The 116,037-nt window shown below is 46.9% G+C and overlaps 2 protein-coding genes across 6 annotated transcripts; one reads left to right on the forward strand and one right to left on the reverse strand.

The window, feature by feature from the left end:
- Nucleotides 1-5,090: 5,090 nt before the first annotated feature.
- On the reverse strand, nucleotides 5,091-42,272 carry LOC114588624 (scaffold attachment factor B1-like). The gene is made up of 21 exons (XM_028714031.2): nucleotides 41,926-42,272; nucleotides 36,845-36,932; nucleotides 36,377-36,441; nucleotides 36,077-36,274; nucleotides 35,620-35,682; nucleotides 32,240-32,267; nucleotides 30,808-31,327; nucleotides 30,275-30,321; nucleotides 26,532-26,632; nucleotides 25,161-25,310; nucleotides 24,977-25,056; nucleotides 23,601-23,731; nucleotides 23,382-23,473; nucleotides 21,054-21,157; nucleotides 13,948-14,235; nucleotides 12,213-12,350; nucleotides 11,041-11,083; nucleotides 10,823-10,935; nucleotides 8,927-9,027; nucleotides 7,867-7,918; nucleotides 5,091-5,625 (listed from the first exon to the last, which is right to left on the reverse strand). The coding sequence occupies exons 1-21, from the start codon at nucleotides 42,196-42,198 to the stop codon at nucleotides 5,496-5,498; spliced, it is 2,805 nt and encodes a 934-aa protein (XP_028569864.2). The 5' UTR covers nucleotides 42,199-42,272; the 3' UTR covers nucleotides 5,091-5,495.
- A 3,557-nt stretch (nucleotides 42,273-45,829) lies between these two features.
- Nucleotides 45,830-102,551, forward strand: LOC114588246 (scaffold attachment factor B2-like). 5 transcript variants are annotated; one of them, XM_028713286.2, is made up of 21 exons: nucleotides 45,831-46,183; nucleotides 49,997-50,084; nucleotides 51,913-51,977; nucleotides 52,067-52,339; nucleotides 55,141-55,203; nucleotides 55,691-55,718; nucleotides 56,716-57,244; nucleotides 57,726-57,772; nucleotides 59,775-59,875; nucleotides 61,690-61,839; nucleotides 62,506-62,609; nucleotides 64,656-64,804; nucleotides 67,004-67,095; nucleotides 67,825-67,961; nucleotides 73,954-74,247; nucleotides 76,160-76,297; nucleotides 78,589-78,628; nucleotides 80,526-80,638; nucleotides 82,903-83,015; nucleotides 85,433-85,499; nucleotides 86,365-86,747. In XM_028713286.2, exons 1-21 carry the CDS (start codon nucleotides 46,001-46,003, stop codon nucleotides 86,489-86,491), a joined length of 2,901 nt encoding a protein of 966 aa, XP_028569119.2. In that variant the 5' UTR covers nucleotides 45,831-46,000; the 3' UTR covers nucleotides 86,492-86,747. The 5 variants fall into 5 exon arrangements, with proteins under 5 accessions (XP_077778042.1, XP_077778044.1, XP_028569119.2 ...); XM_028713287.2 differs by having other exon boundaries at nucleotides 52,067-52,267; XM_077921916.1 differs by lacking the exon at nucleotides 85,433-85,499 and having other exon boundaries at nucleotides 45,830-46,183.
- The last annotated feature ends 13,486 nt before the right edge of the window (nucleotides 102,552-116,037 follow it).

Below are 116,037 nucleotides of genomic sequence, written 5' to 3' on the forward strand. Positions count from 1 at the left end.
GGGTGCTGTGTCATCTTCAGATGGAGCTCAATAAGCCGGTGTGTGTGTGCTTTGGCTGATGCTGGAGACACAGTCTTGCTCTGTTCTGGACCCAAGTGGACCCATGCAACATGTTGGCGACTAATATACACACAATAATTACCAAAATAATTATACATTCTTTATCAATCTTCTGAAATATGCAAAACCTTGTGCAAAGCCACGAAGGCTTACAAACTACCCAACCTAAAATGAACTTATAATGTCTGGTTTCAATGGATTTTTCAAATGCTTAACTCAGTCTTTTGTTTTCTTTATATTTTCAGGTAAGTTCATGAAGGTACCAACAAAGGGTAAGTTTGGTGTTGTTCATAATACAGCGGTACCTCGGGTTACATACGCTTCAGGTTACAGACTCCACTAACCCAGAAATAGTGCTTCAGGTTAAGAACTTTGCTTCAGGATGAGAACAGAAATCGTGCTCCGGCAGTGTGGCGGCAGCAGGAGACCCCATTAGCTAAAGCGGTGCGTCAGGTTAAGAACAGTTTCAGGTTAAGAACGGACCTCCGGAACGAATTAAGTACTTAACCCGATGTACCACTGTACTGAGATGCTAGTGAAGTTGTAGACAGGGTGCTGGCGTTTTGCACCCGTTTCACCCTGGCAGTCCAAGTAATCAAAAGGCTGCTGTTTGCCCCCGATGGGGGCCCTTCTATGGGGCTTGCAGGTAGCACACTCCCAAGGTAGTTTTCCGGGCTTCTTCAGTGGTCTAATCTCAAAGCCTTGATACGTATATTGATATTCAACTTCATAAAGAATACTATTTCTTGCCTTAAGCTTAAGAGACTGATTTGCTTAGCAGCCAAGGAGCTCAATATGCCGGTGTGTGTGTGCTTTTGCTGATGCTGGAGACAGGCTCACCTTGCTCTGTTCTGGACCCAAAGCTATGGGGCTTTGGGGTGTATTGGGGTTTTCCTGGAAACCTCCTAATGGGGAAAATCTACTGGCGTGTTGGGACGCGGGTGGCGCTGTGGGTAAAAGCCTCAGCGCCTAGGGCTTGCCGATCGAAAGGTCGGCGGTTCGAATCCCCGTGGCGGGGTGCGCTCCCGCTGCTCGGTCCCAGCGCCTGCCAACCTAGCAGTTCGAAAGCGCCCCCGGGTGCAAGTAGATAAATAGGGACCACTTACCAGCGGGAAGGTAAATGGCGTTTCCGTGTGCGGCTCTGGCTCGCCAGATGCAGCTTGTCACGCTGGCCACGTGACCCGGAAGTGTCTCCGGACAGCGCTGGCCCCCGGCCTCTCGAGTGAGATGGGCGCACAACCCTAGAGTCTGTCAAGACTGGCCCGTACAGGCAGGGGTACCTTTACCTTTTTACCTTACTGGCGTGTTAATGCTGTGAACCCTTTGACCTTATGCTCAGGCAGTATATACAAGTAGACAGACAACTTGTGTATGATTTACCGTATTTTTTGCTCTATAAGACGCACTTTTCCCCCTCCAAAAATTAGTGGGGAAATGTGTGTGCGTTCTATGGAGCGAATGCAGGCTCCTTGGCTTCAGCGATAGCAATGCGAAGCCTCCGAAGCGCAGAGGGAGCGCCCCCCCATGTGCTCCTGAGGCTTTGCGTTGCTTTCGCTGAAGCCTGGAGAGCGAGAGGGGTCGGTGCACACCGACCCCTCTCGCTCTCCAGGCTTCAGGGATAGCCGCCTGAAGCCTTTGGAGAGCAGCGGGACCTCACGATGCACTCCGAAGGCTTTGGGTTCCTTTTGCTGAAGCCGGGAGAGCAAGACTCTCCTGGCATCAGCAGAGAGGGAGAGCTGCGCAGCGCCCCTTCAGCGAAGCGGGAGGAGAAATGGAAGGGGGTCCATTTCTCCTGCCGCTTCGCTGAAGGAGCGCTGAGCAGAGAGGGGGTCCGGTCCGTCCTATAGAGTGAAAAATATGGTGCTTGCATGGTTACAGCTTTGCCCAGGTGGTGTGAAAATAAATAATGGAAAGGGAAGGAACAGTTGGGAGAGGTGGTCCCGATATTTCATATGACCTGTCTGGAACCCTGCAAGAAAGGCTTAAAAAAGCTCTCCCTGTGCTGTTTTCCTGGTAAGGAAAGTTTTTGAGCTATCCGCCTTGCCTACTGGACTTTGGGAAGATTGCATGAGGCCTCTGGGAACCTCCCACAGCTTCCCAGAGGCTCGCATGACCTCCCCAGAGCCTATTAAGTTAGGGGCGGTTCCAAGGGGTCTTATTGACTTTGTGTCAGCCTCCATTGACCTTCATTCGAAGGAAACCGAACCAGGGAAAATGTAGGCACTGCTTGGGAGGGCAGCAATACTATTTCATGTGCAAAGTACTGCACTGTTCAGCTTTGCCTTGTCTTTCACCCTCACAATCCGGCCTTCAGGATTCCCACCAGACCACGCCCTTCAGTGGCATTGCCACATCTCCTCCTCGTGCACCTGGCTGCAATGTGTGCTTAAGTCAGGGGTCAGCAAACTTTTTCAGCAGGGGACCAGTCCACTGTCCCTCAGACCTTGTGGGGGGCAGGACTATATTTTGAAGGAAAAAACCCCCACGAATGAATTCCTAAGCCCCACAAATAACCCAGAGATGCATTTTAAATAAAAGGACACCTTCTACTCAGGTAAAAACACGCTGGTTCCTGGACAGGCCACGGGCTGGATTTAGAAGGCGATTGGGCTGGATCCGGCCTCTAGTTTGCCTGTTGTTGTTAAGTTGCTTAGTCGTGTCCGCCTCTTCGTGACCCCCTGGACCAGAGCACGCCAGGCCCTCCTGTCTTCCACTGCCTCCCGCAGTTTGGTCAAACTCATGCTGGTAGCTTCGAGAACACTGTCCAACCATCTCGTCCTCTGTCGCCCCCTTCTCCTTGTGCCCTCCATCTTTCCCAACATCAGGGTCTTTTCCAGGGAGTCTCCTCTTCTCATGAGGTGGCCAAAGTCTTGGAGCCTCAGCTTCAGGATCTGTCCTTCCAAGTGAGCACTCAGGGCTGATTTCCTTCAGAATGGAGAGGTTGGATCTTCTTGCAGTCCATGGAACTCTCCAGAGTCTCCTCCAGCACCAGAATTCAAAAGCATCCATTCTTCAGCCATCAGCCTTCTTTATGGTCCAGCTCTCACTTCCATACATCACTATTGGGGAAACCATAGTTTGCCTACCCATGGCTTAAACAGTGACACCACCACCAGCAGTGGGGAGGTGGGCACCGGCGCAACAGCACGAGTGTCGGATTGGTGCCACTGCTTAGCCTCCCGAGCACCAATTTCTCAACGGCCTGGGTGCTCTGGCTCCCTTTGTAGCACATTGGGAAGCCAGGTGAACAATGCTAACTCCCCCAGCTGCACCCGACTGCTACACTCTCTCTCTGCCCCTGTAGAAACCTCTGACCAGTGTCTGGGATTTTGCTTCTGACCCTGACCAACATGCAGCCTTTGGAAGGTTGCCTAGGAAGGACTGCAGTCCTGGAGGCGGAACATACAGTGGTGCCTCGCAAGACGAAATTAATTCGTTCCGCGAGTTTCTTCGTCTTGCGAAGCACGGTTTCGGAAAAGTTTTGGAAAAGCTTCAAAAATCACCAAAGTCTTCAAAAACCTCAAAAAAGGCTACCACACCGCGTGCTACGAGTTGCTCCTCGAAGTCAAGTCGCAACTGTATTAACGGTGTTAAGAAAAAGGAAACAAACTTGCAAGACGTTTCCGTCTTGCGAAGCAAGCCCATAGGGGAAATCGTCTTGCGAAGCAGCTCAAAAAACCAAAAACCCTTTCGTCTTGCGAGTTTTCCGTCTTGCGAGGCATTCGTCTTGCGAGGTACCACTGTATTTGCCACCACCTACCGTACGTGATTCTCTGGCATGTTTTATGTATTGTTATAGGATTGGGGTTTGGCTTGGTGTCTGAGGGTCACTCCCCACCCCAACTTGTCCCCAAATTTACCCAACCAGGCCTTTTCCTTACATGGTAAGCAGAACAAACAGGTCAGTTTTTGCAGACACACTGGGTTGTATCCAACATGAGCCGCACTCAAGAGTAAGCACTAAAATTGACACACCTGACTTAGGTCTACCAATTTCAATGGGTACTCAGAACAGATCTGCGCTTCGGAAAGATCCTGCTTTAGACAAGCTCCACACGTCCCAAATTGAAATACCGTATTTTTCGCTCGATAAGACGCACCAGAACATAAGACGCACCTAGTTTTTGGAGAAGGAAAACAAGAAAAAAAATATTCTGAATCCTAGAAGCCAGAACAGCAAGAGGGATCGCTGCGCAGTGAACCCTCTTGCTGTTCTGGCTTCTGGGATAGCTGTGCAGCCTGCATTTGCTCCATAAGACGCACACACATTTCCCCTTACTTTTTAGGAGGGAAAAAGTGAGTCTTATAGAGCAAAAAATACGGTACTTTATTGTCACTTGTACAACTTGTGTGCAGTGAGATTACACGAGCACCCCCCACTCAGCTTAAGTCTTAATTCCCCTCGTTTACTGACGCACACCCACCAAACCCGAAAGTCAGTTGACCTGTTGTTATCTTTTCATTCAGCAGCCTAACAGCCCATGGACAGAAGCTGTTCTTTACCCTGTTGGTGCGACTAATCCTGCTTCTATATCTTCTGCCTGAAGGCAGGAGATCAAGAAAGTGCCGGCCAGGGTGTGAATCATCCCTGAGAATTTTCTTCACTCTTCTTCCGCTATTTCATCCAGCGGATTCACGGGACAGCCCATAGTATCTTGTGCTGTATTCACCACCCTCAGTAGGCACTTCCTATCAGATGATGTCAAAGCAGCGTACCACACCGTGATGCAGTATGAGAGGACACTTACTCAAAGCAGCTCACTTGAATCTGAAGCACACCTCTACTGTGTATGCGTTAAAAATTATTGCCTGCTGAACATGTCACCAGATAAGCAATATATAAGACTTGTTACTCAACCGAAGATCTATTCCCAGTTCCAACAGGAGCAAAAAACTGATTCCAAATTTAAGACCGCTCCATTCACCCTCCTATCCTCTAGCTTTGATTGAAATTCCAACACCCCTCCTCAAAATATGCGATTTTGGTGGGGGACGACCAAGATCATGAAAAGACTTCCAAAAAAAGCAGCTTTCACGTAATTGTAAACTGGGTTTTATTTATTTATTTATAGAAAATGGAATGCCCCGTAAAAGAAACATTTTCTTTTAATTGGGGGGGGGGGGGAGGGGAGAGGAGGGCAAACTTGCGTGTGTGCGCGCGCACGGGGGGGGGGGGGGGGAAGGGGGTCACATACAGAAATACACGTTACCAAAAACCCCGAATGGCTTTTGCTTCTTTCACATATTGAGCTATGAAGTAAAACAATGAAGGTTAACTTAAAAGTCACAGTCAGTGGTACACTGGGGGTGGGGAGGAGTAGCAGTAGTGTGTGTGTGTGTGTATGTATGTGTGTGTGTGTGTGTGTGTGTGTTCCCCCCCCCATCTGTTGCCATTTGTACAGTTAAAAAAAAACACAACAACAACCCTGGAACATTCAATAGCGGCGGCTGAAGCGAGGGTCTCCAGGCCTGCTTCCTCTGTCTTCTCCCGAGAAGCCGGCTTCTTGTGACTCACCGCTGTGCGATGGCTGGGCTGGCGGAACACTTGGCAAGAATCCACCCCGCCTAAGGAAGGGATCACAAACCAACATGAAACAAACAAAAACTAAGTTGGAAATGGAGTTGCTGGACTCTAAAGTTAACACATTTGCCTAAAACGTACAATTTGTTGTTGGAATGGCATACAAAGGATGAACAAGTTAAATCTGTGACGGTAGACTGGGCAAGAGATGTGGGACGCAACATAATGTTTGAAGACTGGGGAAGGTTGTGGAAGAAAGGGGTCAGGTTCACTGCATGTACGGTGTTAAAGGAAAATATTATGGAAAATGATGTATAGATGGTACTTAAAATTAGCAAAGGTTTACCACAACAGTGATGTTGGAAATGTAAAGAAAAGGAGGGTGCCTTTTATTATATGTGGTGGACCTGCCCCAAGGTGAAAGACTTCTGGGAGAAGATTTATAATGAATTGAAAAAAATGTTGAAATATACCGTATATTTTGCTCTATAAGACTCACTTTTCCCCTCCTAAAAAGGGGAAATGTGTGTGCGTCTTATGGAGCGAATGCAGGCTGCGCAGCTCTCCCAGAAGCCAGAACAGGAAGAGGGATTGCTGCTTTCACTGTACAGCAATCCCTCTTGTAGTTCTGGCTTCTGAGATTCAGAATATTTTTTTTCTTGTTTTCCTCCTCCAAAAACTAGGTGCGTCTTATAGAGCAAAAAAATACGGTACATTTATTTAAGAAACCAGAGGCCTTTCCTCTTGGAATAACAGGTTTGGAATTGCCCAAGAAAGATGTTAGATTGTTTTTGTATGCCACAACTGCAGCAAGAATTGTTAGCTAAGAATTGGAAAACACAAGAAGTCCCAACAGTGGAGGAATGGCAAATGAAGATGATGGATTTTTCGGAGCTAGCCAACCTGACTGGAAGAGTTCGTGACCAGAAGGAGGAAGAGTACCAGGAGGAATGGATGAAATTCAAAGACTACTTAGTTCAATATGTTAAAATAACTTAATTGGAAAAGCTTCCAAATATCAAATAGGCTTAGGATTTAAATATGTAATGTTAGGAATTAATATGTTTAAAACTAAAATAGAAAGAAAGAAAGATGTTAATTGATGTAAGTTAATTTTATAAGAAAATTGGTTTTGGAAAACTTAAAATGATATACACTGAAATTCAACTAGGGGGATTCGAGGAAGTCACTTAACAATGTCACTAAGATTGGTTTAAATAGGGTTGAGATTTATGTTTGTTTGTTTTAAATTTTTGGAAAATCAATAAAAAAATTTGGGGGAAAAACAAACGAACAAAAGTTTTTGCATACTGCAAGTCTGCCAGGACTCAAATCTGCAGCGGGGTCCTGAAGCTTTGGGGGTTGTGTGGCAGGGGTCCATTTGAGCACCAGGTGCAGGGAAAGTGACAAGGAAACTCTTGCTCTCGTGAGCAAGACTGGGTCAAACACTTAACAGATGAACCTTCTGGATCAAGCCAATGGGCCCATCTAGTCCAGCCCCCTGTTCTCAGAGGCTGACCTGACGCCCATGGGAAACCTGCAAACATGAATCGAGCCCTCTCTTCCCTACTTCAGTTTCCCGCACCTGGAAATCAAGTTTTTGACCTGCGCTTGTGCACAGTATTTTTCTTTTCTTTAAATAAAGGTGTGATAAGCCAAGGCGTACGTGAAATAGTTAAAACTGAACTTTTTTTTATTTTAAAAAAAGAGAAAGCAACACTACAGAACTCTAAAGGAGCAACAGCGGCAGTGGAGCTGTGGGTTTGTTTGGCCTTGCTGGAGGAGGAGGTTATGCAACAAGAACTGTCAACTAGATAACGCTCAGACAGAACAGGAAATTAAATGGCAGTGGCATCTCTAGTGCCACCAGACATCACAGGTTGTGTGTGTAAGGCAGCAATTAGGGAATGCAATGCCAGAAAATAGTCACTCTTATTAGTGAAGCCGGGAGGTAGATTTGGAAAGAGTTGTTCTGAGATTGGGGCGGGGAGAGCAGTTGGATGCAACACAGAACAACTACAAATGTAGTTGCTTTATTACTTATTTTAATTTTTTTAATGCTTTAAATTGATTTTTTAAAACTTGTTTTAGCCAATCATTTTTTTATTTTATTTTTAAAAACCTGATTTGAGGGTTTTTGCTTTACAATCAAGCTGTGTGTAAATCTCTTGAGTCCCTGTCAGCGAAAAGGGCAGGGTATATATAAATATAGAACAGTAATAACAACAATTATTAATTTTACGAAGTAAGCAATTCTGAAGGCAAGGCTGAAAGAAGCTTCTTACCCAGACATTCCACCTCGATGAAAGATGTGGCCACGCCTCCCTCTGCCCCCACCTGGGGAAAAACCAAGAGGAAGTTTAAGGGCAGGGCATACTAGAAACATCTGAGATGCTCTCAGCCTAGTTTATCACGTTTTTCTCCCTAGAACTACAGCAGAAAGGCCAACAAAAGGCGGCGGGGGGGGGGGGGGGGGAGGGGAGAGCTTTGAAAGCAGAGAGATTGTGAGCCTGCAAGGCTAAAGTGTCCTGGTGGTACCCCTTATCGAATAGGGCAATAAATGCTTCAATTTTACAGAGCAGGAACTGAGGCAGAGACAGCAGCTTGGCAAATTTCACAGGATTCCACGTAACAACAAACGTGCCCTGCTGCTCAGTGTCTCCCAACCTTTTGAAGTCCATCTGCCCCTTTAGCCAACATAAAAATCCCACGTCCCCCTTAAAACTTAGCTCCTGTTAAGTACAGTGGTGCCCCGCAAGACGAATACCTCGCAAGACGGAAAACCCGCTAGACGAAAGGGTTTTCCGTTTTGGAGGCGCTTCGCAAAACGAATTTCCCTATGGGCTTGCTTCGCAAGACGAACATGTCTTGCAAGTCTTGCCATTTTTCCCCTGCTTCCCCCCCTTTTTCTAAGCCCCTAAACCGCTAATAGCGCTAATCCGCTTAGCTGCTAATGGGGTTGCTTCGCAAGACGAAAAAACCGCTAGACGAAGAGAATCGCGAAACGGATTCTTTTCGTCTTGCGAGGCACCACTGTACTTTATTTCAGTTTTCGAATGGATTGAAATTTTGCGACTTTTAATTTTGCTTACTTCTGCAGTACATTGTTTTGGAAACACTCTCCCCAACCTTCAGATATCGTCCCTGGTGAAGAAACGCTGCTCTAATGGATTTCTCTCTTCCACCCTTCCCTTGTCTATCTAACAGGCTCTTCGGACAAGTACCCACCACTGGGCCTTGGGTCCACTGATTTCTATGTGGCTACTTTTGAGTAGAGCTTAGCATCAACATCCCTGGGGGCGGGGGGAGAGAGAGAACAAGGCAGCTGAACAGGAAGAGAGTTACCTCGCCACCGGTCATGATCTCGCCCCATTGCACCCCCATTGTTGCTCTGCCAGGAGCGATCTTCGAATTTTCTACCATGGTCCCCCCAGTCACGCCCATCTCTGGAAAAAAAGAAGTGAAAGGTTTACTTTATTTTAAAGACATCTTTTTTTATCTACCTGCAGAAGAAAACACTTAAATTCCTTCAAAACACATATAGACAAATATTTTGAATTCTCAACTTTGATAGCTGTATTTCCTGAAAGTTTCTTTCTCTCTAGGCCATGATAGAAAAATGGAGCCTCTGTGTTCCACCACTGAATACCAGATTTTGAGGACAGGCAGTGAAGGACAGCATTGCTGTAGTGCTATGCTTGGGATGCTTTTTGGGAGTACCAGAGCTGGAAGCGGTTGAAAACGGGATGCAGGGACTAGGCGGACCCTCACTCCATCAAGACAGAGGTGACTGGAGTGGCATCTGTGGGTCTGCTGATGCCTCCTAAAATGGACCCCTGACCATTAGGTCCAGTGGTGGCCGACTCTGGGGTTGCGGCGCTCATCTCGCTTTACTGGCCGAGGGAGCCGGCGTACAGCTTCCGGGTCATGTGGCCAGCAGGACTAAGCCGCTTCTGGCGAACCAGAGCAGCGCACGGAAACGCCGTTTACCTTCCCGCCAGAGCCGTGCCTATTTATCTACTTGCACTTTGATGTACTTTCGAACTGCTAGGTTGGCAGGAGCTGGGATAAAGGTGGAATAAAAGCAGGGCTTTTAATGAGTTAATCAACTTTTTTAAAAAAAACAAACACCTTACACTGCAGCAGACTTTTTTTTAACAGATACAAGTACTTAAAAAATTAAAATGTAGGTGGCAAGGACTATCTTGAAAAACACCCTCCCTTTAGCATCGAACCCTCTAAGATTGCCTGTTATGTCAGCAGGAGTAATCTAAAAAACAAGACTGCTTTTTGTTTCAAATGCAGATTGGTAATGAAGACCCAGTATTTCTTTTTTCTTTTAAAGCTGATTGTGTTTTCAGCAACATTATTTACCCAACCTCTTATTCCTGCATTGCAAGGGGTTGCACTAGATGACCCCTGGGTCTAGAACAGTGGTTCCCAACCTTTCTTTGGCCATGCCTCACCTAAGCACCTCCAAAATCCTGGTGCACCGCACCCCCACCCCCCGTGACATATAATTCTTATTATTCAAAAAGTGAACTATTCATATGGAGGGAGCCTAAAAGGCCATTAACTGTTAACAACTCATTCTCAAACTACCGCCCCCTTAAAAATCAAAATTGCCCCCCTGTGGGAACTACGGGCCTACACCCTTCCAACTCTGCAATTCTATGATTATTTGTATTATTTATTCATATGCAATTCTATGATTAGGGACGCGGGTGGCACTGTGGGTAAAAGCCTCAGCGCCTAGGGCTTGCTGATCGAAAGGTCGGCGGTTCGAATCCCCGTGGCGGGATGCGCGCCCGCTGCTCGGTCCAAGCGCCTGCCAACCTAGCAGTTCGAAAGCACCCCCGGGTGCAAGTAGATAAATAGGGACCGCTTACTGGCGGGAAGGTAAACGGCGTTTCCGTGTGCTACGCTGGCTCGCCAGATGCAGCTTTGTCACGCTGGCCACGTGACCCGGAAGTGTCTCTGGACAGCGCTGGCCCCCGGCCTCGAGTGAGATGGGCGCACAACCCCAGAGTCTGTCAAGACTGGCCCGTACGGGCAGGGGTACCTTTACCTTTAATTCTATGATTATGATTGATTATTCTGCCCCGCTGAAAACACACTCCCTTTCTTCAACTGTGAGCCTCTTGGGCAACAGAACTATTCAACAGCTAAGCTGCTCTATATATGCAAGGACACTAAGACTTAAGAGCTGCTCCTCCACCACCACCACCTGAGTACACTCACCGGGAATGTGGGTTTATTCCCCTTCCCTCGCTCAAGCGCCTGTCAGACCCATAGCTGCTCCAGCCATCCCGGGAGTGGCGTTCTGGTCCCCCATGGTGGTCGTCTGTGTGATGCTGCAGGAGCAGAGACAGGAAATGGTGTCATGCACTCGAAGAAAGCAAGCGCCGTTTAGTCTTAAGTGGTTTTGCACTACCAGGCTCACAACCAGCGCAGCTCACCTGTCCGTCTCGCTCTCCCATTATTCCTCGTGACCCTTCTCTCCTGGAAAGAACAATATAATCGACATCAGGCTCAAGGAGCACCGGCAACCTGTTCCTCTTGGATAGAGGAAGAAATTCATGCTACGCTCACTCAACTGCAACATTAGCTTAAGGATAGAATCCATATTTATCCTAGGGTGCAGAAACTGTAACCCCGCCCCCTCAAGCTGACTTGAACTCCTTTCAGCCCCAAAAGTCAAGGTCAGGGATTATAAGAATTGTAGCCTAGCAACACCTGAAGAGTCCTCTTCCCAGATTTATATACTGCTTTTTAAATCCAAGGCTGATTCCCAAAGCAGCTTACTGTTACAATACACAGAAAGCTGCAAGGAGGTGTGTAGATTCTCCAGCAGGTGGTGAAAAGGCTCTCCCCTCCAGAGGAGTTACAGGTAGACTCGAGGGCTGACTGATATGGCATCTCAGTGTAGGCTTGTTAGAGCCACCCAGTCTGCAAAGTAACAGGTCCTCGCCTCCCTTCGCCACAGAAGGCATTTTGCTAGTGAACACTGGCTCATTTTGGAGGTGCCCAAATAAATCCCACACCTTTTAACTAGGATGCCCTAGGTAGGAATGACACTGTATTCTTCACATCTCCCCCGCCCCAGACAATCCTTCCTAGAAATTTCTGCCTGCGTAAGACAATTCGCGGGACGCGGGTGGCGCTGTGGGTTAAAGCCTCAGCGCCTAGGACTTGCCGATTGAAAGGTCGGCGGTTCGAATCCCCGCGGCGGGGTGCCCTCCCGTTGCTCGGTCCCAGCGCCTGCCAACCTAGCAGTTCGAAAGCACCCCCGGGTGCAAGTAGATAAATAGGGACCGCTTACTAGCGGGAAGGTAAACGGCGTTCCGTGTGCTGCGCTGGCTCGCCAGATGCAGCTTGTCACGCTGGCCACGTGACCCGGAAGTGTCTGCGGACAGCGCTGGCCCCCGGCCTATAGAGTGAGATGAGCGCACAACCCTAGAGTCTGTCAAGACTGGCCCGTATGGGCAGGGGTACCTTTACCTTTACGACAGAATTCAGAAAATGAGCTGTATAACCTGCTTAGGGAATTTTTGTTGTTGAAGGCATATAAATTGTTATAAATAAGCACCTCCCCCACCAAGAGGCAAAGCTCATCACTCTGCTGGCTCACCTGTCCAGGGAATGGTCTTGGTACCGCCCACGATCCCTGTGATCAAAGTCATGGAAACGGTCCTGGCGGCTGAAATCCGAGCGATGGCGGTCATCCAACGCCATCCGCTTCGCCTCTGGCCAATATGGTTCGTCTCTCCTGCAGGGGGGCAGGAAGGAGGTAGAGGAAGAGGTTAAGACAGGTTTCTAGCCACTCCCGTGTTCTTGATATATCAACCCGACAAAACAAGATCGAAGGAAATAAAGACATCCCATGGACAATAAAACGGCTTTGATAAAGAAGAGATTATCATACTCTGCCCCTCAATCAATACATATAATATCACTCAAACAGCTTAATTCACCTAACTGAATGCTTTAACTCAGGGGCAGCTCATGTGACCCCCTTAAGATGTTGTCTCAACTTCCATCAACCCCAGCCAGAATGGCTGACAGGCAGGGATGATGCGAGATGTAGTCCAACAGCACCTGGAGGGTACTGCACTGGCTACTCCCTGCTTTAATCTAAATTAAGCCCCCAAGTATTTGCTTCCGCCCAATCCTTTGTTATTTGTTTCATCAGGCCACTGTTCCCCAGCCTTGGGCCTCCAGCTGTGTTTGGACTACAATTCCCATCATCCTTGACCACTGGTCTTGCTAGCGAGGGATGATGGGAGTTGTAGTCCAAAAACAGTTGGAGGCCCAAGGTTGGGGAACACTGCATCAGGCTATGCAATGGTCGTGGCAAAGAGACAGCTCCACAGGAAAAAAAGGTCCGTTTCCCTCAATGTCAGACCTTTGTTGGCATGAGACAGCAAAGATGAACCAATAGTCTGATCAGTTATAAGACCATTTTTTAGGTTTCCCACTGGAGCAGTGCAAACTGCGTGGAATGTCCTGACTCCCTAGGATAGATGGAAGAGTCCGATACAGCTCTTCAAATGCCTGCAGACCCCTAGTATATGCTTTGATAAGAAAGCCTACTTGTGAAGGTGTTTAAAAAACCCCCCACACAACGCTAAAAAGAGCATGAAAGGATATTGTTAGGAAAATCTGCTGACACACGACTGTATTAGTAATGTGCCAAGAATGTTCAGGCAGGAAAAACTGGTCCTGGAGCTAGTCTGATAGAGAGGAAGCATCCTGTTCCTTCTTGCAGGTATGCTTTCCCTCTAAGAATGGGACTCAGCTTCTATGCATGCGTAAAGTTATATAACAAGATTCTAAAGAATCTCCTGGACCTCCCTCCTCCCCCCCTTTGTGGGTCCTATCGTTAATCATTTCATCCTGCACCTTTCATGATAATCCAAATCTTTTAACCTGTGTCCATAATTCACCATTAAACGACCAATCCTACTAAATTGATGGGTTGTGCTGAAATGGCTAAAATGACCGGAAGAATCGGAAATCAGGAAGACCCAAATGTTTAATAAGGAATGGGGGAAACTTATAATTTATCTTAAAAACCATTGTAAACAGTTAAAATCGTTGAGTAAATCTGTCTCAAACATCACAATGGTGTGGTCACCAAAGAAATCCACTTACCCCTCTAACCCCCATTTCCCCTGCTCCTTCCGGCTTCCAAAAGCACATATATGCAGTTTGCAGGCTGGTAGGAGGGCGGTGCTTGCCTAGCTAAAGGCACCACACTGAATACAACTCTAGATGTTGCTGGGACCATGACAAGTTCCCCACCCCTCCCCTCTACGACCATAGGGATTTCCTGAGGTCTGCTCATGGGGAGAGACGAGCTTTACCTCCCGTCTATGTCGTACGGCCGCCTCAAAGCCGAGCGGCGCTCCTGCTCGAAGCGCAGCTGCTCGTGCTGCCGCCGCAGCTCCTCCCTCTCGCGCTGGATGCGCTCCTGCTCCCGCCTCCTCTCGCGCTCGATGTGCATCCGCTCTCTTTCCAGGCGCTCCCTCTCCATCCGCTCTCTCTCCAGGCGCGACCGCTCAAACTCCAGCTTCTCCCGGGTGATCTCCAGCCTCTCGCGCTCCTCTTGCTCCCAGATGGAGTGCAAGCGCTGCTTCTGCCGATCGCGGTTCCTGGTTTAAAAGGAGGCGGGTGAAATTTTATGAAGGCCCCACAGATGGGAGGCTTAGCGCCCATGGAAAGGTTTAAGGCCGAGAGGGAAAGTCTGTCGGAAGTGGGGCAGCTTCTGAGGGGGTGTCTTGTTGCCTTTCCTCTCTCTACAGGTAAAAAGCCCTTGCCTCACCAGCCCTGTGGCTCTTACCCTGTGGTTTGCAGCCTTCAAGCAGAGACCATCAACCTGAAGTTACATGGTTTTAGTAGAAAGGTTATAAAGAACTAAGTAAAAATGGATTGTTAATGGGTCAAAGTGTAAAATTTAAGGTCAAATTGTGTTAAGATAAATTATAGAACAAAAACTGAGAAAGATGGAAAGGATTTGCTGAAATAGCTATTTGAATTAGAATACAAAAAAGGGAGGTGTGAGGAGGTCGATGAAACAAGTAAATGAAAGATAAAGATATGGAAATACTGGATGTGTTTTTAAATGTTTTTGTTTTTCTTATTGTTTTGGCGTACTGTTTTTTTATTGTGTTTTTTATTTTTGAAGTATTGTAACTTTTTATTGTCTTTTTTCTTTTTTCTGTAACTGTTAAACCTTTAATAAATATCATTTAAAAAAAAAGAGAGAGACCATCAGCCTGCAGAGGGGGTTCTAGCAATGGTGGAAGCAGTGAAATGCTGACACTGGCAAGATGAGGAGCTGGAAACCCAAGGGCCTAAGGCTGCTATTTATTTTGCATCACTCCCAGTGCTCCTCTCGCTCCTGTTGGCACTGAGCAGCCAGCTGACTGGGACTATCTAGAGCAGCGTCTAGAGCGTCCCTCTAACAGGTCCAATCGTTGCTCCACCTGCCTTACACAACACCCATGGGGAGGGGGCAGAAACTGAAGAGCACAGGCTTGAAAAGATATTCAGCCCACAGGTAGCATGGGATCACCTCCGTGGAACACAAGCTCCCAACATCATGGGAACGAAGGTACCTTTGGGGACATCAAGGCCAGAAGGCAAGGCTGTTGTCGTTATTTATTACTGCGCTTGACAAAAAGGTGGCTTTGATTTGTTTTACATCTGAATATAGGTTAAGTTTGGTTAACAAAGCATTATTCTGATATTTTGATTACAGTATTCTGCTTTTTTTTGTTGATTGAGCTGCTTTCTTTCTGCTGTTAGCTGCTTTGTGCTTCCTTTGGGAACAAAACAGCTGTACCTTTAAATGGATGCTTATTCAACTGCTCCATCTGTTTGTTTGTTTTGTACTGCTGTGGTTTCAGCTGAACAGTTACATTACTTTGATGGAAGAACAACAACCCACCTCGATTTATTTTTAACCACACATATATATAAGGGGGGGGGGTGCCTATGCGTCTTGTAACAAACTGCTCCAAAATGGTAATACCAAACATCTTTTACCAAACATCTTTCATTCTCTCTAGCCCTCCTCACTGAAGACGATTTCCTACTATGTTCAATTCACATGAGATAGAACTCACATGAGTTTGAGTCTTTATGGTCCGAGGAAGGCCTATTTTCTTAAGCCAGAGCTTAACTGTACAAGACCCCCCCCCCAAACAACAGGAATTGTACAAACAGCAGAAGTAATTTGAGCCACCTTCCATTTTCAGGCAGAAGCAGCAACAAAATATTTGCACAAACCAAGTTTGTACAAAGTTCTTAACATCAGACCACATGATTTACTTATTTCTTGATGCACAGATTATGCAATTAAATAGGCAGAGCACATAAATGATCTATTTTCAAACCTGCCAAGATTGTGGCTTCCCAAGTTTCAGAAAATGAGAGGCTTTGACTATAATAAGAGCCTGATCGTTGACAGTCCAAGGAGAAAATGTGTGTCTTCAATAGCTGCCTAAATCTGTAAAGGTAAAGAGACTTACCGTTCTGTTTCCTTCTTTCCAGCATGTGGGAGCGCAGGTAGTAAAAAGATTAAACTCTGCTTCCATCAAAAAGCAGAGCCAGCAAACTTTGACATCCCAAACCAGGAGTGAAACTTCTGTTTCAGGATGTGGAGGAGGTGCAGGACTTTACAAAAGTCCTCACAAAACCATTAACAATTAAAGGACTCCCAGGTGACCCTTAAAAAAAAGGTGTTGTATGTGGCAAAAGCAAAACATAGCAAAACCCCTCCACACTCACATAAGCCTCACAGCACAGCCTGGCAGTGGTGGTAGTTGTAGGTCTGCTTGCTCTCCTGTTTGTTCAGAAGAGAACCTCATGCCACACACCTCCATTCACTCAGCAGAAGAGGCAGAAGAGGGATGTACAAGGAAAGCGTCTACATCACAGGGTTGAATTAACGAGAACCTGCTAGGAGGACCCTTCCTGCTGAAGAAGGGATCTGAAGGGGCAAGAGGGAGATAACGTGATGCCTGAAACAAGGAGGGGTGTAGCCAAGGCAGCAGTCCTACTTAAGAGTCCTTCCGGCATCACACCCAAATGGCCACAGTGGTTGTGAGGCGCACTGAGTGGGCAGCAATTCTGTTGGTGGCGTTTCCCCCTACTGACTTCTTATGCTAAACCAATCTGCCTGCTGAGGGTGGACCTAAGGGGCCTCGACTCCTGAGGGATAGGCTTGTATTTAAAAAATTTATTTACCACATTTCGATATGGTGCATGCGACCAAGTTTTTTCAAGCAGTGTACGGAGACGCTGAAAACACAACCCAAAATTTACAGAGTTTAAACCAAGTACTCAACAAAATCCTTCTACAGCCTTCACAAACACAGCAACTAAAGAACGACAGGATACAGACTGTCAGAATGCCATAACGCACCAAATGCCTTCAACATATATGTCCTGGAGACACGTTCAATACCTAGGTTTTGCCAGCATGGTCCTCACAGAGGATAAAAAGGAGCAGAGGATGTTGCTGTCATGAGCTCCTTGGAGAAAAGCCAAGATATAAATATAAGCAAATACATGATAAATAAAGATTGCTCTTTAAGATAGGAAGGACTGGGAAAACCCTCAGGCAAAGAGAGAACTGATCACCATGGGGTGATCAATGATGGGTCTGCGAACAGAACTGTCATCACGAAATCAGCACAAACCCTTGTCAAACGAAAGATCGACAGGGGGCATAGGAGCCAACTCCTAGGGGCTGAGGTCCCTCCACCCCCTCAATAAAATATTTGAGGCCAAAATTCATGGGCATTGCCATTCAATGGTGTGGGTGTGTGCTGTGTCTTGTGATCAATTATGCAGGGCGGGGATTAACCCCCCCCCCCATTTTATTCAAGTTGGCACCTGGCGGGGGGCGGAAAGAGAAAATAATGTTTCAAGCCGCTTCTTTAAAGCATCGTTTATTATTTAATTTCTATGCCGCTTGATATATTTAAAATGTGGCGTACAAAGAACTGAAGCAACAACAGACCTCTTAAAAATACAGTGGTACCTCAGGTTACATACGCTTCAGGTTACAGGCTAACCCAGAAATAGTGCTTTAGGTTAAGAACTTTGCTTCAGGATGAGAACAGAAATCGTGTTCCGGTAGCGCGGCGGCATCAGGAGGCCCCATTAGCTAAAGTGGTGCTTCAGGTTAAGAACAGTTTCAGGTTAAGTATGGACCTCCGGAACAAATTAAGTACTTAACCCGAGGTACCACTGTATTACAAAAATACAATTACATATAAAAATGTCACATTGATACAAAGTTACTAATATAGATAAGAATCTGAAGAACCACCAGGTTTTTCAAGCTCCAGAAGGAAGTCTTTATCTTCATGTCGAACTGGATGAAAGACTGTTTGTGCCAGTGAGTGGCCAAGTTACCTCTTCTTTCTTCCTGCTTGGCTGATGTGAAATGCTTTCCCCACATCCTTGCGCATGAGGTGCACCAAAACCACCACTTGATGGGTAAGTTCTCAAAGGCTGCAATCCTAGCCTCACTTACCTGGGATTGATTTCAACAGTACTTTTGAGTAGACATGATTAGAAGTGCGCTGTAACAGGTCAGGGGTGGCGTTCCAAGGGTTTTCGGGCTGGGCTGGGGGAAATCTTTAAACTACAATTGAGTTTCAGCTGGGGAATATGTGGGCAGCAGAAACATAAATAAAGGAGACCCCCTCCCCAAGAAATGATTTATTACGTGTGTGGAAGTCCTCAGGGCGCTCTGGAATCGAACTGAATTGTGAGCCTGGTGCATGAGGTTTGCAGACTTTGGACACAACTGAGGGGGATTTGGAGACAGAAAGAGCCTTTTCAACGCAGTTATAGACATTGGGGTCTGTAGATGGAGAAGAGCTGTTGAAAACCATGAACCTGAGACGCTGTAGACATGGGAGTATAACCCTGGCGGTGATGAGAACCCGGAAGCTGATTTATACCAGGCCAGTCTATTTGCCCATCTGGTCCATTATCTGACAGTGGCTCTGCAGAGTCCCATCACCAAGCCTTTAATGAATTCTGCACTGTTCATTCTTCTTATCCCCAGGATCCATAGCTTAACATGCAGCTGCTGGAGCATCAGCAAAGAGGACATACCTTGACTTTGTGGAGGAGCAAATGGCCAAGGCAGGTCTGTTGTTGCAGCACCTAGGATGCCTCCATGCTCCAACCAACTGAGCTATCCAGGTTCACAAGGGAGCATCTTGCTCTGAGCGGAGCCCTTTTGGACTCTGCCTCCAACCCACTCCCTTTCGGAGTACTCAAAATGGCCAATTCTTTGGCCTGAAAGATGGGCACGTCTCCTGCATTCCATTGCTCCCTCTCCTACCAGACCTGCAATGTTATCAAGGGAGGCACTGCTTCTCCAGCCCAGGGAAGGCACCTGGTGAGGGATCTTGGCTCTGCTTCTTCAGGTCTTGCTCCATCAGTGGGCCTGGCAGCTTCAGGTTTAGTAATGCCCAGGCTATGAGCCAGAAACCTATCCTGGCTCTTTTGCTACTACAGGTGTCTCTCCAGTTAAACGCGTTTGACTTGCGTGCACATGCAGCACTGGAAAATAAATACATTGCGAAAAGGTGCAAAAATGGCCCAAAAAGAGTGAGAAACAGCTACCAATCCCATGAGCTTTTACACTGACATTTGCAACCTGTGGAGAGTTGGGAGTTTGAGAAAGGAGGTTTGGAAGGAACAATTGTGGTGGAGTTTGGTGTTTTTTGTTTTTGGATTTCCAGAGATTAATAGGGCGCTTACAAGATTTTCGAAGGGATGCGGGTGGCGCTGTGGGTTAAACCACAGAGCCTAGGGCTTGCCAATCTGAAGGTCGGTGGTTCGAATCCCTGCGACGGGGTGAGCTCCCATTGCTTGGTCCCTGCTCCTGCTAACCTAGCAGTTCAAAAGCACGTCAAAGTACAAGTAGATAAATAGGTATCACTCCAGTGGGAAGGTAAATGGCATTTCCGTGCGCTGCTCTGGTTCGCCAGAAGCGGCATAGTCATGCTGGCCACATGACCCGGAACCTGTACGCTGGCTCCCTCAGCCAGTAAAGCGAGATGAGCGCCACAACTCCAGAGCCGTCCGCGACTGGACCCACGGTCAGGGGTCCCTTTACCTCTACAGGATTTTCAGTGTTCTTCATTACACGAGATTTCAAGTATACACGTGGCACCCAGGAAGGCAATTTGCAGTACTGTAGTTTCCGACTCCGTGTCCTTGTCACTGCTGAATTCTGGAGTCATTTGCACCTTACAACTGGAGGGAATGGTGCTGGAACTGTGCATTTGGAATTCCGGCTTCCCCGAGCCAACATGGATCAATTCCCTTTTCCTGGATTCTTGAGTGATATTTTACAGAATCAAGGCATCCGGTTATCTTCTGGGAAATACTCTGTGGGAATCTCTAGGACTGGGTGACCAGCTTAATGTCCCAAGAGTCAGGAGGGCCTCAGACATCTTGAGAAGAGGTGGAGCCTGCATCTAAGATGCTGGTTGTTCCTGGTTCTTAGTTCCAGAAAACACTCTCCCTGAGCAATCTGTCACAGGGCTGCCATGGTGACCCACTGCTGTCCTTTCTCCAGGCCTGTGGCCAAAAAGGACCCAGATTTGGCAGAAAAGTGTCAGAATTCCCAAGGCTTATTCCTTTCCTCTGCTGTGAAGAGAGCTAGATGATCGTGAGCAGAACAGCAGAGATCATCAGGCTGTTACTAGGTAGGAATGGCTCTGCTGTCAGTGCCAACCAAGAGGCTCTGCCAGCATCAAGAGAAGCCTTTCTTTACCTATGCACAGGAAACACACGCACAGGTTGTGGTCCAGGCTAGAGCTCAAGGGCAGAACCACCTTGTTCTACATTTGAAGGCAGAGTGGGCACGATGTCAAATATGTGAAGTTAACCCCTAGCTCTGAAGGTGGGGAGGAAACATCTACTGCTATGGATGCTGCCTCTGGCTTTCTAGGCTCCTGCCACAGGCACCACCAGAGCCAAGGTTTAAAAGTAAGGTGCAGGTTACTTCAGACCCGGAGTAGGAGGGGTTAGGTGTTAACAGATGAGCCATTAGGGTGAGGCTCAAGCAAGCACAGGGCATCTAGGAACAAATCTGTCTCCACGAGTAGCACTGCTTGCCTGCCTGCCCCAACTGCCAATCCAGAAGGCTAAAGAAAGTGATGGATTGTGGCTGGATGGTTCTGCAAGCAGGGTACTTTGGGGTCTTGACCCCTAGGTCCATCAATAGTAGTTCACCGGCAAAACTAGCTGCTGAACTGGAGTATGTGCACACCATATTTATTCACTGTTAGCCTGTGAGATGCTGACCAAAGTACAGAAATATATATCACATGCTTACCATTTAGGGAAAAGGGAAGGATGAAGGGGAAGGGTGGTGGTGGAGAAAATTTGTTTGAGAAGCAAATTTTGTTTTGCCAAAACAGGATCTTACCGGTGTGGCTCTTCGCTCAGCCGTTTCTGATCTCTGCCTTTGCTGAAGGGCCTCTCTCTGCTTTTTTCTCTACTCTCCGATTTGCGATCCTGGCTCTTGACGCTCTAAATGAAAACACCCAGAATTGCAAAAAGTTAACAGAAAAGTATGATTTTAGGGCAATTTCACTCAGGGGGGGACGGACCCAACCCCAATATGAATGCCCTGTGAGCGAGAGAAAGGACAATTTCTCTACAGAAGAAAACACTCTAATAAGTCAATTCTGGTCATTCCTGTCCTCAATCCAAGCTGAAATTCTAGAAAGACTGGAAACATTAAGAAACAGACTGGCTGGGAAAGACGCATATAATGATACCGAGGAGGATGATCTAAAAAAGGGCCGGATTTCCTCCAAAATGATTCCTACACAGGAATATAACTCAGCAGATTGGTGTCCACATAACCTCCAGGTAAAGGCAGAGATAAACCCGCCTTTAATTATGAAAGCACAACACATAAAGGGAGGGCAGTATTTTGCCCCCTAAAAGGAAAAGCACCCCCAAGGAGATCTTTCTGGGCTTTTGGACTAAAATGAGATATCTAGATGAGGAGGAACTAGGTTTCAACCAGACAGAACATCCTCCGGAGGAGGCCTCGCAAAACAAAGGTCCTATGACTACTAATGTGAGCATCTAACATCCACCGCCCGAAATCATTGAACGCCTGGCTAGCTCCCCGTGTAAGGATACCACCAGAATAAATGACATCCAGTTGCCACAAAAAATGGCAAACTCCAGAAGTTCTTCGGAAGACAACTGACAAAGGCTAGACTTCAGCAACCCCAATATCTTCCTTCAATTCGCAGACTGCCCAACCTAATCAGCCATTTGATGCTTTTACAGCTGGCAAGAAATGCCCTTCCCCAATCTGAATTCCTGATATCCATTTTTGAGAAGACCAGTAGCTGTGGCCCATATTTGTTCTTGCTGAATTTCAGAATGCCAGTGAGATCATCGATTTCAAAATGTCTAATTTACGGAAACATTTCCAAGCTTTATAAGCACCAAAGTAGTCTTCAACGTGAGGTAGTGGGTATTGAGCAATAGACAAAAATTTTAGAATTACTGCACAACCTTCACAAATGTGTCCTGTGCCGTTTGTGGGCTTAATGAATGCGGGCCCAGTTGCTATGAGAAAATGATATAGTCTGAATCGGCTTCCAACAAGGGATCTTGGGAGCACAAGGCAACTCAAATTGACCATATCTGGTTCCAATTTACTTAAAGGGACTTAATTTTAAAAATAAGTGATTATTTCATGTTTCTACACAGAACACATTTCCAAAATCCTGTCCAAGTATGACTTGCTATCTCTTCAACTATAAACAAAATACCTGTAACTTAAACAATTAAAAAATTCCATTAAAACACAATAACACAGCTTCCTGTCCTGTAGCTGAGCAGTTTAAGGAAGTACTCACACCTTCTGGCTAAGGTGTTGAGGAAGAAGCAACTGACATCCATTGCAGATATTGTGATATATCAGCATATCACAATACTTAGCTGCCGATATATCATGTTGTTGAAAAGCAGACATTGCCCAGCCCTAGGTTGGGTTAGATGCATCCCATTCTATTCTCTATTCAATGGGAGGGACAGCACTCTCCTGCGAAGAACCACCTCCATCTTTATAGTACCTGGAAACCATGTCTGGTGAAGATCGCACTGCAGCCCTGCAAGCTCCGAAGGGAGCATTAGTAGAAAAGGCCGCAGAGGTAGAGGCAGCCCTGGTAGAACATGCTGCGATTTTAGGCAGCGCTGTTAAGCTAATGATAGCTTGTTTTTTATATTGTAATTTTATGTTGTGAACCACCCTGAGATCTACGGGTATAGGGCGGCATATAAATTTAATAAATAATAATGATATACGCATAAATCATAGAGCATAAATTAACAGACACAACTAGCTTAAGTGCATTAATCCAATGAGTCTATTCTGAGTAGAACTTAAGATACTATCGTAATTCTTTGAACCTGTGTCGCAAGGTTCTGCAAGGTAGTTGCGGGAGGCAACTGAAAACTGGATGCCTCTTTCTACCGCTGGACAAAAAATATAAACTGAAGCAAGGAAGTCATAAATGAAGGTAATTTCTGACAAGATTTCGGTGGCTTTTTAATAAAGGAAGGAGAAAACCCAATCTAAACTTCTGCCCTTTCTATTGTCTAAGGTTTACTAGGATCTACGTACTTCTAATCAGCCGAAGCTTTAAACTTTTTGAGCCAAGTTGAATGTTTCATTAAACCTTTCTATAGTTACACATATCAAGGGAAATGCTCTGGTTCCACTTACCCTCTCTTTTGACCTAGTTGTTGTCTTCACACTGATAACTGGTTCGCCTTTGGATTTATCCATTATCACAGTCCTTTCTGTACCCTTGCTTCCTACATAAAAAAAGGGGTGGGAATTAAGATACTCAACACAAAATCTGGTGTTGATGTTCTAAACCTGACAGTGGCCAGCCATTTACACTCTTCCCCCTCCCCCAATGCGGCAGCCTAGTAGATTTACCTGATTTTGGAGTCTTGGACTGATCCACCGATCCAGATCTTGACTCCTCTTTCCCCTTCTCATCTTTTTCTTCTGCTTTTGTAGCTTCTTCTTTTGGGTCAGCCTTCTCGCTCTTCTTCACACTGGCAGACCTGCAAAACCAGCGAGTTCAAAACGCAGGAAGGAAAAGCAGGGAAACAATGCAATCCCTCTCCTGGTTGTGTCTATGGCATACCTGTGAACACCTTTTAAATAACCCAGGGTGACTGTATCAGCAATAAAAAAATCCACAAACAGGACAATTTTCACGGTCAATTTTGAAGACAGAAAAGACACACCAAATCCCTGGAGTGTCTGCTGTTTGGGGGGTAGGGGCAGTAGGGGGTGATGATCAAGGGGGGGGGGTTGCAAGAAAGAAGACTATGAGGGAAGAAAACCCAACAGGGCAATGAGGCTCAATTTGACACATGGGTCTGAGTCAGACTAATCTCTGGCCACAGGTCTCTGGCCTGTAGGCCCAATTATGCTCCCCATTTGGCCAAGCCATGCCCACCTGCTGTCTCATATGCTGTCAGGTGTGCAATAGGCAAAGACGGAGCTGGCCAAAAAGGGGTGCGCACGCATGTATGGCACTTTGAAGTCCCATTTCTCCAGCAAACCCGAACTATCAGCTTTTCACCAGAGCCTGCACAGAGCTGTAAACTGTGCTTTGAAGCCTTGACTGATTGTTGCGGCTTTAAAATGCCATGCAATACATGGAGTGAAAATGGGTCTCTTGAATCAGTTGATTGACAAGCGGCTAGTCTTGCCTGCCTACTACACTTGGGCCATGGGTGTGTGCGTGTATATGTGTTTGTGTGAAATATATACATAGAGGCCACACTCCTGCTTTTCGCTGCTCCTATCCAGAATCTCCCAAAGAAACCTCAGGCTAAGTCTATAGATTCTTGAAATGTCAATGTGGGTTACATCAATAAAATACGCCCATGTATGAAGTTTCTTCTGGAAAGGCAAAAATTCAGAATATAAGAAGAAATATTTTATGTATGAATGGGGTCTCTTGATGGACAGAGAGAGCGCCAAACTGTCTCTCTTCTTCCCAACGCGGTAAATTTTTGGAGGAAAGGAGTCTGGTGTGCATTCCGAATGGCACAAGTCTTGGGAGGACTGTAAATGCAGTCCTTTCACACCAGGCATGTAGCTACAGCACCTGCACTTTCAGGCAGGTTTTCCAGTACTGCATCCTCACTCAGGAAGTTGTGTGTGCTTCTAAGTTAAGAATGCAACTATTCCTTCAAGCAGAAAAAGTACTTAGGGAAAAAACAGTTTACACTGTTAAAAAAATAACTGAAAACATGTTTTTAAAATGAAAGAAAAACAAGTGTAAAGCATATTACCTATCACTGGCTGAAGCTTCATTCTTCACTTCACTATCCTTTTTCTCCAATAGCTTCTTTGTAGCGGGTTCATTTTTTGCCTGAAATTACGTTTATTTGTTAGAAAAAGAAGTAACATTTTGGAAAACATCCCTTAGGTTATTTTTGTTTTAAGCGTGAAGGGAGAGAGAGAACCAGCACTTACTCTTTCAACAGATATTATTTTCCCATGTAATTCTGTTTTGTGGCAATTGGCAATGCATTTTGTCACTTCTTCAGCTGTGGACATTGTCACAAAACCGTAACACCGCGCTCCTGGACTCCGAGCATTAGTCACCACTTTTGCTCCAACCACCTTGAAGAAAGGAAGGACATATATTTAAAATAGACTTAGCCACAGCTTGGTGTCAAGTGACCCAGTTCGCTTTGGAGAAAGAAAAGCCAGTTGGGTTACTTGGTACATACACAAAAGGAAAAGTGGGGGGGTTGCCAAAGACTCAACAGCAAGCAGCCTGTAATAGGACAGTGTGACTTATTCCGTTCTGTTGTATGCAGTAGCATAACTCACAGGCATAACTTGGTTCACTTGCAAGTACCAATTTTCTACAGCCTTCATTGTAATAGTAAATGAAAATGGTGAGTGCTGAACAGAATGGAGCTCAGTGGGGCTTGGAGAAACACAGATATCAGCGCGATCTGGAGTTGGCCGAAGCAAACACATATTTTAAAAAGAAAAGTCAAAGAGGGACACACTCCCCCACACACAAAAACCAACCCAATGAGGACTTCGTGCTAAGTAGCCAGAATCCCCTATAGTGCTGAACGAAGAGCTAGCACAAAAAACCTAAAACCTCTGGGAAAGGGATCTGGACTAGACAAAGTTTGGGACACATGGTACACCTTCGTTAAGTTTGCTTCTGATGAAGAAAACAATTACAAGCCACATGCTGGCCACCTGGCTAACCAACCACCCTGGGACAAAAACTGTACTGTCAGAATCATCTAATAAAATTTATATTCATTGCCGGGTCTGTTCATATTGCTATGCTTCATGAAACGTCCTCTATATTACTGCCGTTTCCTTTACATTTTTATAACAAATTCAATTTTTTTAAAAAAAAAATCTTTTGAAAGTAGCCAGAAACTCCAAATTCCAGAAAACAAAAATAGGAAAATGGAAGACGAATGTATAATAATAATAATAATAATAATAATAATAATAATAATAATAATAATATATTATTTATAGCCCGCAGATCTGGCTGGGCTTCCCCAGCCACTCTGGGCGGCTTCCAAAAAATATTAAAATACTGTAATACATCAAACATTAAAAGCTTCCCTAAACAGGGCTGCCTTCAGATGTCTTCTAAAAGCCTGGTAGGTATTGTTCTCTTTGACATCTGGTGGGAGGGCGTTCCATAGGGAGGGCGCCACTACCGAGAAGGCCCTCTGCCTGGCAGGAACCCTGAACAAGGTCACTCTCGTTAAGGGTTAATGATACTCTGCACCATTTTATTACAGGCCCTCAACTTGTCTCTCCATCACAAGGCTTCAACAATAATCAATGCAGCCTTACTTTCCCATATTTGCTAAAGAGGTTCTTCAAGTCCGTTGCTCGGGTGGTGGAAGCGAGGCCGCTCACCCAGAAGTTCCGACCAGTTGTGGTAGCACTGCGGCCTACGTGGAAACAGGAAGTGTTTATAGCATATTTAGCGTGACAAGGCAGCCCACCCCACCTCTGGAAGGGGAAATGCAGCCCTAGGAAATCTAACCTGGAGAAAAGGCACGTTAAGACCCCAACACCCAAAAATTTGGTAGTAATCCCAGAAGAACCGCCTTCACCGGTGTACATCCCCGCTTGTCAGATACTTACTGCAAACACTTGACAGCCTCGTTTATACTCGCTAGTGAGGACTGACCGTGGGTTTCTGGACATTTACAAAATGTGCCTGGGATTGCCGACACTCAAGCTGTGTACGTCAACATTCATTCGCGGCAATGTGAAAACTCTTTGTTTGGTGGGAAGTACCACTAGGCCCATTCCACATGTCCAGTTTATCATTTTGTTATTGCTGGGGCTCACTGTTTTTGCAGGATTCCAAGCCACCGCACAGGAGCCTCTAGTTTCTTTTTGGATGCCTATAGCAGTGGGGGAAATTGCTGGTGGGGGAGTAGAGCTGCTAAGAGGAATTCTGGAGGAAGCCTAGAGCAGAATTTCAAAAACTTGGGAGTCTCTGGATCTCTCTCTCTCTCTCACACACACACACACTGCGTCCAAATCAGGCTCTTCCCCATGAGGGAGTCATAGCTACATTGTTACTTCCACGAAGAAGAAGTGGCTTGACTGATGTGGCCAAAAGTCATTTTGTACTTCGTTCCCAGACTTGATGAGTCCATTTCTTTCTTTCTAAGAGTTTTCATTAAAGGATTTTCTTGTGTTTCTATTGTACATGCTTTGTCTCCATTTCAGAGTTTTCTCTACAGGTCATTTACACTTGATGCAAGGTGTTAATGTTGTATACAGTGGTACCTCGGGTTACATACGCTTCAGGTTACAGACTCCGCTAACCCAGAAATAGTACCTTGGGTTAAGAACTTTGCTTCAGGATTAAGAACAGAAATCCTGCTCCGGCGGCGCGGCGGCAGCAGGAGGCCCCATTAGCTAAAGTGGTGCTTCAGGTTAAGAACCATTTCAGGTTAAGAACGGACCTCCGGAATGAATTAAGTACTTAACCCGAGGTACCACTGTATAGTATAAGGTCGGGAGAGAAGAAAGGTGGGGAGAGAGAGTAGTGGGACGTGCGGTGGTAAATTTGCATTCTTTTACTTAGTGTATGTGTAAGCTTTTTGTGTCAGCATCACTTGGGTAGGTTCTCTTTCCATTCATTAGTTTTCACTGGCAGAGAGGGGTCGGGAGGGGGAGGCTGGGGTTGCCTTCAGTTGACTGCAGCTGAAAGGGAAGGGGTTGTTAGATCAAGCTATCCATATCAATTCGTATGCTTTCGGTGGGCTCTTGTTGTTGGGCTGTGTGCACAATAAAGGGGACCCACACCGGGTCGAAGGCATCCTCTTTTATATGTCCCCATGTTAGTTTCGTTGGTTAGCTTTCCTAGTAAGGCTGTTTCCCATGCGATTTGGTACCAGTGGTCCATGTTCACTCCTGGCAGGTCTCTCCAGTGCCTGGCTATGATGTTCCTGGCTGCTGAGAGTAGGTGGGTTATAAGCTCTTTGATAGTGTGTGAGCGTTATTGTCTTGGAAAATATTCAACAGGGCCTATTCTGAGGTGGCTTCTTCTTAGGGCAATCTATTATTACTATTACAGTGGTACCTCGGGTTAAGTACTTAATTCATTCCAAAGGTCCGTTCTTAACCTGAAACTGTTCTTAACCTGAAGCACCACTTTAGCTAATGGGGGCCTCCTGCTGCTGCCGCGCCGCCAGAGCACGATTTCTGTTCTCATCCTGAAGCGAAGTTCTTAACCCGAGGTAATATTTCTGGGTTAGCGGAGTATGTAACCTGAAGCGTATGTAACCCGAGGTTCTACTGCATCATCATCTTTTACGTATAATGGATTAAAAAAAGAGAGTTAATGGTTTCCCCAAGTTAATGAGAAACCCTGCAACATAAGGCACAGCACAACTACTCTCAAGAGAAAAATCTAGGGAGGCAAGAGAAAACAACTGACAGGATCGAGAAATTCCCCAGGGGACCCCACGCTTCCAGCTGATGCCTTTTGGGGGGCTGGGGGCCAGTTTCTCAACAGGTGATACACTTGAAGCCCCCATATACCCCCCCCCGGCCACACTGGGTGGACACAGCTCCTTTTTAGCAAGGCCTGGCATAGGAAGTTGGTCCAATTAGCTAAGGGTTGCCTACACTGACTGGCAACAGCCTTCCAGGGCTCCAGACCAGGAGTTTATCCCAGCCCCAACTGGAGATGTCACGGATTGAGTTGGGGCTTTCTGCATTCAAGGGAGGTGCTCTGTCACTGAGCTTTGGCCCTTAACCTTCCTCTCTCAAGACAGGGGAAACAGCACCTAAACTCTGTGAGTTATGGCCAGGGGCTCTGGGAATGGCTCCTTCTAGTCATATTAGTATTACGGGAAGGCAGCCAGGTAAATTAGATTATTTCAGAGTGCAACAGCAGCTAGGGCACGATGCATCTGGTCCCAAGGTTGCATTTCAGTTTCGTGATGGCCTTTGACGGCTGAAAATAAACAATTATCATCTGGTACTGGGCGACCGGAAGAAGCTTGCACCATCTTTCGTTGCTGTTGCAGTCATACTCAGGAGTAGAATCACAGACTTTTTGTAGCATTGGATTATCCTTTGTGTCCCTTTCCAAGTCCAATGCAGGAATCACAGCTAAAGAATCCCTGTCAAGATGGCCATCCAATCTCTGCTTGAAAACATCCAGTAAAGGGGAGTTCTGTTCCACTGTCATGCAGCTATTAATGTTAGAAAGGCCTTCCCAATGTTTAGCCAGAATCTTTTTCTTTCATATGAATCCACTGGTCCCAGTCCTATCCTCTGGAGCAGAAAACAAGCTTGCTCCGTCTTCCGAGTGACAGCCCTTCAGATATCTGAAGATGGCTTTTCTATCAACTCTCTTATCTTTTTTCCAGGCTAAACATATCCAACTCCTTCAACTGTTCCTCATAAGGCTTGGTTTCCAGACCCTTGATCATTCTGATAATCCTCCTCTGCACACATTCCAGCTTCCCAATATTCTATGTATTCTATGTAAGGGGTTCCCAGAATTGGACCCAGAACCCAAGGTGGGAATCTAGCCATGGCAAAATAGAGCAGTACTATGACACTAGATTTCTGTTGATGTAGCCCAGAATTGCATTAACTTTTTTTTTTGGGGGGGGGGGCTACTGCATGACTCACGTTAAGCACGTCAAGAAAGACGAAGTCATGTCCGTTATTCTAAATAAATACAGTGGTGCCTCGCAAGACGAAATTAATTCGTTCTGCGAGTTTTTTCGTCTTGCGAAGCACGGTTTCCCATAGGAAACCTCAAAAAAGGCTACCACACCGCGTGCTATGAGTTGCTCCTCGAAGTCAAGTCGCAACTGCACCTCTTCAAGCAATGCACCCTGGGTATTAACGGTTTTAAGAAAAAGGAAACAAACTTGCAAGTCCATAGGGAAATTCGTCTTGCGAAGCAACTCAAAAAACCAAAAACCCTTTCGTCTTTCGAGTTTTTCGTCTTGCGAGGCATTCGTCTTGCCAGGTACCACTGTAAATCAAATAGCATCAAAGGAAGGCTGAGTTCTGCCTATGCACAGGCCCCAATATGTAAAAACATATACCTTTCTCCTCTTTGGAAGCTGGCTTTTCATCTTTGATCTCCTCAGAACTAAAGGAGAAAGAAGGAGAAAAAGAAAAGAAAAACCAATCAGGAAAGAAAATAAGGCAAATTAATATAATAGATATATATATAGTACACTAGAACTCAATACCTACCAGAATTAGTTGTATAAAAAAGAAAATAAAAATAAGAAAAGCCAACAATAAAAATCATCTTGCTGAGATAGGCATGGGAAGTAAACCTTAAAGACAGAACATCTTACAGACAATTAAAGGCAAAGATTTAAGAAAACAACCTCTGAAGGTTGTAAAAAAGAAATCAAACCTTTCTGGGGTGTTTGTTTTTTTTAATTGTACATGGGGAAGGGGGAAAACAAAACCTAAAAGATGGCTTTTATAATAGGGTAACAGAATTTCAGTACGCTTGCAGGCCAATATGAAGAAAAACAGTGACCCTGATCTCTTACAGACCAACGAGATTTTTTTAAAAAAAAGAAAAAGAGAGCATCTGGTCTAAAACGGAGAAAAAACAAACCTCGTGTTCTGATCACCACCCTCTTGGGCAGAGGACTCTTCCTCACAATTAGCCTTGGCTTCCATCTTCTCGGCATCTTGGCTAACCACCTGGAAACCTGCGTCCTTCTCCGCAGTTTCCTCACTACTGGCTTCCAGAGTTTGGGCTGCTTTGCTACTCTCACCACTTCCTTCTCCTCCTCCTCCTCCTCCACCACACCTGCTCTCTACCGCTAAAGAGTCAGAGTCCAGGTTAGCTTCCTCTACTGTCTCTTCGCTCGGCTCCCCTTTCGCTACCACTAAGTGCTTGGCTTCATCCTCCTCGCTCCTGGCCGCAGCCTGGCCTGACTGGCTGTCCGTATCTAAAAGCTCTTCGTCCGACTGAGCGACGGCAGTGGCAAGTGTGTCTTCTTCTTCCTGGGCTTCCTGTTTGACCGGCAACGAGATATTCTCTTCCTGTGCCTGCTCTGCTTCAGGAGCTTCTTCTTTAAGGGGCTCAGATTTACAAGTGTCACCCAAAATGTCGAGCATTTTCTCATTTTCTATGGATTTAACAGGAATAGAATGGCACAAGGTTTAATCACCAGGGAAACACAGCAAAGACAAATGCGGAACGGGCATGGCTGCCAGACTTAACACTGAGAGAACGGCTAAGGCTACACAGAGATTGGAAAACCCCTTGGGTATACCACATTCAAATGCCTAACGCTAACTAGACATGGTTTATTATAGCAAGATCATAAGTTATGAAGAAGAAAACGACCCTATTAGTTTAATGAAAACCTTCTGGCTCGTTCTTGACAAGTCTTCAAGAGGTTTGTTCTTCCCAAATTCCAAGAGGCTTAAATAGAAATGAATCAAAGAACACAAAATTCCATTTCAAATTCTGAATTGCTTTCTCTCTTTTTGTTTAAGGCAGGGCGGTCCAACATGTCAACTGGAACATCTTCTGATGGTGTGAACATGTGAAAGTCCAAGAAAGGAAACAGTATTATGGAATTTCCAAGTAGAACCTCATGTCTTCCTTCTTCTGTTACGCCGTAACTCACTTAAAAACACTGTATTTCCCCTATGATAACTTTTAAACTGCCTTCACTATTCTCCCCAATCACACAATCATATATTACAATCTGTGCTATAGGTAGAAATCTTTTGCTTTCATACGCGATGCTAACATTTCTTCTAGTGCATTTGTGAAGCTAAATAGAGATTATTATTATTTTTCTCTTTAAAAAAAGAACATTTCAGGTCTAGAGGAAGCAACTGCGAAACGAAAGGCGTTACTTCTCAGAGCTAGCAATAAGGGTTACCGTAGGTTTAAAATCTTTATGAACTTTGGAATGACGTGGATTGTTGACTACTCAGTAATGTAAGAAGTCTAGTTAGTTAAAAGTCCTGGGCCTTTTCTCCACCTCATTTTAAAAATCAGCTAGAAGAAATTAATCGAAAGGTACCTGGCTCTGAATGTTGCTCCCCCAAGTCCTGAAAGAAGAAAAGGGTGTGGTGTTAAATGGCGCAAAAAAAAGGCCTGAAGTAGTTCATACAGTAAGCACACAACCTATGCACATTTAACTTGTGTACACTCAGTATTATGCACTTGGCAAAAAAATATTAAAATAAAAATGATTGGGGGGGGGGGGGAGACTTCAGCAATCCCACCTGCCATTGCACCTAATGTGTTTTCACTATAAAAAAATTCTCGCTTCAGGGCCAATCCCCAGAATGTAACCCCCCTGTAAGTTGAGGGCTTCCTGTGCTGAGTTAAAGTGCAATAGTATGCATTAATATGTACAGTTCTGAACCATAGAGACGGTTGAATCCAAGCAAGGTGATGCCCTATTGCAGGGAACTTGTAGCCCTCCAGATGCTGTTGAACTTCCAACTACAGTTGTGCCTTGGATCACGAACGCTTTGGTACTCAGATGTTTTGGCTCCCGAACGCCGCAAACCTGGAAGTGAGTGTTCCTGTTTGCAACCGTTCTTTGTAATCGAACATCCGGTGGGCTTCCGATTGGCTGCAGGAGCTTCCTGCAGCCAATCAGAAGCTGTGCTTTGGTTTCAGAACGTTTTGGAAGTTGAATGGTACGACTGTACCAACAGCCCCAGGCAGCAGAGGGATGATGGCTGAAAAGGACAAATATTGGGGTCTGCTACTTAAAGCGTTTCCCACCTTCGCTACAGTCTAGCCCCGCAGATCTTTGATCGGTCACAAAACAAGAGACTTCAGCCAAGCAAAGAAGCAAATCCGCAGCCAGTAGGCCTGATAGTTTATTTCATGGGTAGGTAAACTAAGGCCTGGGGGTCGGATCTGGCCCAATCACCTTCTAAATCTGGCCTGCAGACAGTCTGGGAATCAGTGTGTTTTTACATGAGTAGAATGTGTCCTTTTATTTAAAATGCATCTCTGGGTTATTTGTGGGGCATAGGAATTTGTTCATCCCCCCCCCCCAAAAAAAATATAGTCCAGCCCCCCACAAGGTCTGAGGGACAGTGGACCGTCCCACTGCTGAAAAAGTTTGCTGACCCCTGGTTTATTTGTTGCAACAAAAGGAAGAAGCCCAACACAAAGGTTACATGAGTCTTTAAAGGTTTCCCGCATTACATTTTTCAGTGTCTTAAAAACTGCCACAAAGTTAGACACCTTACTTTATAGAGTATAAACACGAATGGCCTCAGGCCCAAGAAGCTTCCAACCTAAATTTTAGCTCTAGAAAAGTAACAGAGGGAGGGGAGGGAGAGGCAAATAAGGGTATAATGTGTAATTATTTCAGGCTTAGGAGATGGAAACTAGAGTGTGTGTCAAAGATTGTGGATAGGATTTAGGCCCAGAACTATTGTCCCAATACAGGAAGCAATTTATTTCAGCTGTGAAATAAATTTATAATTTCCAAAGAGCCTACGGTTTCTGCAAAGCTGGTTATAATTGCTCAGAATCATAGAATTACAGTACAGTGGTACCTTGGGTTACATATGCTTCAGGTTACATACGCTTCAGGTTACAGACTCTGCTAACCCAGAAATAGTACCTCAGGTTAAGAACTTTGCTTCAGGATGAGAACAGAAATTGTGCTCCAGCGGCACGGCAGCAGGCCCCATTAGCTAAAGTGATGCTTCAGGTTAAGAATGGACCTCTGGAATGAATTAAGTACTTAACCCGAGGTACCACTGTATAGAGTTGGAAGGGACCCGAGGGTCATTTAGTCCAACCCCCTGCAACGCAGGAATCCCAACTAAAGGATCCATGGCAGATGGCCATCCAACCTCTGCTTAAAAACCTCCAAGGAAGAAGAAGCCCCCACCTCTTCTGGGAGTCTGTTCCACTGTCTAAGAGCTCTTACTGTCACAAAGTTCTTCCTGATATTTAGTCGGAATCTTCCTTTTTGTAACTTAGTTTGGGTCGTATTCATCTTCCACGTGACATCCCTTTAGATATTTGAAAATGGCTATCGGTCTCCTCTTAAGGCTAAATACACCCAACTCCCTGAACTGTTCTGTTCCTCATCTTGGTCACCCTCCTCTGCACATGTTCTAGCTTGTGGATATCCTTAAATTGTGGCGCCCAGAACGGAACACAGGATTCCAGGTGTGGGCTGACCAAGGTAGAATGAAGCGGGATTATTACTTAAAAGCTGTGTGGATGTTTTCTAGGCCTTCTGGATATAAATATACTACAACTTACATGAATTGTGTGGGGAAACTTCTGTTAAAAATCTCTGAATATGTTTTCCAGTAGTTAAGCAGCAATGGCTCTGAGGTCCTACTACTTTTTGTGTTCCTCTCTACAATTATCTTAGACAGGAAAAAATAAAAGTATGTGATCTTTGCTGCGGTCAAGTAAAATTATCCTTCTTGGCCATCAGCTTCCAGCTTTAAACAGGGCAGAAAATAAATACTCAATTAAAAACACAGAGGGCTCAATCCAACTAGGTTCTATTCAGCATAGATTCGAGTTAGTCACATCCATTAATTTTATCTGGCCAACTCCAAGCATGGCTTAACACCAGATAACAAGTTTCTCTCGAATAATAATTTGGTTAATAGTAAATAATGTTGAATATAGACAATGACTGATTTATGCATGTCTGATTGATGCACAATTGTGCAGTGCCGAAACGCTTTACGTGGGCCTCACCAACGCGTGGGGGTCCAGAACGTAACCCCCACGTAAAATGAGGATAGCTTGTATATTTTAGCTCTGCAGATAATCTCTAACCTGAATCGGTACCCCAGCCAGATCAATGGGGATAAGATACTTTCTATATCAAGGAAAAGCCAATCTGATAGCTTTTAAAATATGAATGTTTACAATTTTACCTGTTAGGCACATGCAATTTTCACCTTGCGAAAATAGCCTGCTCTAGTTTATCTAGTCACTATCAGATCTTGCTTCCAACTATCAGTCACAAACATTTCATTATTGTCTGTTGGGTCAAGATAGAGAAGCAGAGAAGAACAACAATGAAAAAAGAAGCACAGGCCGATTTGCCAAGTTTGAAAGTTCCTATACTCTCATAGCTATTGTCACAAATGGTCACGGCTGCTAGTCATGTGCCTTAATTTCAACAGGTCTATTCTGAATTGACAAATGTTGGGTACAACGCATTGCCTTGATTTAAATCAGTCCCAGCTGTTTATGCACTGAGGTTACCATTCACACTAGGAAATGAGGAGCTCAGAAACCTTTTGATTCGGCTTGCATGGAAGCTAAATATTAGGTGAAGCCAACATCAAAACACAGTCTCTATTACAACAACTACAGCAAAGCAATTTGCTAGCTCAGGGCTCCAGAATATAATCAAGCTGACAGGTGTTGATCAAGAGACAGGTACATTACCTTCACTGCAGTTAAACCAGGTGAAGTAGCGTCAAGCAGATCATCAAGTTCTTCACCATTCTCCTGAGAGAAGAAAAAAAGGTATTCCTTACAGACTAAAAATGCTTAGAACTACCAGTGCTTGAAGCGATGATGTAAGAAGTCACAAAAAGAGTTAACTGTTACCAGCCAGCCTTCCCTTCTGTACCGAACCACAAAATGCTTGATAACATTCCAATTTCTGAAGTGAAGGTGTGGGCAACACAATGTTGACACATAAGGACACAAAGTGAGGAAGAGGGACTACCTATGACGGTTAAGAGGGCTGTGCGTGCTGTTTGAACCAAACACCCACACACACTCCAAGGAAAGAATAATGATTAGACTGGGGTGTGTAGGGCTGAATTTTCCATACACTTCACCAGCACAAATCTTGGGTTTGCACCACAAGAGGAGATGCCACCAACCAATTACTGACCTCGCTTTCCATTAGCTGTTCAGGAAGTTCTTTCATTTCCGCATCAATGTTATCTTTGTCAGAGTCGAGAAGGTTCTCAGAGCTATAGTCATCTCCACAATCAACAGCACTGGTGTTATCTATTTCGGCTTCGTCTAAAATGCTAATATCCATCACATCCATATCCTGGATGTTATCTGAACTTGCTTCAATATCCTCCTGTAAAGGGGGTGGGGGTAAATAAAAAAGGAAACTGCAATGCCTGTAGCTTGAAAACAGAGCTTGTAAAGAACACTAAGTCACTTTTCTCCTTCCCCTTACCTGTTCATCTCTCGAGTTTTCCTCCAACCCGTTATCTTCTCCACCTTCTTCCTCTGGCTTACGCCCTAAAAACCAGCAAACAGATTGGAGGCTCATCAGGTGTTTTCCAGGCACTGTGCAAAGTTTATATATATATTATATATATATATGAATCACACACACACACACACACACACACACACTGCCCTGCCCTCAAGTCTTACAATCTAATAGACACCGAATAAAGAGAGAGAGATATATATGAGGTGGGGGAAGTGGAAAACATTTAAATCTAGGTGCCCAAACTTATACATGCTACCCGTTTTGCAAATAACTAAATAAAATATTCGTATAGCTGACCCAGAAAATCCAAACTAGCACAAAATCTGCACACGCTAACGAGCTGGTTTAGAAAAAGAACAGCTGCTCACAAGATAAAAAAGCAAACTCAATCTGCAAGAGGGCAAGCACATCCCTGCCATTCCATACCTTTCACTGTTCTTTTGGGAGTTCTCTTGCCGGGGCTCTCTGCCACCACAGTAATTTCATCAGGATTTCCCCCTTCTTCCTCAATGGTCTGTTAGGAAGAAAAGATTGTGTGCATTTCAGAAACAGCAAATGTCTTATTTTATATTACTTGCACATTTTGTAGGATTCTCTGCAAGGAAGCTCAGCAACGCCAAGTCTGCCCTGCATTCAAGAAAGGCAGTATTCATTCTGTCTTCGTGATGTACACCTTTCACTGCATCCCTAAATTTCACCTTTCTTACTCAGGACAATTAACCACTTCCTACCCCCACAGCAAGGGACGCGGTGGTGCTGTGGGTTAAACCACAGAGCCTAGGACTTGCCGATCAGAGGGTCGCAGTTCAAATCCCTGCGACGGGGTGAGCTCCCATTGCTCGGTCCCTGCTCCTGCCAACCTAGCAGTTCAAAAACATGTCAAAGTGCAAGTAGATAAATAGGTACCGCTCCGCCGGAAGGTAAATGGCGTTTCCATGCACTGCTCTGGTTCACCAGAAGCGGTTTAGTCATGCTGGCCACATGACCCGGAAGCTGTACGCCGGCTCCCTCAGCCAATAAAGCGAGATGAGTGCCGCAACCCCAGAGTCGGTCACGACTGGACCTAATGGTCAGGGGTCCCTTTACCTTACCCCCACAGCACCTTCTGTATTTTCCATTTTAACATGCCATTTTTCTTCCACCTCCCATCATCTGGCCTTCCTTGCTCACAGCCCATTCCTACTTGTCACCTTACTTCTCCCATTCCCTATTTCTCTCTTCTCGCCCCTGCCACAAACACATCCCCCCCCCCCGTCCATCACTGTCTTCTTCCCTTTGAAACCACCCCTTAATCCCCTCCTCTCTTTCCCCCCTCCCAAATTCTTTTTTCTTCCTCCCTCTCCCCCCTGGAGCAACCCCAATCCCCCTTTCATTTCAGTTATTTCAGCACAGTATCATCCAATCCCAACTTCAAGCGCCTTCTTCCCATAGCAAATCCCCTCTTCGTTACTTTCTCCTTCCTTGTGATTCCACTCACTCTACGATCTCATTCTCTCATCATCTACCCCACAGCAACCCCAGAGCCCCTCATCTCATTTACCTCTGGGTCATCTAATCTGTCTTTTAAAAGGAGCCTTCTCCACCCCAGCCAGTCCCATCACCAGCACCTTGCTCCCTTTAATTCTACCCAATTCCTTATCATCTCCTTGACTTCACCATCACCCAACCTACTTCCCCCCCCCCCCGAACCTGCCTATTTTCCCTTTCTATCTTGTCATTCGACCCTCAATCCCCTCCCCAGTTCTCTCCCATCCTTCACATGACTGTATTGGGGTATTGTTTTCATTTGTTACTGTGGTGTGAACTTTTGTGTTTTTATATTGTAAGCTGCCTTGTGATCCTCGATGACAAGCAGCATAGGATCACCATCATCTGAAGGAGCCCCCCCGCCCCACAACTGACAAACCCCAACACCACCACCACCTCCCTCCTCTTAATTCCACCCCTCAATCTCATCTTCTCCCCCTGCAGAAACCAAAATCCTTTCTTATTCAATTTGCTGGTTTTTACCTTTAAGACCCTTCACGGTACCTACGGGACCTCCTCTCCCGGTATGCCCCGCGGAGGACCTTAAGGTCCATAAATAGCAACACCCTAGAGGTCCTGGGCCCCAAGGAAGTCAGATTAGCCTCAACCAGAGCCAGGGCCTTTTCAACACTGGCTCTGGCCTGGTGGAATGCTCTGTCTCATGAGACCAGGGCCCTGCAGGATCTGATTTCTTTCCACAGGGCCTGTAAGACAGAGTTGTTCCGCCTGGCCTTTGGCTTGGAATCAACTTGATCCCCTCCCCCCCTCTTTTGTTTTCCCTTTCTCCTTCTGTGATGGAACTCCTATTTGGGGACTTCCCTGGCTTTTTTCTGGCCCACGTAGGACCAGTCTGGATAGTTGGCCTCGGTGCAGATTTCACGTTTTTATCCCCAAAGTTTTTGATTTGAGTTTCTACTGAAATGAGGCTGCACCTTAACGTTGTATTTTAATCTTGTTTTTAAGTTGTATTTTAATCAATTGTTTTTATACCTGGTGTTAGCCGCCCAGAGCCTGGTCTTGGCTGGGGAGGGTGGGGTATAAATAATGTTTATTATTATTTCACTGTTACTCAATCCTTAACCCCACCGCCTTTCCTTTGATTCCCCTCAATCCCTGCTGCCCTGAAAGAAACCCAATCACGTATTTACTTCTGAATCATCCAATCACCTATTTAGGAGTCTACTTCCCGCTCCCCCTTGCAGGAAACCAAAGCCCAACATCCTAACTTTCCTCCCCAAACCAAACCCATAACTCTCCCTCTTTTTTATTCCTTCTCTTGTTCCCATTATCCCACCTGAAACCCCAATACTCTTTCATCTCATTTGCAATAATCCAATCCCACATTTAGGACCCCCCTCAAAAGTCCATCACCACCTTCATTCTACTTTAAGATTCCATTCCTGAATCCCATCCTGCCCCCTGCAGCAACCCCAAACCTGCCTCATTTACTTTAGGGTCATCTGGTTTTCTATAAAAAGGAGACTCCCTTCTGCACCCCCCCCCAAAATCCCATCACCGTCTTCTCCATCCTCACCAAAATCCAAACCCTGTCATAATTATTATCATCACCCCCTTCCCAGCAAACTCCATCTCATTTACGTTACCATCATGTAATGCTGTACCAGGTTTAGAAGCCTCCTTCTCCCCACATCCAGTAAATCCCATCATCGTAATCTCCCCCATTTAATTCCACCCCAACCCCCCTCTCAATGACCCCCAACCCATCACCTTATTTACTTCAGGGGTCACTATGGATTTGAAGGTCCGGAATAACAACAACACAGTATAAATAGCATTTAATTTTTACTCCTCCCCAAGGAGGCAAGCAATATACATGATTAAAAAACAAAAGCAAATAGGTGGGGGAGGGGGATAAACAGTCCCCCTCCCCGCATATCATTTGCTTAAGGGGCACTGGGGATGTGAGCACCTGGGAAAACAATAATATTAAGTCTTTACAATATTTACACACACCCCCCGGGAGCCCAGGGCGGCACACAAGGTACATAACTGAAAAATACAAACAAAGCAAATATCAGAGAGGGGGACACCCACAAACTCTCATTTGCTTAAGGGGAACTAGGGATGCGGACACCAGGAAAAACCAGTAATACAGTGTTAGCATTTATATTTAATTTTGAATGTCTGAAGGTTTTTCTGTGTTTTGATATTTCGTTGGAAGTGGCCTGGAGTGCCTGGGGCAACCCATATCAGATGGACGGCATATAAATAATAAAATTACTATGATTATTGGAGACCAAAGCGTCAAAAGAGATATACGGTTTTTTAAACTTAAAAACAAAAAAATAGAATTAATCCCCCCCAAAAAACCCCACATCTTCACATCTCTACGGACCCCAAAGCAATAATGATGATGATGATGATGATGATGACGTGCGGGTGTGAAAACAAAAAAACAGGGGGGGGGTCCTCCCCCCTCCCCCAATTTACTTCAGCGTCATGGAAAACAAGTTCACATCTGTAGCCTTTTCCCCAAGGCGGAAAAAACAAAAACAGCTGCGCCATTAGAAAAACAAGAAGAATCAGGGCGGAGGGGAAAAAAGGGAAAAATAAAAGGAGAAACCCTCCCCCCCCCCACACCCTTTTCCCCAGAAGCAAATGCGGGTGGTGGTGGGGAGACACAGTAAAATGGGGAAGCAAGAAAATGGATCCCACCCCCACCGCAGGGATGTTTCCGTTTATATTTTATTTATTTATTGAACTTATATGCGGGCGGTGGTGGTGGGGAGACACACAGGAATACGGGGGAGGGGCAAGAAACTGGACTCCCCCCTTCCATGTTTCCGTTTATATTTTATATATTCATTGAATTTAAATGCGGGGGGGCGACACACAGGAAAAAGGGGGGCCAGAACGTGGACCCCCCTCTATGTTTCCGTTTATATTTTATTTATTCACTGAATTTATATGCGAGGGGGAGACACACAGGAATACGAGGGAGGGGCAAGAAACTGGACTCCCCCCCTTCCATGTTTCCGTTTATATTTTATTTATTCATTGCATTTATATGCGGGGGGGGGACACACAGGAAAAAGGGGGGGGCAGAACGTGGACCCCCCCTCTATGTTTCCGTTTATATTTTATTTATTCACTGAATTTATATGCGAGGGGGAGACACACAGGAATACGAGGGAGGGGCAAGAAACTGGACTCCCCCCCTTCCATGTTTCCGTTTATATTTTATTTATTCATTGAATTTATATGCGGGGGGGGGACACACAGGAAAAAGGGGGGGCCAGAACGTGGACCCCCCCTCTATGTTTCCGTTTATATTTTATTTATTCACTGAATTTATATGCGAGGGGGAGACACACAGGAATACGAGGGAGGGGCAAGAAACTGGACTCCCCCCCTTCCATGTTTCCGTTTATATTTTATTTATTCATTGAATTTATATGCGGGGGGGCGACACACAGGAAAAAGGGGGGCAAGAACGTGGACCCCCTTCTATGTTTCCGTTTATATTTTATTTATTTATTCATTGCATTTATATGCGGCGGGGGGGGGAGACACACAGGAATACGAGGGAGGGGCAAGAAACTGGACTCCCCCCCCCCTTCCATGTTTCCGTTTATATTTTATTTATTCATTGCATTTATATGCGGGGGGGGGGAGGAGACACACAGGAATACGAGGGAGGGGCAAGAACCTGGACCCCCCCTTCTATATTTCCGTTTATATTTTTATTGATTGATTGGATTTATATACCGCCCTATATACCCGGAGGTCTCAGTATTATCGTCGGGGGGGGGCTTCCTCTCTCCGTTTTTTCAGAAGCAAACTGGGGGGGGGGGGGGACGGACACACACACGGCGAGAAACCGCGGGGGGGGGTTGCTTCCCCCCCCCCAACCCGGCCTTCACACCACCCTTTCAAACGAGGTGTTTATAGGGAGAAAAAGAGCCTCGCCTCGACTCCCCCCCCCCAACCAACCCCCCCCCCCCCGCCTCACAACTCACGCTGCGGAGGCGCTCGAGGAGGACGCTCTTGTTGCCGCCGGTGTCCAAATTGCGGCGCTTCAGCTCGGCCCGCAGGTCGATCACCCGGAGGTCGCTCAGGCGGCGCGTCGACCCGGCCGGCGAGGCGGCCCCCGCCGCCGCCGGCGAGGCGGCCCCCGCCGCTTTGCCCCCGCTGAGGGGGCACGAAGGAAGGAGGAGAGGCGCCGCCGCTGCCGCCGCCTCGTCCCCCCCCGCAGCCGAGGTGTCGCTCCCCTCAGCGGCTGCAGCTGCCATGGAGCCTTGAAGCGAAGCGCGACGGGAGGAGCAGCAGCGCCGCCGCTTTTCCCCTCATGAAAAAAAGCGGGCGCCGCCGCGGGGGTGGGAGATGCGAGCGCCGCGTCCCCTCAGACAAAATGGCGGGAAGGCCCGACGACGACGAAACAGGGGAGGGCGAGTGCGCACGCGCGGAGGACGCGCACGGACGTCGGTGGTGGGGGGAGAGGAGGAGGAGGAGGAGGAGACGTCTGCGCTCGCTATAGAGCAGCGCGGGTAAGGAGGTGGGCGGGGAAACACGCCATAGATTCCCGCGGAAGGGCATCTCCTAGAGCGGCTGCATCCGGTTGTATGCCGCCGCCAGCCTTCCCGCCCGTCATCTGGTAGCTTCGGGGAGGTTATGGACTGCAACTCCCATCAGCCCCCTTTGCGACCATTGGCTTTGGGGCTGATGGGAGTTGTAGTCCAGGGGGGAAAAAACCACTAAGGCGGCAACTTGATTAATGGATTCCGTTTATAGCCCACTTTTTTTCTTCCAAGGAGGGCAAAGTGGAGCACCTGGTCCCACCTTGCCATGCTCAAGAAGGTGCACGGCTCTGAGCTGGCCTTTCAATGGGTTTCTCAGTTGCATTCTTGGCAGCCATCTTTTCTCAAGAGACCACGGAAGAGTCTGCTTTTGTGGGGTGAAATAAATAAATTAAGGTCTTATGTATATAATAAAGGTACCAAGCAAACACATACATATATAGGCCACATGTCTGAAGCTGCACAGGAGAGCAGCCATGAAGCCATTTTGACTCCCCAACTGACCAGGTGTTTTCTCTGCAAGGTCAAATGGAAGAGCCTCCCCATTGTCTTTTCCTTCACAAATCCTGTCTTAAGAGTATGTCTGTGTATGAATAGGGTGAGCCTGTGACTTGGCTCAGGAACTAAGTACTTATCATTACAAAAGACTGGCCAGGCTCCCCAGGGTATCCAATCAAGTAAGCATTAACAGGTAACCTGCCAGACAGGAGGTAAACAACCCACTCAGATTTCTGCTTTAGCCCGCCCTTTCTGTGATGTAAAAAGTTTTTACCTTTTAAAATTTGAAATTTTTTAAATTGATTTTAACATATAAATTATAAAATGTACCACAAAACTTATCACTTATACAATCTTTTTAGACTTCCATCAGCACCTCTGATGATCCACCGTTTTAACCACTTCTTATGCATTTCTTAACTTTATATTGCCTTTACATCTCTTAACAAATCATCCTTCCCCTTCTCCAATTTTGCAATACTTCCAATAATACTCCTCACAAAACTTCTTGCAAACCTACAAACGTCGTCTGTTCTTCACAATTACTTTTCAAGTAGTCCGTAAATTTACTCCAGTCTTCCATGAATTTCTGGTCCCGCCGGTTTCGAATCCTTCCTGTTAGTTTATCTACATAATATGCATTCTTTAAAGGCCAGAATCGGCTGCCTTCTACATCCTGTTGCCTAAGGCAGCCGCCTCACCTTGCCTCATGGGTGGGCCGGCCCTAGTCATGTGGTACCTCGGGTTACATACGCTTCAGGTTACATACGCCGCTAACCCAGAAATAGTGCTTCAGGTTAAGAACTTTGCTCCAGGATGAGAACAGCAATCGTGCTCCGGCGGCGCGGCAGCAGCAGGAGGCCCCATTAGCTAAAGTGGTGCTTCAGGTTAAGAACAGTTTCAGGTTAAGTATCAGGTTAAGTATGGACCTCCGGAACGAATTAAGTACTTAACCCGAGGTACCACTGAGTTGTTGATTAGTCGTTTAGTCATGTCCGCCTCTTCGTGACCCCTGGACCAGAGCACGCCAGGCCCTCCTGTCTTCCACTGCCTCCCGCAGTTTGGTCAAACTCATGCTGGTAGCTTCGAGAACACTGTCCCACCATCTCATCCTCTGTCATCCCCTTCTCCTTGTGCCCTCTTTCCCAACATCAGGGTCTTTTCCAGGGAGTCTTCTCTTCTCATGAGGTGGCCAAAGTCTTGGAGCCTCAGCTTCAGGATCTGTCCTTCCAGTGAGCACTCAGGGCTGATTTCCTTCAGAATGGATAGGTTTGATCTTCTTGCAGTCCATGGGACTCTCCAGAGTCTCCTCCAGCACCAGAATTCAAAAGCATCCATTCTTCGGCGATCAGCCTTCTTTATGGTCCAGCTCTCACTTCCATACATCACTACTGGGAAAACCAAAGCTTGAACTATATGGACCTTTGTAAAAAAAAATGTAGTATAAACACTGATAACTGGGAAACACTGACCTGCGAACGTTCCAATTGGAGAGCAGCTGTTACCAAAGGTATCATTTATTATATTACTTATTGCATTATTTCATCTGATTATGACATTAATATCTCACTTTTCCTACTAAGGAGGTCAGGGAGGTCCTCTCCCTCCTCTAATTTATTATCACAACAGTAATTTAAGGGTAATGTAATGTTGAGGGACTGTGCCCAGGTCAAGGTCATTCATGGAGCTTCATGGCTGACCAAGGATTTGAACCCTGGTCTGCCAGATCCTGAACTAACCCAGGGGTGGGAAGCCATTTTCAGCATGAGGGGGCCACACGCCCATGGTGGGCGGGGCTGGAGGCAACAGTAGGCGGAGCAACAGGTGTTAATTTAACCTTCCTACGATAGGCTAGTTTCCACACCCTCCCTCCCTATCCTCCATCGAGGCAAGCAAGAAGATTTTCAGAGTTTAAGAGCTTTTTAAGCACCCTGTAATCTTTCGAAGAGTGGTATGTAGATTTAATAAATAAGGATAATGATTGCAGCTAAGCAAAAAACAAAAACAAAAACCCAACACTGAAAAGAAGGCACTTTCTTTATTTTGCATCTTCCTTTCGTATTTTTATGTTATGAACCGCTATTTAATGAAGGGTGGTATACAAATTTAGTAAATAAGCCAACCAGGGCCAGTGAGGGATTTGGCCTGGGGAAGAGCCCCGAGGGCCACATAGACCCTAAGGGCTGCATATAATTCCCCATTTTTTGCGATAGCCAAGCCATATTATGAATGTAGTTTTCCTTGCGTAAGTCCTGTAATGTGCAAAATAAACTACTGTTTTATCTGCAGGGGAAACACCCTTTCAGGAGATTGAAATGTGCTATTAACATTGTAATCCCATATATGTGTGTGTGTTTGTGCATATATATATATATATATATATATATATATATATGTGTGTGTGTGTGTATATATATATATATATATATATATATTGGAGGCTATACACCACACCCCTCAACAGTATTTATAGGAACTCAAACACTGAGATCCTGCTCTGTTCCAGTAACAAGAAGCCGAAAGCACCAGCCTGAAGATGACGAGTGAGACCTCGTCGAAACGTATATATATATATATATATAAAATATTTGGTTGTGGTTATTTTTGTTGAACTGAGGCTGAGAGAAAAGTGATTTGCCCACCCATGGGGCTTTTCCAGGACAAAATGCTACTGAGAATTCTCGTCCCTTAAATCACCCCCCACCGCCACTTTCCCTATTACGCATGCGCGCAAAGCAGCACCTTTCCTTCCCGCCTGGGTTAGCTCAACCAATGGCGCATGCGCCAGAGCGGATCGTGCACTCTGAGCATGCGTCGCAGCGGGCCCCGCCTGCTCTGCGCCTGCGCGTAGAGCTGCGGCCGCCATTTTGTGCGTCGCGAGAAGAGGCGCGCGCCGCGCAAACCGCCACTTTAATTTTTTTATTTTATTTGGTTGCTGTATTTTAAATATTTCTTTCTGAAGTAAAGCAGTTTTTGTTAAAAAAAAAAAGAAAAGAGCCGAGGAGGCAAGTTCCTTCCGATGGCGGCGGAGAACCTGGCCGGCGAAGCGGCGGTTCCCCTCAGCGGCGGCGAGTCGGATGTTTCCTTCGGGGCGACGCGTCGCCTGAGCGACCTGCGGGTGATCGACCTGCGGGCCGAGCTGAAGCGGCGCAGCTTGGACAGCAGCGGCATCAAGAGCGTCCTCCTCGAGCGGCTCAGGAAGGTGAAGAAGCGTCGGGGGGGGGAGAGATTAAAAACGCGCCGGCGTGCAAGAGGTTAAATGCTTACTGCGCGTGCGCGTCCGGTGGCCTTTGCCCTCCCCCTCCCTCCTGTGGATCTGTAGACTCAGAGTAGATAGACGCCCTTTGGGAGCGCGGTATTCCGAGTCCGCTTAGGTATCGATCGCTTGCTGCCTGTAAAAAGTCGAGTGTTGACACCCCTGCCCCGAAGAGGCTACAATCTACTGGTATCCGAAGCGCTGTCACGTGGAAGATGACGACAACAACAACATATAATAATTATAGTAATTTTATTATTTATACCCCGGCCATCTGGCAGGGTTTCCCCAGCCACTCTGGGCGGCTTACAATAAACAACAACAACAACAACAATAATAATAAAATTTATTTATATCCCGCCCTCCCCAGACGAAGCCGGGCTCAGGGCGGCTAACAACAATCAAATAATCAAACAGTCAAATAATCACACATTCTAAAAATATTTCATTATAAAAATTAATTAAAATCAAATTGATGGCAACCGATTAAGCAAAATTCTGTGCAGGTTGCCAGAGGAGGGAGTCAGGCTGCGCCCTGATCAAAGGCCTGGTGGAACAACTCTGTCTTGCAGGCCCTGCAGAAAGATGTCAGGTCCCGCAGAGCCCTGGTCTCTTGTGACAGAGCATTCCACCAGATCGGAGCCGGAGCCGAGAAGGCCCTGGCTCTAGTTGAGGCCAGCCTAACCTCTCTGAGGCCTGGGACCTTGAGGATGTTATTATTTGCAGACCGTAGGTTTCTCTGTGGGGCATACCAGGAGAGGCGGTCCCGTAGGTACGAGGGTCCATAGAAAGTTGTAAAACATTAGCAAGCTTTATAATTGTTATGATTACTATCCTGCTGCTGCTGCTGCTGCTGTTCCTCCTCCAAAATGGAAGGAGCCGGACGGATGGGTTCAAACGAAAAGAAAGGAGGTTCTGTATTGATTTAATAAAATCTCACACACCGCCTGGTCTCAAACAAACAAAACGGCGACTTCCAAGCTGCTTGCAAAGAGATAGAAGCATAAAAAAACCCGAAAATTTTTTCACAGCCGTGCTTACACAAGCCTACAAAAAGTGAAAATTCTGAATCGGATCAAAATTACCTTAACTAAACTAAATGTTTAGAAGGAACATTTTGGCAATAAGAGCAGTTTGACAGTGGGACAAGGGGACCTTGGAAGATGGTGGGCTCCCCCTCCTTGGAGGTTTTTGTCAGGGGTTCTTGAGCTATCTTTCCTGCCTTCCAAAGGTGTTGCACAGGCGTGTTGCCTTTGGGGCCCTTTCCAACTCTTCAGTCTACGAATCTAAAGCTAGAATCTAAAGGAGAGTGTGTTGGGGAGGGGCACATGATTCTAGTTGCATGCACTTTGGTCTAGTTCAGGGGTCTGCAACCCTCGGCTCCGGAGCCGCATGTGGCTCTTTTACACCTTTGCCGTGGCTCCGGGGCGGATACTAGCGAGGGGAGGAGGCGCATTGTGCGCCCCGACACTCCCCACTGTGGCGGGCGCTGTACTGGCTGTGACGCACCGAGTGTTAGTCACGCACCGTCCCGACGTCACCTTCCCGCCCGTTACATTGTAAGGGGCATGTACGCTGGTCACTGCATTGAAAGGGGGCATGTACGCTGGTCACTGTTTTGAAGGGGAGTGAAGAACACACACGCACAAAAAGATAACTTGTTAATTTAACTTTTATTTCTATGAGGAGGAGTAATTCTGAGGGGTCAAACAAAGAAATAATAAAAAAGTGAGAAAAAAGTTATTTTTATAATGACGAGTTTTGCGGCTCCCAGTTTTTTTTTCCTTCGGAAACGGGTCCAAGTGGCTCTTTTTGTCTTAAAGGTTGCAGACCCCTGGTCTAGTTAAAACAGAGACCAGAAAAGAAGTTCACAAATTCACAATTGAGGCCCAGAAAAATCCTATGTGGTGGCAACATAAAAGCAGGGCCTTTTCCCTCATTTTGGCTTGTCATTGTAAGAGCTGTGGGCTGTGCTCTCACAATATCCTTGATTGCACCTACCAGCTCTGCCCATCATCCCAAACCCACGATGTGGAAATGTTTCAAGCTTTATTTCTACAGCTTTTGTGGCCTGTGTTGGTTTTGAAACAGGACATAGTTATGGGCCGCAGTTTGAGCTTAAGATGGCTCATAATGGCAGCAGTATTGTGATGCGAACCTATCGTAAAAAAAGACAAAGCCCTCCCTGCATGGTTTCACTGAAGCTCATGAAATGTTATATTTAATAGTGTGTGTTGTAGCAACGTATATACACATACATATTTGTATGTATTTATACATACGCATACATAGAAGGAAAAGTGATAAAAACAGAAGTCAACAGGCAATGAAATGCAGAAAGTATAGTATGTAGAGCTTAGTGCATTTTTTCTGTACATTTGTGTGTGTGTATAATGCAAAAGTACTGTCTGATAAGTGACAGTTAACACAACAGTAATTTGTGACAGTTAATACTAATAATGATAATAACAATAGTAGTTTTATTATTTCTACCCCGCCTACCTGGCTGAGTTTCCCCAGCCACTCTGGGTGGCTCCCAACAGAGGACTAAAAGCAGAATAAAACTTCAAATATTAAATACTTCCCTAAACAGGGCTGCCTTCAGATGTCTTTTAAAATTCAGGTAGTTGTTTATTTTCTTGACAACTGACAGGAGGGTGTTCCACAGGGCAGGCACCACTACTGAGAAGGCCCTCAGTTGGTTCCCTGTAACCTCACTTCTCGCAGGGAGGGAACCACCAGAAGGCCCTTGGAGCTGGACCTCAGTTTCCGGGCTGAACGATGGGGGTGGAGATGCTCCTTCAGGTATCCTGGGCCTTTAAGGCCGTTTAGGGCTTTAAAGGTCAGCACTTTGAATTTTGCTCGGAAATGTACTGGGAGCCAATGTAGTCTTTCTGGACCGGTGTTATATTTACTCAGCAGCCAGTCATCAGTCTGGCTGCCGCATTCTGGATTAATTGTAGTTTCCAGGTCACCTTCAAAGGTAGCACCATGTAGAGCGTATTGCAGTAATCCAAGCAGGCAGGAGATAACTAGAGCATGCACCACTCTGGCGAGACAGTCCGGGAGCTGGTAGACAGCTGCCCTGGACACAGAACTTACCTGTGCCTCCATGAACAGCTGTGAGTCCAAAATGACTCCCAGGCTGCGCACCTGGTCCTTCAGGGGCACAGTTACCCCATTCATAACCAGAGAGTCCCCCACACTTGTTCACCCCCTGTCCCCCCAAAACAGTACTTCTGTCTTGTCAGGATTCCGCCTCAATCTGTTAGCTGTCATCCATCCTCCAACCGCCTCCAGGCACTCACACAGGACCTTCACTGGTCCTGATTTGAGAAAGAGGTAGAGCTGGGTATCATCCGCATACTGATGAATGGCCAGCCCAAACCCCCTGATGACCTCTCCCATGGGCTTCCTATAGATGTTAAAAAGCATGGGGGAGAGGACAGGACCCTCATCCCCCAACACCACTTTCTGAACACGGCCCAGGAGGAAGGAGCGGAACCACTGTATAACAGTGCCCCCAACTCCTTCCTCTAGATGGTCCAGAAGGATATCATGGTCGATGGTATCAAAGGCCGCTGAGAAATCCAGCAGAACTAGAAAACAGCTTTCACCTTTGTCGCTAGCCCGCCGGAGATCTAATCATTCCTGCTTCAAAATCTTGCAGTGTAGTTATTTTGTCCAGAGAAGGGCCATGGGATTGTCCTGAAGAGTGAGTTGTAAAGTAAATGCTTAACCCTATGTTCTTTTTAACAGGCTGTTGAGGAGGAGGGGGGAGACCCTGAAGAGATTCCAGTGGCGACAGAAATAACCACAAAGAAGACGCCCAAGAGGAACAGCAAAGGTATGCCGGGGAATAGGGGAGGAGTTCTGCTTGCATGCGTAGGGTTGGCTTGTTTATAGCTGTGCCTCCCCCAAAATGCTGAGAAAGAGCATTTGCTTAAGACAGAGTGTCTGGACAAATCACAGAGTTGTGCTCAAAAATTCCTATATCAAGCACTCAGTCACCCTCCCCTTCCCCTTTAGTCTGAAGCAGCATTGAAATACGTTTACTGCTTCATTTGCTGCATGTATTCAATTTATGACCTGCCTAATCTATACCTTCTAGGCAACTTACACCAAAACAAATGAAAATGCCAAACGGCATATTTAACAAAGCGGAAACTAAAAAAACAAAACAAACCCTCCTCCCCCCCCCCCCCAGATTTTTGCAGATACATTGATTTTTCTGGTGGGTTTTTCCTTTTCCTATTGGGGCAATGCATTTATTTAATTATTACTCATTTATGCCATTTGGATATTGCCCTTTAGCCTAAAAGGCTGCTGATTTGGAGCAGGCTGTTCATCATCAACCACTGGTTCAGGACCCGCTGCTGTGTTGCGGCCTGATCTAGGTTGGGTGGCAGCAGTAGCACACTTTGCCGTGCATACGGCAAAGCATTTAGCAACGGATCTCCAAATGGATGTTTGGGTTGTAGTGAAAAATGGCAAAGGGTACTGGGGTAGATACAGTGGTACCTCGCAAGACGAATGCCTCGCAAGACAAAAAACTCGCTAGACGAAAGGGTTTTTTGTTTTTTGAGCTGCTTCGCAAGACGATTTTCCCTATGGGCTTGCTTCGCAAGACGGAAACGTCTTGCAAGTTTGTTTCCTTTTTCTTAACACCGTTAATACAGTTGCGACTTGACTTCGAGGAGCAACTCATAGAACGCGGTGTGGTAGCCTTTTTTGAGGTTTTCAAAGACTTTGGTGATTTTTGAAGCTTTTCCAAAACTTTTCTGAAACCGTGCTTCGCAAGACGAAAAAAAATCGCAAGACGACAAAACTCGCGGAACGAATTAATTTCGTCTTGCGAGGCACCACTGTATTGCATTGACCCATCTTGACAACATTGTTGGCCTTATTTATTTGTGAAATTTATACTCCACTTTTCCTCCAAGGAGCTTGAGGTGGCAAACATAAAGGTAAAGGGACCCCTGACCATTAGGTCCAGTCGTGACCGACTCTGGGGTTGTGGCGCTCATCTTGCTTTACTGGCCTTGGGAGCCGGTGTACAGCTTCCGGGTCATGTGGCCAGCATGATTAAGCCGCTTCTGGCGAACCAGAGCAGCGCACAGAAATGCCATTTACCTTTCCACCGAAGCCATTCCTATTTATCTACTTGCACTTTGACATGCTTTCGAACTGCTAGGTTGGCAGGAGCTGGGACCGAGCAACGGGAGCTCACCCCGTCACAGGGATTCAAACCGCCGACCTTCTGATCGGCAAGTCCTAGGCTCTGTGGTTTAACCCACAGCTCCACCCGCGTCCCTTGGTGGCATACATACTTTACTCCATTTTTATCATCAAAACAAACCTGGCTGAGAGTGAGTGATTGGCTGAAGGCCACCCTGTTTGCTTCGTTGCTGATCGGGAATTTGACCCCTGGTCTCCAAGGTCCCTAGTCCAGCATTTACCTTTACCTTTAACCTAGTCCAGCATTCTTTAATCATTACTTCCCTGGCTTTCTGGTTAGATCCAGAGTTGTTAGTGAGGACTAGGCCTTAGTTTAACCTGATTCTATTTACATTTTTCATTTGCATTGCAGAATGGGCCCTGAATAAAGATTATTCTGTCTGTCTGTCTGTCTGTCTGTATGCATGCATGCGTTTTAATAACCCTTATCTTACTAGGGCGTAGACCAGAGGAAGAGGGAGCTGAAGACAACGGGCTTGAGGATGACTCTGGAGATGGGCAGGTAACAACTAGCCTTGCAGCTGCACAGTAACAGTTCTGCCTTGGAGTCCTGACAGCAATTATATATACGGCCTTTTTCTCTTTTCACAGGAGGATATTGAAGCAAGTTTGGATAACTTGCAGGATATTGACATGATGGATATTAATTTGTTAGATGAAGCTGAAATAGATAACGGCAGTGGTGTAGATGACTGTGCTGATAGTAGACTTGGCTCCTCCTCTGAGTCTGATAGGAAAGAAAATGCTGGTGCAGAAAGGAGAGAACTTCCAGAGCAGCTTTCAGGATGTCCTGTAGGTAACATGGAGGCACTTCCGCACATGTCAGACATTAAAGAAGAATCGAGAGAAATACCAGTAGCCATGGTATGCATCTCTTTTAAAAAATACATGCCGTCTGAATAATCGCCACAACTCCCCTTAATTTTCTTAAAGTGGAAATAATTTGGGTTTTTTTTTTAAATATCCCATTTGATTCTTGCCCCCCCTTGTGTTTGTCCAAAGCCGTTGCATTTTTTTTTTTACTAAAACCTATAAGCTTTAAATGCATGCACCATAAACGTTGCAGTAGAAAGATTCCAGAAATAGTTTTTATTTTTAAAAAAATATAGTTATTTTTTCTTTCTTTTTCTTTTCACATGCATTTCCATTTGCTCATTTTCCCGTGTGTCTGGAGGCCTTTGCCGAATGCAGCCCAGCTCAAGTTTTGCTTGAAACAAAACGGTTCTGAGCAAGCCGTTTGTTGTCCTTAGAATCAGGACACTTGAATCTATCGAGAATTGATAGCCAGCTTAGCTCCTCTATACTTGCAGTTAACAAAAGAAATCAGGGGTTGTATCCTATGTTTGTTCTACTCCAGAGTAGATCCGGTGAAATGAACGCACATGGCCAGCTTAAATCTTGTTCATTTTAGTGGGGTCTCCTCTTTCCTGGACTTAATTGGATGCAACCCCAGAAGCCCAACGTGTCATTCTGTGCAGATTTAAGCTAGCTTGGGATTTAACCATTGTTAGAAACTGAGATATGGAAGCTAGGAGCTAAATGGCACATGGGCGCAGCAACGGAATGTCTAGGCACACATTTTAATAACAAGAATACAAAGCTGAAAATGAATGAACTGCAGCTAAAATACCGTATTTTTCGCCCTATAGGACGCACCGTCCCATAAGGCGCACCTAGTTTTTTTGGGGGGAAATAAAGGGGAAAAAATTATTCCCCCCCCCCAGGCGCGGGGCTGGGGCGGGAGCGCTCCCGCTGCTTGCGGAGAGGTCCGCAAAGCCTGGACGCGCTGAGCTCGGCGCGCGCAGGCTTCAGCATGCAGGCAACTCAGCGAAAGCCTGCATTCGCCCCATAGGACGCACCCAGATTTCCCCTTCATTTTTGGAGGGGAAAAAGTGCGTCCTATAGGGCGAAAAATACAGTATTCCATTCATTTTTCACATGGTCTAGTCCTTCCCCTGCCCACCCCCCAAATATTCTTAAGAGGATCTCTTCTCCAGTCTTCAGAGAGTAGCTGGAAGTGGGGAGGCAGAAAAAGGTCCTCCTATCCTTCTACTCTGCAGTTTTAATCTGAAATCTTATGCACAGTACTGCACCCAGAGCTGAGAAACTGCTCATGCTAATGAAATTCCCTATTGCAAAATGCGCCTAGAACAATGAGAGTTTCGAACACTGGAGCTAACGCCAGGCCCGCCAACTTCAAAAGGAATTTGTGAGCGGATTCCAAAGCCAGGTGTTTAGAATTGGGGTGCCAGGGATGATTTCATTTGTGAAGCATCTTAACTTCCCTGAGGTCTCGGGGAAGGGCAAGAGCTAGCTTAGTTCAGGGAGTGCTTGGATTTGGGAGACGCGGGCTTGAATGCTACCTCTGCAAGGGCTTACCTGTGCAAAGGAAACGTGCTGGGGAATCGTTACTTTAGGGTGTATGTGTGTGTGCATGAAATGCTGAGGCCAGGCCTTAGTATATGTGATCCCCAGTTCAGTTGTGGCAAAACGTGTGCACCTGCCCACGCTCTGGAGCACTGGTTTTAAAACTTAAAAGGTTTATTAGGGCTTATTCTTGTACTTCATAACCTCCTGGAGGCCAAGCTGAGCTCCTCTTCCCTCACCAGCCTCACCCTGGGTAGAATAGCATTGTCTCGTGTCCCTTGCAGTTTGGGTTAGCACTGCTAGTGGTTTAGACAAAACCTACCGGGGGTACATTTAGGTCCTGCTTCATTAGTTTAGTTTACCGTATTTTTGCACGATAACACTCACTTTTTTCCTCCTAGAAAGTAAGGGGAAATGTCTGTGCGTGTTATGGAGCGAATGCCTGCGGGTGGGATCTGCTGCAGTCGTGAGCAGAGGATCCATGGTTCCCCTTCCTTCCTTCCTCCGTGGTTACAAAGCATGGATCCACATGGATCCTCAGGATTTTTGCATTGGGCTACTCCAAACTCACTGTCAGATCACATGTCTGTGGCCGCAGCATGAACCACAAAAATCATATATCCACTATTTCGTTTAGAATATTTTTTTTCTTCTTTTCCTCCTCTAAAAACTACGTGCGTGTTATGGTCCGGTGTGTGTTATAGAGTGAAAAATACGGTAGTTTTTTTGTGTGGGTGGAGAGACCAGCGGTCTGCTTCCGTGCTAAGCAACATCCTCTTACTGTGTATATAACAGGTGACTTAGAGAGGAGGTAAGAGGGAGGAATCTGAAGGCATGATGTGCCCTGGAATATGGGAACTCAGTAAGCTGCCTCATATTGAGTCAGTCCTTTGACCCATCTAGCTCAGAATTGCCTGCACTGACTGGCAGCTGCTCCCTAGAGTTTCTTTGCTCGACTTGGAGTTGCCTGGGATTGAACCTGGAACGCTCTACTGCTCAGCTATGGCCCTTCCCTATTCACCCCATTAAAACCATTAACCATTGCAGCAACATCACTCTCAAAGAATTTGCTGTGGTTTTTCATCGTTGTTGTTTTTTTAAATCCCCCCAGTTTCGTTTACCACTGTTCTCAAAGAGGTAGAAAATATTATTTAACTACCAGCTGGTTTGGGGGGGGGGGTGAGGTTGCAACTAAAGGGCAGTTGGAGGGGGTCCCCCTATTTCTGATCCATTCTTGGTTTTCAGTGAAGAAACTGTGGTGTTTCAGGAAGTTTGACGCTGTTCTTCACTACTTCTAGGTGGAAGGCGAAGAGGCCAGAAACACCTCTGATCTGGTGCCCTCTGATTTTACAGACGTGAAGGTAACTTTTTTCTTTCCTCTCTGTGTGTGTCTAGATAGATAGATGTAGAATAGACGGAGAGTAGATATGTAGAAAGAAAGAGCCATACATTCTGGTGGCAGCAAATACGTAGGGTGGGATTCATTCACCATGGTTCATTGGGTTAAAAACAATTGCGGTAGCTCTTTGCCTTTGCTCCTCAGCCATCATTGTGGCATTGAGATTATGGGCTGTACCCGAAGCTTGCCTGACTCAGACTAGGCTCCTTGAAGCTGATAGGCAGCACTAACTTGGGTTACATTAACTTAAATGAATCTACATAGTTTCAGACAACCCAGAGATGGGACAAAGCATACAGATGTTTCACGCTAGCCGCCGAGTCACCGCTGGGGAAGGTGTTATGCTGTTGCGGCAGATTTTGCGTCGCGTTGACTTTTCACCTTGCCGTACAATGGAGTTTTGTAACTTTTGCTTGTTTCCACCCTTCCCCTGTTTATTATTTTAATAGGAGCTCGAAGAATTTCCCTTGGAATCAGGTACTGATACTTAAAAACAAAACGAAACACCTTGCTCTCCCTGGCCCTTAACCTTCCACATAGATTTTGCACACAAATCCCTTTAGTTACTCTTTTTAGGTTTTATTCCACTAGTATCTGTGGTTCACTTATTCGTAACTGGCGCACAGTCCAGATCACACACACACACACACACACACACCAAAAAAAAAAAAAAAAGGGAGAAAAAGCCACAGAGATTGGAAATATGGTCATATCACCAGATCTGCAACAGCATCCTATTATTAATATGGCCCAAGACCAGTCTTTCAAGACAGCGGTTTGCTTTTAAATCCCTTAATTGGGGAGTACACTGAGCCTAATGAGCAGTTCCTGTGTGCAGAGCAGATCTTGTGATATTACCCAGTGCCTTGGTTCTGTAACTTTGACTAGAGAGGTATACAGCAAAGGCAGGGACCCAAATTGCAAAGTGGATACTTGGAAAGACGGAAGATGGGTCGGTCATGGAAATTCCCATCACTCTTGCTTTTCTGGACTATGAATGTCTTCTCATTCCCACCTGAAGTTGTTCTTGGTGTTCACATACGGACTGGTCTCCTTGAAAGAATTTCAGTAGAATAAATAAATAAAATCCGGGAGTTGAACTGTCTGAAAGAGAATCTGTGCAGTCTGTATAAGCATCATGGACTTTCAAAGCTCATTTCCGGGGAGAGAAAAAAATGCGGAAAAACGGAAAGCAGCACAACCGCGTGAAGACAAATGAGGAGCAAGCTGGGAACGCCGCACATAAAGGTTTTTCTTCCTTCTCTCTTTCCAGGCGTTGCCTTGATAGCTATGTAAGACTGAAGTTAGCGTTAGGCATTTGAATGTGGTATACCCAAGGGGTTTTCCAATCTCTGTGTAGCCTTAGCCGTTCTCTCAGTGTTAAGTCTGGCAGCCATGCCCGTTCCGCATTTGTCTTTGCTGTGTTTCCCTGGTGATTAAACCTTGTGCCATTCTATTCCTGTTAAATCCATAGAAAATGAGAAAATGCTCGACATTTTGGGTGACACTTGTAAATCTGAGCCCCTTAAAGAAGAAGCTCCTGAAGCAGAGCAGGCACAGGAAGAGAATATCTCGTTGCTGGTCAAACAGGAAGCCCAGGAAGAAGAAGAAGACACACTTGCCACTGCCGTCGCTCAGTCGGACGAAGAGCTTTTAGATACGGACAGCCAGTCAGGCCAGGCTGCGGCCAGGAGCGAGGAGGATGAAGCCAAGCACTTAGTGGTAGCGAAAGGGGAGCCGAGCGAAGAGACAGTAGAGGAAGCTAACCTGGACTCTGACTCTTTAGCGGTAGAGAGCAGGTGTGGTGGAGGAGGAGGAGGAGGAGGAGGAGAAGGAAGTGGTGAGAGTAGCAAAGCAGCCCAAACTCTGGAAGCCAGTAGTGAGGAAACTGCGGAGAAGGACGCAGGTTTCCAGGTGGTTAGCCAAGATGCCGAGAAGATGGAAGCCAAGGCTAATTGTGAGGAAGAGTCCTCTGCCCAAGAGGGTGGTGATCAGAACACGAGGTTTGTTTTTTCTCCGTTTTAGACCAGATGCTCTCTTTTTTTCTTCCCCGTTGGTTCGTTTATGAATGCAAATGCGCTGTGAATTCCTCCAAGGGGGCCCTGTTGAAAGGGCCTTAACCTGCTGATAGCTTGTTCCAAATATTAATATTTTCCTTTTTTTTTTTTAGTTGTCCTTGCGCACCTTTTTTGTAGAACGTGGTTCGCTATGTTCCCCCCCCTCCCCAGCCCATTTCTCATTAAGCATTTATTTTATTTCTCAGTTTTGCAAGTTGGCCTTTGTCCACTCTTAAGTGGTAGCTCTGTTTCATCACCTCTGACCCTCCTTGTTGAGTTCTTAAAGATACCCCTTAAAAAGGGTTAATTCCTTTCACATTACTTTTCTGGTAGGTACCTGATCATAGCAGACACAGCCTTGCGTGCTCTTTTTCTCACGGCCTCATTCTTGTTGAGTAAAGTTCTTCGTTTCCCCCCCTGTCTTTAGCTCTAATAAGGATGCAGAGGCTAAAAGTGCTTCAAAGGATGATAAAGGTAAGCTGTAACAACGATTCTTTGCTGTCGTCGTTCATAGTTATCCTCAGATCCTGCTTGCAGGTAGCGACCAGAATCCAACTAAGCTCTGAATCGACCCGTTGACATTAACGGATCTGAATGAATTTCCATTAATCTCAGCAGGTCTACTTCCAAGTGGGACACCAAGTTTCTCTGGAAGAGTAATTTGGGTAATATTAAATGGTCTTGAATGTAATTTCTAACTTGAATCGGCGCTTCTACCAAATGGGTGGAAGATAAGGGGACATTCCCCTGCTATATAAAGCTCACTCCCACACACATAGACAGTAAAAAAGGAGAAGAAGATTGTTTCTAAAATATACAGTGGTACCTCGCAAGACGAATGCCTCGCAAGACGAAAAACTCACAAGATGAAAGGGTTTTTGGTTTTTTGAGTTGCTTCGCAAGACGTATTTCCCTATGGGCTTGCTTCGCAAGATGAAAACGTCTTGCAAGTTCGTTTCCTTTTTCTTAAAACCATTAATACAGTTGCGACTTGACTTCGAGGAGCAACTCATAGCAAGCGGTGTGGTAGCCTTTTTTGAGGTTTTTGAAGACTTTGGTGATTTTTGAAGCTTTTCCAAAACGTTTCCGAAACCGTGCTTCGCAAGACGGAAAAAATCGCAAGACGAAAAAACTCACGGAACGAATTAATTTCGTCTTGCGAGGCACCACTGTAAATGCCTACAAAGTTCTCCAATCCTCTTTGCACATAGTGGGTAGTATCACTAAGCTAAACATGGAATAGACACATTGAAAGCTAGCCATATCCGTGGGTCTTCTGTGCGTATGACATGATACGCTGAAATTAAGGGGGGGGGGGTCAAATTTGCCTAAACCAGCAGTGTGATTTAAGGCTTTGCTGTGAGCTTGATTTGGGCCTCCAAGGAAAAAAAAATGAGAAAAGTGACCTCTGTGAACTTGATGAAAAACAATGGCATTCCTGCCCCCCAACGAAATAAGGTATCTTTGGCGTTGTCATTAGTCATTCCTGTGATGCTTAGTTATGCTCTGCATCTTTCTAGCCCTACTTGTCTACTCCATAAGTCTTCAGGTGATGCTCATCCAACGTTCTTTCCCCCCCCCCCCCAAATATTTTATTAAGGGTTTTCTTGTTTTACAGTGTAAGTGTAATGCCTCGTATTTTTTCTTTTCTTCATGTAACATTTTTACAAATCCGTTTCATTTGTTGAGGCATTAGGGGGAGAAGAAAAAAAAGAAAAGGGAAAAAAAGAAAGGGGGGTGGAGGGAGGGGAGATGGATGGGGGTGGGGTCGGGTACCGGTGTTTCTATTATGCTTAATGTATGTAGAGTTTGGTGTCAGCGTGCTTGTGTTGTTCACTTGTGTTCCTTTGGTGGTGAGAGAGGTTGGGGTTGGCCTAGGGTGTGGTTGTTTGCTTGTGATTGGCTGTGGTGATCTTTGTTTTCGTGTGTGAGTGAGGTGGGTGGGTGTTTTGGATCAGGTTAGCCATATTGATTTGTATGCTGCGGGTGGATTATTGTCATTGTCCTGTTGGGCTGTGTATGTGATAAAGGGGAGCCATACCGGGGTGAAGGCGTCTTCTTCTGTTTGTCCTCGTGTCAGTTTTAGTTTATTAGTTAATTTTTCTAGTAGGGCTGTTTCCCATACTATTTGGTACCATTGGTCCATGCTTACTCCTGACAGGTCTCTCCAGTGTCTTTTTAACATTTTCAGCCCCTGTGGAGAGAAACGCATTAAAACACCACATGGGTTTGAAAAAATTGGTTTGGGACTACAACTCCCATCGGCTGCATGGCCATATATTGGCGCCGATGGAAGTCATAGTTCAAGCACATCTTGATATAGTATTGTTGAAGTTAGATCAGAATCCCTCATGAGCTCTCAAGCGGGCCGGAACCAAAGAAAACTTCCAAGTCTGTCTGCTTCTGCAATGCTGTCTCCCTTTCTTTTTAGATGTAGATATTTACCATTTCTCTCCTCTCCCCCCTTCCAACTTAGGTCGGGCTGGTGGTAGTTCTGGCAGAAATCTGTGGGTTAGTGGTCTTTCCTCTTCCACCAGAGCTACAGATCTGAAGAACCTATTTAGCAAATATGGAAAGGTAGGCATTTTCCAGAAACAAACAAGGCTGAAAGTATTGAGCACGTCAATCTTTTATTCAAGTTGTCTTTTTGTACATGCCAGGGTGAGCGTCTTTCATCCTTCCTCCCTTCCACTGCCTCTACCCTTCTTGGATTTAACTCATATCACTAAAAACCAACCCAAATAAATAGCTCTGGAACATAAACAGGCTGGGCTTTCTTCAGGCTGGAAGCTGCTTTTGAAGAAACCATTCTAAGCTGAAAACACCTATTCGCTTTGTAACGGGTTTTCATTCACCTTGCCTCTGCAAATGATCTAGCTGTCAAGTGTATGTCAGCAGTAAACAAACACTGGCGCCAGTGAAGTTAGCTCCTTATTCCAAGAAACCAAAACAGCGAAGGTCTATCAGTGTATTATTCATGCATCAATTGTATTGATGATCACATTGGCTACATTACATTGATTTCTTGCAAAGGGGTGGGGTGAGACTTGCATTACCCCACCTCCAGCACACCTCCACTCTTTCATTCAAATGTGAAGAAAATTGTAATTTGTCTCTTAATGATGTCTGATTTAATCATGAAACTTTTGGGCAGAAATATTTGGTGCTGAATGGCACCCCAAACTGTTTCTGCAATACATTGTCTTTAGTGTTGTATACAGTAATAATACAGTGGAACATTGGCTCTTGAATGTCTCCGTTGACTGACAATTCGGAACCCAAACGCCGAAAACCGTTTGAACTGAGGCACGTTTCTCCATTTTATCAATGGATTTTGCCGACCACCTTTTGATCTTCGGTTTTTTAAGGTTTCGGAAGTCGAATGGTCTTCTGGAATGGATCACGTTTGAAAACTGAGGTTCCACTGTATGAGACATTTAGGAACCAACCCCCTAAACAGGGAGCACTGTTGACAGGCAAAAAAGGAGGGGGGGAATTGGGAAACTCCAGGTGCTTGAAATTATGGTTTATTCCAGGCCCCAGCCCTATGGTAATTTTAGGAGGCATTAATCCAGTTGCTGACAGCTGGCAGAAACTTGCTTCTAATATTGCAAAGCAGTGGTAACTTGGGTTACAAACACCTTGGGTTACAAACACTTTGGGTTTCAATCTCCACTAACCAGAAGTAGTACCTCGGGTTAAGAACTTTACCTCAGGATGAGAACAGAAATCGTGTGCTGGCAGCAGCGGGAGGCCCCATTAGCTAAAGTGGTACCTCAGGTTAAGAACGATTTTAGGTTAGGAGCGGACCTCCTGAACGAATTAAGTTCGTAACTGTACAGTGGTACCTCGGGTTAAGTACTTAATTCGTTCCGGAGGTCCGTACTTAACCTGAAACTGTTCTTAACCTGAAGCACCACTTTAGCTAATGGGGCCTCCTGCTGCTGCTGCTGCGCCCCCGCTGCACGATTTCTGTTCTCAACCTGAAGCAAAGTTCTTAACCCGAAGCACTATTTCTGGGTTACCGGAGTATGTAACCTGAAGCATATGTAACCTGAAGCGTATGTAACCTGAGGTATCACTGTACCTTGGTACTCAAACGACTTGGCTCCCGAACAAATCAGCTCCCGAACACTGCAAACCTGAAAGTGAGTGTTCTGGGTTTGTGAACGTTTTTCGGGAGCCGAACGTCCGACGCGACTTCTGCGGCTTCCGATTGAGTACGGGAAGCTCCTGCAGCCAATCGGAAGCCGCGCCTTGGTTTTCAAACCGTTTCGGGAGTTGAATGGACTTCTGGAACGGATCCCCCCCCCCTTCTTGGTAATTTTGCTTCCTCCGGCATTGCTGTGCCAGAGTTGGCCATGTCCCTTTGCTCCCTGTCTCCCTGGCAGGTGGTGGGTGCAAAAGTGGTGACCAATGCCCGCAGTCCCGGCGCTCGCTGTTACGGCTTTGTCACCATGTCTTCATCCGAGGAAGCGACTAAATGCATCAACCATCTGCATCGGACAGAACTGCATGGGAAAATGATTTCCGTTGAAAAAGTGAGTTCTTTTTGCTACCCACGAGAAATGCGACCGGAAACAGCCCACTCCTTCGTGGTAAACTTTACCTTGAAACGTACGCACAGGTCCCAGGGTGAGAATGCTTGCTATTCACAAATTCAGTTATCTGAACGTAAAGAATTATGCCCAAACCTCACAATTCAGATATCCGAACAGCCAGGGTTTGCCCACCTCCTGACTTGTTTGTGTTTTGTTGGTCACTGGCAGCTATTTTGGGGCAGAAATCATTTAGGCAGAGATGTAGATTGGACAAATCAAGGAGCAAGAGAGATCAGGCAAATCATTTTTCCTTTGTTTCTCTCTTGTCGGTTTGCTTGCCGCCATTTCAGGAAGGAACCATGGGGGGAGGGGAAAGAAATTGAGCAAATCATAGAAATGTTCCCATAGAGAATAATGGAAATCATCAGCACATTATGCGAATGCTTGCCTTATGAACAATTTTCTGGGAACGCATTGTGTTCAGAAAGCGGGAACCACGTGTACCACCTTGGGTTTCAGGGGTGGGGTGGGGACAAGGATTTGAAAATTTCTTCCACCCCTATTTTGCAAGTGGTTCATCCCAGGAACAGCATCTTATTGTGCGATCCTACTGACTCGTGTACACGCATGCCCCGGCCCTAAGCAATTTCCTCAATATCATTCCAGGCCAAAAATGAACCGGCCGGGAAAAAAGCATCATCAGACAAGAAAGAAACAGAAGCCAAGAAGGAGAAGGACAGGCGTCACTCAACCGACTCCAAATCGGAAAAGTAAAGCGGCAGTTTTAATAATCCCCTGTGTGTCGGGCTTTGAAGCCGTTTTGTGACAAAGCATGAGTGAGCAGAGCAAATGGAGGCAGGAACGCTTCTGAATGCCAGTTGCTGGAAACCACAGGAGGGGAGAGTGTTCTTTTGTTTGGGTCTGGCTAGCACACTTCCCACAGGCATTTAGTTTGGCCACTGCGAGAATACGATACTGGGCTAGATGGGCCAGTGGCCTGATCCAGCAGGCTGTCCTTCTGTTCTCACATTGTTCTGCATTATGTTATTTCCTAGTAAAGGTACCCCTGCCCGTACGGGCCAGTCTTGACAGACTCTAGGGTTGTGCGCCCATCTCAAGAGGCCGGGGGCCAGCGCTGTCCGGAGACACTTCCGGGTCACGTGGCCAGCGTGACAAAGCTGCATCTGGCGAGCCAGCGCAGCACACGGAAACGCCGTTTACCTTCCCGCCAGTAAGCGGTCCCTATTTATCTACTTGCACCCGGGAGTGCTTTCAAACTGCTAGGTTGGCAGGCGCTGGGACCGAGCAACGGCAGCGCACTCCACCGCGGGGATTCGAACCGCCGACCTTTCGATCGGCAAGCCCTAGGCGCTGAGGCTTTTACCCACAGCGCCACCCACGTCCCTTTATGTTATTTCCTACCTCCTTGCAAATAAGGGATGCGAGTGGCGCTGTGGGTTAAACTACAGATCCTAGGTTTGTCGGTGGTTCGGTGGTTCGAATCCCCATGATGGGGTGAGCTCCCATTGCTCGGTCCCAGCTCCTGCCCACCTAGCAGTTCGAAAGCACGTCAAAGTGCAAGTAGATAAATAGGTACCGCTCTGGCGGGAAGGTAAACGGCGTTTCCGTGCGCTGCTCTGGTTCGCCAGAAGCGGCTTAGTCCTGCTGGCCACATGACCCGGAAGCTGTACGCCGGCTCCCTCGGCCTATAGAGTGAGATGAGCGCACAACCCCAGAGTCCTCCGCGACTAGACCTAATGGTCAGGGGTACCTTTACCTCCTTGCAAAGGGCTGCTGCTGGCTTAGCCCTTCCACCGGGGAAAGCAGTTTGGCATTCTGCGGCCTGCTTGGGACACTGGGACTTCAGTCATGTTTGGAGTAGAACCCCATGAAATTAATGGCCATCGCGACGTGACAGCTGCTTCTGCACAGGGCTTCATTAGGTGATGAGCAGCGATCAAATCCTGTTGCCTAGGCTGCACGATCCTGTCCCTTACTGAGACTAGGGCAAGCAGCCAATGAAGAAGCCAATGAAAGGGTCTTCCTGCCCATCCGGTGATGTCACCAGTGATGTCACTGGGTGGGTGTGGCTTTGGGGAAATTGCCATGATTGGTTTGCGGTGCAGAGGTTCTTCACCTCTGGACTGCAAACTTGCTTGAACAAGCCAAGAGCTGGCTGCTACTGCTGGAAGCATTGGGCCAGGCTCAGCTCTAGCACCGAGAGAATGAAGGTTACTGCCACTCTTAAGCCAGAAATGTGGAAAGCCTGTGTGTGTGTTCTCTCTGCTGCCCTCCAGGTTTGGGGGCAGTGGAGCTGTTCTGGGAGGAATTGAAGGAAAAGAGGTCAGGGCTTTTGGTCGATGCAGCTGTGTTTTGTGCACACAGAGAAGCACGTTGCCTCCTCCTTTCCCAGCCCAGGGTTGTGGATGTGTGCAATCAATGGTCAAGAATGGGAATCTCATTGCGCTAGACTCCTCAAAACTGGCTTCTGCAGCTTTGACTTCTTATGAAGGAAATTCTCTGCTGCCCTTCAGAATCAGTTTCTAGGTCTGCTTATAAATAAACTGAAAAAGGAAAGGAAACAGAAAATACAATAAAACCAGCAAATAAAGGAAACGTTTTAAATTTTATTTTAAAGGTGCTCAAGTTTTTCCCCCCTCTTAAAAGCTTTTTGCTGATCACTTTATTTGTTAACATTGATGGGATGTTCTGATCTGCAAGGACGTCTTAGCTGCGCCTTTAGAATCCCGTAAGCTTTACGGCAAAGGTGTGTGTGTATTTTAAGTTTTTGTGTGTGTGCTATAATCTACTTGTAGGTCTCCTAGCCTTAAGAAAGAAGAAAAACTGGAGAAAAAGGATGACCCCAAAAAGTCAGAAGAGAAAGAGGTGGGAGACGGGAAAGAGGGGATCGAAACGGAGGAGCAAAAAAAGGGATCCTCTGACCGTTCGCGATCGATTAAATCAGGTAACAAAAGCTGTGGGGGGTGGGTGGCTTTTTTTAGTGTGATTTATGGCCCTGCCTGAGAGCTTGATTCATACATGTGAGGGGCGTGTGAGTGGGTTGGACATTTGTATCCGATATAGAAGGCCTCTGAATAAGATCACACTACCCTTAGGAAAGGCGTGTGTGGGATTGTGTTGGCAGAGAGGCTCTCACTAACCAGTTTGAACCTTGTCGTCAAGGGGAAGCTCTTGTAGGAGGCTCAGTCCTGGCAGCTGAGCAAATGCTCTCGGAAGAGGCTTGCTTAAAACCAGTCATTCCCAAATTGCTGTGCGCAGTGAGAGCGGCTGCTGTGCTGTAGGGGATAAAATAAAGAAATTGAAAAGCTCCCTCGAGCCCAAAACAGCCCCAGACGAGGCTGCCGGCTGCTTCTCTGCATGATCTGCAACTCTGGTCTTGCCTGCTTCCCTTTGGCCTAAGTTGGGTTAGTGGGTGCTGATAACCCATGTGACTGCACTTGGTGTGATGGGATCATTCAGTTGCTTCTGGTGCAGCAGAATGACCTGTCTTCAGAGGGGCCTGCCTTTCGTTCCGCCACACGATGGGTTACTCTGGACAGAACAGTGACTCAGATAAATGTACAGAGCATAGACTCATTTGATGAAGGCAAACTTTTCAAGAACGGCTAAGGGAACGGCTAAGGGAGCTGGGCATGTTTAGCCTGGAGAAGAGGAGGTTAAGGGGTGATATGATAGCCATGTTCAAATATACAAAAGGATGTCACATAGAGGAGGGAGAAAGGTTGTTTTCTGCTGCTCCAGAGAAGCGGACACGGAGCAATGGATCCAAACTACAAGAAAGAAGATTCCACCTAAACATTAGGAAGAACTTCCTGACAGTAAGAGCTGTTCGACAGTGGAATTTGCTGCCAAGGAGTGTGGTGGAGTCTCCTTCTTTGGAGGTCTTTAAGCAGAGGCTTGACAACCATATGTCAGGAGTGCTCTGATGGTGTTTCCTGCCTGGCAGGGGGTTGGACTCGATGGCCCTTGTGGTCTATTCCAACTCTATGATTCTATGATTCTATGAACAGCATTGAAACATGCCTTCCGTTTTCATTCAGAGGAGGAAATGCACCTTTGCTTTGGAAAACGCTAGGCTTGTGTTCATTGGTGTGTCTCAGAGGGGTACCTTGGAAGTACGTTTTGACCTATTCAGAGCAATTGCTTTTGTCTCCAGCCTCTGTGATGTATCCTGTTTCATATGGATATGTCGTTCCCTTTGTTCAGTTTGCTTTTGTGATGGCTTCCTCACTAGACACAGATCAACCTGCCTGATCTATCAAGGATAAGAACAAGAAGGCATCTAATTTTACCTTGTTTGAATTGTTCTCTCTCCATCCCCCCACGCCCCATTTTCTTCGGCAAACAGTAGCATCGGTGGACTTCTGTCTTGTTAAGTGTCAGATAGTTAAAGCAAGGGATAGGGACCAGTCGCCCTCTGTGTCAGGGGTCAGCAATCTTTTTCAGCAGGGGGCCGGTCCACTGTCCCTCAGACCTTGTGTGGGGTCTAGATTTTGGAAAAAAATAATGAACGAATTCCTATGCCCCACAAATAACCCAGAGATGCATTTTAAATAAAAGCACACATTCTACTCATGTAAAAACATGCTGATTCCCGGACTGTCCGCGGCCCGGATTTAGAAGTCGATTGGGCTGGATCCGGCCCCCGGGCCTATGTGCTAGGCGAAGGGCTACAGCTGAGTGGCAGATGCTTAAAGAACTTCTCAGCTTCAGTTCCCTGAGAAGTAAGGCTTTGAAAGACACTCCCCCCCCCCCCCGCCTGAAACCCCAGAGAGCTGCTGGCAAGTCAGTGTAGGCAGAATTGAGATAGATGGCTCAATAGTCTGATTCCGTATAAGGCAGCTTCCTGTGTTCCTTCCCATATTGCTGAACGCCCGCTCCCATCAGTCCCAGCCAATGTGGTCAGTATTCCGCATTTCTGCATGATCGTTACATGCGTGACTCTTGACGTGCGCCATTTTCAGCACCAGAAGGAGGTGGAACGGGGCATGGCTGGCTCACGCATGTCCCGACGTTCACGCTGCCTTAGAACGCAACTCCTTTGTAAATGGGGAGTTGCCTGCCAATAAAGAGCGATGACTAGTCTGATTTTTGCACTTGTTCCAGAGATCTGAAGTGCGTTAAACCCATTGTTTCCTTGCAGAAAGCCGAGGAAGAGAGCGGACGGTGGTCATGGACAAATCCAAAGGAGAGCCGGTGATTAGTGTGAAAACCACAACCACATCAAAAGAGAGAGTAAGCCCTTGGTTTGGTGTCTTGAAACGAGACGGTGCAAAGAAAGGAAGGCCACACCCTTCTCTTTCGTAGTCCCAATAAATCGTCACACCCAGCAGTCCCTGGATGTGCAGAGAAGTCCTCTCACCCTTTGTGTAATGGAATAGTGTCACGGGAGTTGGAACGGTTTCAACTGAGCCTGTGTGGGCAGCGAGAGGAGGACCCAGAGATTTAAGTTTCAGGAGGCATCATTCTGCTTCTAAAGCAGGGGTGCGTTCAGCCTATGGCCCTCAGCCCAATTTCACACGGGTGCCAGAAAGAGGAAAAGGAGGTGCCAGAAATAAAAGAGTCTGTCTTCCCACTTTTGGCCGTGCTGATGCCCTCCTGCCAGTGTACAGCCCTGGCACGTTGCACCGAGGGAAAAACAGTTTTTTACCTGTGTTCTAAAGCTCCTCAGCTTACTTGAGCACCCCTGTTTTTCACAGGGCTAGATGGACTTCTCTGGTGTGCTATCCAGTAGGGCTGGGCTTACGTTCTCAAATGTGATCTGTCCAGAAGTGCCCCTTGAGCCAGGGATGTGGGCCCTTCCTAACAGGATTACACCAGCGCTGTGTTGGGAGGAAGAGACGATTGGGGTGGTGGTGATGGTAATCTCTCTCCTTGTCCTCTCGGCAGGAAAGTGGACATCTCCCCGTTCTTTTGTGTCAGATCTTTCTAATCCTTGCCTTTCATCCCACTTCCCGACTCCAGAGCACAAAAAGCCACGACCGCAAGTCGGAGAGCAAAGAGAAGCAGGACATTCTGTCTTTTGACAAAATCAAAGAGCAGCGCGAACGAGAGCGGCAGAGGCAACGGGAGAGAGAAATCCGAGAGACCGAGCGGCGGAGGTAAGTTGGGATCCCCCTCGCCTCACCTGCGGAATTCTGCCCTCCGCAGAATGACAGGTGATTGGCGTCGACACAATTTCTGACCCGTGGACCTAAGGCGACCCTCCCTCCTCCTCTCTTCGGTTCACCCCCCTTCTCTTTTCATTGGCTGCACCCTGCGCCACCCCTCAGTGCTTTTACCTGACTGAAATGTGTCCTCAAATTGTGATTCGTCTTCCTTGCCGGGATGGAGAGGTGTTGAGGTGTTGGTGGCGGGGAAACCTCTGGGTTTTGTGGGTGGGTGGAATGTATCCTCCTGCACAGAGTCCTAGCTGTTGCCACTCCCACTTCTGGCGCCCAGGCCACGCCCACAACACCAGCCTGTGGCCCCCCCCAGAAGCTCACCCAAGAGGGAATGTAGCTTTCAGCCTGAAAAGGGTGTCCCTGCTTCTGAGATAAACACCAGCAGGCATTTCAAGCCATCTTCAGCCTTAAAACAAGGCACCTCTCGTCATCATCTGTTTTAAGCGCAGGTGTGCTTGCATCTCCGGACATTTTATTTATATGCTGCCCACCAGCAAAGTCTTCTGGGTGGTGAGCCTTGGAATGCTGACATACCTTTCATAGGGTATAATAATAATAATAATAATAATAATAATAATAATAATAATTAATGAATTATTTATTGAATTTATATACCGCCCTATGCCCGCAGGTCTCAGTGTGGTTCACAGAAAATATCACAATATAAAAAATCAAAATAAAAGACAATAGCCCAATAACACCCCCCACCAAAAGAGCCACATTTTAAAAGGGCATAGGATGTCACTCAGATTAACCAAAGGCCTGGTTAAAAAGGAACGTTTTTGCCTGGTGCCTAAAGGTGTATGATGAGCAAGCGAAGTTCCATGAGGAGAGCATTCCACAGACTGGGAGCCACTGCAGAGAAGGCCCCGTTCTCGTGTTGCCACCTTCCGGACCTCTCAAGGAGGAGGTAAACAAAAGAACCTCAGAAGATCTCAGGGTCCGGGTAGGTTCATATGGAAAGAGGCGGTCCTTGAGGTATTGCAGTCCTGAGCAGTTTAAGGCTTTATAGGTCAATACCAGCACTTTGAATTGGGCCCAGAAACTAACGGGTAGCCAGTGCAGTCGGACCAGGATCGGTGTAATATGCTCAATCTGTCTTGCTCCAGTGAGCGACTTGGCCAGTGAATTCTGCGCTAGCTGAAGTTTCCGAACCGTCTTCAGAGGCAGCTCTGCGTATTGAAGTAATCTGTTCTGTTAACCCCGCTTAGAGCATAGAATCATAGAATCATAGAGTTGGAAGAGACCACAAGGGCCATCGAGTCCAACCCCCTGCCAAGCAGGAAACACCATCAGAGCACTCCTGACATATGGTTGTCAAGCCTCTGCTTAAAGACCTCCAAAGAAGGAGACTCCACCACACTCCTTGGCAGCAAATTCCACTGTCCAACAGCTCTTACTGTCAGGAAGGTCTTCCTAATGTTTAGGTGGAATCTTCTTTCTTGTAGTTTGGATCCATTGCTCCGTGTCCGCTTCTCTGGAGCAGCAGAAAACAGCCTTTCTCCCTCCTCTATGTGACATCCTTTTATATATTTGAACATGGCTATCATATCACCCCTTAACCTCCTCTTCTCAGAGCAGACCCAGTGATATGTAATGGATGTAGCTAACTTAGGTTCGTCCATTTCCCTGGGTTGAACTTGTTCGGTTGCATTCCTGAGAGCAGTTCACAGGGGCCACCCTAGCTGTCAGGGCTTTGTGGTTAGGCAGTGGCAAAGAGAGAGAGAGAGAGAGGATGTTTATGTGTGGGCTTACTCTGCCACTTAAAACCCCCCCTCTCCTATTAGGAGTAAAAGTATGGGGCAAGCGTTTACCACAGGGTGACTTTCAGCAGAACCACTGGAGGGAGCCCCAAAACTGCTTCTGGATCTCCTGGTCAGCTTAAGGGCTGCCCACTTGGTTGCTGGTGCTAAGAAGGTACTGCTGTCCTTTTTAAGATAAGGCAGTGCTAAAGGCAGCTATCGCTTGATAGCTGTGTGCTTATGCTAGGTTCAAGTCTGCGGCTGGAGGAAGAAAGGAACTGATGGGCTTTTTACACTAATGGAGTGGAACTCCAATACGGGCTGACTCTCATTTGTTTCACCCTTGTTTCCATGCATGGCACGAGCACCCCAGAGGATTCGTTTTCTTTCTCTTTCTCTCTCTGCGCCTGCCCCCCTGGCTTTGAAATATTCTGCCTTGGCGCAGCAGCCAGAGATCATTATCCAGTGATGACTTTGTGCTCCGTTGACATTATCTATTATGCAGTTGTCACTTGCCTCGGCATCTGTGCTATCTGCTTCAGTTTAATGGGGATTGTTCAGCTTCCGAGTGAAGCCTCTTGCATATTTCCCCCCTGCCGCTCCCATTGTTCCAAGTGGATATTTTAAAGGGCTCTTTATTATGTAAGAGCCTGACACATTTTTCCTCTTAGACGGGTGCTCATAGGCTGGCTGGTGAAACTCTTTCTTCCTTTCCCGTTCTGCTGATTAAACGTTGCCCGAGTACCTTTTTGTCTTTTCTGACACGTAATTATTACATTTCTCCTCCCTCCCCCCGCCCCAGCGCTCATATATTCACTTCTCTATAGGTCTCTGTCACTTCCCTTCCCTGCTCCCTCCATTTTATTTTTTCTCAATCGGTCTTGCAAGTTCTCTGCCAGAGTTTCTAGACGTGTGGAGGGTCCTGGGTTTCCGCTTTTGCTTCTTCAGGGGCAAGGACTTTTCCTGATTTCCACATTCAAGGAATCCTCACTGCAGCAGCTCATATGCCGAAGGGTCTGCCGCAAATCTCCAGTGTGCCAGTAGCCTTTTTTGGTGGGCAACCAGCTCAACCAGTACTGTTTCAGAACCTACTTAATGCTTTTGCGACAACCCCTAGCCCAGGAACAGAATAGTAGCTCTGTGTGTGTTTGTGTAGCCAGTTGCAAAATGATGGCTTTAAAGAGAGGTTACCAGCATGAGTTTGACCAAACTGCGGGAGGTAGTGGAGGACAGAGGTGCCTGGCGTGCTCTGGTCCAGGGGGTCACGAAGAGTCGGACACGACTAAACGACTAAACAACAACAAGAACATCTGTATTACTCAGTGCACCCCATGACCTATGTGCTGGGGATGGAGTGGAAAGCACAACTCCACAGGCTGAGCATTTTAAGCCTGAGCTTTCATCACTAGCCGACAGAACTGTTCAAAGATCTGCCCAGGGGCAGCCAATCAGTACTCATGCTTTGCACGTGCGAGGGACTTTCTATTGCTTAAACCAGGCTTCCTCAAACTCGGCCTTCCAGACGTTATGAGACTACAATTCCCATCATCCCCGACCACTGGTCCTGCTAGCTAGGGATCATGGGAGTTGTAGGCCAAAAAACACCTGGAGGGCCGAGTTTGAGGAAGCCTGGCGTAAACTATTGGGAGTCAAAAGCCCTTCCTAATCTACTGCAAACAACCTGGCAATCTACGCAGCTTCCCTGCCCTAGGACACAGCCAGCACACTCAGGTGACTTCCTGTTGCTGGGGCTGTGGATGCAGAGTTCAGTAGATTCTGTTTTTTTAAACATATGATTTATTCATTGTAGAGGTCCAGGTCTTTAACTTTGCGTATGATTCTTGAGTGCAAAGGTGACGTTTTGGCGTTTGAAGACAAGCGTATTGTACTGGTATACTGACCTCAGAACCCAAAACGGTTCAGTTTCTTGCTTTGTAATGTGACCTTGAGTCACCATGCACATGGCAGATAGCAGACCAGTTAAGAGCTGCCACGTTCGTCTCTCCTGGCCATGACCTGTCAGAAGTTGAGAAGATGCCGGTGGTTATTGTAATTTCCTATTGATTAATCCCAAAGTAACAAGATGCACTCCTGCCAACCTAGCAGTTCGAAAGCAAGTCATAGTGCAAGTAGATAAATAGGTACTGCTCCGGAGGGGAGGTAAACGGCATTTCCGTGCGCTGCTCTGGTTCGCCAGAAGCAGCTTAGTCCTGCTGGCCACATGACCTGGAAGCTGTACGCCGGCTCCCTTGGCCAATAAAGCGAGATGACAACCTAGCGATCTACGCAGCCTCCCTGCCCTAGGACACAGCCAGCACACTCAGGTGACTTCCTGCTGCTGGGGCTGGGGATGCAGAGTTCAGCAGCAGCCTGGCACACTGCCCTTACTGATCCTCTTGCTGGGGAAACCGGTCCGCCTCTGCAAGGATCCCTGGGGGTCTACCCTATACAGGCACTTTTTAACCTTAAAAAAGCTGGAGGACGGCGGCTGGGGGCCTATGCAGTATTGTTGAGAGGACACCATACATTATATGCTGTTCTATAAATTGTAGGAAACACTTGGGCATAAATATTTGGAGAAGGGCATAGTAGTGGTTGCTACCCTAAGAATATGGGTAAGATTAAATACCTTGTTTCATTCATTCATTCAAACGGCCTTGGTCCAGTATATCTGAAGGAGCGTCTCCACCCCCATCGTTCTACCCGGACACTGAGTTCCAGCACCGAGGGCCTTCTGGCGGTTCCCTCACTGCGAGAAGCCAAGTTACAGGGAACCAGGCAGAGGGCCTTCTCGGTAGTGGCGCCTTCCCTGTGGAACACTCTCGCACCAGATGTCAAAGAGAACAACAACTACCAGGCTTTTAGAAGACATCTGAAGGCAGCCCTATTTTGGGAAGCATTTAATGTTTGATGTATTATAGTATTTTAATATTCTTTTGGAAGCCGCCCAGAGTGGCTGGGGAAGCCCAGCCAGATAGGCGGGATATAAATAATAAATTATTATTATTATTATTATTATTATTATTATTATTATTATTATTCGGGCAGGTCTGCAACATATAATGCAGCTAAGGTCTAGAGGGTGGCAACACGAGATCTGGCCTTCTCTGCAGTGGCTCCCCGTCTGTGGAATGCTCTCCCCAGGGAAGTTCACTTGGTGCCTTCATTGTACACTTTAGGCACCAGGCAAAAACGTTGCTTTTTAACCTGGCCTTTGGTTGAGCTGATTTACACCCTATGCCCTTTTAAAATGTGTGTTTTTTTGTGGGGGGAGGCTATTGGGGGGTTGTTTTTATTTTTATTATGCATTTTGTGGTTTTATATCTTGATTTAATTCTGTGAATCACTCTGAGACCCCCGGGTATAGGGCGGTATATAATTAAATAATTAACAACAACAACAACTTAATTAATTCTCAGTGACGACTGCTGCGCAGCTTGCCTAAAGCCATGCAGCCTCCCTTGAGATCGAAGATTCTGTTTTTTAAAACGTATGATTTATTCATTGTAGAGGTCCAGGTCTTTAACTTGGCATATGATTCTTGGGTGTACAGCGGTACCTCCGGTTGCTAACGGAATCCGTTCCGGAGGTCCGGCCGCGTCCCCAGGAATTCGCAACCAGAGGACCACTTCTGTGCATGAGCGCTGCACAATTTAGCGCTTACGCGCATGGCGCGTAGAGCGCTTCTGCGTATGCACGTGCAGCGAAACCCGGAAAAATACTTCCGGGTTTGCTGCGTTCGCATCCCGAAGTTTACGTATCCAGAGGGATACGTAAGCGGAGGTAAAGGTAAAGGGACCCCTGACCATTAGGTCCAGTCGTGGCCGACTCTGGGGTTGCGGCGCTCATCTCGCTTTATTGGCCGAGGGAGCCGGCGTACAGCTCCAGGTCATGTGACCAGCAGGACTAAGCCACTTCTGGCAAACCAGAGCAGCGCACGGAAACGCCGTTTACCTTCCCGCCGGAGTGGTACCGATTGATCTACTTGCACTTTGATGTGCTTTCAAACTGCTAGGTTGGCAGGAGCAGGGACTGAACAACGGGAGCTCACCCCCTCACGGGGATTCGAACCGCCGACCTTCTGATCGGCAAATCCTAGGCTCTGTGGTTTAACCCACAGCGCGGAGGTATGACCGTACAATTCATGTTTCTGCTTGAGCGCAACCTGTATTTTAAATACCAAACAGGGAGCGGGAGCGCCGGGAGCGGGAGCAGCACATCCAGGCCGTCCGGGAGCGGGACGAGAGGCAGAAGCTGCAGTGGGAGCGGGAGCGGCTGCAGTTCCAGCGCCACCGTCTGGAGAGAGAGCGGATGGAGCGGGAGAGGCTGGAGCGGGAGCGGATGCACATCGAGCACGAGAGGAGGCGGGAGCAGGAGCGCATCCAGCGCGAGAGGGAGGAGCTGCGCCGGCAGCAGGAGCAGCTGCGCTATGAGCAGGAGCGCCGCTCGGCTTTGAGGCGGCCGTACGACACGGACGGGAGGTGAGGCGGCCGAGCTGCGCTTCGGGGAACAGTAGAGCTCGTTCTAAAGGCTGCTTCCCTGCAGCAAATCGCAAATACCCCACTTTTTACCCAAATGCAGCAAAATGTGTCAATCATTTGAATCGTCCCCTTAAATTGAGGGTTGGGGTCCCCTCCTGGTCATATGGGGAGCAGGGAGGGGGCTGCTTGTGGTTAGGAAGCCCCGCAGGTACGGAGCCAGAATAGAAATCAGTGACCCGATAAATAAAGATGTAAGGCTTAACTCCAAGCAGACTTGCTAAGATGTATAAGACTGAATCAGGTACGTACTGGAGATGCAATGAGGTCAAGGGTATGTTCTTTCATATGTGGTGGACTGGGGGGAAAACCAGCAAACACCCAGAGTCCTTTCATTGGGGATAATTCAGACGGAAATGCCCAGGTGTCAAAAAAGGTTATTTATGCAACAACTGTGGCCTATGTTCTGTTAGCCCAAAAATGGAAAACAAGCGAGGTCCCAGCCAAAGAAGAATGGCAACTTAATTTGACGGAATTTGCGTCACTCGTTTTCCATTTTTGGCCAACAAAACATGTTAAACTGTTGGAATAGGTGCAGCTGGCAGACCTAACTTACAGAATAAGAGAACAAGAAGAACATTTGTTTAAAGAAGATTGGGAAATGTTTATTGAATATATGGGGAATAATTGTGTACACTTGAAAACGCGGGCAGCTTTAAGATAAATTCAACAGTGTAAATAAGTTTCGATGGAAGTAACAATGGAATACTGAATGGTTTAGTTTATATAAAATATGCAGGGATTTACGCTATGTAAAATGAACCACGGAAAGATAAGAAGGGAAGTCATTGATATTTTAAGGATGTCCAAATGAATATTCTAAATTGTAAAATGGAAAATTTAATATAAATATAATATAAATTATATTCAATAAAGATAAAGACGTAAGACTGAAGGCAGGATGCACGGCCGGTTCTAGTCTTGCTGCTTTCCAAAGGAGTCAGCCTGACTTAAGTACAGCTCAGAGAACTCTTTGCCAGGCTGATTTTTTATCCTACCTGACACCTGCTACGTTCCTCCCGGGGAGATGGGCAGCAGAAAGAAAAGTCCTGGGAAAGCCACTGCTAGTATAAAACCATTATCAGTTTGTGCTGGAGATGTGCCCAGTTGCTTACAGACCCCTATGCCAGTGTTTCCCAACCTTGTGCCTCCAGCTGTTTTTGAACTACAACTCCCATCATCCCTGACTAGCAAGACCAGTGGCAAGGGATGATGGGAATTGTAGTCCAAAAACAGCTGGAGGCACAAGGTTGGGAAACACTGCCCTATGCACCCATCCTCTATTTTAGGAGGAGAAGATTAAAAAGCACTTCAGGAATTGGATTTTACTGGATTTTAACTTTTTTTTAAAATAAATAAATAATCTTATTTATGTTAGCAGAGATATCTTTGTGATGGATTATGTCTTGAAAAGCGGGGTATTTTTTTATCCAGTTTTGGAATGATAAGGTGCAGGATGCAATTCATCCACATGTTGTATTAGCAACAGTGTGATGATAATATTTTTTTTTATTCACTTGTTTTCTGCCTCTTCGTGTCTCTTAATACGGTTCTTTTTCATATGGATTTTTTTTAAAAAAAAAATATCTAAATATTCTTAAATTCTACGCCACCCTTTAATTTCAGGTTTGCTGAGTGTTTTTTTTTTAAAGTTTAATTTTAAAAAATACAAATGAAAAAAAGAGTGCCATTAAAAGCAGCTTTAACAACAACCCAGAGCTGCCATTTCAAGAACTATGGGAGAAGCAGAAGGTCTCTTCCTGGTGCTGGAAGGGTAACTACGACCATCGGCAAGCCAGCTTCTCTGGGTGGGGGTGACGGAGCCAAGGAGTTGCTGAATCTGTTTCCCTTGCAGGCGGGACGACTCGTATTGGCCTGAAGCGAAGCGGGTGGCCCTGGATGATGGGTACCACTCTGACTTCAGTCGACCAGATCGCTTCCATGGCTTTGACCACAGAGACCGCAGCCGGTTCCAGGACCACTCGGTGGACAGGTAGCGAAGTCTTCCCTCCTGTGGCTTGCATTGTCAGAAACCCAAGGCCACGTAGGGCCTGGCAGGTCAGGCTGGTGGCTCATCCAGACCAGCTCCCTGTTCTCACAGCGGCTGACCAGATCCCTATGCAATCATAATAATTTATACCTCGCCCATCTGGCTGGGTTTCCCCAGCCACTCTGGGCGGCTCCCAACAGAATATTGAAAACACTTCTAGATTAATAGAGTATTCAAGGAAAAATAATGTTAGAATATGTTAAGATAATTACAGGATAGAAAACAGAGGAAGATGGAAAGGAATTGCTGAAACAACCAATAGAAGTGGAATACGAAAAGGGAGGTGTGAGGAGGTCGTGGAAATAAGTGAATGAAAGATAAGATATGGAAAGTGTTTCAAACTGTTTTTGTTTGGTTATGTTAGTTTAATGTGTCAGTGTTATTTAGTGTTTTTGTATTGTATTTGTTTTTTCTTTTGTTTGTTTGTTGTGTTTAAATTGTTGGAAAAGTAATAAATATCATTAAAAAAACAAAAACCAGAATATTGAAAACACAATCAAACATTAAAAACTTCCCTAAACAGGGCTGCCTTCAGACATCTTCTAAAAGTCAGATAGTGGTTTATTTCCTTGACATCTGGTGGGAGCAGGCGCCACCACTGAGAAGGCCCTCTGCCTGGTTCCCTGTACCCTCACGTCTCACAGGGAGGGAAGGCTGTGGGGGCCTGCAAGCAAGGCCTGGGCGCAAGAGCGCCCTCTCCTGTGGCTTCCAGCGTTATTCAGAAGCGTTTACTGCCTCTGACCATGGGAATAACTGCGCGGCTCATTGTGGTTCAAATGAGCAATGGAAACTTTTCGTGCTCTTCTTCCTCACTCATAGGCAGCTCTGTAAGGAAGTGAGCATAGTTTAGTTGACAGAGCAGGAACTCCCCTTGTCTGAAACCCTGGAGAGCCAGTGCCAGTCAGAGAAGACAGTGCTGAACTAGATGAGCCAAAGATCTGTCTCTGTTTAAAGCCCTTTCCTGTCTTCCTATTTAAGCCAACCCTTCATTCAGAACGAGAATGTTTTTAGACTCCCAGGCCCAATCCCTAGCATCAGCCGGTGATGGGAAAGACCACTCTCTGCTCGAAATCCTGGATAGCTGCTGCCAGTCAGAGAAAACAGTACTCTGTGTGGTGTAGTGGTTAAGAGCGGTAGTCTCGTAATCTGGGGAACCGGGTTCGCGTCTCCGCTCCTCCACCTGCAGCTGCTGGGTGACCTTGGGCCAGTCACACTTCTCTGAAGTCTCTCAGCCCCACTCACCTCACAGAGGGTTTGTTGTGGGGGAGGAAGGGAAAGGAGATTGTTAGCCGCTTTGAGACTCCTTAAAGGGAGTGAAAGGCGGGATATCAAATCCAAACTCTTCTTCCTCTTCTTCTTACTGAGCCAGGCAGATGAAGTGTCTGACTTAGATAAAGGCGGCTTCCTCTGCTCCTAGGCCACTTTGGGTTTGGGCTGTTTCACAGTTTTAGCTGTTCACCCAAAAACGTAAAGTGTGAAGGTGACATTTTGGCATTTGAAGACAAGCGTATTGTACTGGTATACTGACCTCAGAACCCAAAACGGTTCAGTTTCTTGCTTTGTAATGTGTGGAACGACCTTGAGTCACCATGCACATGGCAGATAGCAGAACAGTTAAGAGCTGCCAAGTTAGTTTCTCCTGGCCGTGACCTGTCAGAAGTTGAAAAGATGCTGGTGGTTATCGTAATTTCCTATTGATTAATCCCAAAGTAACAAGATGCGCTCCTGCCAACGTAGCAGTTCGAAAGCACGTCATAGTGCAAGTAGATAAATAGGTACCGCTCCAGTGGGAAGGTAAACGGCATTTCCGGGCGCTGCTCTGGTTCGCCAGAAGCGGCTTAGTCCTGCTGGCCACATAACCCGGAAGCTGTCTGCGGACAAACGCCGGCTCCCTCGGCCAATAAAGCGAGATGAGCGCCGCAACCCCAGAGTCAGTCACGACTGGACCTAATGGTCAGGGGTCCCTTTACCTTTAACAAGATGCACAGCAGCAGAATTTAGGAATATAGGGAACTGTCCCTGACTGAGTCAGACCATGGTCTATGCAGCTCAATACTGTCTGCACTGACTGCCAGCAGCTCTCCAGAGTTTCCTGGCCCACCTTGGGAATCGAACCAGGGCAATTGCATGCAAACCAGTGGCTCTACCACTGGGTTGCAGCCTGTCCCCTGCTTGTTTCCAAAGCTTACCCACCAATGTGCGTTAACACGGATTTCCTCTTCCCTCCCGACCAGGAGAGAAAGTTCAAGAACCGTGCCAGATCGGGATGGACAGGTATGCCCATGCAAAGCAGTATTGTTATAAAAAACGCTTTGATGTCCAAAAAGCTTGCAAAATGGTTTCTGGTCTTACGGTATGGGTTGGGAATTCCCAGGCTGTGAGTAGTAGGCTGAGGCAGTGCCACAGGCAATTTAATTCAGGCAAAGGCTGCAGCAAGCGGGAGACACGTAGCCACAGAAGGAGCTAACTGCCGCACCTCTGCATGATTCCTGCTCTGGCACTGCCTCACTCCATGCAACAGGGGTGTGTGTAATTCTCACACGTTTGAGCATCGTTGGGATCAATTCAGTCAATTTGTTTCCAGGGTGGGATCCTTGGAAAGCAGATAATCCTGACATAGTCTGAGAATAAATCCCGTCAGGAATTCGTGTGAAGTGTAACTCCACATTCTTGTTGACAGCCTCGGCTGTCCCGGTCAAGAAAGGCGATTTGGATTCTTGGAAAGAGAAACAGATTACAAGTAAAACGAAGGGACTACCTGCTGCTACGTGAGAGCTTTTGTGTGTCTTGCCGCGTCCTGTTGGCTGCACCACATCCCAAATACCTGGAAAATCAGACTCAAAACACCAGCCTGTTATCCATAAGAGACAGGCACTAACATTCTACTTGTGTCTCTTCAGCGGTTCCCACTGCTGAAGAGGCAAGCCTTTTTAAACAAGAACCAAAAACAGCGCACACCTGAATGATGGTCTGTTCTCTTGGCAATGGAGTGAACTGTTCGTAACAGAGAAAGCGCGAACCTCTGGCTTCATGTGTTCTTGAAGAACAACATTTATTTCAAATACCTTTTATCTCTGTTTTTCCAGCTAAAAAAATTGCTCTGGCTGGTTTGCAGCCACAATATGAAAAAGCACCAATAATTAAAAGCCGTAGGAGCAGCAGGCCAAACAAGAGTGGCAGATGATTTGTCTCAATTTGCACATGAGAAGCAAAGTCAGGTTGACTATTGCTCACACCTTGGGCGAGCTCTAAGATCTATCTAAGACACCAGGCTCTAAGATCCCTTTATCCGGATCCCAGCCACAAAATTCTCATCGGCTGCTTCAGCACCACGGACTCTCTTTCATGTCCTTCTTCATTGCTTGATTGCTGAAGTGTCATCTCGAGTTTTGCGGAAGAGCCATCACGGGCAAGGCAGAGAAAGGAGGGTTAAAGCTGAAAGGCCAATAGGGAAAGCTCCTGTATGCTGTAGGAAGATCCACTGCAGCCTTCCCAATACAGTGGTGCCTCGCAAGACGAAAAGAATCCGTTCCGCGAGTCTCTTCGTCTTGCGGTTTTTTTGTCTTGCGAAGCAACCCCATTAGCGGATTACCGCTATTAGCGGCTTAGCGGATCAGCTGTTAAGCGGCTTAGCGGATCAGCTGATAAGCGGCTTAGCGATCAGCTGTTAAGCGGCTTAGCGGATCAGCTGATTAGCGGCTTAGCGGATCAGCTGTTTAGTGGCTTAGCGGATCAGCTCATAAGCGGCTTAGCGATCAGCTGTTAAGCGGCTTAGCGGATCAGCTGTTTAGCGGCTTAGCGGATCAGCTGATAAGCGGCTTAGCGGCTTGGGAAAAGGGGGGGGGGGGAGGAAAAAAACCCTGCAGGAACTCGCAAGACATTTTCGTCTTGCGAAGCAAGCCCATAGGAGATTCATTTTGCGAAGCACCTCCAAAACTGAAAATCCTTTCGTCTAGCAGGTTTTCCGTCTTGCAAGGCATTCGTCTTGCGGGGCACCACTGTAGTCAGGTGGTGCGCTCTCTGAGCTATTGTGGTAACCAGGCTAGGGCAAGGATGGTTCACCGGTGGCTTATAGGCTGGAGCTGTCCCCCCCCCCCCCCAAACCCCCACATTTTTTGCAGATGCTAATGCCTTGTGCTTTACTCCCAACTGTGTGGGCTTGCCTTTTCAGCACTACTCTGATGAGCGGCACGGAGGGCCTGACCGCCACTCGCGGGACAGCTGGGGAAGTTTCGGGTCGGAGAGGAGGCTCAGCAAAGGGCGAGGGTTGCCTCCGCCGTCCCGGTGAGTGTCCGTAAAGCAGAGCTCTCGCGCCGGTGCCGTGTTAGAAACTCGGATATAGAAGCCGGGCGCCAGGTGGCGCCTTAAACCTAGGTTGCAGTCACCACAACGGAACGTCTGTTCGCCAGGGGATTGGACCGGATGTCCCTGGGGGTCCCTTCCTCCAGTGCTACAATTCTGCGATTCTATTGCCTCAACTGCACTGCTTGCTCTAATACATTGGTACCTCGGGTTACATACGCTTCAGGTTACAGACTCCGCTAACCCAGAAATAGTGCTTCAGGTTAAGAACTTTGCTTCAGGATGAGAACAGAAATTGTGCTCCGGCGGCAGCGGGAGGCCCCATTGGCTAAAGTGGTGCTTCAAGTTAAGAACAGTTTCAGGTTAAGTACGGACCTCCGGAACGAATTAAGTACTTAACCCAAGGTACCACTGTAGTAGTAGTAGTAGTAGTAGTAATAATAATAATAATAATAATAATAATAATAATAACAATTTATTATTAATACTCTGCCCATCTGACTGGGTTTCCCCAGCCACACTGAGTGGCTTCCAACCGAATGTTAAAAACAATACAGCGTCAGACATTAATAACTTCCCTAAGGGTGTCTTTTAAAAGTAAAATAGTTGTTTATTTCCTTGACATCAGCTGGGAGGGCGTTCCACAGGGCAGGTGCCACTACTGAGAAGGCCCTCTGCCTGGTTCCCTGTAACCGCACTTCTCGCAGCGAGGGAACCGCCAGAAGGCCCTCGGCGCTGGACTTCAGCGTCAACAATTCACTGCTCCCAGAAGGAGAAACACACACAATGGAAATGGTATTAACTGTGGACTAAACAGTGCTTTGTGAGTTCTTTTTCGGGTGCCCGTGGAAAGGCTGCAGCGCAGTCAAATATATCTGTACTCAGCCCTTCACTTAATTTTCCTTGATGCGATGATGGAGGTCTGTGTGTGAGTCAGCCAGGCTTGACGGAGCTGTCAGTCGCCCAGAAATCTCCACGTAGTTGGGGCTACAGTTGGACACCCGCACTAGTAGTAAAACGCGCTTGGCACCTGGGGAATTTTGAACACTCTGCTAGTGTGCTGGGAGGTGGTGTGTGAATTCTCGTGTGCTTGGGCAGCACAGAACAGGCAACCTTGGTTTTCTAGCCCTCAGTAAGCCAGAAAAACCCAAGCAGTGTCTGGATGGTAGAGAACTGGGGTCTAAGCCAGCAGGAGGTGCTTCTGGGGAGCCGACAAGTCATTGGAGGGAGGCACAATGGCTCCCCTTTTGTTTTATCCCCAGCGCCTGCTACTCGGAGGTAGACCGCCTCTGAATGTGGAGGCCATATTTTGCCACCTTGGCAAACTGCCACCTGTTTAAAATTGGATTTCACTAAACCATTTTAAATCTTAAGGCTGGCCTCTGTCCACACCCTAAGATCACCAGTGGAGGTCTTACCGTATTTTTCGCTCTATAGGACGCACCCGACCATAAGGCCATAGCACCCGACCATAGCAGGGGGAGAACAGGAAAAAAATAAATTCTCCCCCTCTCTGCTCAGCGCCCCTTCAGCGAAGCGGCAGGAGAAACGGAGCCCCTTCCATTTCTCCTCCCGCTTTGCTGAAGGGGCGCTGCGCAGAGAGGGAAAACTGCGCAGCTCCTCTCCAGCGAAGTGAAGCCTGGAGAGCAAGAGGGATCGGTGTTCACCGACCCCTCTCGCTCTCCAGGCTTCAGGTGGCTATCCGCAAGGCTTGGGAGCGCGGCAGGAACTCCCGCTGCGCTCCGAAGGCTTGCGGATAGCTGCCTGAAGCCCCGGGAGCGCAGCGGGAGTTGGCGCTGCGCTTCAGGCTGCAGGCGGCTATCCGTAAGCCTTCGGAGTGCAGCGAGAAGTCCGGCTGCGCTCCGAAGGCTTGTGGATAGCTGCCTGAAGTCTGGAGAGTGAGAGGGGTCGGTGCGCACCCCTCTGCGCTTCGGAGTGCTCCCTCTGCGCTTCGGAGGCTTCGCGTTGCTCTCACTGAAGCCAAGGAGCCTGCGTTCGCTCCATAGGACGCACATACATTTCCCCTTCATTTTTGGAGGGGAAAAAGTGTGTCCTATAGAGCGAAAAATACGGTATGCTCTGTCATAAGGGAGCTGGACTTCCTCTTTGAGGTCCCCCCCCCCCCCCCGAGGTGACTTAAGTACACTGTCAAGGCAGGTCATATTTACAAGGAAACATCACTAGCTTCCTTCCATGCTTGCTAACGGCACTCTTCTCTCTTTTGGGTGGGCGGCTCCCTCATCCAGAGATGGGCGCGACTGGGGAGATCACAGCCGCAAACTTGAAGGTCACCAGGACCGTTCCTGGCAGGGCAGCGTGGAAGAAGGGATCATCGGCCGGGAGCATGAAAGGTGGCAAGGTAAAAAAAAAATCAAAGCAAACTTTGCAGGGCGCTCCCCTCTCTACCTTCGAAATGTTTTGTTTCCAGTAAGCACAGTTCAGCGGTGCATTTCAGAACCAAGGGCAAGGGTGGCACAGTCGGGGAGTGAAGTGTTCCCTGGTGGGTTTCCCACTTCCTGAGGCTCAGCATGTCTGATTCAGGCCTGTAATTGGAAAAAAGTTAATTGTAACAAGCCCCATTTGTAGGCATGCTGCTAATGGCTCCTAAGAGGTCAGGGCTGGAGTTGGGTGGTGACGTGTGTGGAGCAAAAACTTAAACACACTGCAGCGTTCCCCAAAAATAGACCAGAGGCAGTTGTACTTCATCCAACAGAGTTTTACTACTACTGAAGGCAAATGAGCATAGTGGTCACAAATCCAATACATTCAGGATTGGCACGGTCCATAAGAAACTCAGTTGCAGCAGACGTATCTTAAATTTAACGTAAAGGTAAAGGGACCCATGACCATTAGGTCCAGTCGTGACGGACTCTGGGGTTGCAGCGCTCATCTCGCTTTATTGGCCGAGGGAGCCGGCATACAGCTTCCGGGTCATGGGGCCAGCAGGACTAAGCCGCTTCTGGCGAACCAGAGCAGCGCACGGAAACACCGTTTACTTCCCGCCTATTTATCTACTTGCACTTTGACGTGCTTTCAAACTGCTAGGTTGGCAGGAGCAGGGACTGAGCAACGGGAGCTCACCCCGTCCCGGGGATTCGAACTGCCGACCTTCTGATCGGCAAGTCCTAGGCTCTGTGGTTTAACCCACAGCGCCACCTGAGTCCCTTTAACTTACAGCTTATATAAACCATAGCACTATATCAGAACAGAACACTGCACCAGAACAAAGAGATAGAAAGAGGAAATGAGAAACCCAGGCTCCACCGGCCCTGACAGAAAGGATAACAGAACCAGTTTCAACCAGCTGTACTCGGCTTCCCGGAAGGAATAACCCGGACAAGAACTTCCTGCCTGTTTCTTTCACATAGAAAGAAACCACCTAGAACGCTCTTGAGTTAAGCAGAATAGGAAAGATCTCTACGCATCAGCTCAATACTTTCTGTACTAAGAAATGCAAACTGACAGGTGGATGACCCCCTTTCTAAATGCACAGAAGAGGCCCCAGGTTTACAGGTCAGGCAGCTGGTCATGAAAGACTCCCTGAGAGAGACCCTGGCCATCTGCTGGCCATCAGAGTCAGGCCATACTAGGCTAAATGGACAAATTACAGTGGTGCCTCGCAAGACGAAAAGAATCCGTTCCGCGAGTCTCTTCGTCTTGCGGTTTCTTCGTCTTGCGAAGCAAGCCCATTAGTGGCTTAGCGGATTAGCGCTATTAGCGGGCTTAGCGGATCAGCTGATAAGCGGCTTAGCGGATCAGCTGATAAGGGGCTTAGCGATCAGCTGTTAAGCGGCTTAGCGGATCAGCTGTTAAGCGGCTTAGCGGATCAGCTGATAAGCGGCTTAGCGGATCAGCTGATAAGCGGCTTAGCGGCTTGGGAAAAGGGGGGGGGGAGGGAAAAAACCCTGCAGGAACTCGCAAGACATTTTCGTCTTGCGAAGCAAGCCCATAGGAAATTCGTTTTGTGAAGCACCTCCAAAACGGAAAACCCTTTCGTCTAGCGGGTTTTCCGTCTTGCGAGGCATTCGTCTTGCGGGGCACCACTGTAATCGACATAGGGCAGTTTCCTACATTCTCTTGGAGACGAAAGGAGATTGACCACAGGTGCCATAAGAGGGCTTTATGAGCCAAACCTTGAACTGTGTGCAGAAGTCAGCTCGAAGGCCAGTGTGCTGAGAGCTTGAATGCTAGAGCACCATCCTGGTTAGACTAGGGAAGATTAGGGTTTGAATCCTACCTCAGCCATAAAGCACACAGAGTGATCTTGGGCCTGTCGCCGTTTCATAGCGTAACCTAAGCACGAGAACCACGAATGCTGCCTTGGGGGTATAAAAGGTAAAGGGACCCCTGATCATTAGGTCCAGTCGTGGCTGACTCTGGGGTTGCGGCGCTCATCTCGCTTTATTGGCCAAGGGAGCCGGCGTACAGCTTCCAGGTCATGTGGCCAGCATGACTAAGCCGTTTCTGGCAAAGCAGAGCAGCGCATGGAAATGCCGTTTACCTTCCCGCCGGAGTGGTACCTATTTATGTACTTGCACTGGCGTGCTTTCAAACTGCTAGGTTGGCAGGAGCCTTGGGGGTATAGAAAAGCACAAATAAATGAAAGATGGCAACACAATCCTAACCATGCCTACCCAGAAGTAAGTCCTACTGAATTCAGGGTAAGGGTAAGGGTGGTTGGGACTGCAGGCATTTGTTAAAAAAATTAAACAGTACAATAATTCCTTAGTGACTTGTTCCCTCCTGCTTCCCTGCCCCATTCTTTTCATTTCTTAGCTGGTGAGAGGAGTGCCCCTGCTCAGACAGGGCCTGGCCATGTGATAAACAGAGGAGGAATGTCGGGGTAAGAGTTACCTGAAAGGGTTTTGCTGCTCCCCGCCCTGCAGAAACCCCACATTACTTCTGCCGAGAAAGTTTGAAGGGGCTTGGGATTGCGGTTGAAATATTTTAAGTGACAGCTGTTCTCTTTGTTAGGTGATAGATAGGTTTGTGTGCACGTGCAAAAGACTTTGGGGTGGGTGACGACGACCCAGTGGCCTCTTAGCACGCATGCTTGGTCAGGAAAAATGTATGGATTAAGAAACTTGGAGGCCATGATTTTAAAGACTGCCCTTTAAACAGTGGAATGGGGGGGGGGGTTCTTGGGTTGTTTTTATTTTTATTATGTAAAAAGGTAAAGGTACCCCTGCCCGTACGGGCCAGTCTTGACAGACTCTAGGGTTGTGCGCCCATCTCACTCAAGAGGCCGGGGCCAGCGCTGTCCGGAGACACTTCCGGGTCACGTGGCCAGCGTGACAAAGCTGCATCTGGCGAGCCAGCGCAGCACACGGAAACGCCGTTTACCTTCCCGCCAGTAAGCGGTCCCTATTTATCTACTTGCACCCGGGGGTGCTTTCGAACTGCTAGGTTGGCAGGCGCTGGGACCGAACAACGGGAGCGCACCCTGCCGTGGGGATTCGAACCGCCGACCTTTCGATCGGCAAGCCCTAGGCGCTGAGGCTTTTACCCACAGCGCCACCCGCGTCCCTTTTTATTATGTAGTCTGTGTTTTTTATATACATTGGAATTTTATGTTGTGAACCAACCTGAGATCTGCGGGTATTGGGCAGTATACAAATTTAATAAAGAAATAAAATTAGTTAAGGAGGGTGCAGGGTGTTGCACTGAGCCCTTGAGCAGGAAGTCAACTTTCTGCTTCTTGTCCTCAGGCGCGGAGGGTTCGTGCAGGGTGCCGCCCCAGCTCCCGTGGCACAGGGAGCCAGTCTGCCAAGCAGTTTTGCCAGCCCAGATAGAACAGGCCGCACCAGCGACCCTCGATTCCCCCGGCACTATTGAGGACTTTTTGCTTCTTCGCCACGACGCGGCAACTGCATCGAATTTTGTTTCCTGGTCTTCGCCTTGAACTTTTGCCAACTGAAACGAAACCACAGCGCCCTATCCTAAAGCTTGCGTATGACGTGAAATCAAGTGTGTGTTGTTCCCTCCCATCCCCCCCCCCCCCCGCAACATGTTCTTAGCGGGACACCACTCAGTTGTTTCGGAGGAAACATTCCATTTTCCATGAACAATAAATCTGTATTGCACTTGTGAAGTCTCTAACTCTGATTGGCTGAGCCGCCGCCATAGCTCAGAAGGTTCAGAGAGCTTTGAGAGTTTCTTCCCAGTCCAGCCTCTGTGAGGGCAGGGAAAGTAGTACGGTTGGGATTAAAACCTTGCATGGCACGGCAGTAAGGACTAGGGAGAAGTCTGGGAAGAGTGAAGGAGAGCTCAGAGGCAGAAGGGAGCTTGAGAATTAGAGGAGTGTTGAGGAACGCAGGACCCTGAAGAAACTTTGCAGGAATTCAAGATCAGGAGAAGTTACCGTATTTTTTGCTCTATAAGACTCACTTTTTCCCTCCTAAAAAGTAAGGGGAAATGTGTGTGCGTCTTATGGAGCGAATGCAGGCTGCGCAGCTATCACAGGAGCCAGAACAGCAAGAGGGATTGCTGCTTTCACTGTGCAACGATCCCTCTTGCTGTTCTGGCTTCTGAGATTCAGAATATTTTTTTTCTTGTTTTCCTCCTCCAAAAACTAGGTACATCTTGTGGTCTGGTGCGTCTTATAGAGTGAAAAATACGGTACATCCCCTGTAGGGATTGGAGGAAACTGGTGGTTTCTAGCGCTGCAGAATGTCAAGTCTTGGTTGGTGTGGTATGATGCCTATGTGAGGAAGAGAGGACGGGGAAAACAAACTTGTGAGGATATTCTTGGTTTTAACATAAACTCTTCACTTTGGGATACCAGATGTAACTTCCTAGCTGTGAAAGCTCCAGGCCTCTGAAGGCTTTTCTGTGAGATGGTTCTAATTTTATTTATATCTGCTTGTGGAACTGCGGGGGGGGGGGGGCACCAAGCCAGACTAGACCACAGTTTGGATTTGTTTTGCAAGCCTGTGTCCTGCTTGCCCCACCTGTACCCTACTTTGGAAGCTGCTTGCAATAAGCAAAATCTAAAATTCTCTGGGGAGGGGAAAAAAATGAAGCTAGCAACAACAGAAATCTTAATCCTCAGGGAATGTGGAAGAGGTTTAAGCATGCTCAAAACAAAAAGTGGAAGTCTCTTTTTAAAGAAAGTTTTTTATTAGGCAGGTGGTCCTTTTCTGGAAAAGGAATGAAAGACGCATCCCAAATATTCTGTTCTTTGCAAAAGGGTTTGCCTAGTGCTACACAAGACAGAACTGTGGTTTGACTAGGGTGTATTTGCTGGTAAGGTAAAGGTAAAGGGACCCCTGACCATTAGGTCCAGTCGTGACTGTCTCTGGGGTTGCGGCGCTCATCTCGCTTTATTGTCCGGCGTACAGCTTCCGGGTCATGTGGCCAGCAGGACTAAGCCGCTTCTGGCGAACCAGAGCAGCGCACGGAAATGCCGTTTACCTTCCCACCAGAGCGGTACCTATTTATCTACTTGCACTTTGACGTGCTTTCGAACTGCTAGGTTGGCAGGAGCTGGGACCGAGCAACGAGAGCTCACCCCATCGTGGGGATTCGAACCGCCGACCTTCTGATCGGCAAGTCCTAGGCTCTATGGTTTAACCCACGTCCCTATTTGCTGGTAGTTTGCTGGTAATTTTGGTTGCATAAGTGCCTCTTCTGGTGCTCTGCTTGCAAGTAAAGCCTATGTGAGTGGGGAAGAATGCACACAGCTCCACACACATCCCTTTGCTGCCACCCGGGTTGCCTGGTCAGAGGGTGAAAGTCTGACGTGTGGAACTACCTAGTTGAGCCGCAATGCATTATTTGGAACCCTGGGTTATTCGGGTTCCAAACTGCACGGTGTGCCAGCCTGAATTAGGGGAGGCTCCCTGCTTCCGACCACCATTCTACAGGAGGTTGAGGAGCAGTGCTTTGTGAATTTCTCCCACTCCTTGTTCCAGTGTACAAAATGGCATTCTGAGTTCCCTTCCCTTGAGTCTGATCTAGCTTGGTCAGGGGAACCTACCGCCAGCTTAGTGAAGCCATCACAAGGGCGAGGGTTTTGACACACCTCCCCTGGGCAGCTAGCAATCTGTTGCCTTTTCCACTCTTATCTTGGCTTGTCCTCTCCTCCCACCCCCACCCCATTTGCAAACCTGCCAGGAGGGATTCACCTGCTTTAAAAATTCTCGGTAAGACTCCTCGTCTCCACTAAGCGCTTAATAATACACACATAAAAGTAGAATTGTCTGTGCTGTCGGATTACTTCTTAACTTGGTTACGACTTAACCTGCATGAGATTAAAAGCAAACCCCCAAATCCTAAACCTCTTTATGCTCCAATTCTCCACGTTAAGTGGAAGCGAAAGGTGGAGCCGCTTGGAAGAAACAGGCGGTCAAAATGCACGAAAGGCCACTCTTGCAAAAAAAATTGTCTTGTGTCGTCTCAGGTGGAGGTGTGTGAAATGTGCGAAAGAAGGATTTTTTTTGGGGGGGGTGTTGAGTATTGCAATGTGTTTGGTTACATTTTTGACGGGTGAAAGCGCCTTCTCATTTGCAGCTTCTCATTTGCAGGGTGCTAACCCCCCGCTGCCCGCTTCTGATGCTGTGCATGTGTGTGTGCGCGCCTGTGCCCATTCATGCGCATGGATGCTAGGGCCTGCCAGCTGTGCACAGCTTGCTACTTGGGATGCAGCTAGTGATGTTTATTTTTGAACTGCTGAGGGCAGCTTGTGGGTGGAGGACCTGTGGGGCTCATTCCTCAAGTGGAGATTCAGCGGCAGAGAGGTTGAGACAGGTGGAGGGGTGGCAGAGAGAGAGAGATGGGGTGGCACGGGGCGGGGGGAGACAGAGGTAGCTGCAGACCACCCATCACTAGCTGGGGCTTCTACTAGACTCACACTTTGTGGGCCAACTGCCATTCATATGGTGACAAGTCCACAAACCCATGCATGATTACTTGGGATTACATACAACAAACAATTCACTTACACTTTTTTATTTTTTTACCAACACCCAAAACACAAACAGTGAAACCCCCCAGGCGACTGATACATAATCAATAATAACATATTCAAATCAACCATATGTACAATTTTATATACGTTAACACTCCTCCTTCCACAAGGTTTATTTAACTTTTTAACATTTTTATTGCCCCAAATTGTTCAAACCTACCCAAATAATTCACTATCTTCTTAAACCAATCCTCCTCTTTCTCACTGACCTTAGTCAAAACAAAAAAAATTCCTTCCAGTAGCACCTTAAAGACCAACTAAGTTAGTTCTTGGTATGAGCTTTCGTGTGCATGCACACTTCTTCAGATACCACACGAAAGCTCATACCAAGAACTAACTTAGTTGGTCTTTAAGGTGCTACTGGAAGGAATTTTTTTTGTTTTGACTATGGCAGACCAACACGGCTACCTATCTGTAACTGGAATCACTGACCTTAAACGCTTTCATTCTGTGTACCTTCACAGTTAGATATTCTAAAATTATAATATTATTCAGTTTTTTCCTCCATTGGTTCACCCCTAGCTCTTCTGCATTTTTCCAATTACTCGCTATAACCTGTCTGGCTGCAGTTAGCATCAATTTTACCCATTTACATTCCTCTTTTGTTTTTAACTCGGTGCTACTCAGACTAATGAGAACCATTAATTTAGCTATTCCCACCTTCCTACCAACAATTCCCGATATTTGTATACCAATCTGTTTCCAAAATTCATTAAGTAACGGACAATCCCACCACATGTGACTGTACATTCCCATCACTCCACATTTCCTCCAACCCTCAATGGAATCATAGAATCATAGAGTTGGAAGAGACCACAAGGGCCATCGAGTCCAACCCCCTGCCAAGCAGGAAACACCATCAGAGCACTCCTGACATATGGTTGTCAAGCCTCTGCTTAAAGACCTCCAAAGAAGGAGACTCCACCACACTCCTTGGCAGCAAATTCCACTGTCGAACAGCTCTTACTGTCAGGAAGTTCTTCCTAATGTTTAGGTGGAATCTTCTTTCTTGTAGTTTGGATCCATTGCTCCGTGTCCGCTTCTCTGGAGCAGCAGAAAACAACCTTTCTCCCTCCTCTATGTGACATCCTTTTATATATTTGAACATGGCTATCATATCACCCCTTAACCTCCTCTTCTCCAGGCTAAACATGCCCAGCTCCCTTAGCCGTTCCTCATAAGGCATCGTTTCCAGGCCTTTGACCATTTTGGTTGCCCTCCTCTGGACACGTTCCAGTTTGTCAGTGTCCTCCTTGAACTGTGGTGCCCAGAACTGGACACAGTACTCCAGGTGAGGTCTGACCAGAGCAGAATACAGTGGCACTATTACTTCCCTTGATTTAGATGCTATACTCCTATTGATGCAGCCCAGAATTGCATTGGCTTTTTTAGCTGCCACGTCACACTGTTGGCTCATGTCAAGTTTGTGGTCAAGCCCCAGAGGAAGCAGGCTGAGAGCCCAGGGGGTTGGTGGTGGGGCACTGATGGGAGAGGGGAGGTGCTGGATGCCGAAGGGGCAGCAGGGTTTAGTGAGCAGGAGGAGCCGATGACGGGGAGCAGTTCAGACTTGGAGGCTGAAGCAGAGGCTGCTGAAGAATCCAGGAAGTCTCCCTCTCTTGCTGTGACAAACTCCCCAGTCTCCAAGAACGATCAGAGTAATGAGAAGAGCAGAGACCAGAGGTGCTCATACGGAGTTTGAGGATGCTTGGGAAACATCTGGGAGAGGAGGAGCCTTAGAAAGGGTGGAAGGCAGGGACCTTCTGTCCTGGCAACTGCCCCATACGGGCATGACCTACTGGGAAGCGTTGTTGAGTCGTATGCCTGTTTCCTTGAATAAAGACTTATCACCAACAACCGGCTCTGCTTCTTCGTTGCTGCCCTGTGTCTGACTTCAGCCCTGACTCCTGGTGGGATTGACAGTCCTAAACATCATGGAGAGGGTGCCAGGTTCGGGAAGGCGGCAGAGGTGCGTTGGGAATAGCATACTGTGAATAGTCATTCCAAAAGCCCCCTTTGTTGCTAGAACGAGTTGATGAAGCAAGAGGAAGCGGAGAAGGGCAAACCATTGGGATGGGCAGGGATCCTTGGTGGAAGCCTTTGGTCAGCGATGGTGGGGAGGGCAGTAAGTTGCAACCATTAAGAGCCTAGCAAGAGCCCACCTAGTATCCTGTTTTCCCTGTGGGAAGCATCCAAGTAGGAGCTGAGCAAGGCAGCAACCTCCCTGCTTCAACTCCCAGCTACTGGTCTTCATAAGTGTTCTGTTTTAAGACAACAATGCCCATTTACACCACAAAGAACTCATAACCCACCTGCTCTCAGCAGCCAGAAACACCATAGCCAGACACTGGAGAGAGCTGTCAGGAGTAAGCATGGACCAATGGTACCAAATAGTATGGGAAACAGCCCTACTAGAAAAATTAACTAATAAACTAAAACTGACACGGGGACAAACAGAAGAAGACGCCTTCACCCCGGTATGGCTCCCCTTTATCACATACACAGCCCAACAGGACAATGACAATAATCCACCAACAGCATACAAATCAATATGGCTAACCTGATCCAAAACACCCACCCACCCCACTCACACACAAAAACAAAGATCACCACAGCCAATCACAACCAAACAATCACACCCTAGGCCAACCCCAACCTCTCTCACCACCAAAGGAACACAAGTGAACAACACAAGCAACGCTGACACCAAACTCTACATACATTAAGCATAATAGAAACACCGGTACCTGACCCCACCCCCATCCATCTCCCCTCCCTCCACCCCCCCTTTCTTTTTTTTCTTTTCTTTTTTCTTCTTCTCCCCCTAATGCCTCAACAAATGAAACGGATTTGTAAAAATGTTACATGGGAAAAAAAACGCACGAGGCATTACACTTACTTCTGTAAAACAAGAAAATCCTTAATAAAATATTTAAAATAATAATAATAATAAGTGTTCTGTTTTCATGAACATAATGGCTGGCAGCCATCAGTAGCTTTCTCCTCTTCCAGATTCGTTGAAGGAGATGGGATCTCTCAGGTCACCTGGGCCCAAGCACAAAACGCAAAACAATTGCCTTGCCACAGAGTTGTGGATGCTCGTCTAGACCAGTGTTTCCCAACCGGTGTTCCGCGGCACACGAGTGTGCCGTGAGACGTTGCCTCGTGTGCCGCGAGATGCCTGGAGGGAGGCGGGCGAGTCGGGCGGCGAGAGGCGGGGCGGCGGCGGCGAGGAGAGGCCGCGCCTCCTGCTGTTGCCTGGCGCTCCTCCTCGCAGCCGGAAGCGCTGCCTGGGCGCCTCCGCGCGACTCTGCCTCGCTGGGTTTGGTCTCCCAGCAGAGACGGGTCACACGCGCCCCTCCCTCCCTCCCTCAGCCTGCGCGGAGGGAAAGCCAGAGAGAGGCATCGCTCCTGCGCGGCGGGAGAGGGAGCAGCCGGAGCGATGCCCCAAACGAACGGGACCGGAGGGGAAATCCTCTCCGAGGCGGATTGAGCGCAGCTGAGAGAAGCCTTTCGAGGAGCTGCCGTGTCCCCTGGAAACCCCCTTCCCAGCTCTGCCTCAGCCGCCGCCGCCTCAGTTGCCGCCGTCCCTCAGTCCCTCGCTCTGCTGCCTCCTCCCACCCCCAAAGCTTGGAGGTTCCCCAGCAAGGGGGAGGGAAAAAACTTTCACTTTTGTGCGTCCCTCCCGGCGTGACGCTGCGCGCTGACGTCACGGGGCGGGGCTTTAATGGTGGTGTGCCGCGAGATTTTTTTTCAGTAAACAGGTGTGCCGTTGCCCAAAAACATTTGGGAAACACTGGTCTAGACCAGTGTCTCCCAACCTTTTTTGGGCAAAGGCACACTTGTTTGATGAAAAAAATCTCGAGGCACACCACCATTACAGCCCCGTGATGTCAGCGCGCAGCGTCACGCTGGGAGGGACGCACGAAAGTGTAAGTTTCAATTTTTTTCCCTCCCCCTTGCCGGGGAACCTCCAAGCTTTGGGGTGGGGGGGGGGAGGAGGCAGCAAAGCGAGGGACTGAGGGACTCCTCCAACGACAAGGGTTGGGGAAGAAGAGAAAGGGCTATTCCGCTCCAGTCACTGGAGGGGAATATGTACTGGCCCAACTGGTGTGCGGTCTTCGGAAAGAGGGGTGCGGGAAGGAAGCCTAGGCTCGGGGTCCACCGACCTCGGCGGAGAAAGGCAACAACCGAAGCCTCCCGACGGTTTCGGGGGAGACGTTCAGAGCTTCCCTGGGAGTTTCTCAGCCTGCCTTTCGGAGGAAGAGGCGGAGGGGGCCTGGGGATGGCGGTGGCCTCGGCCTCGCCCTCCCTCCGTCCCTCTACCTTTGTAGTGGACGCGCAGGTTGTTCTGCGAGAGGCCGATGTAGCTGAATTTGTCCTTCGGGCTCCAGGAGCGCGGCAGCGGCGTCTCCTGCTCATCCACGGCCGGGTAGAGCCGCTTGAGGCGCCGCTTGAGCTCCTTCTCCTGCTCGTTCAGGGCCGGGTCGCCGTCGTGAGGGAAGGGCGCCGGGGCGCTGCTGCTGCTGCTGCCGCCGCCGCTCCTGGCAGGCATGGGCCCAGCTGAGGCGGCGGCGGCTGTTGTGGTGGTGGCGGCGATAGCGGGCGGAGGAGGGGGCGGCGGCGGGGCCGAGGTGGCCGCCGGCGGTGGGGGAGGTGGCGGCGGGTGGAACAGGAGGGCGGCCGAGGCCGGTGAGGGAGTAGGGTTGCCCGGGGCTTGAGGAGCCGTCGCCGGGAGTTGCTGCTGCTGTTGTTGCTGCTGCTGCCCGGACATGCCGAGAGGCTCCGCTTCTTCGGCTGAGGGACCAGACTGAGCTCGCGCGAAGGCGAGCAGGGGGGTTGGAAACAGACGGAGCCGATGATGAGCCGGCGCGTGCGTGCAGCAGCTGGCCTCGTAGGGAGCCGAGGGGCGGGGCTTCCTTTCTGAAGGAGCTGAGGGTGGGGGTCTAGGAGGCTTCTAGGAGGCTGCCTTTGTGCGCGACGTTAAGCCCTCTTTCCCTCCCTCCAGCCCCGTGTCACCTGTGGAAAAGGGGGGTGGATCCAGTGACGCAACTCGGAAAACTGTTAGGGAAGCCAGAGCAGGAAAGTGAGTGGGGGGCGGCGTCGCCGCTTTAACCCACGTTTCCTTTTTGAAAGAGAAACTTAAGTCAGTGTTTCCCAACCTTTTTTGGACTCGCCCGCCTCCCTCCAGGCAACATCTCGCGGCACACTAGTGTGCCGCGGAACACCGCTTGGGAAACACTGGTCTAGACAGAGGAAGCTGCCTAATGAAGAAAGGTTAAGGTAAAGGAACCCTGGACAGTTAAGTCCAGTCAATGGCGGCTATGGGGTTGTGGCGCTCCTCTCGCTTTCAGGACGAGGGAGCCGGTGTTTGTCCGCAGATGGAACACCGTGATGGAAATGAGAATGCACGGAAATGCTGTTTACCTTCCCGCCGGAGCGGTACCTATTTATCTACTTGCACTGGCTTGCTTTCAAACTGCTAGGTTGGCAGGAGCTGGGACAGAGCAGCAGGAGCTCACTCCGTCACGGGGATTCGAACTGCCGACCTTCTGATCGACAAACCCAAGAGGCTCAGTGGTTTAGACCATAGCGCCACCTGCACCCCCCTAAAGCAGTCCAGAAGGGTCCACTCCCACAGAATGATCTGGACTAGGCTTTGAGAGTTCCTTTAATCTTGCATTTGCTCTGCTCCTAACTTAACGTCCCTCCCTGCTGCAACAGCCTCCCTGTTTTCATTTGCAAAATATTGAGTGGGTTGAGGAAAGCTTGAGATCGGGTGATCTCATTGACTCTTGAGATTCCCCCCACCCCATCCAGCTATTTCCAGACCCACCGCCAGATGTCAGTGTGGATTAACGAATCTGCTTCTTGACTTGCATATATCTTTTATTGCAAGGAGTGTTGCAGTCGAATTCTCCCTATCCCTCCCCCACCCACCCTTTGCACAAATGAATTAAGCAGCTAAGCTGCTCCATCTAACTGCAAGAATAGCAGTCATTCAAGGAAGCTCCCCAAAGCGGTCAGAACGAGCGATGTAAGAGGCGTAAGCTTCTTAATTCATTCTCTGTTGCAGTCAAGGTAAAATACGCTGTCCTAATCTCCGTTCTACTTACTCCCCCCCCTTTTTTATTCTATAGCACTTCACTTAAAGCACTTTGATCATATTAGCTTGGCCATCTTACGCTATGGAGTTAGACCAATGTACTGTCCTCATGTTTAAGACTCTGCGCTATGGTTTGGTTTGGTTAGGAAAGTAAACTGAAGTGCAGAGTGTTTGAGGATGGGTACATTTGCAGGGAAACCAAAATGCTTGTTTACAAAGCTATTGTACTACCAACCTTACGGTATGCGTGCTATAAACGCCATCTCCAACTCCTCGAAAGATTCCATCAACGGTGTCTCTGAAATTTTTTACACATCACTTGGGAAGACAGGCAAACTAATGCCAGTGTCCTGGAAGAAGCAAATATCACCAGTGTCGAAGCAATGATTCTTCAACATCAACTTCGTAGGACTGGTCATGTTGTGCGGATGCCTGATTATCATCTTCCAAAGCAACTACTCTATTCTGAACTTAAAAATGGAAAGCGTCATACTGACGGTCAACAAAAGAGGGTTGAAGACTCTCTCAAGGCAAATCTGAAAAAAATGTAGTATGTTGTTGTTGTTTAGTCGTTTAGTCATGTCCGACTCTTCGTGACCCTCTGGACCAGAGCACACCAGGCCCTCCTGTCTTCCACTGCCTCCCGCAGTTGGGTCAGACTCATGTTTGTAGATTCGAGAACACTGTCCCACCATCTCGTCCTCTGTCGTCCCCTTCTCCTTGTGCCCTCCATCTTTCCCAACATTAGGGTCTTTTCCAGGGAGTCTTCTCTTCTCATGAGGTGGCCAAAGTCTTGGAGCCTCAGCTTCAGGATCTGTCCTTCCAGTGAGCACTCAGGGCTGATTTCCTTCAGAATGGAGAGGTTGGATCTTCTTGCAGTCCAAGAAGACTCTCAAGAGTCTCCTCCAGCACCAGAATTCAAAAGCATCCATTCTTCGGCGATCAGCCTTCTTTATGGTCCAGCTCTCACTTCCCTACATCACTACTGGGAAAACCATAGCTTTAACTATACAGACCTTTGTTAAAAAATGTAGTATGATAACTGGGAAACACTGGCCTGCGAGTGCTCCAATTGGAGAGCAGCCTTTACCAAAGGTGCCATGGACTTTGAAGACACTCGAAAGGACTAAAGGGAGAAATGTGCTAAGAGGAAGGCATGCTTGGAAAACTCTCACTGGGATCCACTCCCGCCTGGAAACCTATGTCCCCACTGTGGAAGGACGTGTGGATCCAGAATTGGCCTCCACAGTCACTTACGGACTCACGGTTAAGACTGTGTTAATGGAAGACAATCTTACTCGGCTACGAGGGATCGCCAAAGAAGAAGTTAAAGGTAAAGGGACCCCTGACCATTAGGTCCAGTCGTGGCCGACTCTGGGGTTGCGGAGCTCATCTTGCTTTATTTGCTGAGGGAGCCGGCGTACAGCTTCCGGGTCATGTGGCCAGCAGGACTAAGCCGCTTCTGGTGAAACCAGAGCAGCGCACGGAAACGCCGTTTACCTTCCCGCTGGAGCGGTACCTATTTGTCTACTTGCACTTTGACGTGCTTTCGAACTGCTAGGTTGGCAGGAGCAGGGACCGAGCAACAGGGGATTCGAACCGCCGACCTTCTGATTGGCAAGTCCTAGGCTCTGTGGTTTAACCCACAGAGCCACTCGCATCCCTTAAGAAGAAGTTAGGAAAGTGTAAAAACAGAGAATGTAGCAGAGGAATGTTGCTTCCTGATCATCTTGGGGCCTGTCCATACCTTACATAGCAGGACAGAGCCTCCGAAGTCCACATCCCCAGCCTGTTTGCACTCCTGTCTCAGCGACGACTACGCAGGCTTGTTCCTGTCCACAGAATGGAAGAGGGCAGGATCCCCAAAGGACATGCACTACTGGGAGCTGGTTTCAGGCAGACCAGCTCTGTGCTACAAAGATGTCTGCAGACGTGATATGAGGCCTAGCAATGTCAAGCCTGCTGTGCTGGAATCCCTTGCAGACGGCCGCAGTGCCTGGACTCAGACGGTCAGGTCGTGCATCCACAGCAGTGACCGGAATGACCACTGAGAGGGAGCGCAGAGAGGAGAAACGCCACGGTGCATCTGCAGCAACAGCACCAGACGCCTTCCTCTGCCCCAGCTGCAACAAAACATGTCTCTCCCATATCGGTCTCTCCCGCCACAGCAGGCACTGCAACCTTAGAATCATAGAATTGTAGACTTGGAAGGGACTCCATGGATCATCTACTCCAACCTGCTACAATGCAGGAATCTTAGCTAAAGCACCCCTGACAGGTGGCCATCCAACATCTGCTTAAAAACCTCCAATGAAGGAGAGTCCACAGCCTCCCGAGGGAGACCTTTCCACGGTCAAACAGCTCTTGCCATCATACAGTTTTCCTGTATGTTGAGTCGTAATCTCCTTTCTTGTAACTTGATGCCATTGATTTGTGTCCTACCCGCTAGAGCAAGAGAAAGCAAACTTGACAGACCTTCAAATATTTGAAGATGGCTCTCATATCCCCTCTCTGTCTCCTCTTTTCCCGGCTAAGCATGCCCAGATCCTTCAACCGTTCCTCATAAGGCTTGTTTTCCAGACCCTTGTTCATCTTGTTTGCCCTCCTCTGCACACCTTCCAGCTTGTCAACATTGTTCTTAGATTGTGGTTCCCAGAATTGGACACAGTATTCCAGGTGGGGTCTGACCAAGGCAGAATAGAATCATAGAATCGTAGAATCATAGAATCATAGAATCATAAAATCATAGAGTTGGAATAGATCACAAGGGCCATCAAGTCCAACCCCCTGCCAAGCAGGAAACACCATCAGAGTAGAGCAGTACCATTGCTTCCTTTGATCTGGACACTAGATTTCTGGAGCATCTGGTCCACCTTCCAACAGTTTGGCTTCACTCTCAAAAGCGCATTCCTCCATTGTCTCCCAAGTCAGATAGTCCATATCTTATATGTAGTATAAACACTGATAACTGGGAATAGTGGTGTATCTGAAGAAGTGTGCATGCACACGATAGCTCATACCAAGAACTAACTTAGTTGGTCTTTAAGGTGCTACTGGAAGGAATTTTTTTTGTTTTGACTATGGCAGACCAACACGGCTACCTATCTGTAACTTGTAATACTATGTTTTCCTTCAACGACTGAGCTCCCACACTTAAAGGTAAAGGGACCCCTGACCATTAGGTCCAGTTGTGGCCGACTCTGGGGTTGCGGCGCTCATCTCGCTTTATTGGCCGAGGGAGCCGGCGTACAGCTTCCGGGTCATGTGACCAGCAGGACTAAGCCGCTTCTGGCGAACCAGAGCACCGCACGGAAACGCCGTTTACCTTCCCGCCACAGTGGTACCTATTTATCTACTTGCACTTTGACGTGCTTTCGAACTGCTAGGTTGGCAGGAGCAGGGACTGAGGAACAGGAGCTCACCCCGTTGCGGGGATTCGAACCGCCGACCTTCTGATCGGCAAATCCTAGGCTCTGTGGTGTAACCCACAGCACCACCCACGCCCCACACTTAGCCCCTCCCTAAATCTGGAAATTCCCTACGCTTCGAAAATCCAAAGGTGGAACTGAAGGAAGCACCACGGGGTTCACAATCTGCATTAAGACGAGATATGGATGAGCCCTTATCTTTCTTTTCTTTTGCCTCAGTTTCCCTTCTGACATCTACTCCCCCCTTCTTCTGTAAAATACCCGTCCGAAGGAGCTGCTGCCAGCCCGTGTTGACAGTCCTGATCCTGGAGTAGGAGGCCCTGCTATTTTAGGTGGCTCTTCTTTTTAGTGATATATGTGCTATATTTGATAAACCACGGGTTTTTTTTTCTCGTCAGCTACCTTTCAGGGCCTTCTGGGGCTAAGAAATGTGGGAGGCAGATCTAGGCGAAATTTTAAAAAATATAAACAGGCCCCAACAACGCTCTGTCGGTGTTGACAATTGTTGACTATTTTTATACAGCAGCTTTAAACTCAGTTTTGCACTTGCTGACAACTGTTTTAATTGGATTTTTTGGGGCATTATTATCATTATTTATACATTTGCCTCGTGAACCTGTTTGGAAAGGTTGTTGATAGATGCGGTAAATGAATTTAAACGAAAGCAGGCTTGCTTGACAAGGTGCCATCCGAAGGGTGTGGGAGATTGCCGGGTTTATTCCTGGCTCAGTCTGCCTGGGTTTTGGGGCCTCCTGACTTAAGGGGGTGGGGCCTGGGAGGCAAGGGGCGGAGACTCACACCTGCCAATCACCGCCAGTCACCTGCCAGTTGCTTTTGCCAGTGCAGTTTGAAATCAACCCACATGGGCAAAAGGCACGGAGCCTTGCAAACACTTTGCAAACCTGGCTTTTGGTGTGTGTGTGTGTGTGTGTGTGTGTCGCTTGGGGGTGGGTGGGGTGGAAATGGCCTCCCCATCCAAATCAGGCCCGCTGGTGATCCTTTTTTTAAAAAATCTATATACATTTTTATTGGTTTTTTTACATATCTTTTCCAACAATCATTTAACATTGCTTCTTATCTTATACAATATTTTAGACTTCTGATGATTTTTCGTTCTTTATCACTTATTCTGCATTTCTTAATTTCTCTATTGCTCTTAATTATCATTAACTAATAATTCTCTGCATCGTCTTTCTTGCAATATTTCAAATAGTCCTCCTTACAGAACTTCTTGCAGTCCTACTAGCGTAATCTGTTCTTTACAATTGCTTTTCAAATAGTTCAGATATTTACTCCAGCCTTCTAAGAATCTCTGGTCCCGCAGGTTTCAAACCCTTCCTGTTAATTTATCTAATTCTGCAGTCCATTAATTTCATCCGTCATTCTTCTTTCGTCGGTAATTCTTCTTGCTTCCATTTCTGTGCCAATAATATTCTTGCTGCCGTCATTGCATATAAAAACAACTTACAATCCTGTCTATTAAGATCATCTCCTACAATGCCAAGTAAAAATGCTTCTGGTTTCTTAATAAATGTATATTTCAACATCTTTTTCATCTCATTATATATCACTTCCCAGAAGTTTTTCAGGCCCGCTGGCGATTCTAATCAGACCCACAGGGCAGAGGTGTCCATTCCTGCAAGGTGGGGCTCTTTGGATCAGTTTCCATCGCAGACAATTTGATCGGGGAGGAAGGCATAAACCTCTCTCTCTCTCTTTCTCTCTCTCGAACTTAGCAAACAAATTATCAATCAATATAACCATTTACATCCCCCCCTCCCTCCCTTTCCCCCCACCTCAGCTCCCCTCTCTGGTTCCTTTGCACATATTGTTCTCTGTATATTATAAAATTGTACATATCATTGCCTCATCTATCACATATTCAACTAATACATTTGCGGATGTTTATTCAAAACCCGCCAAAGAGTCCAAATTGTTTTGTACAGTGGTGCCCCGCAAGACTAATGCCTCGCAAGACGGAAAACCCGCTAGACGAAAGGGTTTTCCGTTTTTGAGTTGCTTCGCAAGACGATTTTCCCTATGGGCTTGCTTCGCAAGACGAAAACGTCTTGCGAGTCTTGCGATTTTTTTCCGCTCCCCCCCCTTTTTCTAAGCCGCTAAGCCGCTAATAGCCTTTTAGCCGCTAAGCCGCTAAGCCTTTAATAGCCGCTAAGCCCGCTAAGCCGCTAATAGCGCTAATCCGCTAAGCCGCTAATAGGGTTGCTTCGCAAGACGAAAAAACCGCTAGACGAAGAGACTCGTGGAACGGATTATTTTCGTCTTGCGAGGCACCACTGTAGTTCTTTTAGATAATTTTTTAAACGTTCCCATTCTTCCTTGAAGTCACGATTGTCCTTGTCACTCAGTTTATATGTCAGTTTGGCCAATTCCGCATAGCTCATCAGTTTTTCTTGCCACTGTTCTTTCGCTGGGGCTTCCTCGTTCTTCCATCCTTGTGCTAACAAGACTCTTGCCGCTGTTGCCCTGAACAGTGCTGTGCAATCCCTTATATAGACTTTTGAAACTGCCCACGCTGTAGCCCAAGACCACCCCCCAAAGCACCATACATAACTCAAGAAGGAGGCAGTCTACAGCAGAAATCCTGCCTGCCAGGATACCTGATAATGGTTACTGGTTGCATTACCCGGGCAACCTAGCCATTCTTTTGTGATGGTTAATCCTTTAGTACCTCAATCCAGGTCACAGGTTCACCCTATTCATACACAAATATGCCCTTAAAACAGGAATCGTAAGCGGAAAGACAATGGGAAGGCATTCCACAATTGCCTCCCTTACTGCAGAGGAATATCTGAGGTCAATTTGGGAGAGTCAGAATGGCCTCAGGATTGCTCTCCCCTACTATTTCAGAAGGGATGCAGGTGGCACTGTGGGCTAAACCACAAAGCCTAGGACTTGCCGATCGGAAGGTCGGCAGTTCGAATCCCCGCGACAGGGTGAGCTCCTGTTGCTCGGTCCCTGCTCCTGCCAGCCTAGCAGTTCGAAAGCACGTCAAAAGTGCAAGTATATAAATAGGTACCGCTCTGGCGGGAAGGTAAACGGCGTTTCCGTGCGCTGCTCTGGTTCGCCAGAAGCGGCTTAGTCATGCTGGTCACATGACCCGGAAGCTGTACATTGGCTCCCTCGGCCAGTAAAGCGAGATGAGCGCCTCAACCCCAGAGTCGGCCACAACTGGACCTAATAGTCAGGGGTCCCTTTACCTTTACCGTTACTATTTCAGACACACGGTTCATATATTTAGATATATGTGTATTTATGAATATTCGTTCTATATTTGAGACCTTAAAATTCTTGTAACACTACTCTGACTGTCAGCGGCTCTCCACGGAAGCCAGACGGCAAGCTTTTTTTCTGCTGCTCTGAAGCGTAGGCCCCGAGTCAACAGATCCAAGTGACAAGAAATGAGATTCCCCCAAACCTTGGGAAGAACTTTCTGATGGTAAGAGTCATTTGACAAGCGGAGTAGGCGATTTCGGAAGGTGGTGGTCCTCTCCTCCGTCGGAGTCCGGCTAGTCAGGGATTCTTGAGCTCTGTGACCCCTCCAGTTGGGGTTGGGCTAGATGACCCCATGGTGTCCCTTCCAACACAAGTCTAGGATTCCACTTTAGCATTGCCTCCACCCTGCGGGCCGATGTGTGGCTCAGGGAGGGCCCCCGCCCGCTCCCCCTCCTTGCCCTTTCCAGGACTTGGAGATGAAGAACGAGAAAAAAAATTGGGGTATCGAGACGGCGCCTTTATTAATATTGATGCGGTGTGCCCCCCCCCCCGGAGATATCGGTGTGTTATCTCTTGCCGGCTGCCTCCTTTTTAAATTGCTTCCCTTGTTTTTCGAATGTGTGCTCCCCCTGCGATGCTCAGACCTGTCTCTTGTTTGTCTTCCTGATGGGGAAAAAGCATTAAGTCAATAAGGCTGGATTTGATTTGTAAATAATGCCCAGGCGCAGTGTGGGGAGAGAGAGGTTCAGTTGCGCTAATGTTAGGCTTGTCCTTCCGATTCCGAAGCAGGCTGGAGGCTGGCAGTGTGTGTGTGAGAGAGAAATGGAACATCCATATCTGTTGTTGTTGTTGTTTAGTCCCTTAGTAGTGTCCGACTCTTCGTGACCCCCTGGACCAGAGCAAGCCAGGCACTCCTGTCTTCCACTGCCTCCCACAGTTTGGTCAAACTCCTGTTTGTAGCTTCGAGAACACTGTCCCACCATCTCGTCCTCTGTCGTCCCCTTCTCCTTGTGCCCTCCATCTTTCCCAACATCAGGGTCTTTTCCAGGGAGTCTTCTCTTCTCATGAGGTGGCCAAAGTCTTGGAGCCTCAGCTTCACGATCTGTCCTTCCAGTGAGCACTCAGGGCTGATTTCCTTCAGAATGGAGAGGTTTGATCTTCTTGCAGTCCATGGAACTCTCAAGAGTCTCCTCCAGCACCAGAATTCAAAAGCATCCATTCTTCGGCAATCAGCCTTCTTTATGGTCCAGCTCTCACTTCCATACATCACTACTGGGAAAACCATATCTTGAACTATACGGACCTTTGTTGGCAAGGTGATGTCTCTGCTTTTTAAGACGCTGTCTAGGTTTGTCATCGCTTTCCTCCCAAGAAGCAGGCGTCTTTTAATTCCGCGGCTGCTGTCACCATTTGCAGTGATAATGGGGCCCGAGTAAGTAAAATCTCTCACTGCCTCCATTTATTCCCCTTCTAGGGAGAGTCTATCTCAGAGTGTCACATGCAGTGGCAAAGAACTGGCCTGTATCCCTGGCTTGGGCTGATGGGAGATCAACAACCTGGGTTGATGCTGGGGAAGACTTTGGAAAAGCGATTTGAAATTTTACAGCATGTTATTCTTTGAAGGAAATCTTTTCTTAAGGAAAGTTTGACCAAACTGTGGGAGGCAGTGGAAGACAGGAGTGCCTGGCGTGCTCTGGTCCAGGGGGTCACAAAGAGTCGGACACGACTAAACAACTAAACAACAACAACATTCTTTGAAGGAGAACTACTTGAAAATGATTTACAGGTGGTATTTAACTCCTGAGTAGGCTTGCTAAGATGTGTAAGACTGAATCAGATAAGTCCTGGAGATGCAAGGAAGCAGAGGGGACATTCTTTCAACATGTGGTGGACTTGTAAAAGAGTATTGGGAAATGATATATAATGAATTGAAAAAAATGTTTAAAAGTACTTTCCCCAAAAACAAACAAACCAGAGTCCTTTTCATTGGGGATAATTCAGACTGACATTCCCAGGTGTCAAAAAAAAGGTTATTTATGTATGCCACTGCTGCAGCCCATGTTTTGTTAGCCCCAAAATGGGAAACAAGCGAGGACCAAAGAAGAATGGCAACTTAAGTTGACGGAATATGTGTCGCTCGTTTTCCAATTTTGGCCAGCGAAACACGGGCAGCAGTTGTTGCATACATAAATAGCCTTTTCTGACACCTGGGAATTTCAGTCCGAATTATCCCCAACAGAAAGGACTCTGGTTTACTGCAGAAAATAATTATAAACAGTTTTTTCAATTCATTATAAATCATTTCCCAATACTCTTTTACCCTTTTACACATCCACCAAATATGAAAGAAAACGACTATTTAAGGCGTCTAGTCCATGTTAATGTCCACCTTCTTTACTTTCTGTTAAACCATATTTCTTTTTAGTATTGCTGTCTCATTCGCTTCTTCCTCCCATGAAATGTCCAAGAGGGAACCCCAGTTTTATTATTATTATTATTATTAAGGAGTACCTCCGTTAATTCCCACGGCCAGCCATCGCTCGGCTTCATTGAATGCCCACAAGTTATGAGAGAGGGAGAAATAAAATTCCCTTATCCGTTTTTGCTGCCCCCATATTTAAGATCTCGCTTTTGGGGCTCCAGATTTCTCCACCAGAAAACGACCTTGTAGAAAGGAGCCCTCTCCCTTTGTGCCCCCAGACTCCCCCCCCCATTTTCCCATTGAGAAATAGCTGTTGGCAACTCTGCCCCCTCCCCAGTGAGCAATCGAGGGATTCCTGGGGATCCCCCTGAACACCATTTTCTTTAAGATCCAGGCTCACGCACATCCTCGCAGTTAACCTGCAAAGAGGCGTCAGAACTTCCTGACATAATTGCTTGGGACAGATAATAAAAAGTCCTTAAGCAAAACGAAAGCAGTTAATATACCGACCGACTTGAAACCCAACCCCCCCCCCTTCCTTCGGCTACCCTCTTGCTTTTTAATAATGGTTTAATGAAAAATTCAAAATTAATTGGAACTGGCGTTCGGAGATCGCACGGGGGCTTGGGAGCCTTAATATTTCAAGGCTGCGCTTGGCTGTGGTGAATCACAGGGTCGCAGAATCGGAAGGGAACCCCGAGGGTCATCTAGTCCAACCCCCTGCCGTGCAGGAAACCTCAACACGCGGTCCCCCGTCCAATTTGAAACTGCACAGGACCCTGCTTAGCTTTGCAATAGCGCCAGCGGTCTTATTGCTGCACCACCGGGAAGACAAGTAAGGTGGTGGAGCGTTTAGGAATTCAGAGGACCTGTTGAGCTTTCTGAGTGCATTGAAACAGCATTGTGGCAGAAATCCAACAGGTGCTGTTTCCTCCAGCATGGGTCATTTGCCATGTTTTAGTTATTCATTTAGGTGGCGCTGTGGGTTAAACCACAGAGCCTAGGGCTTGCCGATCAGAAGATTGGCGGTTCGAATCCCCATGACGGGGTGAGCTCCCATTGCTGCTCCTGCCATCCTAGCAGTTCGAAAGCACGTCAAAGTGCAAGTAGATAAATAGGTACCGCTCCAGCAGGAAGGTAGACAGCGCTGCTCTGGTTCGCCAGAAGCGGCTTAGTCCTGCTGGCCACATGACCCGGAAGCTGTACGCCGGCTCCCTCAGCCAATAAAGCGAGATGAGCGCAGCAACCCCAGAGTCAGCCACGACTGGACCTAACGGTCAGGGGTCCCTTTACCTTTAAGTTATTCACTTATTGCATTAATGCCTCCCTCCTTTCCTCCAAGGAGCTCAATGGGGTGTAAGTGGTTCTCCTTCTCCTCATTCAATCCCCACAACAAAGCTGCGGCATAGTTTAAGCTGAGAGTGAGATTCATGCCTGAGTGGAGGATTTGAACCCAGTTCTCCAGGTCCTCGTCCGACCCTCTGACCGCCACTGGCTTTATCTCTTGCTTCTCTTCTGAGGTGCTGCCTAAGGCGGTCGTCTCAACTTGCCCCATGGGTGGGCGGCCCATCCCTAGCCGTTGGCCTGATCCAAAAGGCTAGTCTTATGTTCTCAGTCTCCACCAGGCCTACAAAGAGCTATCTGAAGACACTTTGCCCAGAACACCCACAAACCTGCAGTCAGCTTCGCATTTCGCCTCCCTCCTTCTGTTTCTCTGCTGTCTTGTCTTAATTTGTAAGCTCCTTGGGTGCAGAGCCCTGCCTACATGTCCTGTCTACATTGGCGGCACAGTGTAAAGCAAATCGATGACAAAAATATGCACCTCTGTGGAGGTGCCTTTTGGAGATGCTTTCAGAAACCTGGGTTTCTTACCTGAAGGGAAAACGGCAACCTCTTTTAACAGTTCCTCTGTGTTTGTTGCATATTTCGGAAGCGCAGCCAAACTAAAACAAGCCTTCTCAGCGTAAAACAAGGGCGCCCTTCCTTTCACAGCCTCGCCGCTGAAGAACAGCTGAGAATGTTCAGAAATCTATCTTTGTATTGTTGTAGTTTTTGCAGGGAGTCTGTTTATCCCAAAGGTTTCGCCCTTGATGAAGAGAACAGATTATTTCGCCTACTGCGTTTGGTGCCTGTGAAATATTACGGGGATTGCGTTTGCTTCCCAATTTTTGCCACTTGCAACTACAGATCCTCTGCGTCGTTATCCAGCTAAGTTTTCCTCAGAGTAAAACCCACAGAGTAAGTTAAAGGTAAAGGTAAAGGTACCCCTGCCCGTACGGGCCAGTCTTGACAGACTCTGGGGTTGTGCGCCCATCTCACTCTATAGGCCGGGAGCCAGCGCTGTCCGAAGACACTTCCGGGTCACGTGGCCAGCGTGACAAAGCTGCATCTGGCGAGCCAGCGCAGCACACGGAAACGCCGTTTACCTTCCCGCCAGTAAGCGGTCCCTATTTATCTACTTACACCCGGGGGTGCTTTCGAACTGCTAGGTTGGCAGGCGCTGGGACCGAGCAACGGGAACGCACCCCGCCGCGGTGATTCGAACCGCCGACCTTTCGATCGGCAAGCCCTAGGTGCTGAGGCTTTTACCCACAGCGCCACCCGCGTAGTCCTATTCATTTCAATCAGGTCAGCTCTAAATACAGTTTGATGCAGTGGTTAGAGTCTAGGACTTGGGAGAGACCTGGGTTCAAATTCCAATTGGTCCTGAAGCTCATAGAGTGACCTTGGAGTCATTGACTCTCAGCTTAGCCCACCTCACAGGGTTGTTGTGAGAATAACATGAGAACCGTGAGACTTCAGGATGGGGGGGGGACACTGTGGCTCTCCAGATCTTGCTGGACTCCAGCCCCATCAGCCTGAGCCAACAGTTAAGGATGATGGGAATCGGAGTCCTGCAACATCTCATTTTTTTTTTTTATAAATTTTTTATTGCGTTTCTTTCCATAATTTTATAGGTTACAAACAAATAACATAATTGCAAGAAACAAATTTTCCCTTTTTTTTAACAACAAAAACAAACAAAAACAACTTGGACTTCCCCACCCCTTCCGATTCTGCGTTATTTACATTAACAATGTCAGCATTTTGTTACCTTATTGCATGCCTCATTGTAACTTTCCAATGTTATGTACCCAAATTCTATATATTGTATCTCATATTCGATGCCTTTAAAATAAACATAACATGTTCGATTCAAATTGTCTCCTTTTCTCTTTTATCACTTATTTTACAATTTACTTAATCATAATTGCAGAAGCATAACTTTTCCTAATCATGCACTATCTTAAGATTCATACAGCTTGTAGTATTTTTGCAAATAGTCTTTAAATTTTTTCCAGTCCTCCTCAATTGTTTCTTTATCCAAATCTCGGATTCTGCCGGTCAGTTCAGCTAATTCCATGTAGTCCATCAACTGCGTCTGCCATTCTTCCAGCGTGGGTAAATCTTGTGTCTTCCAGTTCTTTGCAATGAGAATTCTTGCTGCTGTAGTAGCATACATAAACAACGTTCTGTCTTTCTTTAGCACTTTCTGGTCCACCATGCCCAGCAGGAAGGCCTCTGGTTTCTTAGGGAAGGTATACCTAAATACCTTTTTCAATTCATTATAAATCATTTCCCAGAAAGCCTTCACTTTTGGGCAGGTCCACCAGAGATGATAAAATGTACCTTCTGCCTCCTTACATTTCCAACATTTATTGTCAGACAGGTGATGTATCTTAGCTAACTTGACTGGGGTCATGTACCACCGGTATATCATTTTCATAATGTTTTCCTTCAAGGCACTGCATGCCGTGAATTTCATTCCGGTGTTCCATAACCTCTCCCAGTCTTCAAACATAATATTATGTCCAACATCCTGTGCCCATTTTATCATAGCAGATTTAACCAACTCGTCCTGTGTGTTCCACATAAGCAGCAAGTTATACATTCTAGACAAAATCTTGGTCTTTGGTTCTAGCAATTCTGTCTCTAGTTTCGATTTCTCCTCCTGGAAACCAACTTTTTTATCCATTTTAAAAACCTCTTGCATTTGAGCATAATGTAACCAATCTCGCACCTTGTTTTTTAGTTTATCCTGGCTCTGCAACTTCCAACTGTCTCCAATTTTTTCAATTAATTCCCAATATTTCGGCCAATAAGCCTCCATATTGGGTCTTTTTCCAGCCTTGGCCTCCACCGGTGACACCCACCTCGGTGTTTTACTCTCTAATAAGTCTTTGTATTTCGTCCAGACTGCAAAAATTGCTTTTCTGACAATATGGCTTTTAAACAATTTGTGAACTTTAACCTTGTCATACCATAGGTATGCGTGCCAACCAAAAGCATTATCAAAACCTTCCAGATCTAGGACATCAGTGTTTTCTAGCAAAAACCAATCTTTCAGCCAGCAGAAGGCTGCAGCTTCATAATACAATCTCATGTCCGGCAGGGCAAACCCCCCTCTTTCTTTTGAATCTGTTAATATTTTATACTTTATTCGGGGCTTTTTGCCCTGCCAGACAAACCTAGATATATCCTTCTGCCATTTTCCAAAACATTCCACTCTGTCCACGATCTGTAGGGTTTGAAACAAAAATAACATTTTCGGCAACACATTCATTTTTATTGCTGCAATCCTTCCCAACAAGGAAAGTTTCAATCTTGACCAAATTTCTAAATCCTTTTTAACTTCCGACCAACATTTTTCATAGTTGTCCTTAAATAAATTCAAATTTTTGGAAGACAAATAGATCCCTAGGTATTTCACTTTTTTTACCACATTCAGTTCTGTTTCTCTCTGAAACCCCTCTGTTTCTGTAAGTGTCAAATTCTTGGTCAAAACCTTGGTTTTTTGCTTGTTCAACTTAAATCCCGCCACCCGACCAAACTCAGATATAAGTTCAAGAGCTCTTTTTGTACTGGATTCTGGCTCCTGCAGTGTCAAAACTAGATCATCTGCAAAGGCTTTCAATTTGTATTGTTTCACTCCGACCTCTATCCCTTGTACCAACCGGTCCTTCCTTATCATATTCAATAGCACCTCCAGGACTGAAATGAATAAAAGAGGGGATAGAGGGCACCCTTGTCGTGTCCCTTTTTCAATTTTAAACTCCTCCGTCACCACATTGTTCACTATTAATTTAGCCTTTTGCTCTGAATAAATTGCTCGTAACCCATTTTCAAACCCCCGCCCCACTCCCATCCCTTCCAAGTTTTTCTTCATGAACCTCCAAGATATGTTGTCAAATGCTTTCTCCGCATCAATAAAAATTAACACCGCCCTTGTGTTCATGTTGGTTTGTAAAAGTTCCAAGATATCAATGATGTTTCTGGTATTCTCATATAAATGTCTACCAGGGAGAAAGCCTGCTTGGTCTTTGTGAATTACTTCATTTAAGACTTTTTTAAGTCTGCTTGCCAAAATGTCTGCAAATATTTTGTAATCCACATTCAGGAGTGAGATGGGGCGATAGTTCTTGAGCTGAGTCTTTTCAGATTCTGTCTTAGGTATCAATGTGATGAAGGCTTCTTTCCACGTTTCTGGTGCCCTCTTCCCATCCAAAATCTGGTTGCATACCTCCAACAAAGGTTGTATCAAATAATCCTTCAAAGTCTTGTAGTATTTGGAGGTAAGCCCGTCCGGGCCTGGAGATTTGCCTAGTTGCATGTTCTGAATGGCACCTTCAATTTCCTGAGTAGTTATTATAGAGTTCAAGATTGATCTTTTATCTTGAGTTATTCTTGATAATCCATTTATCTTTAAAAATTGGTCTATCTCAGATTCTTTCTGAGGCCCCTGTGTATAGAGTTCTTTGAAATATCTGTGGAAGCACTTCCTAATTTCTTCTGGTTTCTGTACCATCCTTCCTTCAATCTCTAGATTTGTTATCGTATTTAGCTTTTGTCTTTTTTTCAGCTGCCAGGCTAGCAGCTTTCCGCATTTGTTTGCTGATTCAAAAGATCTTTGCTTCATCTGTTTTATTTTCCATTCAATCTCCTGGTTAATCAATTTTGAATATTCTGCTTGATGGAATTTAATTTCTCTCAGCAGTTCCTTTGACTTTGGTTTGGTTCTCAATTTTTCCTCTCCCTGGCGTATTTTCTCCAATATTTTATCTTTCTTTCCATTCCAGAGCTTCTTCTTAATTGTATTCTGTTGTATCAGAAACCCTCTCATAACAGCTTTGCTTGCGTCCCAGATTGTTCTTTTTTCTACTGTAGTGTTCAGATTTATCTCAAAGTAATCCTTTAGTGTTTTTTGGGCCTTCTTCACGATCTCTTGATCTCTTAATAGTGTGTCATTCATTCTCCATCTGAAGGAACCGGGTTGAGTTAGTCTGAGTTCTATTTTCAGAGCGTTGTGGTCGGAGCATGTTTTTGGGCAGATTTCCACCTTTTTGGTCTTGGGTGCCAGCCCCCTGGAGGTCCAAATTTGGTCGATCCTTGACCAGGACAGGTGGGCCTCAGAGAAGAAAGTGCCTTCTTTACCTAGGGGGTTCTTTGTCCTCCAAATATCAATCAAATCCAGATTGTCAGTCATTTCAAAAAAAGTTTTAGGCAGTCTGCCGTCTGATGTTAAATTTTGGTTGTAAGACTTATCCATATGTGTAGACACCACTCCATTCATGTCTCCCATCATTATGATGTTAGCATAGTCCAGATAGTCCAACAAAGTCTCATGCAGCTTCTTGAAAAATTCCGATTTCCCGTCATTTGGAGCATAAATTCCTAATAACAATATTTTTTCTCCTTGAGTCTGAATTTCAATTGCCAAAATTCTTCCATGTTCATCTTTAAATAGAAATTTAGGTGACAGGCTCTCCTTAGCGTAGATCACCACTCCTCTTTTCTTCACCTTATCTGAAGAGATAAACTCTTGGCCTAGTCTTTTGTTAACCAAAACTTTCCTGTGGAGCCTGGTTACATGGGTTTCTTGTAAACAAATAATGTCCAATTGCTCTTTCTTCAATATATGAAATAGCCTCCTTCTTTTCTCCGGGGAATTTCCACCATTTATATTCCAACTTAGTAGCTGCAGAGACATCCTGAACTATTCTGTTACACCTAGAGCGGTGTGTCTTCTTTTTCCTCTGGTTCCGAGGGTATAGGCGTCCCTCCGCCTGCTGGCAGAATGGGTCCTGGTTTAGGTAGAGGCCAATGGGCTGCTGCTTCTTTTTGGAGATCTTCTCCGTGGTCGTGCTGGAACTTTTGTAGGTCCTCTGGCGTTCTTATTTTAACCTTCTTCTGTTTGTAAGTAAATGATAGTCCTTGTGGAAATTCCCACCTATAAGGAATTGTGTTGAGTCTCAACAGCTTGGCCAATTCTGAATAGGTGGTTCTCAAATCCAATAACTGTTTAGGGATGTCTCGGTAAATTTCCACCCTTTTCTCTTGTATCTCAATTGAGTTATTAAAATGTAGGCCTAATATTTTGTCTCTCTCTTCTCTTGATCTCAAAGCTATTAAGCAGTCTCTTGATCTATCTTTTCTTACCAATCTTCCCAATCGAAAAGCCGATACTATTTTAAAATCACTATCTTCTTTTAGGCCCCAAAACTTTGAAAACTCTGTTGTCAAAAATCCAATCAAATCTCCTTGTTCGATTTCTGGCACCGCCCTCAGCCTGAGGTTGGTCTGGCGATTTTTCAATTCCACCAAGGAAAGATAGGTTTGTTGGTCCCCTACCTGTTTGTGCAGAGGCTTGACTTCTGCTTTCACTTCCTCAACCTCTTTTTTAGCTGCTGTTGCAATTTGAACAGCTTCCCCTGCCAATTTACGATTCTCTTCTGTTGCTCCTTGCAATTTTTCAATTGCTTGGGTATGTTGGGAAACCTGATCTGTCAGTTTTTGGATCGAGGATGTAGCTTGGTCAATTTTTATTGATTGATTATCAATTTTTTGGTTTAATGCTGATAATTGTTCCAAAACTTGTTTCAGTACTGCCTCTGATCCTCCTGATGCCATATCTTCCTCCTCAGATTTTTCAGGCTTTTCACTTTCTACTTTTTGTATTGCAAGCACAGCTGGAACTGATAGTCTGCGTCCCTGAGTTAAAGTTGTTTGCAAAAGCTGTGCCTGCTTTTTCGCTTTTTCTTTTTCCTTAGCTTCCTTAGCTTTGGCTGCTCTTGTCTTTCCTGTGCCACTCATCAGTCAATGTTCAAGGTCAAATATTGTAGTCCCATGGGAAAGACAAGCCCAAATTTAAAAACAATCTGGAGAGAGAAGGTAAACAGAAAAAACTTTTCCCAGGCCTTTGTTATCCCAATATCCTCTAGGGGGAGTGCCACCAAAATTTAGTAAGAAGAAGGTAACTTTTCCGCCATTAAAGTCCCTTTTGTTCCATTTTTGAAGACAGTTTTAAAAACAAGTTAGTTCCAAAACACTAAGAAGAGAGTCCTGCAGAGCACTTTAAAACACTTAACAAAGTTCCAGCAAGGTGCCTGCAATTGTATCCATTCAAACTAAGTAAGCTCAAAAGTTGCACTTCAGTTACAAAAGTATCTGGAAGTTTGTTACAGTTCCGCAGTTAAGCAACTTCACCCGGCCACCCAAAGATTTGGGGTTAGAGTCTTCCCTCACCCCTTGGGAGACCGCTCCAAGTCAATTTTTAAACGATATTTTTGACTGTATCTTTAGCTGTATTTTTCCTTTAAAGATAGAGTTCAAATGTGCACGAAAGTCCCACTTTAAAGCCTTAAGGCTTCCCTGTTCGCAGCGCTTTCCGCTCTTTGAACAGTCTGCTTTGATCTTGAAAGCAGTGCCGGAAGACGGACTTCCTCTTTCTCGTCTCCCGGTTTCAGCCGAATTTCTTCAAATTATTTCAACAAATCTTAAATCCTTACTCACGGGTTTGCAGTTTCAGGCTGGTATTTTTGGAAGAAAGGTCAGCGCTCATCCGTGACAGCCGCGCGGCTTCGCCTCCGCAGAAAGAGCGATGAACTCACAGCACCGCTCCCCCTCCTTCACTCCGGAGCCCCTTACGGGGTCCCTTCTGCGAATTTGGGGTCGCTCCAGGTGCCCGCCGAGTCCCACGGCCACGAACTCACTCTGTCCGTGGTTTATCTTGATGGGTTGCCGCTGCGCCGTAGCGAAACAACCCTTTTCTGCGGTGCCCCTCTTCAGAGCTCGAAGAGGTCCGCCATCACGGTTTCGCGCCGCCTCCGGAAGCCCGGAGTCCTGCAACATCTCAAACCCATTAGATTCAAAATAGATGAAAGGAGATTCTGATTCAACATCAGGAAGAACTTTCTGTTGTTGTTTCCCCCCCCCAAAAAATATTCATTTTATAACACAAATAAACAACACAAACAGAAAAACAAACCAATACAAACAAATTATTGTCTTGTCCTTATTTTTTTAAAAACATTGTTAGGTGGGCTTCCCCAAGTCCCCCCTATCTGATTTTCATTTTACCTCATCTTTAGCAGTTTACATATATCATAATTACTAACCATGTTTTTAAAATCACGCTTACTTTAACCATAAAAATCTCCACATCTTACCACTTGCAAATAATACTATTTTAAAATACACTATCTTCTACTTCTAACTCTACAGCCTATATCCACTTCCAAAGCTATTCTAAGATTTAAATATTAACATATTTTTTTCGAATATTCCTTAAATTCAGGAAGAACTTTCTGAGGGGAAGAGCTGTTCGACAGTGGAACGGACTCCATTGGAAGGTGGCGAATCCTCCTTCACTGGTTGGACAGCCATCCGTCAGCGATATTTTAGCTGTGACTCCTGCACTGCAGGGGGTTGGACTAGATGACCCCTGGAACCCTTCCAGCTCTACTGTTCTATGATTGTATGAAATAAATGATTATGGTGACAGGCTCTGCATTCCTGCGCTCGGCCTGGTAGCTCAGTCAGCAGAGCAGAGCTTTGCAAACTGTGCGTCGCGACACCTTAGTGTGTCGGCTGCAGTGTGCAGGTATGTCAAGCGATATGTGTCCTTATCTCTTATAAGGGATTAGTTTAACCTCTGGTGTGCTTGTAAAACTGAATTGTTGTTGTTGTTGTTGTTTAGTCGTGTCCGCCTCTTCGTGACCCCCTGGACCAGAGCAAGCCAGGCACTCCTGTCTTCCACTGCCTCCCTCAGTTTGGTCAGACTCATGTTTGTAGCTTCGAGAACACTGTCCAACCATCTCGTCCTCCGTCGTCCCCTTCTCCTTGTGCCCTCCATCTTTCCCAGCATCAGGGTCTTTTCCAGGGAGTCTTCTCTTCTCATGAGGTGACCAAAGTATTGGAGCCTCAGCTTCAGGATCTGTCCTTCCAGTGAGCACTCAGGGCTGATTTCCTTCAGAATGGAGAGGTTTGATCTTCTTGCAGTCCATGGGACTCTCAAGAGTCTCCTCCAGCACCAGAATTCAAAAGCATCCATTCTTTGGCGATCAGCCTTCTTTATGGTCCAGCTCTCACTTTCATACATCACTACTGGGAAAACCATAGCTTTAACTATACAGACCTTTGTTGGCAAGGTGATGTCTCTGAATTACCGTGTTGCAAAATGATGCATGTCTTAAAAAAAGGTATCTGAAGAAGTGTGCATGCACACGAAAGCTCATACCAAGAACTAACTTAGTTGGTCTTTAAGGTGCTACTGGAAGGAATTTTTTGACTATGGCAGACCAACACGGCTACCTATCTGTAACTGGAACTATGGAAGGCACCACATTGAGCCGCATGAAATGGAAGTCCATGGTATCTGAAGAAGTGTGCATGCACACGAAAGCTCATACCAAGAACTAACTTAGTTGGTCTTTAAGATGCTACTGGAAGGAATTTTTTTTAAAAAGTGCGTCACCAATGTGATAAGTTGGGGAAGCTCTGCAGTGGAGGAGAGACTCTTAATCTCAGGGTTGTGGGTTCAAACCCCGAGTTGGGTGAAATATCTTTGCTTTTGGTGGACTTGTAAAAGGGTAAAAGGGTATTGGGAATAATTCATAATGAATTGGAAAATATGTTGAAAAGTAGTACTTTTCACCCCCCAACCCCCCCCCCCCAAACCCAGAGTCCTTTCTGTTGGGGATAATTCAGGCTGAAATTCCCAGGTGTCAGAAAAGGTTATTTATGTGTGCTACTACTGCGGCCCGTGTTTTGTTAGCCCCCCCAAATGGAAAAGGAGCGAGGTTCCAACCAAAGAAGAATAGCAGCTATAGTTGATGGAATACGTGCAGCTTGCAGACTTAACATATAGAATAAGCGAACAAGAAGAACATACGTTTAGAGAAGGCTAAA

This window comes from Podarcis muralis, chromosome 18 (assembly GCF_964188315.1).
Source record: "Podarcis muralis chromosome 18, rPodMur119.hap1.1, whole genome shotgun sequence".
Classification (NCBI taxonomy): domain Eukaryota; kingdom Metazoa; phylum Chordata; class Lepidosauria; order Squamata; family Lacertidae; genus Podarcis; species Podarcis muralis.

Bases quoted from the DNA above. Each gene is read 5' to 3' on its own strand.
- LOC114588624 (XM_028714031.2), bottom strand. From the start codon at position 42,198: ATGGCAGCTGCAGCCGCTGAGGGGAGCGACACCTCGGCTGCGGGGGGG. The intron at 36,933-41,925 runs GTGAGTTGTGAG...TCTTCCTAACAG, and splicing joins TCCTCGAGCGCCTCCGCAGC to ACCATTGAGGAAGAAGGGGG. The intron at 32,268-35,619 runs GTAATGTACCTG...TTCTTCTTTCAG, and splicing joins CTGGTTTAACTGCAGTGAAG to GACTTGGGGGAGCAACATTC.
- LOC114588246 (XM_077921916.1), top strand. From the start codon at position 46,001: ATGGCGGCGGAGAACCTGGCCGGCGAAGCGGCGGTTCCCCTCAGCGGC. The intron at 57,773-59,774 runs GTAAGCTGTAAC...CTTCCAACTTAG, and splicing joins TGCTTCAAAGGATGATAAAG to GTCGGGCTGGTGGTAGTTCT. The intron at 80,639-82,902 runs GTGAGTGTCCGT...TCCCTCATCCAG, and splicing joins GGGTTGCCTCCGCCGTCCCG to AGATGGGCGCGACTGGGGAG.